Genomic DNA, 136,563 nt, shown 5'->3' with positions numbered 1-136,563 from the left:
GCTTGTTACCCTCTTGTTCCATGATGTTACAGGGTAAATACAATAAAAATACATACACACAATCTTATATCACTGACTCCGAAACCTTTATTTGAAAAACAACTTAATTAAAACCAGATTTACAGCACTTATTTTTCGTTTAAAACCGCTTTTTTAAAATCAACAATTCGTTTCAAAACTCTTGACAGAAAGTAGCACGTTTTGTCTCCCCTTTTTTCTCTTGCTTGGCTTCTTCCTTTTGTTCCTCTTCTTTTTCTTTCTTTCCTCTGATGAATCTGAAGAAAACATCATGTCTCTTGCTATTCTGTACTATGTAAAAGAAAATGCAGTACACCCAGGCAGAAATACATCCTCACCATTTACTCATATTTTACCCTTCATCATGCCATCCAAGATATATACGACTTTCCTTCTTCAGATTAACACAAATGAAGGTTTTGAGAAAAATAAAAAATACATCTCTGGGAATACATATAATGCAAGCTCATGTGTTCCTAAAAGTTGGAGCATCAATCAGCATATACTACAATAACTATTATCTTCTAAATATCTTCTGAAGTGAAACGATAGTAAAAATTACAATATTTTAAACTTTTTAAACTCTAGACTATCGTTTCTGACCAACTGTAATCAATTTTTCAAATAAAGGTTTCCGAGTCAGTGATATTAGATTGTGTATGTATTTTTATTGTACTTACCCTGTAACTACATGGAACAAGAGGGTAACAAGCACCACTTTCATTTACGACCCGCAATGTCACACTTACCCTGTAACTACATTGAACAAAAGTATATTTCCTAGTATTTAATTTTTTTTAAATAGTTTTAGCTTACTTGTCTTGAAACATGTAAGCCCAAACTTAAACATCTGTCCTTTTGTACCCTGTAATTTTTTTAGAAAAATATTGTTGTATAATAATAGTAAAATAAGTACCCCGTAGTTCTATAATACTTACAGTATAAATATATATTTTTAATTCTCCTGGTTATTACCCCTTTATTCCCTAAACTTTACATATTGTTCCCTTATACTTACATGTAAGTACTTTATAGGTACACTATAATTACTGAAAGTTATGCAGTAAATTCGTCTTAATTACGCAATACTTTCCGGGCTGCAATCTAAAGCGTTACCGCAACCTTTGTCTTATCTCTTGTCTTACCTTTCCTGCATTCGTTATGACGTCACATAAAGTGTATCATCTTGCGTCTGAAATCACTTGGAATCAGATAAAACACGGATGGACTTTCAGATAAGTCTGTAACTTGAAAACCTTCCTGATTGTTTGTGCATCTCCCCCCAGACATGCGATGCTAATGCTTCCTGCCATGTTATCCCCAACCCCTTTTTTTTAAAACATTCAACATGATGAATAGTAATCGCTGCACAGGGAGCATGATGTGAGGTGATTTTAGCAGATGCTTTCCTAAGGGGCCGGTGGGCAGAGGAAAGTGGGAACTTGTTAAGAGATTGTGCTGGTGCTTATGAATGAGTCATAGGGAGTGTAGCCCACATGAATGGGCAGGTGCCACTGCGATGGAGAAAGAAATAGAAAGAGACAAAAAAAAAGAGAGTAAGCGAGATGAGGGGGGAGACCGAGAGGTGTGGAAAGAGACATAGATAGAGAGAGACAGATCCCTGGAAAGCTGATTAGGATCCAGCTCATGCCCACACATCCACCCACACACTCTCCCTCCTCCGCCTCTCTTCCTCCTCTTATGAGGATGATGAGCGTAGGGTTCCTCTTGTCTGCGTACACCTCCGTAACAGCCCTGTTGCGTCATTCTTCTGTCATAGTCTTTATCTGTTGTGGTAAAAAAAAAAGTGTAAAGCACAACCACATAACCGTTTATTTTAGTAATGCTTCACATAAAAAGCCTTAGAATTTTTGTCCATTACTGAGAGTTCCTGTACAGCTTAATATATATAGGCTATATATATATATATATATATTACAGTATATATACATTTTATGAATCTGTCGAAAAGTCATCTTAGAACGTCTTTCTTCAATCAGTCATAGTTAATGATAAAATCAACTATAGCAAAAAATATTGTTTTTTTGCCGTGCTTGTGATTATATAGGCCTATACTTAAATTACCGCTGTTAAATCAGTTAATCGCATCTAACAGTTTGTATATTTATATATAGTATGTGTGTGTATATATTTTTTAGGCTATATATAATCGATATATATGTTTATGTATGATTATCTATTATATATGATTAATCACAATTCATAGATTTAATGGCACTAATTTAAATATTACTTTAAAAATAGTAATTGTTGTTGTTATATTATTATTATTATTAATAAAAAAAAAGAAATATTTGTATTGGAATATTTTCCCTGTAAAAGAAAAAGTATTTAAGAAAAATATTTAATTTTACAGTACAACTGTAAAATTACAGTATTAATATTCATGGCTGCCTTAATTTCTTCGTTTTAAACTAACTTTAAACCATCAAGCTTTTATTTTGGCAGAAAACTACAGAGACCCCTTAAAGCTTATTTGTTGTTGTTGACAACACCCAGTTTATAATCACTTCTCATTACAAGTTTGGGAATATAGTTTGTGTATGCTGCGTTCCCAAATGCACGTTATGAATGACCCAAACACTGAAAACACAGTTATCATGAGTTTCTCAGGTGTAAAAAAAAACACAGTGCTGCGCTTCACTCTGAAACATGCAGCGCATATATTTCATTAATCAACCTAAGCGCTCTTTATTAGACTTACAAAAATAAAACACAATATGCAATGAATACGATTGTGGAGAGTTGCTTGATAACATTGGCCATTAGCCTGTCTAGTGCAAACAGCAGTGTCTCTCTGTCATGTGTAACCTACTGTCATTTAAATGCAATTGACCTCTGCGCCTGTCAGAAGAATGACAAACGAATGCATACCGAACCGGATATGTGGCCGTGTTGAAAGAAAGACACACGGGAGTGGGGGGGGAATACACATTCTATTGTAGAAGTGTGACTATTCCGCTTGCTGCAGAATGATTCACAGTTGCCATGGAAACTTTACCACTCACCACTTTCTAATCGGCAATTTCAACAGCCTGACGGAGAGAGCCAAGGCTGAGTAAAATGCTTCATGCCGGAAATAATCAACGCACAGCGCTGGACAAAAATGGTGCTGCGACAGAAATTCTAACTTAATGACACTCTTTGACAGGTGTTTGAACATTAATGGAACTGGAACGATGGCTTGACGCTAAAAATAGGAACTAAATGAACTTACTGGAGGTCTTAAATAGGTAATATTGATGACTGTTGGAAACTGCAACTGAATTTCTTTTCTACACATTATGCAACAGAGGGTGTTTGTTGTGGTTCAGTTCGAGTCTACTTGAAAACGTGGTTCGGAGCCAAAAGTAGCTATATGTTTGTCCACCAAGCCATCTAATGTGTGATTGATAGCCTACGTTTAAAAAATATATATATTGTATTAATGTAGGCCTATATATATTGTTTTGGATGTATTGTATGGTGAAGCCAGAGACCATTTTTCACAACGTGGATTGTAAACTAAACTAAAACTAAAAGCACACCAATTTTGTAACCTGAAATGACAAGGTAGGTTTGAACATTCATCTTTGGACTCCCAAAGCAGAACACAATTACCACCTTAATATACAATCAAAATGATCATTGTTCCTTGATTATATGAATACAAACAAGCATTATTCAAACCCAAGGTAAGCTTTTATTTATCAAAACAGGACATTGAGTTCCCAGAAATAAAACGTATTTTCTGGTGTCCCGCTAGCATTATGTACTGAGAGGAACAAATGAATCAATCTAGATTTCTTGCTATTTACCAGGAAAATGACACTCTTTAAAGACTGCATCCTCATTTGTAGAGAAAATCAAGCCTATTGCAACACATAATGACATGTTTAATGGGTTGGCCCTGTCTGACCTCGAAAGCCTTTTTTTTCTTCCAATTTTAATGGACTATTTCAGAGGTCTCCAATTATCAGGCTGAGGTGTAGGAGACAAGACTGGTTACAAATAACCTTGAATTAAATATTTTCAATTCTACACTGGATAAATGAGCAGGCTTAGAAATATTATTCTGTACAGAATGTAACATTTTTGGTCAAAGACATTATTTATATTTTATTGTTTATTTTAGATCAGTGTTGTTATTGTTAACTAACCAAAAACCATAAGTTTCTGACTTAAATTATTAAGTACAATCAACTTGAATGTTTAAGTAATTTCAACTTAAATTGCATTGAACTGACTTTAAAAAAATGAGTTGAATCTTCTTCTTTTTTTTCCAAAGAACAATTTGCTTAACTTTTGGTAAGTTAAAGCAATGTAAAAACATATGTTGTCAATTTTTTTTTTTTTACAGTGTATATATAGACGGACAAACTTAAACTTAAATGATCATTTTTTCAAATCTAAAATTTATAAATGTTGCCTTGTTAGTTGGAGATTCAGTCATTGTTGCACTAAAACTGTCCCTGTAAAACTTCTTGCTGAAATTACCATATGATTTATTATATGTGAGATCCTGCCTGTCTGCAGAACAACTTAGATACAAAAGTGAGACCCTGCTGTCTTTCTTAAATCGAAGAGATTCATTTTAATATATACAGTGTTTGCCCAACTTCACCTTGAGAGTTTAAAATTGATACCGTTTCAGTCGCAGCAGCAGTTGCTGACAATCCGTGCGTCATGACCTCAAAGAAAAAGTCTTTTAGCCAGCTCTCTGTGTTTTACAAACTATGACTAATATTGCATTTACCTATTATTCACCAGGGAATAAAGCTCAATGTTTTATCCAATCAGACGCTATACATTAAATGGTTGAATAATGCCTGCCCGATATGGTGTATGCTTTGTTAAAAACCGTAAAAAGCAAACGGATACAAAGAATTCAAGGATCATTGAAAAAAATAGCTTTTCAGATATCTCAAGGACAAATCTATGTGTGTGTGTATTTGTAAGAGAGGAGGAAGAAAGAGAAGGCAGAGAGAAAATTAAATAAACCCAGTGAACATCTATCCATCAAATAATTTAATTTAAGCGGTGTAATGTAGGTTTTTCCGTTAATGTAGGTTTGTCGCAGTTACAGTATTTTAGTTTAACGGTAGGTGCTCAGAAGCTGCAGTGTTTTCTCAGTTTAACCCAAACTGATTGCCACAGCAGATGTCCTTGTACCAAAAGTCATTAACTTCCGAGAGTGGTTCGTTTGAAAAGAAACTATTCATGCCAATAGATGAAATTGTCCAAGGAGAATAGATTAGCATATTTAGCATGAAAATAAACAGAAGTGAGTCACGATTTGAAGTATCATCATACCGAGGAACAATTTGTCCTTTATTTACAAGCGGCAAAGGTATAGTAATGAGCTATTTTTTGACCATATGGTCTCTAATTTCAGCAACAAAAGGACTCAACTATGTGCACGGAATGTGTGTATATATTTATGTTCCCTAACCATTACCTTGTAAGAATAAATGCGAGAACTTTGCCGTTTCACAGTGATTCATCAGACCTTGCTGTGTCCCAAAAGGATGCAAATACAGAGTAAGGTCAGAGCTTCTTGATGAGGAATGCAGATAACAGCTGATTCACTCAGACAACATGGTCTTTATGAATATGTAAAATACCATACCTGATCCATGCTAATCATGCAGAATGTAAATTTCAGCTTCGCAAATGTGCAAACAAGGGATAGGACCCAAAAAAGTGAAAAAGTTCAATAGTTTTGAATATATTCCATGGCAAAAAAAACATTAAAAAGGATATAGACACATGCTGTGCATACACACAATAACTTTGTGCTTAATGGTGTGCCTCAAGACAAGGACATTTTCTGAAAGAAGTCATTAAATATGCATATGTTACAGCATGGTGCATACATCCTACGGTAAATCCCCCTAACGCTGATATCTGCATGGAGCTGTGCTGTTAATTTTAAAGACCTGTTTGCCCTTTTGGTTGTTTAAATATTTATAACGTTTTTTTTCTTCTTTCAACCTTTGGCTCATATCCTGCTTCATGTTGAGTACTGATGTGATTGAAGGGTAATTTATTTCATAGAGGACTAAATAACGGCTTTATCCTTCATTATTATGTGTAATGTTATGAAGTTTTAGCACTGCATGAACGCTATCGATGAAACAAGGATGGACTGGAAATAGTGAATATTAGAACTTTTTTAAACAATGCTGGTTGTTTAACTCATTAAATTAGTTTGAGGAAATATTTGTTATTAATTAACATAATTAATTCCTTTATGTGTATAAAATATTACAGTCACACTTTAAATTAGAGTCCAATATTCACTATAACTATGACACTTGCCTCAATAAACTCCTAATTACTGCTTATTAATAGTTAGTAAGGTATTGTTAAGTTTAGGTATGTATGGGGAAGGATTAAGGGATGTAGAATAAGGTCATGCAGAATAAGGCATTAATATGTGCTTTATAAGTACTAATAAACAGCCAATATCCTAGTAATATACATGCTAATGAGCAACTTATTAGTCAGAATTGGACCCTAATCTAGTGTTGCAAATATTACAGACAAAACTCATAATGTGTCTTTAATGTAGGCTAAACAACCAGTTGCAACAGGGTATCGGTTCCCTTTCAAAGTACTTTGACGTGGTGTCATGAAGTCGACACTATTGGGACGCCCTCAGCGCAACCGGTGTCTGAACATGTGTACCAAACATGGCAATATTATTGGCCGACGACAATCTATGATGTCATGAGCGGAGGACCTGTGAGTATAAGAGGGCGCCTGCAAAATACATTAAAATGTGTGATCTGAAGAAAGCTCTGTTTACAGAACTGGAGCACGAATGCACATGCACACTATTTTTTTTAAAAAAACGACGCTTTAAATCTCATTTGCATGACATTTGTATTAAATAAAATATACAGATTGTACTGAATTTCAGCTTGCTTATTTTGCTCAAGATAATGATTTATTGAGTTCACATGTCATGCAAACTACACTGTAAAAATGTTTTTGGTTTAACTTAAAAAAAGCAAGTTACCTTGTTGCCTTAAAATTTGAGTTAATACAATGAAGAAGAATGGTTTAATAAACAGAAACTCAAAATAGTATGTTATCTTCACACATTAGTTATCAAAGTTGATTTAACAATAGATAAAATGTTTTAATAAATTTTTTTTTACAGTGTATGTAAAAAACCACAGGTCAAGAGCTGTCGTTCCAACCGCACAACTTTGCGATGCTGTTTGCGAATGTTCGTTAGAAACTATGTTTTCGGGAAACACAGACTCGTTGAACTATGCTGATAGCGACGGATTTTGCGACCATGGCTAAAGCTGCTTTCGGGAAACGCACCGCGGGATGGAGTTATGGATGATGAACCTAGCTGAATGGAGAAGTTGTGTTGTAGTGTTGGGTTGGCCGGCACCACAAGCAGTTCTGTCTTCGCAAGGTTTAGTTGAAGGTGGTGGTTCTTCAACCAGCAAGAAATGTTGGTCAGGCAGGCTGAGGTGCGAGCAGCTACCGTCGGATCATCAGGCTGGAATGAGAGGTAGAGTTGTGTGTCGTCAGCACAACAGTGATGAAAAACATGGTTTCTGAATGGCAGATCCTAGTGATGACATGTAGATGGAGAAGAGAAGTGGTCCAAGCACTGAGCCCTGAAGCACTCCAGTAGCTACAGTAGATGTTGCGACTTAGACACCTCACCTCATCCCTCCACGACCTACCTGAGAGGTAAGCCTTCAACCATTGGAGTGCAATTCCTGAGATGACCTTAAGGATTGAAAGGAGGATCTGGTGGTTAACTGTGTCAAACGCCGCAGACAGATCCAGCAGGATGAGAACTGAGGATTTGGAAGCTGCTCTTGCCTGTCCCATGAGCGTCCTTTCCCTGTAAGCCTTGCATTTTTTCCTGACCTTCATACTGAGATAGAGATTTCATGAAAGAAACCATACTCGGCTCGTATTTTTCCATTTCAATATTCAAGTTATTTGAATGTGGAGGGATTGTACGAGAACGGGTGTGTGAAAATGCTCCATAGAGCCTGAATGATAGAGTTACTGGGCATATTACATTATGCTCTGCTTTCTGCTTTTTATGGCAAAATAGGGATGTATAGCTTCCTCAACCAAACACTTAGAGGAGTGAGTGGCAGCTCTAAGGAGCCAGGCTTGCTCTTTGTGATAGGCTGCGTAGCCCCTTAGGGTAGAGCAGGGTGAATGGAACCATGTTGCATGAACCTCCCACTGTTAGGTTGTGAAGTAGGAATATCTCTCCCCTTTGGATAGATGCTCGACCATGGAGAGTTGGCTTGTGGGCGTCCCTCCTTGTTACCTCTGTTACATGAGTATTTAAGGCAGGGTTCAGCGGTTCTCCCCCAGTTAATTTGGGGTCCTCACATAGAATCTAAGCTCCCCTGTGGTTCCCTTGGAGTTAAGAGTCTGGGTTAGAATACAATAATACAGTTCTGCATCTCCGGACAAAGGCATGTTAACAGAACTGAACATCATGAAATGTTTCAAAATATGTTTCTACTATTTAATTTAATTTAATTGTTTCATTATAACAATAACAAATAAATATAATTAAATTAAGATGTTAAGTAATTAAAATACGATTTTATAAAACACAACATCCTGAGTAAGAAGAAGCAGTTATTGGTTCCTATCAATCTCTTTGTTCAAGCTATATAAAATTTGAGGTAAATATAATGTATTGATATAAATATTCTAACCATATGCTTTGTATATTCCCTCAAACATCAGTTCGTTCAAACGTTACCAAAAAAAAAAAAAAAAAAAACTTGATTTAGTATGGGAGAAAACCTTTAGCCTATCTCTCTCACAAACTCTAACTCCACTAACCTTTGTAACCAACCCGATCTCACCAAATGCGTCTATATAGCACGCAGTGTGTTTATCGTGTAATATATACGCGAAAATGAGTTTTTACGTGCATAGTATACGCATGGATAGCACATGGTTGGGTTTAGGGTGGGGTAGGGTGCGTGTGTATTATACGCTTGGGTAGGATTAGTGGTGTGGGGTGCGTGTGTATATCACGAAATTAAGTGCGTATCATATGCACGCGCAAAACTGCGTATCATATCCACGTAAAAACTCATTTTCGCGTATAAATTGCACGATAAACACACTGCGTGCTATAGAGACGCATTTGGGTACAGTGGTGACAGCCGTAAGTCCGTGTTGAAGCTATGACAGTTCAAAGTGTTTAATCGTTTCGTTTCTTTTTTTCACACCGTTAACAGGTCATCAAGTCCGTTCACCTTATAACAGTGAGAGAGCGGGAAAGGAAAAGCTCACAGCTACAGAAGCTCAAACGCTGGCCCAGTGTGAGTAGGCCTATGTTACGCTTCAGTCATTTGTTACCATGACAACTGTGTCCTGACCGTCGGAGCTAGCAAGCTTTCAAGAGTTGTGAACTGTCTCTAAACATATTAAATAAGATTTTTTTTTCACTGAGGCGTTAAAACAGAAATGATTCTACTTCAGAATTGCCAGAAATAAAAACAATGAGCCAATTTTGTTTCTCTCTCACAATGGTAGCATTTTTAAATCACCTACAAAATATAATATAAAAAGTTTTATATAGCCTAGCACATTTCCAGAACGTCAATGTTGCATTACATGGAAATAACATACAATTGTGTGAATGAGTGCCCCATAATTTGTATTATGCTAATAATGATGATAGTAAAAATAAAATAAAAAATAAAGCCATATCTGGTTGCTGGTCTTAAACCGGTAGTTTAACAGTCTGGGAGACCAAACCATTTTTTAAGCTTTTTCCCCCACCAAGTTTAATTCCTGTAATCTACTTATTAAATCAATGTTCTGAAACAATATCTTCCGATAAAGACAAATGGCTATAAAATCATTTATAACAACGTTGCTATACCTTAATGCAACGATGAAGTTATTGCATCATTCTCCCTGGAAGTGTTGGTAATGTTCTGACAAAGTTGTTAGTTTGGTCCCACTTTATATTAAGTGGCTTTAAGTACTATGTACTTACATAGAAAAATAAGTACAATGTACTTATTGTGTTCATGTTGTATTGTAAAATACCTTTTCTGCTATTGAGGTGTGATACGGGTATGGTTAGGGACAGGTGTGGTGGTATGGGTAGGTTTAAGGGTGGGTTAAGGTAACAGTGTAATTACAAATGTTACTACATAAATTAATTACCGCTGTAATTACAAGCAGGTATTTTTAAAATATAAGTACAATGTAAAAACATATATGTACACAATAAGTCCATTGTATCAAATTATTAATTTCAATGTTAGTACATAGTAGTTAAAGCCACTTAATATAAAGTGGGACCGTTTGTTTTTGCAATATCATTTGTTTGCTGGTTCAACATAGTGATACCGATTCAACAGACAGACAATGGTGTAATGCAGATAATTGTCTCTTGTTTTCTATTGAGGGTCATTTTCAAGTATGTCAAGAGTAAGACCGAATGCATTGTCGTGATATCCCATAAGTGCATAACAATAGACCCTACACTACATTATTCAACTAAATTAGTCCTCACTGTCATCTATGACTGTCTGACGTTCAAATTTGAAACATCACTGGCTGCCATTTAAACATAATTCAGTCAATCTCTAATTACAGTGTTTTAACAGCGCTGTGTAAACATGAGTTGATTTGTCATAGTTATTTAATCAATTTAATCAATCACACATTAAATGTGTCTGGCTAAAAAGTATAAAACAACAACATTTTAGTTAATAAAAAACTTGAGCCAAGAACTAAAATGCATTTGTTAACTGTCTTTGCTCTCTTGACCTCTCCACTTATGTTGAAACACCCTCCCTAAGCACTTTTAGCACCTTTTGCAGTAGACCAGTGTTTTGATCAACACATCACGACTCACTCTCATCCTACACCCACTCATTTCAGTCCCAATAGCATACAGTATTTCAGTTTGCCAAGTGTCATGGAAGGTGCTAGTGCCATAACAGTGCCACCTACTGTACAGCTGGTAATACGTGGACATATATATTAAACCCATCAATCATCTGTATCATTTTTCCAATACCAGACTCAGCCGGCTATTAAATGTGCATTCTTCCAGTACCTTCACACAGTCACTCACAAACATGTGACACACCAAATGTCTTGTTCATACGACAGCTTACATACAGTATTCGAGTCGTTAATGTATTAATAAACTGGTGATTGGTGAGGGTAAAAGGAGCATCTCAGTCTTTTCAAGCAAAGATGGGTCATGGCTCGCCACAACTAGAAAATTGTCAAGCTAGACAATTGCCAAATGAGTCAAAAGTCATATTTCCCATTACAAGATTGCAAATAATTTAGGTATTTTACCATTTTACGATTAAGGAATCCAGAGAAATCTCAGGTGTAGGGCAAGGTCAAGTCAGGTCACCTTTATTTATAAAGCATTTTTTTTACAATACAGATTGTTTCAAAGCACCTTTACAGTGATAACAGGAAAATAATGCAACAAAGTTTGTTTCGGCTGTACAGCAGATCTAGAAGAAAATAGTGGCATAGTCCAGCTTAAGTTCGTTCAGTGATGGTTCAATTCTGTTGTAAAAAAGTTATTTCTATACAGAGAGAAAAGAGTGATGTCATCGTCCAGCTCAGTTCAGTTCTCCTATAATGGTATCAATGCAGGCAGATCAATAATATTGTTGAAAATTAAGTGTCCCCAACTAAGCAAGCCAAAAGCCAAAGCCAACAAAGGTGACAGTGGCAAGGAACCAAAACTCCATCATGTGAGAGAATGGAGAAGAAAAAAGCCTAGCGAGAAACCAGGCTCATTTGGGGGGCCAGTTGTCCTCTGGCCAACGAACGAACAGTGAACGAACAGTCTATGATTATGATTCAGCCAGCATTACAGGTCAGAAGTCACGTTGAATCGTAACATTCAGAATATTTATCCAGTTCCATCCTGTTGAGGATTGGAGTCACGCCGGCATGGAGATGGGTTTGTTGAGGATCAGTGCCGATGGCTGTCGTGTCGATGAGGCCTTCACATGGGATAGTCTAGTTGACACAATCTCTGCTGACACTTCAGGGATGCTTTGTGGTCATGTGGCGCAGGTCCTCCATCTGATCTGGATACGGCCCTGATCCGGCTGACTACATCATGCGTTGTGGTCACGTCTAGGCGCAGGTCCTCTATCTGATCTGGATACGGCCCGGATACGGCCCTGATCCGGCTGACTACATCATGTGCTGTGGTCACGTCTAGGCGCAGGTCCTCTATCTGATCTGGATACGGCCCGGATATGGCCCTGATCCGGCTGACTACATCATGTGATGTGGTCACGTCTAGGCGCAGGTCCTCCATCTGATCTGGATACGGCCCGGATACGGCCCTGATCCGGCTGACTACATCATGTGTTGTGGTCATGTCTAGGCACAGGTCCTCCTTATGATCTGGATACGGCCCTGATCCGGCTGACTACATCATGTGCTGTGGTCATGTCTAGGCACAGGTCCTCTATCTGATCTGGATCCGGCCCGGATCCGGCTGACTACATCATGTGCTGTGGTCGGCTGACTACAGTAAACCTCGGGAAAAACAGAGAGACTAATGTCAGTGTAGATGCCATTCTTCTTATGATGTAACGAGTACATCGGGTGTTATAGGAAGTGTTCCCAGTTCCGGCTGACCTAGTTTATGCAGCCTAACAAGGCAGGAAACCTCTGTTGAATGTGCGTGACATTTGAGCCCTCAGATAGCACTGCATGATAAACCATAATGCTTCTGTGTTAAACATAGCCACATGTGCTCGGGAGTACTTTGGAAAATCGTTGTCATTGAACAGTCTGCTGCTGAGTCAAAAAAATGCCACTTGAATCTCTGTTACGCAAGGAGAAAGCTATACATCTGTTCAATGCAGAGATGGTACCAAGTTCTCTGGGTCCAATCTCATGTGCTCCAAAACACAGTGGAAATGGGTGCTGTGATCAGATGAGTCCACGTTTCAGCTTGTTTAGGGGGGGGGGGGGGGGGGGGGGGGGGGGAGACGTCGAGTTATCCGTCCCAAAGATAAAAGGGACCAAGCAGACTTTCATCAGCGACAGGTGCAAAAGCAAAAATCTGTCATGGTATAGGGGTGCATCAGTGCAAATGTGTGAAAGTACCACTGACAAGGAGGCATATATTGGGATTGTACAGAGTTGCCATCAAGATGACATCTTTCCTGGGAAGCAAGACAATGCAGGCCTCATTCTGCACATGCTAGAGTGGTTTTGTAGACACTCCACACCACAGAGTGCCTGCAGTCCAGATCTGTCTCTTATTGAAAATGTAAAGGAGAATCAGACAACGACGACCACGGACTGTTGAGCAGATGCCTTGTATCAGGCGAGATTGGGCAATAAAATCCACTTGCAAAACTGCAACAGTTAGTATCCTCAATTCCCGAACAATTGACCATTGTATGGAAATTGACCACAAAAATGGCCTGTGTATCAGGGAAATGGGATACCATCATGAAAATCTTTGTTATTTGACTATTTCTTTTTTTTCTGACAGAACTTTAGGGTCATTATTACACTCTACATAGATGTTCACTTAATTGTTTACTTTGTCAATTCGACACCAAACCTTGTATGATGTTTGTTGTGTCCACTTTACTGACATAGGCCTGAGACATCAGTGTATGGTTTCCATCGCCCTGAGTATCCCAGGCTTCCTGCCAGTGCGCTCTCCTTTTAGTTAGTGTTGCGTCAGAGCACGTCCTTTGCAGAAAGAGCAGTACCCCATGGCGTAGCCGGCTAAGAGAGATTAACTCGCCCATCAATGAACAGCTGGAAGGACTTGAAATGGCCATTAAGAAGGAGCCAAGGTGTGAGAGGGTGAATGAATTAGTCAGGCTACTTCCTCTTTGGGAGATTTTTCCATCAGCAACACACATGAAAAGGGAATTAACTGATTGATCTATCACGTGTTTGCGAGACAAAGAAAAACTAAAGGAAACTTCAGTACTAACATCTTAAAATGTGGACTTTTACTTCACTTTGTTGTTCGTGGATGATTACTGCACAATGTTTATGACAAAATTGCGCTTTTAATGACACACTGTGGCATTAGGCATATGCACCTGTTTCCAGTCGAGCTTTTATTCTGCATCATAGATGTGAATCAAAGCTTTTATCTCATTAGGCAACAAAATGAATCATGTGTTTATTCTGTTCTGTTAAAATCCCTTAAATCAAATCACAAACATCGTTATTATCAGCATTATGCAGTTTAATCCTATTAGCAAAGCATCTCCATAATTTATTTATTTATTGTCAAACAGAACTAAGAACACCTACACCAAAGGCTATAAAATAATAAACAACGCCTGAAAATTGGATTAATGTGACAAGGGCATGCATATTTTATTTCAAGCTCATCAAGTGCAAAAAAGAAAAAGAAAAAGACAACAGTTTCGTGTTACTACTTTATCAGGAAATGGTGTATTATTGACGAAATCCAAGGCAGCATTGTTGATCACAAGTCATAAGCAAATCAATTGTCTAATTCATCATTCCTGGTCTTTACAAGAGTGAAATATTCAATCTTGCTTCATTCAACCACCAGTAGAGGACACCATTGCTAAAAAATGAGGCTTCGATCACTGTTAAAGAAAGTGAATTTTAGGGAATTTTATGGTGAAGTTTGGTGTGACATTATAAATGTTCCAACTTCTCTAGACTAAAGCCATTGAATAATGTAATATTATTTTTAATATACATGTTTAACTATATATATATATATATATATATATATATAGAGAGAGAGAGAGAGAGAGAGAGAGAGAGAGAGAGTATAAATGTGCTATAGAATAGCTATAGAAAATAATGAATTCTTAACCTGTTTTCTAGCATTTTTTTACATTTGGCTTGACACATAGAAATGCTCCAACTTATGTTATCATAAAATCAATGTTTAGGCTCTATTTCGTGTAAAATTGTAAATAATTTTATAGAGACAGCATTTCTATCTTGTTGAAAAAAACGAACTTAATGTAGAAACAACATAGTATTCAGTGTATTATTACTTTTTTCAATAATGTTAAAACATTCTCTGGTATTAGATTGTTTAAAAAAATTGCTTTTCTGTAGCTAAGCTATATATAATTTGTATCCTTTACAGACAAAAATATAAGGATCATCCAGTCTTTTCAAGCACTGAATAAATGTATGGCAACTGTAAAAACATTCATATAGTTCACAATTCACATTCTGGGCTTTTTCCTTTCCCTCCCACCAGGATCAGACCATTTTCAGATTTTGTCGAAGTGGTGCCAACATTGTAGGCTACAGTCGCAGACTCGCAGTGTGTTTTTCATCATTACAAATCAAAATCAGACATCTTCTCGCACTCGTTTTCGCAGCTCATAAACATTGTGGTTTGCGAAAACGAGCGTACATCCAACTCAGGTTCAGACAGGTCCAGATATTTAGCATGCTAAATACTATAGTGAATTTTATAGTTTGGCTTGACATTAGAAATGTAAAAATGCTCCAACTTCTCTAGACTAAAGCCATTGAATAATTTGTTAATATTATTAATAATATTGTTATTATTTATTTATTTTTTAACAAACTAATGTGTGTGTGTGTGTGTGTGTGTGTGTTATATATATATATATATATATATATATATATATATATATATATATATATATATATATATATATATATATATATAGCAGGACAGTGGCCCTCAAGGGCTGGATTTGAGGAACCCCGATATAGGGCAAGTAAAAGGAGTCAGGTAGGAGTCATGGGATGCATCCGATATTGCATACTCTATTGAGTAGGTGCTTATTTTGAATAAGTCGCGACCCCTAAAAAAGTACATTAAGTATGAATTTGTATAGTATTAATGTAATACGGACTTACTACATCCAACATGTTGCCATTATCATGAGACTTGCTTCACTGCCATTCTCAAATCATCTCTTATAGCTTCATGAGACAATAAGGTGTCCATCGTATGCACACTTCAGAATCTCGCCGGAAATAATCGGTCATCCGGGTACTTTTTACTCTTTTATGAATTCAGACATACTTCATTACTAAATATACTGTACATTCATATACTTTGCCTACTATAGGGAAGTATGCGGTTTCGGATGCAGCCGTAGACCTGCAACAGAACATCCGCAAGCATGGCTTTCTGCAAGCAACCATTCTCTGCTTCATATTCTTCTTTTTTTTTTTTTCTCGGCACATCAGCACACGGACAACTTCGGCTGCATTTAAGTCCAATTTTTTTACGCACTTCCCTCACTAACTTCCCTCCGTCTCATTCACTCAGATGTTCAGTCATTGCTTACATTGCACGAGTGCCCCTTGGGGGGATATATATGTAGCCCACTCATCTATATTCTTAAACAGTTTTCAGCATCCCTCCACCACCCTTTCTCCTCACACTCGCCTGGTTACTATCCTAACCAGAGATACTGGGGTTCGAAAAACTGGGGTTCTGGGAACCCTCTCCCCAGACACTACAGATACTTCTTTACTCTATCTTATTATTTGTAAGAGTGAACTCGTGAATAGTCTTTTGGGGTACTTTTGAGACTTGATTTTGAAAATATTTATTTTACATTTACCCGCTTTAAATGCAAATCACCCTCCGTCAGAGGTGGAAAGTCCAGGGGTCAGAAAGTAAAAGTCCTGCCATATGTTTATTCCACCCATGAACTCAGTCAGCTGATTTCACTAATTAGTTCTATCTCCTGGCTGAAAAACTGTGCTAATTAGAAAATCCAGGTGATTGGAACAAAATACTGAGGAGGACTTTTACTTTCTGAACCTGTACTTTCCACCTCTGCCCTCCGTGCATAGTTTCCCTAAAGCCACCAGGGCTTGGGCCCATCATCGCTGCTTGCAGCTATATTTTTCATTTTTTTACCTTATAAATTTGTTTTACGCATCATTTATAGCTGTTGGAGAAAATATAAAAAAATACACAAATGAAAATGATACATAAAAATGAACAATACAATAAACTATATCTGGGTAAAAAAAAGTCATCTTAAGGTAGCTAGCATTATGTGGTGAAATGTAAAAATAACTCTAATATCATACACTGTGTGGGATGGGTTCAATTAAGCGCGATCTATGACATCACAATCGTGTTGCATTGTCAAAATCAAGGACTTAAAGGTCTGTCCAAATAAACTTCCCTGGCCCACTTGATGAAGTTGAACACACTTCAAAATGGCGGTGGTGATTCCCCCAAGGGGATGTTCTTAGGGAAGTTTGAGTTAAACGCAGCCTTGGTCAGCTTTTTGCTAGACCCTTTGAAATTGGGTCCCTATCAACTATCAGTTAATGATTATACTAAGTATATACAAACTATAATAATTAAAATTTTATTTTAATATAAAGTATATATAGCTTATTATATAGTGCATAATAAAAAAGTAACATAATTTCTTTCACTGTTAATTCATTAATATTTTGAATTCGCTCATACAATGAATGATATTGCATCCGGAGCTGACAAACAAAATACTAGTAAAAGTTGAAAGGTTTGGATTCAAAGTCAAGGAGCAAACGCACTAGAGCCTTTTAATGTTTCAAAAAAGTACCTAGGCTGTCTATATCTTAGATTTAGATTTAGTGCTCTAACATCACATAAATGCTTGTTATGCTGCTTGATATTGGAAAATCGTATTTCTTACCATATTATTGGCATAATCATGAACACTGATTTGTAGCGCAAATAGATTTACCATATACTGCACGTTTTTATACTTAGTTATTTACCTATAATAATAACACTTCTAATCCTGACACTTCCACGTTGCAAAATAAGATGGATAGACGTGGGTCATTATCGGGACTAACTAACCTTAAAATGTCGTGACTGACCATTCAGAATCAAACATTTCAGAGCCGTGTAATAATTATGAATGAGTGTTAGATGAATGATAGAAAACAGCAAATAGTTTCTGTAGATCCAAACCATGTGAGAAAGTCCTTGAGTAAGTGCTTCCTTTAGGCCACCCACCTCAAGGTCAGCATTCACTGAGAATTATTGTACATCAACAGAACACCCTCATTTTTATAAACACAGATATAGACAGTTCATTTGATACTTTGATTTTCTTCTCCCCCTCTGAGTTCAAAGACCGTCCATTGAGGATCAAGACATATGGGAAGACCTGCAAAATATTAGCTGGCATGCAATATCATACCAGCGATGGGTGTGCCAATGAAGAAAGAATGCCAGTGCATGACTATGGGAGTTTACATCAGAACCCAAGTTGCCAATATGAACCATGTGTTCCACTCTCAAGGAACTCCTTGACTTGAGCACATTAATGAGCTCCATGCTCGGCGGACGGTGGTTTTCCACATGGCTGAATGGCCCAGAGACATACTAAGTCTCATCTATTTAGTGGTCAAGGCACTGACTTTTAGACCACATTTTAATGGAAGTCACGTGCTGATAAGTGACAGTCTGTGGATGCAGCTGCCAGGCCCCTGACCACAGCATTGTTTATCTCCATTCATCTGGGAACAGGTGTCACTTATCAGTCATTTAAACTGTATAATAGCTATACTATTCAGTTGAATTAAGCCTAATTCTGCCCTCATTATGCCCCTTTTTGCACACAGACTTCTGTGAAACAAAACTGACATTTTACTGCCTTTTCAATTTAATCACACATGTGCTAAATTAAGTTTTCAGAGCATCCGCCGATATAAGAAGAATCATTTTGATTATGTATGAAATTACCTTAGTTGTATTGATAGAAATTGCCAGTTCCAAAAGTCTTCACTCTAACAATAAATTATTTGGGAATTAAAATAAATAAATATACTATTCAACATTAAGATTTTATTTTTGAATGTATTTATTTATTTAACATTTATGCATTTAGCAAATGCTTTTAGCAACTTGCGGTGCTTTTTTAGCAATAAAAGCATTCCTGAACTTATGCTCATGCTGAATATTAATCTATAAAGTAAAAAATATTGTGGATTACATATAAAAGTGCTTACCTTTTAATATTTTGTAGGTCATTTAAATAGTCCTGCAGATTATTTTGGTACAAATATTACATATAGTATTGCAATTAAAATTAAAGTCAGGTGACAACAGTGTTACAGACTGTTGTGTATAATCCAAGGGAAAAGGAGCGGGACACAGACCACGAAGAGCAAGAGAAAACAGAAAGAGACTGTTAGTCCAATTTAGGAGGGCGGGAGGGGGCTTTGGAGGAGGATGAGGGGCTGGCACCAGGTAGGATGCAGGAGGATATGACGGCGGGAGAAACCAGGGTGGCGATGATGGTGGGAGAAGCCAGGGAGGAGATGAAGGCAAGAGGGAGACCCAAAGTGCATACAGGACGAAGGCCCTGGTGGAGTCGAGGGATGGAGGAGCCATGGTGGATACTTGGCAGGCGGATCCAGGGGCATGACAGACTGAGACTGAGCCGATGGATCTGGAGACTGAGGCGGAGCCAGGTTGCCAGAGGACTAAGGCGGAGCCGGACGAGAAGCGGATTGAAGGTACGAAGCGCAGCTGAATGCATGGAAGTCCGTGATGCAGGCAGAGTGTCATCTGACCCAGGCGGAGCCCAGTGGAGCCGTAAGGACGATGGTCCAAGGTAGAGTCGAGGGAGTGAGGAGCCAAGGTGGAGCCGACTGGTTGACAAGCCGAGGTGGAGTGACTGGCTCAGCGGCTGGAGACGGAGCCAGGGTATCTTGGGACCAGAAGATGGAGCTGGAGACCAGAAGACCCAAGGCAGATCCGCGCAGAGAAGAAGCCGAGGGACTGAAGGGAAACAGCAGAGCAGGGCTGGGGAACTGACTATAATAGGTAGAGGAGGTGCGAGGGAGGCTTGTCAGGATCTTTGGAGACACAGGGGACGCGAGCTGAGCTAGACCAGCAGAGACACAGGAGACTTGGAGCTGGACGGGACGGGACTAGCGGAGATCCAGTAGACTTGGAGCTGGGTGGGACGGGACTAGCAGAGATCCAGTAGACTTGGAGCTGGGTGGGACTAGCAGAGACGCAGGAGACTTGGAGCTGGACGGGCAGCGGAGACAGTAGACTACAGGGATAACCCTCTTCACCATCCTCATAATATTTTATCGAGGTCAGCTGCAGCTCACCCACAGTGATGGACGTGTGGGCAGGGCTCCATTCCATTCCCTCAAACTCCACGAGCATGCCCACTGAAACAGACGGCATTGCCGGCTCACGCATCTTGTCAGACTTTTGGTTGAGCGTGGGCTCCGGGGCTTCTGCTCCTGGCAGAGTAAACAGACTGCAGGTGAGTCCATTGTTTTTTGACACTTTAATCTTGTCTTGGTCCAGTATTCTGTTATGGCCCACAGTGTATAATCCAAGGAACAAGGAGCAGGACACGGAATTAATGACTACCGTACAAGACTTTTATTTACCAAAAGAGCGAGAGCATACATCAAACAAATAATATAACAATTTAGGGAGCTTTCACACTGGGCTCGTTTGCTCCGGTCCGAGACAGAGCGCGATTGCTCCCTGCTCCCCCCGTAGCGTTGGTCTGGTTTCACACTCCACTTGATTCTATCAAACCCTAGTGCGTTCGCGTGCATATTACGTCATTGCAAACGTGCACGGTGCATGATAGAAAACAGAACGCGGGTCAATATATTGTGTTTTTTATTAATTCGGTGCTATTATGCGCAGCTGAGTGAACAACACAGATTTCCTGTGCGTGTGTCGCATAAGGTGGCATTCTGCTGCTTGCTTGTTCCCCGAACAAGTGCGCACCCGAGTCCGTGTGCCTTTCACATTCACGCGATCCGCGGCACGGTTCGGGAGCAACCGAACTAAGACCACCTCCTCCAGGTAGTCTCGGGTTCGGATAAGTTCACATTAGCGATTTTTCATGCGAACCGTGCCCCGTTCCGAACTAAGCTGCCAGTGTAAAAGCACCTTAATACTCAACATGGAACTAAGGAAAACTCAGGGTTTAAATACACAGGGAGTAATCAATGAAACAGCGAACAGGTGTGAAACACAAATCAGCAACCAAGGTAACTAATAATGACAGCGATCACTGGCATACAGAAATAGAATGAAAAACGAAACCAAAACAGATCAAGACCATTACACACAGACTGCATTTTGAAACATTTTGCACATTACAAATGTATATTTTATTTATTAGTTCTGTTATAAACTACCAGGGCTAGTTGTCATTTGTGAAGGTTGCAAGGGCTACATCTCAATAACTATGAGGTTTTGAGGTTGCACTTTTTTTTAGGTTAATCTGTTCTCAGAACGAGGGTATTTTTTTCTATTCAAGGGTAATGTTATATTGGTTTATTTACATATTTATACAATAAAAAAAATTCCTGGCCATAATGGTCAATATGTTAAAAGTTTTCTTTTTCTTAAATCAAATTTTTTGTTTTTGAAAGCCAAACTTGAACTAGCCTACATTTAAAAACTAAACATAGTCTTTGCATATGCAAATAAATGTGCATAGACTTAGATGCACTACATTTGCCATTAAAGATATCATGGCAAATTTCTTGGTTGACGTTAACTGAGTTCAGACTGACTGAGATGAAGTGTGGGAGTTTTCAGCCTCATATCCGAGAACTGACTCAAGTACACAACGACATCAGCAACGTAACTGGCTGGAATTATCGCCCATCCCAGAAGCATAATTTACTCGGGCAAAATATTTATACAGAGGCGGACCAAAATCATTTACAACAAGTCCATTCACGAAACCGAGTGGAAACAACCCAAGTTAAAGGCTCTCTAGACTTAAAAAAAAAAATCAATCTAATACTTGTAAGGAAAGCCGCTGGTTCAAAGTCTGTGTAAAGTATTCAGCAGCATCATGAACTTTTTGGCTGTTCTACACTGTGTGATACTTATTTCAGTTTGTGAAATACTTGGAGAACATCGAACGAACGGTAAGTGAAAGATAACGTATTTGACAGGCTATATTTCGCTTTGTGATAGTTTCTTCAGAAGTTTAGATGTCAATGCACTAATCAAGATGAACACATTTTATTATAGACTACTATGTTTGTAATAAGCAGACTTTTAATGGCGTTTTAAAGGCAATCGTTTTAAAGATTAATCTATAACAAATAATTATATAATAAACAACGAAGTTTTTGTTCAAATTTACAGCGATCGCGCAGCTGTTGTCATGGTTACCTCGTCAAGCAAAGGCGATTTCTGTTCTCGAGTGCAGACTTGTAATCTAAAACTTTTGTGGTTATTGAAATATTTGAAAATACTGTATAATATATATATATATATATATATATATATATATATATAGGCCTATAATACATTGATCACACATAATATGTTAATAATGTAAATGAACGTAAATAAATGAATGATTTATTGCACTGGTAACGTTATTGCATTTATTGCAAATGTATTCAACTTAAATGGTTGACATACGTTAACCAGCCACAACGTTTGAGCTATAAAACTAAAATATAAGTTTGATTTGTTCTGAAAAAAAGAAAAGAAAAAATGAATTATGGTTTAATAAAAGCCTGTTTACGCTTTAGAAAAAAAAAATTCCTATAATTTTTTTACAAACAAGATATTTCACGTGACATATTTTATTGGGCAATAATTACACATCTGAGGTCATCTTTATTTTAGTTATAAAAAATACTTTACAATCTCATATGTACAAGTAAGAAGGAATGGTGAAAATACATCTCTGATATAGGTTCGTATTGTTGCCATTGTCCCTGAGATGGATTATATATGTTTTCATTTTGTGTTTGTGTGTCTAGCGGGAATGTGCTGGCTGCAGCAGGGTCCGGAGCACCGCTGTGACATGGTGCTCATGAGGGGCGTGAGCAGGGAAGAGTGCTGTGCTGCTGGCCGTCTGGACACTGCCTGGTCCAATACCAGTCTACCCATCAATGAAGTCAGCCTGCTGGGATTCCTGGGAATAGTTTCCTGTAAGCCGTGTAAAGGTACAGACTCATATTTACCCTCCGTTCTCAACAGGTAGACTGGGTTGTCCCACTGTAATGTTCCAACTTGTTGATATCAGTAAGAGTCTCTGTGCTGAAGCCCTCTTGATCTGATTACTACCATTTTAAGTCTTCTACACACATAAGAGAACATTCCTCATTTGCAAATTAGGGCTGAAACCATTTTGCTGAGGAGATAAAATCTAGTACTGTAGGCCAAATCTTGGTTTGGAGAGTTTTCTTTGCAAATGCAATTCTTCAGCAAGTTTAAAAAGCGTGGATATATACACCAGATGTTTTGTTTAACTTTCTCCGGCTGTTGGCCAGGTACGTAGGTTCAGATAAGGGCTCCAAAACTCTACTATCATCAGACATTTTAAATACAGACCGTTATCACTGGAGTAAACAAGTTAGCCGACATGGTTATTTTAATGAATTTCCTCAGCCCATCAAGCCCATAATCGTGCTCAAAATTGTAGTTTGGTGGTTTTTAGTCCATATCTATCAGTTTGAGGTCATGTGTATGATAGTGTACTCTTAAGATTCACTTTTAGCAGATAAGCACATTTCAAATGTATAGTCATCCTCTTCTAGATAAACAGACCAAAAAAAATATATGACTCATCCTGCACTAATTTACTTTGATTTTTTAATTTACCAATCAAATGCTCTCTAGAATGAGAATGACCTTCCCACTATAGGTGCAATAATATTAGAATTTATTTTTGGCCAAAATAAGCCCATTGTCTTTTATCAATAGTGTAGCGACGTATGAAGCACTTTCAAACCAAGGAGGGGTGCATTTCCCAAAAGCATCGTTAGCCAACTATGGTCGCAATTTTTCATTGCATTTTTTCCCGACACCATCGTTCCAACGAACATTCGCAAACAGCATCGCAAAGTTGTGTGGTTGGAACGACAGCTCTCGACCTGTGGTTAGAAGCATAGTTTCTTGTTTGCATGAGATGTGGAGTCAATAAATCCTTATCTTAAGTCAATTAAGCAAGGTGACATTCAGTACAATCTATATCTTTTATTTAGAATACATACAGATGTAATTTACATATTTTACATACGTCGTTTTTGAATAGTGCGCATGTGCGAACGTGCTCTACTACGCAAGAACGAGCCTATGATTGAATCTGGAAATAAAGCGAAATAACTGAGAAAAATGAGAAATAGTCCTCAAGATGCCATCTCCGTAATTTATAGCAAAACATCTAGCATTAATTCGATCTCAAACAGATTCATTAAAATAATTTATTACTCCACCACCTGCGTGACATCATTAACCAACGTGGTTGAACGACCAATTTGCAACAATATGGTTTCGGGAAACAGTCGTGACTAGCTAGTTGATTTCTTCAACGATGTATCGTAAGCAGCAAGTTACGCTGTTATTCGGGAAACGCACCCCAGATTGGTTGACCAACTTGAACCCATTGCAAACTCTATACCTTAATACAACCTACTTCTGATTAGCAATAGCAACTTGCAAATCGAAATTCACGATCATGTGGATTCCTATCGAAATGATTGGAATTTGCCCACCAAAATTCAGAGAACAATGGTAAATTTGACCACACCTTAATACAACCTAATTCCGATTAGCAATAGCAAGTAGTTCATTTACATGAGAACGGCTGAAAATGCAAGCTTTTTGAAAACGGTCTCTGTGTAAACAACCAAAACGCAAATGTCTGAAGACGATGACGTCATGTACATGTGTATTACGTGTTTAGTCTATAGTGTTTCATCGCCATCTATAGGCCTGGCAGCAGAATACAGCGTTTTTGGTCGTTTTCGCGGCTCCGTGTGAATGGGGATCGTTTTGACAATGGTGTCGTCTGTACACGGAAAACTCAAAGGAAAAACTTCTCCGTTTTAAGCATCGTTGTCATGTAAGCGTACCCTTAAAGTAAAGGCTCTTGGCTATTTCAAAAAAGCATCTCTATTGACTATTTTTTCTCTCATACGGAAGTCAGCTATATTTGTCATTATGCATAAAATAAATAAATTGTTTGACACAATAGCAGATATTTCCCACCCCCCTTTCTCTCCTCCCTCTCTCAACATTCAGTCTTTCCCAATTCTTATTGGAAAGCAGACTTGTTTTGCCTTTCCCTCTCAGAGATGACTGAATTCTAGCACACCGCAAAGAAAAATGTGTGCCACATGCTGGAGAGGTCTGGTCCTCATAAGCCTCAAACACAATCAGCATCATTAGACACTTGGGGGGAAAGATAGACTGGAAGTGAAAGTCTGTTAGCCTATATTGTTTATTCCATGGCGTTTGCTTTCCATTATCATAAAACTATATGGACTAGCGGACCCTACTGTGTGACCTCCCCAGCGTGTTCTCAATGTCAAACGCTTCAAAGCATTCCTGAAAGCTCAACTCACGCTTAGCGTCTGTCCGGCGCATTTCCTTACATTTGTTTTTCGGGGCATACAAGGCAGTTCGTAAATTATGTGTGACTGCCTGCGGATCTTGAGGAAACATAACAGGGTTATGCTGGGATTTCCAGTGGAGGTGGAGGTATCTGATTCGGCCTTGAGTGATTTAGTTGGCTTCACAGGGAAGGGGAACAGGATATTAAAGGACTTGCAGGAATGGGAACCAGAAGCTGAATCCATTTCAAAGTGTTTCTGATGTGTCTTGTTTGCTCTTCACATATGAATGGATAAGAATGGACATTTATTGAAAAACATGTCAATGGATGAGCTTTTCACACTTTTAATAGTTACCTCAGGGTCATTCTGAACCCTAGGTTAATAGAGTCCTGTGTTATCTTGCTTCACCTTTCACACTGCTCATACTTTACCCAGGGTAAACTATTAATCCTGGGTATCCATAAGCTGACATTTCACACTGTACATTTCTAAACCCTGCTGTGTCAGTGTCATTGATTGGATGAACGCCACATGTGACCTGCACTAGCATTGCGCATCCTCATATTACACATCACCGACTGTACTGTCAAGTTTTTTTCTGAAGACTTTTCTGAATATAAAGGCAAGAATGTAACAGTCACTTTTTCACTTCAATTGAAAAATGTTCCATTGCCGTTTGAAAATTGTCCCATCAAACACTGAATGTGAGGCACGCGATTGGTTGTCAGTTGCTAAGCATTTAGTCGTAACGTTCTAAGACCGCATTGTTTCACACTAGTACACATACTGTAATGTGCAATGCGGGGTTAACACTGCAAAAGCAGTGCTAACAGTGCTTCATAGCTCTGCGTAAAAGGAGGTAATAAACACACTTCTAAATTACAAGTCTGAAACAAACACTTTTCAATATTGAAATAAATATAGGTTTACTTATAATCCGCTTTTTCCCACTTTATCCACCTTCTTTTACAGAGAACTGTGAGGGGGTCAACTGTGGCCCTGGAAAGGTGTGCAGGATGAAGTCTGGACGTCCCCAGTGCGTGTGCTCTCCGGACTGTTCCAACATCTCCACTAAACATGCCGTGTGTGGGAGCGATGGGAACTCGTACAAAGACGAGTGCGCACTCCTGATGGCTCGCTGCAGAGGTCACCCTGACCTGGAGATTATGTACCAGGGGGATTGCAAAAGTACGCTGCTGCTTTTCAGATTCCACATGCAGAGTCCATCAGACTGAAGGAAAAGCTTCATATTTAGATTATTACTCAGATTGAATAATCATTTTTAGAAAGAAAGTGCGGATTTACCATATGTATTCTGAAAAACTTCCAACCAGGCCCTAGTGAAAAAGAAGCGTGCCTAATTGTATTGAATGTGCACTTCTATTGTAGTGAAAGGGATACTTCACCGATTAGCATTAAGCTTTGTATCAGTAGAAAACCTGTAGTATTTTCGAATTACCATGCTCCCCCCCCTCCCCCCCCCCTCCCTCCCTCCCTCATGTCCCCCTGAGACAAGAGATTTATGTATTTTTTTGTCTAGAAAAAAATCTTCCTATGACGCAAAACTCGTCATTTTGCGTCATCGGAATATTTCCTGGCCAGAGGCTAAAAACTACAGCCAGTAGTAGGAGCTAGTTCCGCAAGTTCTCAACCCGCCCATAGTGGGTGGGATCTGACTCACTCAGAGAATGTACAAACAGTGTCAGCCATCTTTTTTTTTAAGCTAAGCTAACAGGCTCTTGCTCTGTGGAGAAAGCTGAGTAGTAGGGGTGACCATACGTCCTCTTTTTCCCGGACATGTCCGGCCGTTATTGCCCGGGCTCTTCCTCCCGACCGCCAAGCAGGTCTCGCTCCTCCGCGCATCGGACCCGCGCACCAGACCAGACCTCGAGATCGCCCAAAATGTCCGGGACTCGGCTCCTACTTTCCACAGTCACCATTCACTACGCCTACATGATTACATTATTTGACACTGACACGTACGTGCCAGATTTGCAGGTCATGCATTCTGCTTCACAATGCTAAAACGCACATCAACCGATCACTTGTTTAGCGTTCATGTAAACACTACATTCAGATTCACCAATCGGAATAAATTCAGTCCGATTGAAACACAAGGTGTGTATGTAAACATAATGAATGGCGACCGTAGAAACCAAAAGCCGAATCCCGGATATCCTGAAATCCGACGCTCGTGGCCACCCGCACGAGCTGTAACTCAGCGAGGAACAGCCGCGGATGATGAAGGGACCAGAGGCGGCCGGAGCAGCCGCTGTAGCAGAGGAGCGAGACCCGCCCGGCGGTCAGGAGGAAGAGCCCGGGCAGACTCATCACGGAGATTTACGATAAAATGTTGTCTTTTCAGTTTCAAGTCAACTAGTAACCTATTTGTATCAATTCTTCCGATAGTGGCCCCCTGTAATCGGTAGGCGTGGCCTCTTAGGGCAGCGAAGCAAGTGCATTCTGGGAGTTGTTGTCTTTCATCTAGAAGGCACCAACTTCAAAAATAATTTCACATTTCTACTACATAAATGATCCACTTTAAATACACATTCATCTTTCCAGCGGTGAAGTATCCCTTTAAAACACTGTACTTTTAGATAATATAAATGAATGAAGTGAAATTGTACTTAAAATGAAAGACTTTTACACAAGCCGCGTTTCCATTACCCTTCAAATTGCGCAAATTGATATTGCGAATTGAAAATACAATCAATGGAAACACATCACTTTCGCAAAACTCGCACATATCGCATTTACAGGTCACCTGCCGTGCGCAAAAGTCACATGATCATTCTTTAAAGATGGCGCGTATGTTTGGACAAAAGACGAGACAGACTTCTTTATTAAACTCATAAAAGACAAAATAATTATGGGAATACTGGATTATAAACAACTAAGAAATGGCACAATTTATCAAGACCTCAAAGCAGATATGAGGGAGAAACACCCAGAAACACCTCATACATGGCACGAAAGTATAAGGGGCTTTCCTTGCCATTAATGCTTGGATAACACGCCTACGTCACCTTCGATTAAAAACAATGGCTAGTGCGTTGGCTGGAATATACGTGAAGCTACCAACATTCCGTTGCCATGATTTTTGGAATTACTTATCAGGAAGAGGAAAAAATTACGTTTTAGTCGCATAACATCAGTAAATGGAAATGCCGCCATTTCGCAATAGTTTTTTATCAACATTTAGAAAATCTCGCAAAAGTTTTGCGCAAATCTGTAATGGAAATGCGGCTTCTGTAAAAGAAATTGTTGGTTTAATAAAAAAAAAAAATGAAGTAACCTGGTTGCCTAAATTTTTGGTTCATTGAAATTAAAAAATGTAGTTAATACAAAGAAGGAGATTGGTTTAATCAACAGAAATTCAAAATATGATGTTATCTGAACCACATTAATTATCTAAAGAAAAAAGTTGTGAAAACAAATCATGAAAATACTTTTTTACAGTGTACACTTTCATGTCAAAGTATGCTACATGCAGATCTGTGTATGTTATATGTTTTTTCATCGTTATCTTGACCCTTGGCACCATTCTTTCAGAATCCTGTTCAAATGTCGTATGTCCTGGTACACATACCTGTGTGACTGACCAGACCAACAGCGCCCACTGTGTCATGTGCCGCACTGCGCCCTGCCCGATGCCCATGGTCACTGAGCAAACCATCTGCGGCAATGACAACATTACCTACCCAAGCGCCTGCCACCTGCGTAGGGCTACCTGCTTTTTGGGTCGATCCATAGGGGTCCGCCACTATGGACACTGCAGAAGTACGTTTTCACACACCTGGAATTGCTTGACCATTACGATATTTCCACGATGGACTTGCTGAACTCATTTTAACTTATGTTCTGTCTTACAGGTAATGAAGGAAGTGAGGAAAATTCACTCTTCTGAGGAAGTTCCACTCCATGTACATATTATGATGGCACATAAGACGTGAGAGAACCTGTTTGAAACCATATAGTCTCACAACACGGTCCTCTACCAAGGAACCACTACTACTATTTTATACGCATGCAATTCATATTTAAAGGAAATGTGTGGTTTTAACAGGAGAATTGATCTGATGAATTGACAGTGTGTATATTGTAAATATACTACAAGCTACTATTTATTGGAGAAAAATAATGAAGTCTGTTATTTATGTGTTAACACGTTTGAGACACCATATATACATATACTTCAGCTGCCTTTATTAAGGTATTTATTGTGGGTTTTGCTTCAGTTTTCTTGTACATGTCAGAACTGCATGATATATATATATATATATATATATATATATATATATATATATATTCACAAAGAGCTATTTCTTGCCAATTAAGTATTTTAGAAAATTTCTCTAACATTTCATGTTTTATATAATTTTTTTTGTTTTAAATATTTTATATTATTCTATATGTTTTATTTAATTTATATTATATATCAATTCCCATGATTTTCAGCCATTGTCAGGCATCTTTTCGACATATTTTCTATAAGCAAAAAAAAACACAGAATAAATACTAGCAGAAACGATGCCCAAAAACCACGGAATCTTCTTCTTGTGCATTCCTAAGTACATCTTTCCCAAAAATATGCCTCTCTGCAAAGTCTATGCGGACACACGGTTGAAATTCTTATGGGCATGGGAGACTACTTACTCATTGAGATAAAGTGTTATGCGTGTACTGTTTGTATTCGAGGGATTACTCAGCCAAAACAGCAACACTTCCAGGCCATGTTTTGCTTACGTGAAGGCCAAACTGAGCCACCCACCAAGCAATGAAATTACCAGCTACAGTCTGATGGCTGCAGTTTACGAGGACGCTGGGACAGTCAAAGAATGTACAGTACATTCTACTGTTTTAATGGTTTTCACATTGCAGGGTTGTGTTTTTGTCATTTTGTGTGTGTCTGAGTCTGTATCACTTGACCTTGTTGTATAATGAAATAGTCATAAGAAGACATTTAATAGGTGTTAATTCCCAGTAAATCGTATGTGATTTGACGGATTGGCGATATTTGTGTAAATCATCATTGTTTGTTCCATGTGTAACCTTTCTTGTATACCTTCTTGTAAATAGAGACCTTTTGCAGTATCTGAATATATACTGTAAAATCCAATTTATTCAATTGCATATTTTTGTATTGTTTACTTACGTTTTTTTTATTAAAACACAAAATTAATGTTGTGTCAATATGATTCTAATGATTCTTGATCAGTGTTATTTTAATATCATTGAGATACTTATATTTTAATTCACTTTTTGAATTAGTTTTTGTTTTTATATTTTTCGTTTTCATTTGAATTTTAGTTTGTTTTAGTGTTTTTGTCATTTTTTCCTTAAAAGTATGCCTATATAGTTTTTATGCATTTTTTATTTTAGTTTATTTTTTTATGGAAGCTTGTTTCTGCCACACACAAAAAAGGCAAAGTAAAAAAAAAAATATATATATAAAAAATCTAATTTTAATTTAGTTTAACTGCAAGTACTAAAATAACTATGGAAGCTTGTTTCCCCCACTTAATAAAAATAAAAAAGGTCATTGCGAGTATTTATCTAAAAAAGTTGATCTCTCACAATTCTGACTTTTCTCTCTTGCAATTGCGAGTTTATCTCTAGCAATTCTTACTTTTTCTCGCAATTGTGAGATAAAAAGTTGCGATTACCTTTTTTTTTTTTCTGCTGGAAACAAGCTTCCATAGTTATTTTAGTAAATTAAGCTAAACTAAATGAGAAATATTACCTTGGCTACTAGCCATATTTAAAAAAAAAAAAAAAGTTTTATTTCAAGCAACAAATAATGTTTTTTTAATTTTTTTTATAAATGGTTCAGTGAACTATAATAACCTTGGTCTTGATGATTCATGTTCAAGATATTGCGAGCCCAGTTCACTTCATTCCATTTGAGAAATTTATAAACCAATAAATCAATAGTTTAACAAAATAATTTGATATTAGATAAATAATAATAATAACAATGTAATTAATACAAATATGTTTTGCAATTGTTAATATAGAAATAATGATAAAATAAAAAGGTTATTTCTATTATTTCACAGGGAAATTGTTCATATATATATAAAAAAAAAAAAAAAAAAATCCAGGTGTCAGGACATTGCGGTCTCTCAGCTCGAGGCCCCCAGTGGCCCTTGAATGTATCTCTTGTTATCATCACTCAGTTGTGTTATTGTGAATCCAAAGAATTTACTCTCAATAGTCTTTCTAAGAATTTCAAGTTCTAGCTTTTCCCCCATTATATAACATGGTCTTTGAAGGATTAGCCCTCTGTCTATGAGGCGGCCCCTTAACTAACAGTGGCAGTAGTGAGAAATATAGGGGTTATTGACTCATTTTCCTGTCTGAAAAAGCTCACTTGTTTTTCCCCCTCTTTGAAAGGCTCTCCCGGATCCCGACTGCACTCCGCATCTGGTTTAACTTTGAGAGATGTTTATATTCTGATCCAGGGCTCTTTTATTACATTGGAACTGGAATTAATTGTTTGCTCTAACAGGCCATAACAATTCCATTTAAATGTTTGTAACGCATTGTTTCGACGTCTCGCTTTTCTCCATTTCTGCTTGTCTAGAATGTTCCACAGTAATCCTACAGCAATTTACAGGCCTGATTTAATTTTCTTGTTGACAGAAGGAGGTCGTCAGATGTTCAGCGTCTGAAATGATGTTTGGCTTTCTGTCCAAATAAGAAACAAAGTGCTGTTTGTTTGGGTGTTCAAGTAAAACCACACTGTACACCACATAGAAGTAAGGTGATCTTGTTATGTCTAGCTTAGTCATTTTGCCACATCCTGAAATGAATTCATAGCTGATGTGACATTTTTATTCAAAATTCCACCAGAGAATCACCACTTGTGCGTCATTTGTGTTATGAGTGGCGCCCCTAATTCGTTCATGGTGTGTCGTGACTCGTTACAGGCCGGTTTACTGATTCAAAACGTTCAGGAAGTGCAATCCAGTGGGGTATCAAAGCATTAGTAATTATGTGTAGCGTGACACACACAGTGCAGTAAAGTTAAGTGCTATATGTTGTCAGGTTTGCAGTCTTCACTTCCTGGACAGGAAGGAACCTGAGGAAAGACAGCTGGAAACAGATTTCGATTGCTTTACACCGTGTCCTAACCAGACGCGATGATATAAGACACAAGCAAAAAGCTATTTGTTCATCCACACCACATCAGATGTGACAACGCTACAAGCAAAGACTTCAGCTATACAAAGACAGTGCAGTTATATTACTTATGAATGAGAGAAAGTACAATGCGCGATAGAGTTCAACAATTGGGTTCCGGAAGTAAAAACTCCATAGGGAAATAGTTTTTTAATGATATCTAAGAAACCTGTTTAGACACCCCTACACTGTGAGCTACGAGGTTGTTAATCGGTGGTATTACCTTCTGTTTAAAGCCGTGAGCCTGCATTATTTTCACTTATTTTTCAAATTACCGTGTTTAACAGTGGAATTTGTGGTGAAAAACAACATTACCTTAGCCTAGAAATTTATTTTGCAGCCAGTGTGGTCTAGCAACTCTCCGTTGGCTTGCGAGCTGGAAAAACCAAACTCTAGTCAGGCCAATCACATCGTGTATAGAGTCGGCGGGCGGGCTTAACATAATGACGTCAGAGTTGCGACGAATCCCTGCTACTTTAAAACAAAGAATGGCGGCTGCTGCTGGCGAACAGCTGTCTTTCCAATCAGATTTGGCCGCGACTCTGGAGGACTTGAGGTTAAGCTTTTCTTTGATAAAAGAACAAAGAACGGCACTTAAGTCATTCTTAAAAAACTAAGACGAGTTCGGAGTTTTGCCGACCGGATCTTTGCCGCTCTGACTACGTCACCTTCTTCGCTGCTCTGGTTGGTTGTAGCGCTATCCTATTGCGTGCAGAGGGAATTTGATAGACAACCGTTTATCCCGTCCCTCGGATTGAGCCATCCCAATGGTGAGCTCCCAGACCTAACATCTTGATGTGGGTCTAGCTTGCCAGGCTAACATTACCCATGATGCTGTACAGAAAATTCCACCAATCAGAGTCAAAACAAGCAAACCACGCCAAAAGAGCTCATTAGCTCCACCCACTCCCATGAAGCACTCTAAATGATTACTAAATGATGTAATCAAGTCGGTCTCCCTACACTCTCAGAAAACTTAAATAGCTGTATGTGTATGCATATTTTGGAATAAACTTAAATTTCTATATGGTAAATGGAGTGCATTTACAGTATATAGCGCTTTAACAGACCCATGGCCACCAAGGCGGTTAGGTGTCTTGCTCATGGATAAATGAGTGTTTTTATATTTCTAAACTGTTTTTAATTTGATTATGATCTGAATGCTTCATGGCATTGTAGTTCTTTCCCTCACTAAAGCCTTGTACCTTTGTATTTTTTTCTGAAATACTTTTTGCTTCAAATCAAAGTTTATTTTGTTATGATTAACCTCGTAGCTGGTTGGTTTGGTTCATGGCTTATAACGCATTGACAACAATTTTTTATTTATTTAAATATCTTTTGTAGAAATGAATGGATAAAATACCACTCGCCGATTGTTAAAGTCACAGCATGTCGTTAGAAGTTCCTGTTACTATAGACCTTACCTTCATGCTGTTCATTACCTTCAAATACAAACCGAAAGGCAGAACACAATGATCACAGCACTGAAACTTGGCAGGGCTAAATAAGGTCTATAGAAACAGTCATCGCTGCATCTGAATATGCATACTTCCATACTATAGGCAAAACAGTATGCGAGTACGTAGTATGTCCGAAGTGTTCATTAAACAGTATAGGCAAAAAAGTACCCGGATGACCTACATCCAGCAAGATTCTGAAGTGTGCTTCAAGTGTGAAAAAATTGATTTTTCAATGTCATTATATGGAAAAGCGCAGCTTGGACATTCTGCAAAGCATCTTCTTTTTTGTTTCACTTCTGAAAGAAACTCATATAGGTTTGGAACGACATAGAGGGTGAGTAAATGATAAGAATGGTCAGAATTGTTATTTGTGGCTGAACTATTCCTGTAATTGACCAAAACCACATGCCAAAGGTTAACAGGTGCAAGCAATTGCATTTTGCTTCAAGACAACAGTATGCATCGGAAGTTAGGCAACCTCTAAATGTCCCGGTTGAGTGCGATGTACAGCAAACAGAGCAGAGATGGTATCTTTTGACTGCCTGATCTTTTCTCACTGTGTGGTCTAAAACTTCAGTGGGATTTGACTTTGAGGCTTCAGGACATGGCTTAATGATTCTGTTTCACTTAACAAATTATTCAATCTCAAATTAAAATAACACTTGCATCAACACCTTTTCATCCTGAGACGTCATAGAGACTTTACTTTGAAATTTTTGATAGCTTTTTTTTTCTTTCTCCAAAGACATTTCTGATTACCAGATCCCTTGACAAATTTGTGATTTGTTTTGGAAAAAGTAATGGAGCTTAATAATTTCCATTTCAACCTTGCAAGAAAAGAAAAAAAGAGTCTAATTTTGGATGTTTGAAATTTACTTTATTTTCTTGTAGCCTTCATAAATTATTGAATGCCTCCTGAAATACTCATTTTGTTCTCATCTGCCCATATGGGGTCCATTTTCTCTGAAATTCAGCCACAGAGTTGGCTTACGATACATGAGCAATCCACAGGACAGGCCCCCTGAGTTGACGTCTACAAATGTTGTGCATGAGAACCACAAAACAACATCCAGATCCATGTCCTCTTATCTGCACCATCAAAGTCATTACTGGTCTGAAGCAACTGTATTGTTTTTAATGCGCTGAGGCCTGACCAAGTCCAATGGGACTAATCTGGACTGGTTAATGCCTTCCAACAGGCGATAACAATCTAACTTCACCATGGCCATGTGCCACCAAATTTCGGTCACCATTTACTCTCTTTTTAGGTAAAAGAGCTGTCTGCTATAACTCCTTTTGTGTTCCTTGGAAGAAAGAAAGTTGGGCATCGAAAGACACAAGGATGAGTAAACGATGACAGAATTTTGTTATTAGGAACCCGGTGTGTTTCTTCGCCTCGTGCGAAGCAATGTTCCCAGCTGGTGTGGATAGCTCACATTCACATATTACTGTTCTGTCTGATGTATGACGCCTGCAAATGGGTGTTAATGACGGATTCCAGTTATTCAAACTTAAACTAGCGCATGACTCAGGATCCGAAGAAGTTCCAGTCTGACGTTTTGGCCTGGGGAATAGTGTTTTTCCTGCTCTGTCTTTCACATTATCTGGACATGTTTAAAATCAGACAAACAGGTGTCCATGAAATATCAACAGCTTACTCTAAACAGATGACTGAAATGTGAAAGGTAGTTCTACGCTCTAAGAAAGGTCTAAAAAAAAGGTCCAATGAACTGTTATTGATTAACCGTATTTTGAATTAAACATTGTATTGTGTCGTGTTTAGGGTTAAAGGAAACTTAACGGAAAATACCCTAGCAGAAAACAACCCCTTATATAAGGATTTTTTCCCCTTATACAATCCAGGTTTATATGAGACTATAGAGCTCTTAGGCCAAGGAACAAGGAACAATGTTTAGATTTCCCATTTTCCCAAATAATATTAATATTAGTGTTTTTAACTGGAAAAATTAAGTGTGTTCAGAATTTTTTTCTACACCCAAAATCTTTCTCACTAAATAACAATGAATGTACATACCATTTACAACCGACCAACCCAACCAAACCAACCAACCAAAAAAAAAAAATCAACCAAACCAACCAACCAAACCAACCAACCAACCAACCAACCAACCAACCAACCAACAGACTAACACAACCAAACCAACCGACTAACCCAACCAAACCAACCAACCAACCGACTAACCCAACCAAACCAACCGACTAACCCAACCAAACCAACCAACCAACCGACTAACCCAAACAAACCAACCGACTAACCCAACCAAACCAACCAACCAACCAACCAACGAGCCAGAAAAAACAACCAATCAACCAGCCAGCCAGCCAACCAACCGACTAATGCCTAGTTCACACTACAGGATTTTAAGCCCGATTTAAGCCCGATTTGCAAATTGTTGAGCTCGCCGACAGGTCAGGTTGTTATCGCGTGCAAATCGCGGGGGATTAGTGGCCGATGAACGCTCGCCAATCTGTTAGTATGAAAGAGCCAACAACACATCAAAGACGCTCGCAGACGCCTCGCCGAGCCCATAAAAATATCTAGCATGCTAGATATCCGGAGCTGTCGCACGACTCAACCACATGTGATGTCATGAGCTACAGCCAATCAAAGCAAGGCATGGGTTGAGGTCACCGAGAAAATACACGTTTTTTTTTTCAGAGCAAATCATTGCGCAAACAGTTTGCAGCACTAATTTCTGTCTGATGTCCATATTCAAACAAAGACTCGCTTGTTGTGTACTTGTGTTCTTCTTCGCTGGGTAGTGGCGCGCGTGCTGTATTGCGTCATTTCCGGTTCGTTTTATCGCGTGATTTTTCGTGACAAAACATGGTTTGTAGACAAGACATAATCGTTGGATGACAGAGTTGTTGTCTACTTGTGTAGTGAGTTACCTCCTGTTGCGGATCAATCACGTTGTGTCGTGTGGTGTGAACAGCTCAACAACTTGAACACTCCTGATTTCACAGAGAGCAAGTCATGTAGTGTGAACCGCACAGTTCAGCCCGACGTTTTAAAATCCTGTAGTGTGAACTTGCCTTAACCCAACCAGGAAAAAAACAATCAATCAAACCAACCAACCAGCCAGCCAGCCAGCCAGCCAGCCAAACCAAACTAACCAGACAAAAAAAACAACCAACCAACCAACCAAACAAACAGATAAATAAATAACACATAATGAGAGTAACAACTATTGCAAACTGTAATTTCTGTAGTCCTGAATAGCTGTCAGTACTCTACAGACACAAATACTCCAACTGAGACAGACGTGGGGGTGTCACACGTGGAACAGTGGATACAATAGCTGAGTTAATGAGCGCAAACATAGCAGCGTCTGTGCTGTCAGATTCCTCCAGTCATCGCTCCCACACACATCAGATAAAACTCACCCAATGGGCCTGGGGAACTGAAGACTTCATGAACTGAACAACCTTGTTAACAGAAATATGACTTCAACATACTATGAGTGCTGTGTTGCACAAGTATTTAGAGGTAAAAACAAATGGGGGTGTTTTCTCATTATTTCTTATTATCAATGGTCAATCCTACATTATTATTTGGCCAAAAGAACATTATTGGGCAGCCAACAATTTTTTATGCACTCTGGCAATCTGGCAACTAAATAGCAATTGTTATATATTCAATGGGGTATTGTTTACTGTAGGCCTAATAGAAAAAATATGGGAAATGTTACTTAATAGTACAACTCGAACTATTTCTAAATTGTTGATTCCCAGTTGTAAAACTTAAAGCCATGTTTTGCTCCTAATGTTACTCTAGGTCATAATCACAATGAGCGCACACCCTAAAATGATATCTAAAATCGCAGTCAGGCGAGTGGTCAGGGGAGCCGTGATTGGATGAGGGACAATTATGCGGAAACTCCTACTTACTCCCTGAGATTCTGATCTGTTCCTGTCAACTGGAGGCATTTCAAAAGGTAGTGCACAAGCCCGGCAGCCACGGGGTTTGGATTGATATCTTACAGATATGTCTCTACAGGCCATTAAATCATTATTTCTACAGCCCGCATGGGATCGTGCTTTAGGAACTTGGAGAAACGGATCCAAGAATAGATTTATTGCCTTTCTTGTCCGAAAGCCCCAAGGATTCCTTTAAATATGATAAAACACTTAAGTATAAAGCTAAAAATGCAGATGTATAGTGTCCCTAGAAATACATCTTCAACTCGTCATTTTTCATTTACTGACTGACTTAGAAAAAATAAGTACGAGTGGAATTTGATGTTTGATATATTACGATCTAGTAAAACTGCTTCATGTGCAATATGTTGTTCTGTCATCTAGGCCTACATAAACTTCCTTGTTGAAAAAACAGCTAAAACTAGCCTAAGCTGGAAGAGGGGTTTTGAGCTGGTAGACCAGTTGACCAACCAGCTAAAACCAACTGAACACCAGCTTAAACCAGCTCAGACCAGCCAATTCTCAAATGTATTATTTGTTATGGAGTATTGCGCCCCCCTAAAAGACCATCATTGCTCAATACCATTGTTGGTTTTGAAAAAAACATTTGAGCAATCGCGCCACCTGCTGGTCGGAATATGTCATCAAAATTCAAATACACTGAATTCATAGTCCACAGCATAAAGCTCAACCCAAATAATACATCAGAAAACAACATCAAAACTATACATTAAAACATTAGACCTACAAGAGTATTTTTATAAGAAGAAATAAGCGGGGAATTATTTTTGTACCGTAGTTGTTGAATATTTGTAGCCTACTTAAATCTGTGTAATATAACTGTATTTTTTAGCCAGCTTTAATGGTCATGTACCTTGGAGGTACGACCGTCGTTGTTGTGTTCTCTCTAGAAGACTGAAAGACAGGTTTGGACAGACACATATGGACAAAACATTGATGTTTAAGCCACTGGAGACAGCATAACCAAACCAGCTGCTGACTCTCTTTCTTTCTAACAACATACAGTACACAAATCTGACTGTAATGGCTGTTATGTTGTGGAAACAAAATGTAAAAGTCTGGTTAATGTAAATGTTAAGTACAAACTTTATTTTAAGCAACAATAACAAATAAAAATAAAACGAAAACTGCTCATCTAAAAAACAAAACAAAAACAAAAAAAACATGCTAATGCTAAAATGCTAATTTTCGCCTGGTAGTGGTAGTGGGACTACAAGTATATTCATATTTAAGTTCCTAGATGTAGTGACAGGTTTTCAACCTGCATAGTGTGATTGAGGGAGGAATGTCTTTGTTGAGTATTAGTACAAATCTTTAATGGTTAGCAGAAACTGATGTTGGGGTTAACAGTTGTAGCCTACCTCATATAGCCTAGCATTATGTAGGCCCTACTAGTGTTATGGAAGCAAAGCTGAGCCATAAATAAAAATTTGCATAATTGTATTATATTTGATAAATTATCTAGTATATAAATATTAATTCAACACAAGACGCTTTTTTAAAACAATGAGGTGTTTTGTTTTCTAAAGTAAAGGATTAAGATTAATTTGAAAGATTCATAGTTTACTTGAATGTGTTCTGGTTTTATTGCACCCTCACCCTGGACAATTTTGAGGATCTACAAGAAGCTCAAATATTTTTTCAATTAAACTAGGGATGCATGATATATCTCCCAACATATCGTTATCGGCCTATTAAGAAAATGTGGCCGATATATTAAAGCTGATAAATAATGGATTATTTCCTTCAGCTGAGACACTTCAGACTGTTCACAATTATGGTTAAGAATAGCTTGAAATAGGATTGAAATCCCTTCAAAAAAGGCAAAATACAGTTAAGCGCAACATGTTCAGCGCACGTCTGTCATAGGCTACATAAAATTATGATGAGAACATTATAATTGTGTGTTTGGGACGTGGCTTTTAATGGTGAGACTTTTGTTTTTGTAATCAGGCTCTCAAAAATTATATAAAGATCTGGCTTATACAAAATAAAACAAAGGCATCTGTTCTAATTTGTTCCCACCATAAATATCTCCAGATATAGATGCAACATGTATATTTAGAAAGGAGCATTCCCTGTATAAATAACGGGACAAGCAAACAATGAGCACAGTTTGAAACTCTTTGATGAGAAAGGATGGATTCAAACTCACAGGAAGAACATTGTCTGCTGAAGCGGATTCACAGTTTACAACCTCTTCTGTATAAACTTTAGAAACAATAGTCATTGTCATATGTATAAGGAATATTTTACCTAAAAATGTCAATTCTGTCGTAATTTGCTCACCGTCACGTCACGTGTCGTTCCAAACCTGTATGACTTTCATCTACGGTGGAAAAAGGGAGAAGTTTAGCAGAATCTCTATTTGGTGCTACTTTTATTACACTGAAAGTAAATGGACGGATGATGTCTGTCAAGCTTCAAACATGGCAAAAACATGACTAAAGCAAATTTAAAGTGTTCTGATGTTATATGATGTGAGGAGGAGACTAAAGTTTAAGTTGCTATGCTTAATCGGCATCCATAGGAACTTTTTTAATGTAGGCTACTTGCTTGCATTTGTTTTGTTATTGACCCCCTGTTATTATTATCCACCAAAGAGCATCAATGTTTGCTTATTTTTGCTTTAAGTTCTGTGATTTTTTAGCTTCTTGTACATCCATCTCAGTCAGAACTCAGGGATCATGAAGATACAAATCACTCAACTTAACTCTCAGTACCCTAAATTAGGCCTATACGTGACATTTTAAATGTATAAGTTTAAATGTAGGCTATAAAAGACATTACATGTCTTGGTTTAGATGAATTTCGAACATTATACTCACAGAATGCTTTTGGTTAGTTACAATGACAGAGCCTGCAATTTTCTGAAAACCTAAAAGATGTCGAAATCATTTTTTAAATTTGCATACAAACACGCAAGGCGGCGACGTTGAGGACCGGACGTGATGACGCAAGACCCCTCGCTTGTATACGTGCGCGTTCTTGAGTGCGCTCGGAACAAGTAGAGGACGACGGGGCTTCATCGAGGGCTTTCAGCAGTATTGTGTTTTCCTCTAGAAACAGGCCCGACATTCACTCTCTTACACGTTTAACATAATTTCACCATGAGAAGGAAGCTGTTCGGCGCAATTGTCGCCATATGTATCGGCTGGTTCCAAGCCGAGGCTTTTACAGGTAAGGCGTCTTGTTTTTTCTGTTGATCATGTAACGTAACGTAATTAGCTCGCGAGCATTTTTTTTAAGGCCGGCTGTTGACATAAACACGACCTATACGGCAAGCCGACTGTGTTTACACTGATTTTACCTTACAGTAAAGAGACATACATAGATAATGAGCGTTTGAATGGGTGTGAAATGTTAAAAAGCCGTTTAAACCGTCGGCAAGCTCGCGCACGCGAAATGGCTCACGCGCATCGAGCTATAGCAACAACAACAGCTGATGTTTGTAAAATGGTTATTTTTCTCGGTGATGCTCGTTTAGTCATCTCCAATTACAAAAATGGAAATGGTTATCAACAAATGAGTTTATATTCTATAGTAATATAACGTTAAACAATTAATAAAAAAAGCGAAAGATGTTAGCGACAGTAATGATCACGGCTTTAAAGCCAAAGTACAAAACCCACCATGTAAAATTAACCTTTAATCCCAACCTGGGGGGTGTCGTAGCCTTCTAAGTTACACATTTCTCAAACTAAAGAGGATCTTCTCTCTGTGTATCATGCTTCTTAGTTGACGTTTAATTATTGCCAGGATTCGTCCAAATTGTGCTGGTTAAAATATAAATGCTTGTCCATATTCCACCAGGTCATTTACTCCAGTGAATGAAGTATTAACGGTAAGCATCAGGCAGCCATGACAACTGGTGCAGGCTAGTTTTGGAGGCATGCTGTCTAGTACAGTAAAACATTAGTTAAGTGTAACCTTTAATCATAAATGAAAGCTTGGGAAGGCAAAACATGTTTCGTCCAATCATTTGGCATGAAGGAGGCCTACAGGCAACATTTTTCATCTCGTAGTCTATCCTTGTTCAGCAAAAGGCTTAGCTTAAGCTCATTATAATGTCCCATCACTGGAAATGGCACAGCAATCCATGCAAACACTGAACTTGTAGACATTTAACCATCGCTCACTTATGGTAATGAACGTTTAGCAGTTTAGAATTTAGTTGTAAATCATGTACTGTAAAATGTATTTAAATATGTTCAACAGCATCCCCGTCCTTTTAGATGCATCAGTTGGTTTTGCATGGCGACTAATGAAAACGGCAGAGTAATGAGAATGATTTTGTTTTATGGTCTGGCACCATTATAATTAGTTTAGTCCTCAACAGCAGCCACTGATGAATGGCAGGGTCGGTAAATCCGAAACCTAATCAGCTTCATAGAGCGCTAAAAACTCTAGGAGGTGCTTTTCTGCACGTAAGCATTGATATTTCCTCAAAATGACACAATTTGTGCCAGAGCAACGGATTTGCTCATGCTGTTGTTGCATACTTAAAAGTAATGGCTTATAACTACAAAAAAAAGGGTTGGGTACACAGTTTTATTTGATAGAAAACATATCAAATTTTAAGGAAAACAGATTTTGATTATGTTTGGAGGTTCTTATGTTACAACACTACTGAGAAAACCCCAGAAAAAAAGTGATGCAATTTATTTTGTTATTATTATTATTACACGATGACTATTAGAAAGTAAATCTGACAGGTCATAAAAATCAATTTTGGGCTTGTTTACAATAATGTCAACTGCATTTGCACCAAATTTTGTTGAGATATCAAAGCAGTCTAAAGTGAAGGCATTTGGAAGCATGGTAGCCTTTTTATCAAAAATCCCAAAACACCTCCAAACAAGTGGTCTGAGTATTTTACTGAACATAAGAACTACTTGCATGTGAAAACGCCACAAAGCATAACAATTGTAATAAATAACAAGCAATAAGTTCCTGGTTTATGATCTTCCAGTGTTTCAGCTGTGCACTCCTATTCTATGGCGCACAGTAAATGAAGACCTGCCAATCTGAACGATCGATCCAATCCAAGCGCGTTCCAAGCTGTAAAACGCATGACTGGTCTCTACACATCGTCCCTTCCCACCTTACCTGAGAAGATCCAGTTTATATTGGTTGAATTTTCAAATAACGGAATTCCGTATGTCCTATAGCTTTAGCCAAGCAGCACGTCATATCACTCAGAGTATTTTCACAGGATATCCCACATCGTATTTTGTTGTGTGTGGGCTCGTTTGAATCTAGGCAACCTGCTCTAAATAAAGATGTGATGTACAATGGCTAAGTAATGTTTAGTGTAGTTGCAAAGCAGAACATGGTGTAAAAGCCTCAACCAGTTTAAGCTTCTTTTGAAATGCATGTTTTAGTTAAATTGTGCGGTCTCATGGTAGTACAGGGAAAGATATCTATTTGTTAGCTTCTATGATAACCTCCCAGAGGCCATCAGAATGAGTTGAGTCCTTGGCAAATGGTGCATTTTATTCAATTTTCTTTTTATAGAGCTTAATGTCCCTTGCACATTTAGACATCTTAAAAGCCTTGTGATTAAACAGTTATGACATGCTGTGTAGTTTAATACCTTTTATAGAGACGGATACCCCACATTTATCAGCATTCAATCAGGGGCTTGAGCCAAGAAACTATGATGATGAAATGAGTGACCTTAGGTCAGTATTTTTTTCTACCAATTAATCCACATGTGGGCTTGTGAGAAGGTGACCTTATTGACTTGTTTACTAGAACAGGTTAAGTAAATTATCTAGTAGTGGCAGACTTTGCACCAAGTAATACTTTACCGTTCGTTCTCCCTGTTTGGAGTTATTTAAAATTTAGGCTTGAAATATTTAGTCAATATGCTTGTCTTATGGTAATATTAAATCTAAGCACATATATACACAAATATATGCTTAAATTTCTTTTAGAGCTTGTTTATGAGTAGTTTTGAATTTGTCTACTCTGGTCCACTTAATGTCGGTGACCTTTCATGATGGTCAAATGAATGAAACCTGTTCTCCTTTCAAAGGGCATATGTTATTTCAGGCTTAAGGCATGTGTGGAGTCCCACTGCTCTGAATGTAATGTGGATTGTAGACATCTACCCTTTTTACCCCGCCCTGGCTAACTCACTAAAACATTCCTCCCTCAGCAATGGACAAAAAGGGCGCAGTACCTTATTCTTGTTTCAAAACCAAACACACTGAAACATACATGTGCTACACTGCAGGAGGCAACTACAGGTCTGCGGCTGATCTCAGTGTTCTTTTCATTGATGTGGAGGGTTGTTGTTCAAGCCGCTATGCACGTACTTCCATGTCGTTCAGGGTGTGTATTGTTCCAAGGTGATCAGAAGAATTCTGTTGAAATTCTCCATGGGGGATTAGCACAGTACAACCTTGTTTTTCTCCAGAGTACATGCTTCGAGTCTACATGAACGGCACAATGGTTCAGGGTTCAAAAGAAAAAGTTGTTTTTAGGTTCATTTCTCATTTATACTGTTCGTGTCAATTCCGACAACCCCCTTTTAGACACATTGGCCAACCAGAAAAAAAAGATCAGCTTTAGCGATAAAATGGTCGACCACAATCATATGACAAGTCTTAAAGGAATAGCCTACTTAGCTCGAATTAAAATCACCCTCATGTCATTCCAAATCTGTATGACTTTCTTTTCAGGGTTTTCTTTCTTTCTTTTCCATACATTAAAATTCAGATGGGTCCAATGTTGTTGGTCAAAAACCGCTGAAAACCTTAGTCATACAGGTTTGGAATGGCATAATGAGTAAATAGTGAGTGACAGAATTTTCATTGTTGGGTGAACTCTCCCTTTAAGCCCCGTCAGTCATCACCATTACTTCATACCTTTTATTTCATGTGAATTTTTCTAATTTCATTTTTCACTGCATTTCTTGATATGCTAAGATTTGGTTTTATGCATGCTTCAACTCATTGTCTTTTTAAAAAGTTTCTAATGTTCTTCATTTGGGTTTTGCTATCATGAAGTGTTGAAGTCTTGCACCATGATGCTCAATCCAATTTGTTTCTTATGTATGCCTTCTTTGTCTTCCATTCTAACACTTTCTCTCTTTTTCTTTTCTCCTCTGCTGTTTCTTTTCTGCCTGCCTGCCTGCTAATCATTATTCATATCATCTCAATGAACGGTCCACTCTAAATCCAATTCACCCATTCACTCGTCAAATGTCCAGCGGGCTTCATAAAATCACCCATGTCTCAGATGAAACTCATAGAAGACAGTGCCGAGCTGGATTGTGAGGTCATAGGGAACCCCATCCCTGAAGTTCAGTGGTGGTTCATTGAGGGCGAGGAGCCAGATGAAACAGTCACTCAGCTGTTTGACGGTGCAAGAGAGGATCATGTACGCATCAACGCCACCTATATTCACCATGCCACCAGCACGCTCTTCCTTACCAACCTAATGCTCAATGACACGGGCATTTACGAGTGCCGCGCCTCAAACGACCCTGACCGCAACGACCTCAGGACCCCGCCCAAAGTCAAGTGGATTCGCTCACAAGCGAACGTTATAGTATTTGAATGTGAGTTATGTTGTGGAAACGAGGCGTCTCCACTAGTGTAGAGGAGGAAGTCCCGTAGATTCAGACTCTCCCTTACCTTACCCTCCCTTGCCGCCCTCCCATACCAAGTCACATGACTTCTACTCTAGCACCGTCTGTTCTGTCATAGTAATCTGATGCCATATCAGTGCCTAGAGCTTGTGAGATGAAGTTGAACCTTTTAAAGAAATGGCATTGATCAGTTAACGTGACTATCGGTCAGAAAGTGTAAAACGCACTAATTGGCATGCCTTTCTGAAAAAGGGCTCTCATTATGTCTCATTAATGTGGCTTGCTTTTAGTAAACTTCTATAAGGCTCTTTAGATGTCTGGCTTAACCCTTTTGGGGGTTTTAGAGCACTTTAGCACACTGCATTGCCCACCTAGTGCTTTTCCTCAACAGGTTTTCATAAGCTCATGTTCTCCAAACCAGTTGCTGGTTGGTATTATGTTGTTCCCTCTTCCCATCTGTTTTTGCTTGCAAACTGCTCAATGTTTCCCAAGCTCACAGCTAAAACGTACCTTCACTTCTCCTTTGGTAGTGCGCAATGTGCCATTCGGTGCACATTGTGGTGAACATCTTGTCAGCAATGTTCCGATTTGTTCCGTCATGTACAAAAATGTCATTTTTTTACAGTGCCACAGCGAATCCAGAGGTTGGTGGAGTCATTTTAAAGGATAATCAACAGTGAATACTTGGTTTCCTGGATTTGTTTTCCATTATACAGTCAAGATGTTATGGAAGCTGGCAAAAAGTATAGTTGTGTAACTTTTGGTTTAATGCCTTGGCAGATGCAAACGTCATGACCGATCCACCGGTGGTGAGCAACCAGACTAATGCAACTCTCAGCTGCAACCTTACCAACCCTCCTTCTCCCATCAAAGGCCACTACTGGACCAGGAATGGCAAGATCATTGATAAATCAGACTCCACCAGTGACAGCGCTTACATTGAATACCGGTATGTTCCTCAACCTCATGTAAATAATTGTGACTAAAGAAGAGCGAAATTTCGAACTTTGCCCTTTTGGTAGTAATCAGCTTTGCACATTTAGTGTTTAACCATCAATCCAGGTCCATTAAATATAGTGCAGCTTCTCTGTTTGCTTCGGTCTTTTCTGTTCTGTTAAGAGCCTCCGGCACTCCATACTAGCTGACCTTAATTCCCATTAGAGCTGCTGGGTCGGAAACATATCCATGGGGATGCCTGAGCAGTGTACTGGAAAAGCTGTTTACTTTATCATTCATATTAGCTTTACTGTACTGTCCTCCACCTTTACTGCTGTGGTGGTGTTATATTGAGGGCTCCCCATTGGCATATAAAACAGTGTGGGGCGGAAACTTTAATTCTGGTTTTGATTTGTGGGCCTCATTGCTTGTTTTTCTCTCTTTGGAAGCATTGAAAAGGTTGATTACCATTATGCTGGAATATATGAATGCGTCTTCAAGTCAGAGCCTCAGGCTAATGCAACCATTGAAGTTAAAGGTAAGAGAATTTGATGTTCCTGCAGCTTTATTTTTTTGTGTTTGTGTTAATCACCCATAATTCTGCTCTTCCTGTTAGCGCTCCCACATGTAGTGGCCTACAAACACTCTGAAAATGCTAATGAGAAGGACAAGGCTGCCCTAGTGTGTGTGAGCCATGGATACCCCCTGCCCACTGACTGGAATTGGTTCAAGGTCAATGAAGTTGGTGGAAAGGTAAAGGAAGAATACTAAACCGTTGTAATAACATGAGATTGGTACCTGTCCATGGAGTTTGAAGCTTGGTTAAGGTTGCAAACTTGTTACGTGGGATTACGCACTTGCTATTGATTTACTCAGCAGTAATCTCTATCCGTACATGACAAGTAGTTAACTAAAAGATCAACTTGAAGCTTGCAAGCTTTTCACAGATGTTGGATATTATGACATTTACTATTGTTATTGTAATACTACATTTAATATTACAATGCTTTGTTAATAATAGTAAATATACTAGTTGTTATAGTAATATAATTACTAATCATATTAACTAGTAATAGAATTGTTACAATATTATCCGATTTATTTATGGTGATTAATAATGTTACTAATACAATTTGTTTTTGTACCTAGTAGTTATATTAATAGTATTTTAACATTATATCCAATTTATTGATGATGATAATAGTAAAATGTTGTTCTAGCTGCGCTTTCTTGGTCTCTCATCTCTCCGACAGTAAGTTGACACACAAACCCGCCTCCCCTCACTCATTTCATTTGCTCCAGATGAATAATGTTGGTGTTACTGGGCTTGAATTTCACCATGGGATTGCGTGTTTTGCGCATTATTTTACTCATTCCCGCAGATTTTGTGCTCGGACCCAAAATGCACGTGCATAGTCACCTCTCAGTACTAAATGTAGTTATTTTTTGCTGCTTAGTGCATTTAAACAGTCAAATACACACAAAATAATGTCAAAATGGCTGTCTTGGTGAGTGTTAACGTAAACGGTTAAGAAAACGCATGTGCAACATTACAATGGATCCGTGCGTCAGGTCTTAAAGTGACAGCAGCCTAATATACCTGCTGCCAAATTATGAGATATTAAAAATATCTATATGGCAGGGTTTTCTCCATGGTATCGATGTCAATTTTGGCTTGTAACTTTGGAAAACCTCTAGCAACAGTGGCTGGCGAGCATAAAAGTGAATCATAATTATTATAATAGTTGTATTAATAGAATTGTCACAAATAATATTCAACCCAAGTTAAATAAAATAATTGTAAGAATTTATTACATTGTTCTGTGGAATACTTGATTCTGATTGGTCAATAGTGACATCCAGTGGTTTGTTATTCCCTGGTAACAACCGTTAACACAGGCTCATCCAGGTAACTGTCACTGAAGTCAACGCTTTACTCTTGCTAGGAACGGGTTTTCCTCGTGGGAGTTTTGCATTAAAACTCAAATCAATATTTTGTGTGTTATTTGTCATCCGGTATTGCGTACTCGCGCTCTTGATTTATACAAATGCGGCTGCTGCCATTTTGCAACGATGGTTTTGCACACTACTGGATTATAAGATAACAAACGGATACGTTTTTAAAACGATATCTCTTATCCCCGTAGTTATTTATGTGGTGACATGCTATGTAATAAGTGGTATGACTGTATCGTAACCCTTAAATCTCTGTCTAGTTTGAACCTGCCACTTGTTCGCAACTGCTTTTTCTGCGGAAGCTTTTAGGGCTGGGACAATAAATCGACGCATCAAGCGATTCTGGGTCGATTTTGCATTGCGATTCTCCCTCCACTCGATTCTGAGCTCAGTTTTTCATTTAGTTAAGGATTTTTGAACCAAATCCTTCAGCCTTAATAACATGACAGTTTTGTGTCTTCAACACACAGGACCCCATTGTCAATGGCACTAATAATGACAAGTATGAGATCAAGAACACCCCCAACAAGACCACGCTGTACGTCAAAGATCTGAACATCGAAGAGGACATGGGCGTCTATGAGTGCCACGGCACCAGTGATGTGGGGAAAGCCCAGGATAAGATTCAGCTGCGTGTGCGCAGCCAGCTGGCCGCCCTGTGGCCATTCCTCGGCATTGTCGCTGAGGTCATCATCCTCGTCACCATCATCTTCATCTACGAGAAGAAGAGAAAGCCCGACGAGATCACTGACGGTATGTGACGGAACCGTTTACGTCATCATCATGTTTCACTTTCCATTTTCGTGAATGTACAAATGATCAGTGGATGTAATGTTACATTTTTTTGTTTATGAATTCGTAATGGTGCAAGATCCAATTTCAGTTTGATTTTGTATGTTTATTTTATTTGGCTGTAGTGTGTGGCTGTGCCTTAGCTGAGTCCATTTTTATGATTTACGTTGTTTATTTCTCCGTTCGCTGCTGCTTTTACGTTGTGGTAAGTGCTCAACTGCATGTCAGACTGAAGTGGATTTGCTTAAACGAGTGGGTTTTGGGAGTTTGAATGCTCTCGCCGATAGCCTGAAAACTCTTTCACTGGCAGTTTGTCTTTAATAAGACGATAAAATGAACCAGATTCCTCATGCTTAGTTTTAAGAAAAGCAACTGTATTGATCCTCCCGTAGCCAGTGAAAGCGTTTAGCTGAGTCTGACATATTGCAGTTCAGAATGGGTTTTAAATGTCAAGGTATTATGCATAATGACATTTCAGACGGATCATGTTATATTGCCTTGCATGCTCTCTGCATCATCTTCTCATTGCATGATATTCTTCAGCCCTACATTCTAGCAGTGACTTCCTCTGCGTCTCGTTTCTTTCTGAGAGGCAGCACCCATGTCAACAAGCGTAGCAAAATATATAATCCCAACTTCATTACTTTGACCGTTTTTGTCTTTCTGAGTGTTTTTTGCATGAAAACCTGGGAAAATACCTATTTTTTAAAAAACTGATTCTGTTTTAAAAGAATGTTTGTTGGGTGTCAACTCGCATCTTATTTAAAGTTACTTTTTTGATTGTCTAACTGTCTGAAGCACAACCTTGCCAGTAGCTGTAATATTTGACTAAATAGTCACATGTGACATCAAACCCCCTAAAATGCATATTTGTAATTTTATATATTATAAATCTGTATTTAATATATACCATTTACTTTATTAATGTATTCTGTTTTAAACAAGTTTATAGTGACTACCCACAAACTACATGTATTATTATGTTTTACATATTATTAATATTAATATACACCATTTACTTTATTGTTGTATTTAGCCAATATTGTTGTACACCCTTAAAATGCTTATTTATATATAAATTATATTTATGTACGTGTTGTGTATATGGGATATACTATTTACCATATTATTGAGTTTTATCTAATGCATGCAGTTTGAAGTAAAAAAAAAAAGAAGCTAAAACACTGTATATGTTAATAATTCCTCACAAATATATAAATAAAACACCCACAAAATGCTTGCATCATTGTGTGTGTGTGTGTATATATATATATATATATATATACACACACACATTTTTTATATTTGATATACAATTTAATATGGTTTTATTTATTGTATGCCTTTTTTTTTATTATTATTATTATTATTTTGAATGCGGTACATAAAGTATCTGTTAGTTAAGTATCGCACAAATTATAATTCTTTTAATTTCCATACAGCCGTTGTCATGTCGACAGATTTGCATGCGTGTCAGAGGCAGGGCGTTTTTCAATATGAAGATTTCTGGTCGATATACTGACTTCAGAAGTCCAGTGCAGGAGTTTACAAATGTGGTGTAAAGCTTGTTTGAGAGCCTTCATCATGATTGATGCAGAAAAGGAAGCATGTTTGTCTCAACATTACACGTGTAGGTGAGGTTGTGCTACAAACAAATGATACTCGATTGGAAAACGTTTGTTCTTGGGTTGAAAACCACTAAACGTATCCTTTCAATCCGACATCAGACTGCATGGTTAATGTAAATGCATTATTCTGCATGAATCATTAGTAGTGCTGTAAAAAGAGCCATAGCTGTGTTTAGATGACGTGTACAGATTTTGCAGTAGAAATAACCAGATTAAGAATATAAAGGAGGTTTGCATTTCTCATTAGGCGCTCTGCTTTTAAACTTCAGGTTCGTACCGTTTTGAGGCTGTCAAACTAAAGCTTAGACAAGCTACTGCAACTACTAGTGGACTGTAGTCTTTTACATGCATCATGTCAAATGAGTGTTTAACGCTTGTCTTTTTCTTTCCATGTCTCCCTGCTTCCGGTAGATGACGACTCAGGAGCTGCACCACTGTAAGTGTTTAGTAATATTTGTGATGAGATATTGAAGTACAGTTCAGTGGAAGGAACTTCAAGGCCATGTTGAAGTCTAGACTAGCCCAGGACATTCATAAGCGCATCAAACAGGGATCTGACGTGCTGCTGTTTTACAGGAAGAGCAGCACAGCTACTAACCACCAAGACAAAAACGTCCGGCAAAGAAACTCCAACTGAGAGGAGGCGAAAAGGTATCATTTAGAAATTCAATACATGTATACATTTTATCTAATCAAATTTAATCCTTTAAAAAAATAAGTCATAAAATCTTTTTTTATTATGTGTAAGTTAAAAAAAAAAATTATACTATGGGCTTGTTCATAAAATAATTACAAAATTTAAACGATTTTTTTTACAATTATTTTATGCATTTTAATATAGATATTAATTTTATACATGTAATACAATATGTATATTCATAAATGTAATATAAACTAATAAAACTGTTTTTTTATTTTTTATATTTGGATCATATAAACGATAATCAATTTTATTTTACTTTACAATTATTATTGTCTATACATAATATATATATATATATATATATATATATATATATATATATTGTATATTTTAAAAAAGTAATTTATTTTATATTTATAATTTTTTTTCTTTAATTTGTATCTTTATTTAGATGTTTTTCATAAATTTAATAAACCATAAAATGATTGTGTGTATATATTATATTAGTGTGTTTTTAGATAATCTAAACCATAATCTGGTCTTGTTGCTGAGTTTTCTTGTTTGTTTCAGGTGTCTCGATGACTACTGCTGAAGACATGCAGAGTATTTTGGTTTGAGTAGCACATTCTAGTGCACCCTGCGGTTCTTAACCTTCTGCTTGAGTGTAAATGTCTTGAGATATTAATTGGTCTCCTTTTACTTTTATTCGTATCTGTAATGTGCTGCCAGCAGATGTTCTTAAAGTGGTTCTGGGGGGGAAATTGCATGATTGTATTCGTGCTGTAGAAGTGTTTAGTGAAAATCTCATAATGTGGGAATTAACTTTTTTTATTTTTCCGTCTTCCTGGCTTTCACTGTTCTCTGTGTACGCACCGCAACTCTCTGAAACATCTACCAAGTGTGAGATCAGATCACTGTTCAGCAGCATGATAATGTTCAGTGTGTGCAGATTGCTGAAACAACCGTTTTGTGGCGCCAGTCAAATGACTCATTCAGTTTCTTTTTGGCTGTCATTTTCCTTCCTGCAAGCCTTAATGTTCAACCACTTTATTGTACATGCTGTTTTTAATTAAAATAATTTAAATTAACAACTTTTATGTGCAGCACTCTTGTTGCTGCTGCATATTAAAGTGCACTGTTCCATGCGGACGGTCAAGTGATACTTTTGTCTGGCTAACAATTTTCCATTTAATGTCTAACAAGTTTATTTTCAAGTTGCTTGGAATGTTTCCATTGTTGAATTTTAGGGTTCCTCCTGCCATTTAAACCCATAAGGACCAAGTGCTAGTGCAGTGTTCCTCGGATAATCCATTATCAATTGTTTCCCAAATTCTAACATGGAGGACAATGACATGGTTATATAATTTTAGGTTAAGTCAGTGAAGTTGGGATTTTAGTCGAGGCTTGTTTTGTTGCTTAAATTATACTTTCCCATAGACAGTCATACTTGCATTGTAATACATTGTGAAGTATAGCGTCTGGATGTGTGCCATTTCCAAGTTAAGAGATGCGTAAAATGTAAGACCTTGATGGAAGTGTATAAATTATTTTGCCTTAGCTTCGTAGAAAATACACTGTCTACTGTGCTGACTTGCACAAAATAAATAAAGATTTGATTTTAACTTTGTCTTTTGGATATTGCTTTGTTTATGAGATGTGATTCACGGTAAAAATCATAAGAGATGCAGCGTGTTTGAGCCGCCAGAAGAGGGCGTCGTTTACTCATTTATTCGCTACAGTTGTAGGGAGCGGCTCTACGTGACAAAGCTCACAGCATTGTTATATTAGAGACAAGAAGCCTTCATGTGCTTTAACAATAGTCACCCATATTATTACTACTATTCATAATTAAGTCCATGTGGATATTCGTAAACTTTATCGCTAAAGCGTTGGGGAGCAATGTATTTTGGTCGTGTAATACACCTATGATGAACATATTTTGTCATTTAAAGGTGCCTTTTTGTGTCAAATGTTTAGGGGGTATAATTATAACGAAAACGTCTCAGTCATTAAATACACATATCTTGAAGTAGTTTGGCATCTCTTACTATTTCATTAAAGAGCAGTGGATCCATTTTGAGAATATCATTTGAAATGCTGGGAAAACCCTGAAAAGAGAGTGATGTCATAAATTAAAAAGGACAAAAAGAAAACATTTTGACGACACTTTTTGTTCAGGTCAAATGGAATAACCTATAGGCATAATGTTATTCATGATTCAAAAGAATATTTTACTTGACTTTTAATCATTTAAAAAAAATGATGGTATTTTTCAAATATGCATGAAACCAAGACAAATACATTTTCTTTTTCTATATGCAGGCATCCTTATATTTTTTCATTTTAAAATAAATTTGCAAATGGATAATGCATCCCCACATGCTGCTAACCTACATTTGTATATTTAACTAAAAAAAAAACACACACAATTAAGCGCATTTCGGCCCATTTCCACTAATTTCTCCTTGATAGTTTCATTGATGCCTGTGAACACAGAGCTTGCGATGCGTTTCCAGGTAAGGGAGTGAACGCGTGCAGCCATAGCAACGCTCCTGGTGTAGTTGTGTCTGGTGACACTGGGACGCGGAGTAAAGCCACTAACTGCCCACGTCGCGCTTTCGCAATCTGGCAGCGTCAGGGTTCATCTCAAAGCAACCCCGTCATGGACGAAGCGGAGGACGGCGATGAAGACCACAAAGAGATCCTTGACCCTTCCTTCAGGATGATGAAGAATGTGGCACCAGGAGGGGGAGCAACGAGCAGGATCTCCAACAACAAGGACTTCGCCTCGGTGTCATGTGGACGCAGCACGGAATCCACCGCGCTCCTCAGTCACGGAGATGTTCCCAGGAGCGGGTTTGACGGCGAGGATGGCACCGGAATGAGATGCGTTATCAACGGAGACTGCCGAAGACACGACAGCTTGTCCTCAGTCCTCTCCAAGCAGGAGAAGCAGACAGGTGGAGGCTTCCCAGCATCTGCATGTCACTCCAGCACCTCCAGCATGGACGGCTCGGTCACTCCTGCCCCGACCGCCGACAAGAAGGACTCCAGGGTTTCCTTCTCCAACGCCCACCCTGCCCACGGTCCGACCCCGAACCAGCCGGACAATTCTGTGGGCTTTCCCAAGTCTGAGGATGGCCAGATCTCGACAGATGATGGGGAAACCAGGGACAATCAAACTTACATGCAGAGGCAGTTTAGCGCCATGCTACAGCCCGGGGTCAACAAATTCTCCCTGCGTATGTTTGGGAGTCAAAAGGCTGTGGAGAAGGAGCAGGAACGAGTCAAATCCGCTGGCAACTGGATTATTCATCCGTACAGTGATTTCAGGTAGGGGCGATGGAGAGTAACACCTTTGGAGACTCAATACCTGGTTGCAAATTCACATGAATTCTGTAAAATGGCTGGCTTTTCTGGGATAAAAAGGTTCGTTTCTGTAAAATATTAAAGATTTTGTTTGACAAAAGAAAAGAAAAAGAAAAGAAAGAAAATTGTGCCATTGTACCACTCTAAGGTAAAAATGTAAAATAGAATTGAATGCAGATTTTTGTATCAATTTATTAATTTTTCAAATATCCCACGTTCAGTGAAGAGCTGTACACAATCATAACGGGGTTGACTATTTAAGGTCATCCTCTTCTGACAAATAACACTTTAAAATGCAGTAAAAGTAAAAAAAGAAAGAAAAGTAACAGTTTAACTTTTAAAGTTCAATTATTAATTTGTGGTCTAGGTCATAACACTACAAGAAATATATTTTTAATTCTGATATTTACATTTATGCATTTGGCAGACACTTATCCAAAGCGACACATGCATACGACACCCGTATGCACATACATGCGCATAAACATACACGCACGCGTGTACGCGCACACATACATACGCACACACACACACACACACATTCACAATATGGTCCATGTGCAAAAATTATGTCAGTGTACAAAATGTTCTATTTTATCTTTTTTATTTATTTATTTAATTTATATCTTTTTACTAAGTACATTCTTGTTTTTGTCTTACATTTATGTGTACTAAGTGAAATTGCTGCTAAATTTCGTTGTTCATTTCTTGGGCAATGACAATAAAACTTTTCTATTCTATTCTATTCTATTCTACACATTAAAGGTACACATTTTTACATTCTTATCAGTTCTTGCTTTCCCTGGGAATCGAACCCATGACCTTGGCGTTGCAAGCGCCAATGCTTCATTCCTTCATTCATTTTTTAATTCATTCTCGAATTCAGAATAACATCAGCTGTTAATTGTACAGTCAATGACAGCGTTGATTTAAGGTGGTTCTCTACTAACAAATTTAACATTTGAAGACGACGTATTAATAAACAAGGTGGCACTTATCGTTATAGATTATTAATAATTAAGGTGGGACTATGTGTATACACCTTGTTTGATAATAACATCATCTTAAAATGTAAAATTTGTTAGTAGTATTTATTAAATAGTTAACCCTGTTACTGTGACTTTGTACAGTGAACAGCTGATGTGATTCTGAACACTAAATATTTGTGAATGAATAAATATCAGCATTAAATTATGTTTCTCGTAGTGTTATGATCTAGACCGCGATGGCTAATTGGACTTAAAAATGTCACCTCTGTTACCTTTTTCATGAAAGTAACAGAGTTGACATTTAATGTTTGTTTAGCCATTCTGCTCTAGGTCATAACACTACAAGGTGTGCTGATATTTATTCATTCATTCACAAATATTTAGTGTTCAGTATCACACCACCTGTTCACTGGTCACAGTAACAGGGTTGACTATCGGAGTAGGACTAAGACCATACACATTTTAGGATGACATTATTAACAAACAAGGTTGCAAAGTAATTGTGATGTCAATATGACAGGTTTCTAACAATCAATTTTAATGAACATTTTATTGTTTAATTTTTTATTAAACTTATGCGTCAACTCTGTTACCATCATACCAGTATGAGCTTTGAGGGACACAAAAGGCACCCTTTTCCTGGAACAACCCATATGCTTGAATATCAAACATGCACTATTTTAGAATTAGTAATAAGGATCGGGAACTCACATGCACTTGATATTTTAGCAAACTCAAATCATTAATCAACTAAATGAATCATTGATTGCCAACTCGCACCAGCTGTTATGTTTCATGTCATCAGGTGTGTATAATTTACCAGAAAATTTATGGAAATCCGTTTGCGTAAAAGCCGGATAAACTGCAAAGGGAAATTTAGTCAGGACACTTACTTCAAAGTTCAGAAATGATCCCCTCAGCCTCTCAGGATAAAGTGTGTAATGAAACGCAATCAAAAAAAGTGGGAATAAAACTTTCTTGTGGAGCCTTACCACGGATTTTTAGCTGCGAGTGCAATGCCACACAAAATGCAAACAAGCTTTCTTTAGCATCTGAACAGTTAAAAATGAAATTGCTCAAGACCAGATCAAACCTGATCTTGTTTATTACTATAGCTCAACAAAATAGTTCAATGGTTTGTTTGTTGTTCACCCAGCAAGCACTTTTAATGATAGTGTCCTCTGTTGTCTCTGTCCCAGAACAGGGAGACAAGAAGGCTTTCCTCAAATACAGTGACAAACAGGTTGATTTTTTATCAAGTTACCTCCAATAAAGGCTGTTATACAGGATCGCTACCTCAGTTTAGGCACTAGCTAATGAACTTTTGATTGAGACTGACCAATAATCAGTTTGACCAATATTTTTCATAATCATTTGCTGGGTCTCCAAAGAGTAACACTCAACAATGTTAGTACACCACTGTGCATTCAACAGGAGATGACTCATTTTGTGGAAACCATAACTTTTTATGTAATAGCCATTTGTTATGAGGCGAGAAACACATAGCAGTTTTACAGAATACTTAAAAATAATATAAAATAAATAAAACAAATATTATAAAAACAATAAAATAATAATAATGAATAGATAAATAAATATACCATTCTCTGATTTCCAATATCTATTTCAATATTTTAATATGAGATATATACAAATAGAAATATGAAATAATCTTTCATAAAAGTATCAGGCATAAAAATTCGTTAAAAAATAATAATTAAAACACAACTAAATAATAATAATATAAATAAAATAAACCATTTTCTATTTCAGATACCCAGCTCAGTGCATCAATGCAATATTTTATACATAAAAAAAATATTGGTCATAAAAAAACAAAAAAACAATAATTAATTTTCTATTTTCAGATACCCAGTTGAATGTTTTAATAGAATATTTTAGATATTAAATAATAAAACTGAACATTCATAAAAATACAAATAATAACATATATATATATATATATATTAAAATAATGTAAATATGTTTTATAATTAATCAAAATAATAATACAAATCCATTCAGTACAATATTTTAATGGAATATTTTAGACGTATAATAAAGGCTAAGTACTCTATCTCATACAGAGAATGATAATTTAGGGGGGAAAAGAAAAAAAAGTGTCTTTTTTTCCCAACATCAGCATCATTACACATTCTTTTACGCTCTCTGCTCATTGTGCCAACGACTGTTCATGCACATTTGTTTCTGTGCACGCATGGGAAAAAAAAGAAAGAAAAGAAAATATATAATGGATTTGTTCAAGCTAGTCTTCGTATTTATTCATAATCACACGTTGCAGTGCAGGCCAGTGACCTATTATTATTTGCACAGAGAAGACAAACGGAGCACTGCATTTAAATGAGCTTTATGTGATGAGCACATATTATTAGAGCGCAGCTGCATAGTTTGCTTGAGAAAACTCAGTTATGATCGCTTCTGAAGTTTTGCTTTCAATACCACAGATAGCTCAGTCATATCGCCATATATAATCAATAACTCATTGATGCACTTTAAGAGAAGCTACTTCGATCTTAATTTCACACTTTAATTTCAAGCCAAATCATCCCGTCCTCAGCGTCCTTGTGATGACCTTGCATAGGTTGACTATTATTTATTGGTACAATATCTCACCATATTGATTTCATCCAACAGGCACTATATCACACGAAAGCTGTTTTATTACGCCTGCATCGCCTCTCTCCTCCCGTGTGCGTGTAGCGTTTGTCAAGGCTGGGGTTATTTATAGGATGTATCCCCGTCTCACCGAACGCACGAGGACTGAATTTCATTTCCTTATTATCAGGGTGTGCCTCTTATGCCAAATACATGAAAAATGCCACATTAGATTGACATACGGCAAACAAAAAATGAAAACCGTTCCCAAAAAAACAGCCTCATATTAACATAAGGTGTCCATGCACCAAGCTAAATAATGAATTCCTGCTCACAACTCTACCTTGAAGACTATAATTTACAAATGAAAATATTCAGACACTGAAACGCCTATTTTTTAAAGCCATCTATCAATAAAAAGAAAATTCTGTGGCATTTTGAACATGCATTTAAGCGTATGACCTGTAAATTATTATATTAATTGAATTCGTGTACCTGTTCCTTTCTCCACATAGGTTCTACTGGGATTTCACAATGCTAATGTTTATGGTGGGCAACTTGATTATCATTCCTGTGGGCATCACCTTCTTCAAGGAGGAGACCACCACCCCTTGGATTATCTTCAACGTAGTGTCCGACACGTTCTTCCTCATGGACCTGGTGCTGAACTTCCGCACAGGCATCGTCTACGAAGACAACACGGAGATAATACTGGACCCTGAAAAGATCAAGATGAAGTACCTGAAGACGTGGTTCGTGGTGGACTTCGTTTCATCCATCCCGGTGGATTATATCTTTCTCATCGTGGAGCAAGGCATCGACTCTGAGGTTTACAAGACTGCCAGGGCATTGCGGATCGTGCGTTTCACCAAGATTCTCAGTTTGCTGCGACTGCTGAGGCTGTCCCGACTGATTCGGTACATCCATCAATGGGAGGAGGTAAGATGGGCAACACGATCTTTCGGAATTGTGACAATGTGAAGAAATTGAAATATTCGCTTTGATGAATAGAGCATTGAGTCATTTTTTTTCTCATTTAAAATTGGTTTTATTCTACGTTGAGTCATCGGTCATCTCATGGTGGCTGCCATTTGAGATAAAACTATTTTTTTATCATGGCTGATAGCTTCGGTAGCCTAACTCTAAAATAATTGCTTCTGCTGGATATACACAAAGGCTGCGTACGAAAGCGCATGCTCTCTTCTTTTGAGTAAGAAATTGCTTCACGACCATAGACCGTAAGAAAGATGGACGACGCATTCACTCTCTTCCATTGTAGAAAAGTGGGGCAGCATTCCCAATATGGCGCTGACATCTTGCACTGATTTGGGACCTGATTCTGCCCAGTAGTATACGCAGGACCGGTTAGTACAGTTTACTGCAGAACAACTCATTATATCGGTGTGAAATAAACAGTTATGGAAATATAGAAATTAAAGTTGAAGCTCTAATCGCCTCCTGAAAATCCCCCAAAAAGTCAGTTGGTGCCTCAGTGACTACTCCGCTCTGAGAAGCTGTCAATCACAACTAAGACTAAACTTATTTTAAAAAACGAACACTTAAACTTACATCAGCTTGATAAAACTACCTAAGATGACAGAAAACATCTTTGGAAAAAATGTATTTGAAGTGTAATTGGATTGTTTAGTTTGCCTCACGTCCCATTAGATTACGTGGAGAGGGAGGGGTTTATGACCTGTACTGGGACCGATGGGCGATCGATACGCTTTGGCTTACGCTACACGCTTGTTCACGACTATTAAAAAATGATATATAGTTATGCGCACTTCTGAATTTCACTGGTAATAGTAGGTCTTCTGGGAACGTTTGGCCAACTGCTTTATGAGTACTGTGAATTCATTTTTTCGCCTACTATATAGTAGGGAAATCTGCATATTTGGATGCAGCTTCTGGCATTGGCAGTCTGACAAAATATGACAAGAAACATGTTGAAAACATGACTGATATTCTGTTGAGCGTTCTTGCGTTCTTTTCCAGTGAATGCATTAACTCAAATGCATATCTTGACGGAAATGTAAGTCACTTTGGATAAAAGTGGTGCGAATGTAAACTTCCGTTTCACTCGTCACACTGAAGATAGAAGACCGAGCACATTGCATTGTGGGATACAGTCTTTCGTATGCTATTCTAAACGTAGCAAAATGTTTATTTACCTGGTGATGTCACTTCTTTTGTTTGCAATTGCGAGAAGCAGAATGTATTCAATGGAGCTTTTCACTGATTTCCAATGCAGTCTTGTAGGTGTTTGTCGTGGGCGACTAATTAGGTTCACAGGATAATTAACGTAGTCTGGGGTAATTAACCATCATAAACATTGACAACAGCAACTGACTGACCACAATAGTAAAAACAGTTCAGTGCATTAACATTAAAACAATGATCAACAACATTTCAAATCACCACCTTTTGTGAACATTTCGGATGATTATATAGAGAGCCAGCTGGGTGACAGCAATGTGGCGATTTGACTGGGGTTGAGCTGACTGATGATTCAGTTATATGCGTTCTTTTCACCACCAATTATGCTCCTGATTACATAGTGGTAATGTGAGCTAGGCATGGCCCTCAATTACTGAATCAACCTTGCACAGCAGTGCCACATTCACTCCACACTGTTTAGCCCCCGTATAGCTCTCGATTACTCAGGCAGGGATAAAGCACGAGTAAGACAACTTAAAAGATATTACCAAGTTGTGAAACCCATTTGTCTTACACCACTTTTCCTTAACCTTGATTACGTGAAGGTAATGTAAATGCCTTAAAACTGTGGTCTTTTATCGGGGAAAGGTCATAAACAGCTAGTATAAGTTAACCCCAACTGCAAACTTAGATTGTTGCCCATTACCCTGATTTTGTACTGCATGTAAACAGCTGCCCCCCCCCCTTACGTTTGCCTGATCAAAAAGCCTGTTGTGTTTTTGGCCATAACAAGAAAAACAGTAACACTTTCGAACAATTCTCATTTTTAACTTGTTGCTTATTTGCTTGCATATTTTCTGTTTATTAGCACATTGTAATGCCTTATTCTGCATGACCATATTATTCATCTCTTAATCCTGCCCCCATACCTAAACTCAACAACTTCCTTGCTAACTATTAATAAGCAATACATTGGGAGTTTATTGAGGCAAAAGTCGTAATTAATAGTGAATATGTGTTCCCCATACTGATGTTTTACCAGAAAAACTAACAAGAAAAGCATTTAATTAGCCAAAGTAGCATGTCATAAAATAGACATATTTTATGCTAGCTAATTAAAAGGCTTTGCTTGCCAGCCTTCTGCTAATAAGATTACAAAGAGTAGAGGTTAGCAACGGTGAATATTATGTTAAGATATCAGGCAAATTGTTATCTTGCTAAAAAAGAAAACACAAAGAAAAATGTTTTTGACCATTTATAATTGTGAAAAAAACATAAATTCTAAGCTAACAGGCTAATAGTTAGCTTGCAAATGGATAAGTGAGATGAACGAAGATAAAAAAAAGATAAATGTTTAGTTTACAAGATTATTTTGTGCATGTTAGGTTAATGCTAATAACTCTATGCAAAGCTATCATGCCAGTTGTAATGTTGCTAAGAACACAAATAAACTAAATGTTTAGTTGATTAGTTTAAAAAACTACAAATGGTAAGCTATCAGGCTAAGCATTAGCTTTCTAAATGCAGGCTAACTACTGTAAAAACACCAAGAAATCTAAATGTTTAAAGTGCTGATACCAAGCCAAAGAGCGACTGTCGGCCAACTTGGGCAGTCATTGAGCATCAGCTGGTCCAGTTTTTGCGGTGTGGGGTATATTTGGCCAGTTGAGCATATTGAATTGGCACTTGTTGGCGTCGTCGGTGAGAGAGAGAATTCTGATTGGTTGTTGTTCAGCTTAGTAAACAAGTTTGCACAAGAATCAAAGCGAAAGTGATAAAAGCCAGCAAAGTCGTCAAGATGGCACACTCACAGACAGAAGGCTATTCTAATTTTACGCCATCTTACCAGAGCATTCCAATGCGTCAATATTTTCATAACAACATGAGCCGCCTGGATTGAAGAAAGTGATCGGCGTGATTGATATTCAAAATGGTAAGCAAGCGCTGCTTTGTTTATATATCTGCAGTCCTAGTTTCGGCTTACCTTTTGAATTAAGAATATAGACTACCGATACCTGCTGATATAGGTGCAGAACGCATGTGCTAGTTGACAGTCGCCTGTAGTCCTTTTAGTGTGTTTGTGCAGCTTTTTGGCTGAGACACAGCCGACGAGAGGCGACAACACAGTCAACTTTCTTTGCCGCCCTTTAGAATTACCATATTTGTTTGTATAAACACATGAATAAGAAAACTAAAAGAAGTTGAAGTTCAGTCAGCCGAAGCACTTGGTATAATGGGTATGAATTAAATTATATTGATGATTAAAAACTATCTCATAGTTTGTAAAATTTGCTTACAAAATTGTTTAGAACCAACAACCACGTGATGGTATGCATACTGAAAAACTACAAAAAAACATGCCTGGTGATTATATTGTACATACACAAGCCAGTGTTTTTACGAGGACATTAGTTAGCTGATGTTTTACAACATCCTTACAGTAAGTGATTATGCATGCCAGAAGAAAAAGGATATTCGGTATGGATCATTAATTTAACCAAATTCAAATCGCAGTGTAATAAGACCTATAAGTGCTTCCACCTTGCTTTGAGATCAGTGACTCTGATCAAAGCAGCTTTTAAGAACTGCACGGCGACAATGATATGCTAAACAAACAGCCATAACTCCCCAACCATAGCCCCAAGCATGATGCTTCTCTTCAAATATTAGTCTCCAGTCAGTTTTATGTTTTGCATTGTCTCGGTTTTAAGATGCTGCTGCTTCTCAAGCTAGAAAAAACAACCCATGCCGACTAAGAACTTTACAGCATGAGCCAGGTTAGTGTCTCTCTGCCTTGTCTTCTTTTATCGCTGTTTTGGCTCAGTTGCTATTTGGGGCACTTGGCTTTTCTCAGGTGTGACAAGCCTTGTTTCTGGTACGGGAAGAGAGTGTTGACACTGTCTCGCACAACCACACAAGGAATTATCCTGGGCTGGCTCCAGATCGCTTTCCAATAGCTGTCCTCTTCACTTTGTAACCACAAACAAACTGCACACACAGCTGTCTCCAAGAGACACATTCTCCACTCTTCCTTAGTCTTGCCAGGAAGAACTCGGTATCAGTTTGGCACATTACTTTCATCATTCACAGACATGTTCGTATCATTCTGACCTCACAGTCACCGATATTGAATCTAATCTGACGGGATGAAGTTTGTAGAATGTACTGCGCTCATTACATAAAGCTTTGACTAACCTGATCTCTCAATACAATATGTTCACAAATCTAGAGGTCACAAATAATCTACAAGTCAAAGGGGTTTTGAAACAGTAGCTTGTTTAGACAATCCCTCCGAAAACGAGGGATTTTGTTTCAGAGTCTGTCTTTGTTTCAGAGTCGTGATAATTTAATATCTTCTGGTTTGTCCTAGAGAGTCCTTCCCTCCTGCTACTCAAATGTAATGAGCTCTTATCTTGACTGACAGATCTTTCACATGACCTATGACCTGGCCAGTGCGGTGATGCGCATTATCAATCTGATTGGGATGATGCTGCTGCTGTGCCACTGGGATGGTTGTCTGCAGTTCCTGGTGCCCATGTTGCAGGACTTCCCTTCGGACTGTTGGGTGTCCCTTAACAAGATGGTGGTAAGTCTTAAACCTTCCAACTTACCTCGGTTTCTGTTACGCAAATCTTCCTTAACTCTCCTAAACAGCAAGTTCTCTGTGATTTGTGTAGCCCAAAGTTTGAGCATCATTTTCTACAGTTACACTCAAATAGGAATGAGCCATTTTCAATCCAGGAACTGAATCCTGGACTCAGCAAATGCCCCTGAAAAAGGTCACTCTGAGATTATGCCTGGACAATTCCACACGATATGCAAATAACAAAGCCAACACCTCTACTGATATCATCAGTGTTTGACAGTGTTAATCACATGGGCACATTGGGGAGCCGACTCATCACCTGCTTCTCTCACTTTCCCAAGTCTGCCAGGCACTTCGAGTCACCCCTCCCTCACTGCTCACCATCATCCATCTGTTCTAGAAGTTCTCCATGCTGTTTAGTCTAGTTTGAAGAAAAGACACTGTTTGGACATTTGCTACACTGATGTATACAGTAATCGATCGTGAACTCTTGCTCGGTAAAGTGTGTACAGCGTCAGGCAACTTCGACTGAGAGTACGACTTATACTTGGGTTATCTGGGGATTCACATGTGGGCAGAAAACCACTCTGACAACCAAAGGCTGGCTTGTTTTAAACCTTAGTGTAAACGATTGGCGACAGTTTGTGAATAGTCGTCGACCAGTTAGGTATGCAAAACGCAACACGTTTTATTTTTTCTCAAACTGAATTTACCAATGGAAAGGTGGAAAAACTCACAGGGTTGAATAAATCTAAGAAATGCAGATTATTTAGGGTTTCCTTGCCTGGTAACCTTTTTTGAGACTCTTTATATGCTGTCATGTGACAGGTTTCTCATTGGCTTTTGTTACCACAATAGTTGCAGTCAGTCTAGTCATTGCCAGTGCTTAGCAATCAAGGTCAGCAGCTTTGGAAAAGGCAGATTGCTTGAAATGAAAGACACAGCGTTAAACGATCCGTCTCATTATTTCAAGTGTCCGCCTGTACTCTCAATAGGCCCTTCTTTGTGCGGTAATGAAGCCTGTGAGTCACATTTGCTGAAGTGTTGCTTCTGCAAAGGTGCTATAAAGCACTGGACAATTTACAAACCTTCCTTCATTTGTTAGAACACAATACAAATTAAAGGGGCATTACCATTCAGGATACTGAAAAAAAGTGATGGCATTCAGACAGTGTGACTCCAATCCAAAACAGTATCACTTGTACTTGCCTTCTTCCTTCAAGATATCCAGGGTCTTGCACATGTCTTCAATAGTGGTTTGAAAAAACATCATGATCATTAATGTAAGCCTTGACTAATCAATATCACATCCAAACTGAATTAAAATTCCTTGTTGAAGTGCATAAATGAGTTACAGATGATTCAGCCACAATTCATCTGCCGCTGTGTTTCCCGTCTCTGACAGATCAATGCACTGAAATACACCCTTTGATCCCTTTTGATCCAGCTGTGCCCTGTGATCCATGACCTAGCATCTTTAAATCCGTCTGTGCACGGTTAGAATCCCAAATAAAGCATGTCCGATTCAAAGGTACATGCTCACATATGCATTTTTCAAGAGTCTTGCTTATAGCTCTGCAAACTTGAGGAGCCATTCAAAGTTAAGAGAAGCATCCCCCAGACATGTACAGACACACACGTATAGACTCATCATGGCCCATCTTCATCTACACATTCACAGTGAAGGGCTCTTACCAAAGCCCATTTAGCGCAGGTCAGTTCACTGGCAACCATCTTGGTAATGTGCCCATAATGAATGCGGGGAAGTACAGCTGTTATTGGGGAAGACTAAAATCTCACATTAGAACAAAGCCGTTTGTTAAAACTACTGTATTTTCCGGACTATAAGTCGCATCAGTCAAAAAATGTGTCAATATGTCATAAAGAGGAAAAAAACATATAAGTTGCATTTATTTCAAAAAAAAATTCACAAAATCCAAGACCAAGAACAGACATTTAATCTGGAAAGGCAAGTTATTCAACTACACAATTAGCACACAGAACAACAGGCTAAATAGGTGTCCGGCGTGCTAATGTAACACATTAACAGTTATTCAGCTACACAATAGCATAAATAACATATAACGTTACCTGGGAGGCTGAATAGGCTAAATTAACATTAGCCAGCGAGTCCAACAAGTTACCGGTAAGCAAGTTCACCAAGCTCCTGCGATCTCATTCCACAACACTGAATCCATTGAGTTCTTCCTCGGTGTCACTTCTGAACAACTCCGCTAACTAGAGCGCCCTCTCACGGCTGTAGATGGTAATGTTTTCTCTTGGTTCATCTCAGTCAGTATGAAGTAATTTTGATATACAAGTCGCACCTGACTATAAGTCGCAGGACCAGCCAAACTATGAAAAAAATACGGTATGTTTCTAAGCGGACAATAATTGCATCTAAAATTTTGCCCAAATGACACAAACACATTTTTTTAGGCTGTTTAATTCAATGTTCCTATATGTTAGAGTCAACAAACAACAAAGGCTATTGGCTCTTTAAACTTAAAGTCTGGACTTCAATTCTCACTACCATATTTATCACTACAACATTTTTCTAAAAGTGGCTTGTCTTCACCACCGTGAAATTGTTTGCTCTTTCACATATAAATGATTAAACAAGCAATGCTACAGAAAACCCTTTGGAGTGCAGCTAATTAGCTCTCTATATTTATTCAATTATAAACACCATTATAATACCCAAGCAAGCCATAATAGACAGTAACTATTAGGGTGATTTTTTTCCCTCAGCAGAATGTAGACTGTACAAAACTCTATGTTCATACTGATCCAAGAAAAAAGCCCTGCAGTAAATACAAATTACTATACTAGTTGAACTTGGCTAAATCAACTTAATAGCGAAGTCTCTTCATCTCTGTGCCAGTGGGGTAGAGTAACACTAGGTTAAATGTGCGCTAAGGGCATTAGTTGAGCAAACGTAACCAAAGCACAATTGCTTAACCGGATCTACCCTAATGTGTGCTAATCTGTCATTTAGCTCATTCCAAATCATGCTAGCAGCACTACAATTTATGTCTGCTAAAACAGATTATGCAGCATTAAACATTTCCTCTTTCTTTTCCCATAAATGCAGGGAACAGGAAATAATTTGTGAATGCCTGTTTATCCACAGAATGTGGAGCATGTGCTGGGGTGTTAAATGGCGAATGTTTGGAGGCTAAGCAATTGCTCAATGTGTTTATATGCATACACTTTACTGAGAAGCATGCCACTGCCAAGCAAATCTTTGTGTTTATAGTGTTTATGTAGCAGTACAAATCTTGAGAAATCAGTCTCACAGTGCAAGGCATGACTCAGGTCCATCTAAGAATAAACTTAGTGGATATTTAATTTCTTTCTTTCCCAAGGAGGGTTCAAATATATAATGTGGAACTTTAGCAGTTTATTGTGTTCATTCAGTGTTTAATTGTTGACCTGTGCGCTCACTCAGACGTTCCAGTTAACCCAGAAAAAAATATTGTTCAGGGTATGTCTGGAAGTCTTGGAAGGCAGACATGTAAAGAAGATGGAAAGCAGACATGAAGAGACACTGCCCACACTGCATGCTTTCTACACTGCCAAGCCTTGCAGTTTCTCAAATAAATGGCTAGACTCCAGACAATGTCTTCTTGGGCTTGTTCGCATTTGTACTTGACAGGATTGTTGGGGTTGAGGCAACAACCCCAACAATTGCTTCGTCCTTAGGACTGTATAGCCGAGTCTGCAAACATTTATATTTCTTATTTCTCCACGACACTTGCACTCTCTGAGCACTGTCTTTGCACCCGAGCTGCCAGTGATAGCAGTCAAGTGTGTCCTGGCCTCAACAGAGGCTTCCTCCATCCCAACCCTTTTAAACCACTTCTCAACTCATTTCCACAAAGTAATTCCCCATCACCCCGTTTTCCATTTTCACCTCATTCCCCCCTCTTAGTCATTCAAAGTCACCAGTGGCCTCCTTGACTTTGATTCAGGATCTTCATAGCCTTGTCTAAACCTGCTTGAAGTGAATGCAAATTAGGTCAAGCACATTTCACGGGGACTCATCAGGTCAATCCTGAAAAATCAGTAGCTTATGAAGAGAGACGAAGCACTTTAGTGTAGCAGCTGAGGTCCTATGCAGATATTTGCTAGGGGAGGAAAGACATTATAACCAGAGCCCAGCTGAACAATAAACAATGCGGTCCAATTAACCACCTTTAAATAACAGACAGAGTGATGAAATAATGAATCTATCACAGGTCCATGGCGCACGTAGCTATCCAACGTACAGTACTTGGCAAGCTGCCTTTAATAGGGGTTTTGTAGAGGTGTACCCGTCATGAGCCAAGATTTTGACACAAGGATTAGTGTCCAGAGGAGATCATGCTCAGGAGAGTGTATCTAGTGCTGATGAAGTAATCAAAGTCTCCCTTTCTTTTTCTATTTATCACTTTCTCGCCTTCCAATTTGCAGAATGACTCCTGGAGTGAGCTGTACTCCTTTGCCCTGTTCAAGGCCATGAGCCATATGCTGTGCATCGGGTACGGACGCCAGGCCCCAGAGAGTATGTCTGATATCTGGTTGACCATGCTGAGTATGATCGTGGGAGCCACCTGCTACGCCATGTTCATTGGCCATGCCACCGCCCTCATACAGTCGTTGGACTCTTCCCGGCGCCAGTACCAGGAGAAGGTGGGTATTATGCTCCAGACACACACACATACACACCGAAACACCTGCAGATGACCTTCTTATGTGTCACCGTTTGTTTGATCTCGCCAGATCAAAGTCGGTACCTATCGTCTGTTTGAGAGGATGAAACTGCTCAGGCCAACTATCCCTATGGCTGAGGATTCTGGGTATTCTCTGCAATCTGGTCTCCCTCTCATCTGATCAGTTGTCAGTCCCTCCCACGGCTGTAATTCGGTCTGCTTTGATTCCTAATCACGGCATCTGGTGCTTGTTTACACCGGCAACTCTAGTTTGCAACCCGTGTCTTGACGTCACAAACGATTTGGTTACAAACTTCTTATCTCTGCACTTTCCATTGAGCATGCGACTTTCTGGAACCTCCCTTTTCTTGAAAATATATAATCGGTTTGTTATTGCCATGTGCTATAAAGAAAATATTGTTTGGGGAGATTGTATTTCAAATAAATTTTATGTCCAGTCAGCGTCGGCGCTATGAGGGTCACTGTGCCCCCTCACCTCTGCTCCATTAACCCCCCCAAACAGATTGTCAATGCTCCAAACTCACAGCATTGGTCGGGAGAGAAGTTGACCACAGTGCTTATCAAGTCAAGTCAAGTCACCTTTATTTATATAGCGCTTTTTTTACAATACAGATTGTATCAAAGCAGCTTCACAGTGATAACATGAAAATAATACAAAAAACAATTTCATCATCGTCCACCTTTAAGGCAGATCTATAATATTGTTGAATATTAAATGTCCCCAACTAAGCAAGCCAGAAGGTAAGGCAACAGCGGCAAGGAACCAAAACTCCATCAGGTGACAGAATGGAGAAAAAAAACCTTGGGAGAACCCAGGCTATCACACTTTGGGAAGTCCCCCTACGAATGACTTACTTCGGTTGGCTTACTCATAGTGGCATCTGCACATCAAACTGGCATAGGGAAAAGTATTTCAAGATCAAGCACAACATTTAAAGGTATTACAATTTATTTAAAGGAATTCCTGCTCATCATTATTTGCATGCCTTATATTCTTACTCTAAACATATATATATATTACGATAAGATTTGAAGGAATGATGTAATGCAGAGAATCCCAAAGGGACTTTCGGTGGAGCTCATCAAATCTCGCCTCAGGCGGCAGACTTTCCTGTTCATTAATCACTAGCAACAGAGCTGCTTGCCGTCAGATAAAAGAGCCACTGAGGCAGCAGGGGAGTAGAACGTGCTAAAGATGCCAACCAAAGCCATTCTTTGCATGAGATAAAGGGCCCATAGGAAGCTGTTTTTGACCTCATGATCCAGACGCAATGTAATGCTCCTTTGAGCCAAAATATACATTAAAAAGCTGATGGTTTTTGTGCATACTTGAGATGAAGGGGATCTCACTGGTGGAGAGGAAGAAGTGGATTGCTGTGATGGTGGTCCTTGAGTGTCCTTTTCTAAAATAACAGATATATTTACAACATATTGACCCAGAATATGCTTTCCAGCATAAGTCAAGTCAAGTCAAGAATATTTGTATAGCGCTTTTCACAATACAGATTGTATCAAAGCAGCTTCACAGTATTAAATTTAAATAATAATAAAACGTCCATGTTTGGTAATGCTAATCAATAGTAATATTGATTGATTCATTAAATTGAATATCCCCAACTGAGCAAGCCAAAGGCAACAGTGGCAAGGAAACGAAAAACTCCATCAGGTGACCCAATGGTGACCTAAAACTCCATCAGGTGACCTAATGGAGAAAAAAAAAACCTAAATAAATGTATAGTAAATGCATACATAAATGTATAGTATATGTTCAAAAGCCACTGTAAAAAGCATAGGGTACTTTGAGTGAACTTTAAAATCCCTTCTGTAAAAGGATTTATCACGCCTTTGCAACCTGATGTACAAACAGCACAATGTCCCAATCTGCCATCTCCCCTGCTATGTGGAGACAAATGGATTGCCAGACAACGACAGATGAACGGGACATTAGCCATTACATAACAAGCATTACATTGCTTAACTTTGACTTTCAATTACCTGCTTAGGTCTAGCCTCCAACAAATGCTTATATGAAGTAGAACGACAGAAGTCTCAGATCGGTTTCTGTCAACATTACCGCACCCCAGGGAATTGTGGTTGTATGTACAGGCTTGCTGAGATTTACAGATCGAGCTGTATCAATCGAACATTGGGCACCGCAGTCTCAGATTAGATTAGTATGTTACAATAATGATCGCAACATTGTCCAACATGTACTGTACAAAAGATAATATACTGACTGCATCATGTATGGAAATGATTTGATTTTACAGAATAATATATTACAGTTCTTAGTCTTTTTGCAGGAGTATACAGCAATTATTGGTTGTGATCGTTGTTTAGGGTTGTGGACTACAGGGCTGTAGGGGTCTCATATCACGTTGGTTATTACCTAACGGTAAACCATCATAATCCCAGTTGGCGTCGGATACCTTTGGTTTAAATGTATCCACTGATGGACTCTATGTCCATATGGAATGAAAGCGTGATATACGGTTCACAGGACTCAGGCTTTCATCCCCCCTCCTTGGTGACTGTGATGACCTTGATGCTTTGGCAGATGGTCATGGGAAACATATCATCCCTTTATGCCACTAACTGAAGATGAACTGCATGTCCCATTACAAAAAAAAAAAAAAAAAAAAATCCCGGTGGACTGGCTGAAAATGTGATTTGATTTCATGCATTTAGAACATGCGCTAACATAGTTCATAATGAATTGCTTGTTTCCACATGTTTACTGGAGCTGTGTGATTTGTAATCTAGCTTGGGTTGGAAGGGATTCTGTTGTACATTTTTACGGAAACAAAATGAACAAAAATTTTTTTGGAAATTAAAGTCCTGGTTCTGTATGGAGAAACATTGCTAAAAAGCAACACAGACTAAGCTAATATTTAGCAAGCACAAATCAGTTCAAATGTCAGTGTCAGGTCAGAATATAGAATATAGTCAATTCAGCCATATTGGAAGGACTAAGATGATTATGTCTAATGTATTATGCAACATTGCATCAATTCTTTGATGATTTCTGCTAGGAAGCTTATACAGGTTAATCGGATCATCTACCTGTAGGTGACCAGATGTGTAGCTTATCATATTTGTGCTAAGCTAATGCAAGCTAAAATCTATCCTTCTATCTATCTATCTATCTATCTATCTATCTATCTATCTATCTATCTATCTATCTATCTATCTATCTATCTATCTATCTATCTATCTATTTATCTATCTATTTATCTATCTATCTATCTATCTATCTATCTATCTATCTATCTATCTATCTATCTATCTATCTATCTATCTATCTATCTATCTATCTATCTATCTATCTATCTATCTATAGTATAAACAGAGAACAGTTTCCAGTCTGAGACCTGGTACAATTGAAAGTTTCCTGAAGTGTTTTCAGTGCTAATGCACAGACCTTGTCTCTACGTAATAGGAGACTCAAACAGTGATTGCAACAAGGTTCAAGTAATTGGCTTCACGTTTCAGCTTAACACCTTGTCTTACTTCATGGCTGATTGAATGACCCAAAGAGAGGAGAAAATAGACTTCCTTGATCGAAAGAGACAAAGCGTAAATTACAGAGTGTGTCGAGCTTGACGAGACAAGCGGGCTCTGTTCTTTTGAGGTGGCTACATGTTGATGTGCAAGTAAACACATTTGTGGTACTTTCTTTAAGCACAGTTGTGTCAATGTTAAACAGACAGTCTCTGATTAAATTCTCTTACTAAAGATTTGCACTTTTTATTCCTTTTCCGCTACATGCCTCCTATATATGTAAAGTAGCTTCATTAAAGATGTGTTTTATTTACAAAACTAGCAATTAGCATTGTGCTATTACCCTACGCAGAAAGAAATGCAAAAAAGGTGAAAAGGGATAATGGCGTGCTGGGAGTCGGGACCCCCTGGTTGTTTCTTTTGGTTATGTGCGATTGTATAAATCCCTTATCCAATTGTAATTAATTAAGATCGATTTAGATTAGGATTTGGGCCGGATTACTGAAACAAAAGGTTTTTATGAAATGGGTTTATGATAGGGATTTCCACTCTGAGCTAATTAAAGTCACTCAGTGCACTTCTCATGATTCCCCTCCCATTGCCAAAGGGACGATGAGTAATAGTGTGCATGCTAACACGCATGCCATGTCAGTTGTATATAGGATATATCTGCTTCTGACAGGAAGTATAAGCTTTCTTCTGTTTCTACATGTCTTTTCTTCTCAACTTCAATCTCTTTGGTCTGGCAAACGACTTAAAGGATTAGTTCACTTTCAAAAATGTTTTTGCTGATAATTTACTCACCCCGATGTCATCCAAGATGTCCATGTCTTTCTTTCTTCAGTCGAAAATAAATCAAGGTTTTTGAGGAAAACATTCCAGGCTTTTTCTACACAGAATGGACTTCAATGGCAACCATCTATCCCAATGTTCAAATGAAGGTTCAAATGTCCGTCTCAATGCAGCTTCAAAGTTTCCACACAAATGCAGTCGAGAAATAAGGGTCTTATCTAGCCAAACGATCGGTCATTTTCTAAAATAAAATAAAAATGTATATACTTTTTAACCACAATTGTTCGTCTTGTGCTGGTTTGCGACATTGCCAAAGGGACGATTGGGACATCCCCCTACATCCCCTTATGTAATCAAGTTGGAAAGGTCACGTTCACGTCATCTATCAAAGTTATTTGTCTGTGTTCGGTTCAAAAAGATAGGGAAGGGCGAAAAACTCCATCTCATTTTCCCCTTATACTTCTAAATCGTCCATTTAAAAAAAAAAAATTGTAAACTTTACAACGTGATGACATAATACGTGGCGCGTCGTAGACCAGCATAAGACGAACAATTGTGGTTAAAAAGTATATACATTTTTATATTTTTTTGAAAATGACCGATCGTTTGGCTAGATAAGACCCTTATTTCTTGACTGGGGTCATGTAGACTTTAAAGCTGCATTGAGACGGACATTTGAACCTTCTTTTGAACATTGGGATAGATGGTTGCCATTGAAGTCCATTCTGTGTAGTTTTCCTCAAAAACCTAAATTTCTTTTCTACTGAAGAAAGACATGGACATCTTGGATGACATCAGGGTGAGTAAATTATCAGCAACATTTTTTTTTTGAAAGTGAACTAATCCTTTAACAACCATCAGCACCCTTTTTTGGGGGGGTTCTGGAGTAAAGTTGCAGACTTTGGGAGTGTCAGATTGCTCTCGGATTACATCAAAAGTATCTCAATTTGTGTTCCGAAGATGAACGAAAGTCTTACAGGTTTGGAACGACATGAGGCTAAGTAATTAATCACAGAATTTTCATTATTGGGTGAACTATCCATTTAAGTTTACTATTTAAAGTTAAAGGGATAGTTCGCTCAAAATGTTTAATTGTAACCATTTACCATCATGTTTACCAACCATTTACCAACCTCATGTTGTTACAAATCTGTTTGACACACACTGAAAAAACAAAACAAAAAAACAGTGATGATTGTGATTCTCCAAATAACACCAAATAAACAGAAATCCCTCCATACAATAGCACAATGTCCTGTACAACAGACAGTACCTGTCACTAACAAGTGCAACAGACTGCAACCCCTGTTAGTAGCCCAAGAATCGACCCAAGGCTTGTCAAGCCGAGCATATGTCACCGTGCACATACCGACAGTCATTATCCACATGCCGTTTTCAACCAACACCATCTATCCAGCTTGGAGGTCACTAAGGAGCATCACCCTTCCCCCATGTCATTATCCTGGTGCGCACATGACCCAATATAGTTGAGTTATGTTGGAATATGAGGTCTGAGAGGCCACAGAAGACTGCTTCAGAAATATTGTGACACAAGGTTCAAATTTAGCACACAACCGTATACTGTAAATAGCCTCCCTCCTTGGTAATAAGTGTTTGATGGAATCTGAGATCTTGACTGCAAAATAACCTTAACCTAAGCTTAATCTTCATCACCTCTGTTTGACTGTCTGTATCTATGATACTTTTTTTAAAATATACTCTTAGTCACTTAATCTACGCTCACTACTCTTAGTATTGTCCAGTATCATATAGATGGAATTTCATCTCTATTTAAATAAAAAATGCAGCGGATTATTAAATGGATCAAGCTTGTCATTGATAGGAATTGCCATCAGGATGTGTGTGTGAGAGAGAGATGCTGCAGAGATGTCACGAGCTGGTGTTATTAACACACTCTCTAACCTCCGCACTTTGCCATTCAACATAGAAACTGTTAATATGACCCCCTGCTTCATTAAGTCACAAGGTGGGATTTTCAAAATTTGACATTTTGTTAGTTTTTTTTAACCTGTGAAATATAGCCAGCATTCTATATCACGGATTCTTGAGTACTAGGACAAATCAGACTATATGATAGAAACATTTCTTTAGAATAAAATTTTTGCAACACATTGTTCTGACACAGAAAATATAATAATAAATATAGATATTTGTCTTGAGAGATTGTCAACTATGTTACAGACAAACTGTACGCCACTACACACACACACACTACACGTTAAGTGACTGTACATATATATATATATATATAGGTTTATTCTGCCACATGTACACTAATTATTTTAAAATAATTCTGAGATTTTTATTTATTTATATTTGGGTATAATCTTTTTCATCATAAATCTACTTTAAAGGTCATTTTGTAGTTTTAAGAGATGTCATCCAAAACTCGCAGTCCATGGGGAAGTAAATAATACCCTGAAAGAATATCAGAAGAGGCATTTACATTTAAACTGTAAAAAATCAGTCAAAACATAGTTGACAATGACAGTAACATAGTTGACAGATAACATAGTTGACAATTTCACCATTTCGCCTCAATTTCAATGGCAAACTTTGTCTGTTTATTTTCTTGATTAAGTTAAACTCACAGTTTAATATTTATTTGAAAGAAAACTAAAATTGTCCAAACCATAACAATGTACCCAACATAGTTGACGGGCAATTAATATACTCATTGCCAATACGTCATTGGAGATAAAATATAAACAACAATTAAGAGGATATTTACCATAATGTGTTCAAAATATCCACGGCAGAAAAATATATCACAATGTTGGTCACATGGTTTTGGGATAATCTTTTATTTTTATTTTCAGGTTCTGGTTAGTAACAGTTGACAGAACGTGTCAAATTAACCTCTTCCTTTTGGAAAGGCTAGTAGTAATGTTTCTTTAAAAAAAAAAATTCTTAAGTTTAAGATATATTTTACTCTATATTATATACTAATATAAAATCTATTATTTTTGTATTTTATTTTTTTGATATGGAAAACGTGTTAAAATATTCTAGTGATCATCACGTATTAGTTTCAAAGTGAAAAATTCAGTTATTTAAAAACTAAATGACAGGTAGTGTAGTAAATCCATGTTATAAATCAATAAATGCATAATTTGTTGTTCTATATAATCTAATTTCCACACAACATGCATGCATAGCCAAAACCATTTAACACAACAAATGTACTGCATATTCCAGTAATAAACCAGAAAGCCATCACAGTACAGATGATGCTGCAGAGACACGGTTAACTACATATGCTGCGCTATGAATAGAGCTTATCATCGGATTCATCATACTCTTATCATATGCTCTTTAGTCTATCACATCCACCATAAATAACTTGCCTGGAAGTTTCCTAAAATAGCAGAAACGCCCATACAGGAAAGCAAGCCTGGATGTTTACTTATTTACTGTCATCTATAGTGATCCCAGTCAGCATATCTCCACAAAAGAGGCCATTGTGGGATTAAGATTTGGCAACCTAAATTTTGGTGGTTGGAAATTTTTGGTCAAAAGTGTCCTGGAGATGTCAGCTAACATACATACCCTGTGTCCATTTTCTCTTCTCAGTACAAGCAAGTCGAGCAGTACATGTCTTTCCACAAACTTCCGGCCGACTTCCGGCAGAAGATCCACGATTACTATGAGCACAGATACCAGGGCAAGATGTTTGATGAGGAAAGCATTTTGGAAGAACTGAACGAGCCATTAAGAGAGGTACCAGTTACCAACAGAAAACGTTACACAATTGATAACTTGTGTTAAAACTGACACTAAACTCACTTCCGCACCTCCAGGAAATAGTCAACTTCAACTGCCGGAAGCTGGTGGCGTCCATGCCGCTCTTCGCCAACGCAGATCCCAACTTTGTGACAGCAATGTTAACCAAGCTCCGCTTCGAGGTCTTCCAACCTGGAGATTACATCGTTCGAGAGGGAACTATCGGCAAGAAGATGTACTTCATTCAGCATGGCGTAGTCAGCATCCTGACCAAAGGGACTATCGGCATGAAGCTCTCGGATGGCTCCTACTTTGGGGGTAAGGACCAGAGAAAGACCATCTTTGGAATAATTTGGAAACACGCATCAGTTTGAATATCATACTCAATATAGTACTTACAGAAAAAATGCTTTTCCAAGGCTAAACTGTTGTCAGGTATGATTTCCAAATTGTCATGTTGTGACATCCTGTAAAATATTACATTTTCAAAATAAAAGTCCCCATAGGAACTTTAAAAATACTTAACTACAATTTTTATTTCCAAAGGCAGTACAACTTAAGTTATCAAATTTAACAAACAAAAAAACTATTGGAGTAAACTCTAGTTTACCCACAAGGATCCTATTCGATTTGATCGATTTTACTATTATACTTAATTAATAATTAATATATTATAGTTAATTATAATGAATATACTTTTACATTCCATAATAAAAAAACTCCTAAAATAAATAATAGAAATTAAGCAAATTTATTCACTCAAAATTTAAATAATAAACTAAATCACTCAAAACCTTATTTGAGTATCAATTTTACTATTATACTTATAATTATAATTAATACTGCACTTTTACATTCCCTAATCAAATACATTTTTTTTTAAATTTGCATTCCCTAATCACTCATTATATTAAAATAATCATATCAAACTCAATCTTATGGCAATAAATTGTAAATTAATAGGTAACAACATTTTATCCTTGGAAAAATATTTGGCTGTAAACAATGTATTCAAAAAATAAAATTTCTAAATATAAGTCCAGGGAGGAAGTTATGCAAAAACATTTTATAAAATAAAAACAATACTGCAATTGCATTGCTTTAATAGTCAAAATGATGATGAAAATCAAAAACTGAAGTTTTAAAAGTGAATTAAAAATAAAACAAAAATTGAACGCATGCTAAAAATGTTTGCCGCCGTACATTATTGCACCTTATCATTGCTCCATCTGAGACCCTAACAGCTCACTTGCACTGTGAATGCAGTGATAAACACCACTGACATTTAAACATGACTCCTTAGTTTCTCCCTCCAGCAAGCTTTGTCCCATTTAAGATGCTGCCTTCTTTCGAGCGGCTTGCGTTGGTGATCCAGAAAAAAAGCAGTGTTTTTCCCCAGAGTCTTTAGGGCAAGGTCTGGGAGGGGCAAGGAGCAGAGTTCACTGAGGCTGCGAATATACCAGGAGCCAGCGGCACTGAAGAATGGCTGCAGATAAAGAACAAATTAATAACACCGAATTAGTGGAGCAGAACAGCAGAGGCAGAGCAATTTGTAACGTCAAGTTCAGAGAATCCCTGGCCCAAAAAAAATACACTTTACCTTTTCCAATGCATGAATGAGAGGGGCTTATTCATGATGCCAGACTGATTTGTCATGGTACTCTATACCGATCACAGCGTCTCTGCTTGCATGCTTCACATAATAAAAAGCCCACTCTGTAAACATAATTTTTCCGAAGTTGCAAAATAAAACAGATTATAATTTAAATGCAAGATCTATGTTTAGTTCTATGTTAAAACATAAAATAGATTCAATAGAAATAATGTTTTTTGAAAGAACTGTTTTTGTCCAGACAATGAAAGTCAATGGGGTCCAAAAATGACATTTGGACCCCATTTAATATCATTGTACGGACCAACAACAACAAATTATTTATATTTACACATTTTTTTGCCAATAACACTACATTACCAATAGTAGAAACACTTTAAAACAGTCATGGCTTGGCTTGTTAGGTTAATATTAAAAACAGAATGGACATTTGATTCAGTTAATAGCATAAACCATTGCACGTATATTCTACATACTGTATACAATTTAAGCGACCACACGGCTTTTAAAATAGCATTGGGAGTGACACATGGATACATTAAACATGTGTAATGGCCATGCTTCTTAGCAGCTTACAGAAATGAGAATCATCATTAATCTTCTGAGCTGAGCTTTAAATATCTCCAATGATACTCGGAATCGAGCATGTAAGTATATGCAGACATTCAAAGTTATATGTGAATACCTTCAATAGCAAGAACTTTCAGTTAATCTCTTTTAATCTTCTATTAGAATACATTACGTAGATTTGTGATATTGCATGTTCTTTATGTAATGATATTGAAACAGAGCTAAATTTGATCTCCACATTTGTTGTAAAGCCCATCATTCTCAGCTTTTATACCAGTGCCCTTGTTAGTGGGAATATTAATCATCAAAGATATTTAATCATCAAATCTGGCTGTAAAAGAAGCACAGTTATTAGCCAATCAGTGCACAGTTCGTGAGCCCTAGAATTTGAAAGAAAACCCCATGCAGTATTTAACAAGAGGCTGCATGTGGCAACTTTACAAAGGCTTCTCAATGAAGGACGTGGCCAAAAAAACTTCAAAGACCAAATGAGCTGCAGTAGAAACAGCCAGAGCAGAAGGGGACCACAAAACGACTTATTTTAATTATACACATTGTAATGAAATACAATAATCAGTTAAATTAAAAAAAAAAATATACAGTCATATGACTGCAAAAATCTTTTTTTTTTCAGTAAAAACATCTTTTAAATATTCAAACATCTTTAAAAATATATTAATTACTACGATGCTTAAAAAAACAATTGCAAATAGAAGATAAATAAGAAGAAAAGTAAACATTATTATACACCAATAACATTATAAACATGATTATACACCAAAAAAAACCCCATTATTTTATGCAATTTAGCTTCAAGTAAATGTATTTCGTTTAATTTTTTACTGAAAAAAAGAGATTTTTGCAGTCATATGATTGTATATTTAAAAATATTAAATAAATAATCATAAATGCAACACAAAATAAATTTGCCTAAAAGGAGAGACAAATGCTTTTCAAACCCTGCTGCCGGACATTTCTCTTTATTAAACTTAATATGTTAAGTTCATAGCACTAAAATATTATCAAATGTATCTAAATATTCAATATAATCAATTTGACAACACATGGTTAAGTCTCTTTATCTCAAAGGCCCTTATTAAGATGCAGATGTTACCCTGAATTAAAGCTTTATTGATTTGTTTTATGACAGGCAACTTCCACTTGGAGTTTTATTTACTCTACAGGGATGAGGGGCTCAGCGACTTCAATTAGAGTGAGCTGTGCCAACGTTCACTTTGAATCGCGGCCACATTTTCAACTGGGTAGATCCCAAATGCTGAGCATATGTGTGTGTGTGTGTGTGTGTGTGTAGATAGATCCCCTTTAGTCAGTGTCAGAATCTTACCTCTCTATAATGTTGAGTTTGACCTTCCACTCAGAGAGAAGAGGTGTAGTTAGGAGACAAAGCAAACTGACAGGTCATCGCGGTTACCTTTTCTGGTTTCAACTCCAGTTGAGGTGACATTTCAATGTGTACTTTCAAGAATAAAGAAAAAAGTGATTGAAAAACGTAATTAACATGACTATTATTTTGTTGAAGTTTATGTTCCACGGGATTAGATTGAACACTGCTGAAAAACAAAACCCACTTAAACCAGCCTAAAAAGGTCAAGGTCTCACAACCAGACCAAGCTGGTCAATCTGTCTTTTTTGATGGTTTTAAAGTTTTTTTTTTTTTTGGCCCTTGTCCACTAGTCAGACTAAAGAGAGCAGCTGACCAACCAGCCAAACGACAGATAAGACTCTGAAAAAAAATCGTATCTTATTGAACTTGGTTTACTGGCATGGTCAAGTTGGTGTTGTATGGTCTAGTGACAGAAACCACTCTAAAACCAGCAATCCGGACCAGTCTGACATGGCTGGGAAACCAGTTAAGATTGTTAAACAGCAAACAATCTTAGACTGTTTAATTTTTTTTTTTTTTTACTTGCTTGAATGATTGGAATCACTTCAAAAATGGAAAATATGGTCAAGTGCAACGGAAGTCTGTCATATAGGCAACATAAAATTATAATGGAACATATAATGGAATGTTTTTTTAATGGTGAGGATTTCTGAAATTATATAAAAAATGTGGATTTCGATTTATCTGCCAATATATCGGTTACCGGCTTTCAAATATAAATAATTATTGGTATTTGCCAAAATGTTCATATTAAAAACTTGTAATAATTCATATTAGTATGGTGCATCCATACTAAAAACCTAATCTAAAACCAACTAAGACCAGTAAAGCACTTTTAGAAATGGTTTAAGCAGGAGGATAAGCAAAAGCTTTTCTTTCATCAGGTACATCCAGCGCATAACCTGATTTCACCATGTGCAACGTTCCTGCCTCCTGGATCATCATCTTTGTTGATCCTGGAACAACATGCCTAATCAAGCAATCAGATTTGAGGGACAAGTTTACAGTTTATGTCAAGTTTAGGCTTACAACCAGGGTTAGGTGCGTCTACATCAGTGTCACCACAACCATTTCCCTCTGATTTTAGGGATAACTTATAGGGTTAGGTTTAGGGATAGGACGAAATTTTCAGACAGGAATGTTAACTCTCGGCTAACTCGGCAACGGCTAACTCGGCAAAATCAGGACGTGACAAGTACTAAAAGACACATCTAAAACCAATTAAGCACGACTAAGATACATACGATTTTGGAACCACAACCATGATATGTCGTGTTGATTCTCAGAGATCTGCCTGTTGACCCGTGGAAGACGAACCGCCAGCGTGCGGGCGGACACCTACTGCCGACTGTACTCGCTCTCCGTGGACAACTTCAATGAAGTACTGGAGGAGTACCCCATGATGAGGAGAGCGTTCGAGACCGTAGCCATCGACCGCCTTGATCGAATAGGTAAGTTGCCTAGAAAATAAAATTGGTTGCATACACACAAAGCATTATGCTTATAATAAAGAACCCTGGTAATACTATAGTACACACTCAGCACATTTTGTGAAGGTGCGTTTACCTGTGTTAGAGGCGTTACTGGTACACAGCCCAGGATTCCATTTGGACATTCATTGATCACATCTGTGCTCAAATTCTAGTGAGCTCCAAAATTGGTTTGTCTTCAACACGATTGTTTTGCCATTTTTGGCTTGTGTCCTCAACACATAAACACGTAATTTGCCAAGATAGGCAGGCCACCTGCCCTCCTCACCCCTCTCAGCATCCTCTTTCCTTATCTCCCAAGGTCAGTGTGCTGCTGATGTCACTCCCTGTCACATGACCACCGTAGTTGTTTACACATGGGCCATGCAACCACCCCACTTGCTGCTGTTGCCATGGCAGCCAGATTCCATAAATGATCAGTTCTGCTCACGAAGGGGAGTTTAGACCACAGACACTTTGCCGAAGAACATCCGCTACCCCAATTTCACAATAAATGACCTACTACAGTCGCTTACCGTCAATGTTGGCTGTTAAAATTTATGAACGTCAAAAATGACAGTTTTTTTATTTACTATGGGAAAAGAGAGATTCAGTTATGATGTCAATTTGTAGGCCTAACCGGAAGGCTAATTCGCCATGGGCTCCCTCTGTAATTTCCTAAGGGGTTTTAAATGGTGGCTTTCGATTTATGAGTGAAATAAGGTTTGTGGTTGACATTACTTGAGTATTTTCACGTTTTTCTTTTCTTAATGCATAAATTACAAACCATTCATACCGCACATGTACTTTAAAACCATTGTGCATAATTTTTAAAGCACACAATAGCAATGTTAATAATTTTTACTTCTAAATCGAATTCTGCAAATTTCCCACAACATGGAAATGCTAATAATGCTAAAAATACAAATTCTCTGAGTTTTAGACCACAAACTGAACAGCTCTATTCAAAGAGATATCTACAACAAGGTGAACATGATGAATGCCAATAATATGTGCTCCACATCGTGTGATATGAACCATGTAGCAGTGGATTTGGGAGACAGCTTGGTGAAATTGCATGCTCAAACCACGAGTGATAGATATAAGTGTTATTTGTATGTGCTTCTGGAGACGGAGGTGAGAGAAATGGAAGGCGATGTTGGGGCCCTGCCAGCAGGAGCTGTGCGAAGGATGTCATTTTAGCTGCAAATTGTCTTGCTAGCAGCAGGGTGCAGGTGATAGGCACGCGCCATGTCGCGAGTTAGTGTTAGCGGTGCCGTGACTCAGCACAATGACACCAGTGCCAGACATTATAGCTTCCCTCTCACTGGAAATCTCAGCAGAGCTCTGGGGCTTGCTGTTCACAGGGAACTAGATGACCCATCAGTCTGAAAAAGCAGTTATCAGAAATAAAAACCCCAACAGGAATCCACTGAGTAAAGTGCAAACATCCATCTAAACAAGTTCTGTCAACAATCAGACCAAAAGACAATACTCGAGGCGTGCAAAATTGCATGTTTTCAAAAAAAGCTATAATTTGGCTAGATTGGAGTTCACCTCACCCCAAAAGGACACGTTTCTTAAAGGCAATGTACATAAGATATGCTCTTGCGGAGGGACACTTTTCCTCCCTTTTCCCCATTGTGCAAGTCTACCAAATGTGATTTGAATGACTCTTCTGCACCATATAATCACTACATCTGGAAAATGAGACACTGGAAAAGTGTAGTATGTCAGATTAAGCCTATGTTACTTTGTGTCTGACGATTACTAAAGGCACAGAGTGAAATGGGTTCACTGTAATATGAATGAAGCATTTAGGTAGTTGATACCATCATTAGACATCCATAACTGCAGTATTGTTTGCTAGTTACAGATATAGCTGTTAAAGGTATGATCGAAGATGTGTAGACAAAGCTATAACTGACCATAATCTGTACCTTTCAGGCAAGAAGAACTCCATCCTGATGCACAAAGTACAACACGATCTTAATACTGGCGTCTTCAACAACCGTGAGAACGAGATGATCCAGGAGATTGTGAAGTACGATCGGGAAATGGTTAAACTAGTTAAACAAGGAGACATGCAGAGGCCCAGGGCCATGTCCATGTCCATGGCTCCTTCATCTTATGGGAGCATGTTTGCACCTTCTAGTCAGCCCTCTACAAGTTCTGCCATTGCTACCCTCCAGCAAGCTGTTGCCATGAGCTTCTGTCCCCAGATGGGCAACACTCTAGTGGGTTCTGGGGCTGTCCAGTCACCCCGCATGGTGCGGCGCTTCCAGGTGGTCCAGAGCCAGACACCCCCGGGCTCCCAGTACTCCACCTTAGCCCTTGCCTCTGCCCTTGCAGGCACACCTGTCCATAGCCCTCTGGCAACTACCGGTCGAACATTCCAGTATGGTTCCAGCCCCCCGGGTGCACCCTCAGGCTCCCAGTTATCCCTTGTACAGCAACACGTCCCCAGTCCCACACATCGACCTCTTGTCCCCAGGTGCGCTTTAAGCCAGGATGCCCGTGCCCTATCCGCCTCCCAGCCATCCTTACCCCATGATATGGTACAGCCAGTTGCCCCAAGCCCTCCCCAGTCCACCAGAGTCTCTTCCACTTCGATCGGTCCTCCTCAGAACCTCCCCGGCCCTGCTGGTATTAGAGGAAGTATTCCGCCAAGAATGGCACTATCCCACCAAATGTCTGTAGGTGCATTTCCTCCTGCCTCCCTCCCCCAGATGAGACCCAGTTTGGATTCAGGACTGCCCAAGAAGGATTCAATAATCAGTTTACCAGAAACTGAACAACATCACATCAGATCTAGATTATCATCAAATTTGTGACCACGATAGTGTTGGCAGGCTCTGCCTGGGTCAGGAATGTGTGGACTCTCCTTAACCAAGAACGTTTCCCGACCCCTAGTCACACCTTTGGATTTTACTCACAGAATGTATGTGGTGCGACTGGTTATAAGGACAAACAAACCCTCGAGACTTGATAGCATAAAATGAACACGTCTGTATCATTCTTACCACGACTGGGACATTTCCATTGTACCTATGATATAAACATCAATGTAGCTTCCACCCTCACAATTTGCCTCTTTGAAATGGTTTTCTTTATTGTAGCTGCTCACAAAGATGTACCCACTCCCTTTTATATTCTGTAGTACAAATAATGCAAACTGATACGTGTCTGAATACCGGGACTTAGCAGTTTGCTTCTGATCACATTGTAGGAGCTAACTCCCTCTTCTCAACATGAACCGGGCTAGACATTAGATATTTAACCTATAATACGCAATTTTAGAGTTGTTATAGAAAAATAAAGGTGTATTTGAAGGCTCAAGAGTCCCAAACCGGTTTCAAAATGAGAACTTTTGTCTATGTCTTTGTCTTATTCCTTCAGACCAAAAAAGGCCAAAGGAAAATGTGAACATAAGATGACATGTAAAGATGTGTCAAATGAAATGAAAGGATGAAAGCAATTTCATTGCCTTGATTTTGAACGTTGTGTGTGTGTGGCCATATGTGCGTTTGTTTCTTAGCTATCCCACAACAGAGCACATTTCATCATCTTAATTTAGCGTTGGGACAATTAAACAAATCAACAGTTTCCCAATAAGGGTTCATGGGAGTGAATACCACATACATTTTGAGCCAATTATGCTGTTGACGTACAAAGTTTAATGACTGGGAGACTAATTTGCCCTTATCTGGTGCATTCAAATGCATTTAAGTCTTAATTACAAAGGACTTAAGTAGCTTTCCTCAGAAAGGTCAGCTTTTCATTATCAATGACCTATTTATTAGAAAAATTGTGGCTCTGTCCTCTTTGTAAAAATCGTTCTCCCTCACAAATAAAGCAGAGAGTGCATAAATATGACTTAATGCAGTTTTGAGGGGGATCGCACATCTTAGAGGGCAAGTGAGGTTATGCGAGTAAGTACATTAGGGGTGATTACCCCCTCCTCTGCAATGTGACGGGATCCATCAGGCGACGATGAGTCTCTCCACTATCTGTTGTTTTGGAGCACTAAACTCACTCGCCATGGCTACCTAATGAGGTCTGATGTCCTCTCTGTCTTTAAATCCTTGAAAACCTATTTATATTCTGCTGTTACTTACTATTTCACAGCTCGAAAGAGACTATAAGCTCTGTTGTAGCGGCTCCTATTTGTTCTTTGCATCCTGGAGACAAAGTCAAGCGCAAATTGCTCATTTATGATTTCTAAAAAAATAACAAAATGGGCAGATGTTTGAAAATATCATCAGACTTTTCTTACACACATTACGCACATTTTTTATGACTTTGAATAAAATCATGTCTTTTTAAATGATTCCCTGCAGACTCCGCTGTTCACGCGTTGGTGTCGTCCCATAAGCGGATTAAAAAAAGTCATATAGCTGCTTTTAATGATGTTCATATCCTCAGTTCATGTTGCACCAAACATAGATGTTGATTTTATTCAATATATGCCAAGTGTTATATTTTTGCCAAATTCTAAGGAATATTTGAAGCAATAAAGTTTACAGTTTGTCCATGAGAAAGGAATATTTGTCTCAGTTGTAGCTATGATTAACAAAAAAAAATATGCTCCACTAAATACTACTACGTTTTACTATGCATTATGGTAGAGGAAACATGTTTTATAATGAAACTTTTTTTTTCTGTTGTTGTTCAAAAGGAGAGCACATGGCATCATTATTGATTAAAAAGCCACGTTTTTTTTTTCCGCAGCGGCTCTGCTGTTTTGTTCAAATAAACTTTCAGAACGTCTTGCGATGAAGCTACTAAACAAACATGCTTCATTAATTAGGATGTTTCAAGACCCTGGGGTTGTTTTGCAGCTTTGCGTGAAATAAAGTTGTATGATGATGGGGTGATTGACAAATATACTTACCGTTTATTAATCTACAACTTAACTGAGTTAATTACAGCAGTTAATTTTAGTCCAGCAGATCTGAAATTCAATTGGTCGCCATTTTATTGGTGTCCTGAAAGTTGCTGCCTTAAATTTTTTTTTTTTTTTTAAGTACAATCAACTTGGATGTTTAAGTCATTTCAACTTAAAATACATAACTGACTTTTCTGGCATGCAGTCACCTCTCAGTTTCATTAGCAATGTTTGGTACATAAGGAGCAGCAGAAGTAACCACATCAACTGGGAAATAATAATGAATTCATCCAAATGATTGCATCGAAGGCCAGCTGGCTTTTTTCTCTATTCTAGTCATAACTGCTGAGATGGCCACTTCAGGCATTGGTCTGAAAGATATCTGCCTGTCTCATGTCCATCCATGAGCGTCTTACAATGGAAAGTTGTCTATTTTGGCCTCATTACTGGTACCTAATAAAGCACAAAGCTTTGATTTTATTGTGGGCATGACAGCAAGCAGAAATAGACGTTTACTTCATGTTCATTTCGCGATTCTTCCGATCAGAGTGTAAATATCTGTTTCATAAATATGTATTATGCATTCATTCATCAATTTATATGCAGTAGTCCATAATGACGGTGTAGTAAAATAATTTACATGATTGTAAAAGTGCTGCATCTTTAAGAAAACGCTGTTGCTCATTGCTTTGAGTGACTTCTCAGTCTGTCGCTAAAGAGTTTGAGCTATGTTATGAATGATTAAGTGGAGGATTCATCCAATCACTTGATTTGAGAGCAATTTTGATTCTTTCGCAGTGAAATTTGGATGACGACGAGAACCTTTGGCTGAACCATCTTGCAAAGGTACTGTATCTCGAATTAAACGTCATGAACGGCTGATTATTCAGATTCTGATTGATCCGATTCTGATTCGCATTGCAAACTCAACTCCGGTACGTATACAAAACATTTCTTACATTATTTCGAGTAAACCAGGACAGTGATTTCAAACAGATTTTGTGAATCATTTAGTTCATTAAAAGAATCAGTTCATAAGAGTCACTTTGTTGTGAATCACACTACACAGATGGTTGTTTTTTAAAGATGCGTTCATGGACTTAAGTTAAGAGAGTAAAAGAGAATCAAAAAATGACTTGCGGTTCAGTGAATCAGCAAATCAGATAATTCAGTAATGCTCTGGCAGACTCAATAATTCATTCAGCTAATGTTTTGTTTTAAATGATTCATATATAGTTTGCGAATCTTACGAGAGATTCAGTAATCGAACTGATTTATAAGAGTCGTTGTTCATGAATTGCATTACACCGGTGGTTGTGCTGTAGAACGACGCGTTTATCTGATCACATTGCAAACTCAGCTCAGGTAAAATTGAATTTGTTTCGCCAGTAGCTTCAGGAAACACTGGCTTTAAGTGTCTTAAAACCAATATGTGGCGGCAAATAGCTCTAAGCCCATAAGCCATTGCAAGGGTAACTTCCTACGCAGAGGTTGTTCGAGATGTCAGGAAACGAGCAGGTCTTTTGACATCAATTGTCGTGTAATCCAGTGTAGCCTTGCATTGGATTGGTTTTGTTTCGCTTTGCCCTTTGTAACGAAACGCTGCCAAAATCCAGAAAACCGAACAGAGCCGCGGAAGCAAGCAATTGAAATTTCAATAACAATTAACCTTTCGCAGACCCAGAGTGCAAAAATATTGACTTTATTTCTCGCTGAATGCCATGTGTAAATTCTCAGACAAGCGTCCAACGGATCAAAACGTCTTTGTTCTAAAACACAGTCATTTAAGTGCTGTCAAGTCTTTAAAAAAAGGGCACCACAAGGTCAAACGCCATCCAAAGCCATCCTAAAGGTGCCCTGATCCATTATCATAAACATCCTCTTGTTTTTTCACTGGCTTTGAATGCGAGAGCCGCCAGCTGTGGGGAGATGCTGGGAGTAAATCATGTCCAAGTGGAAATGTCAGAGAGGGCCTTTCAGACGGGGTTGCCTTGAAATCGATGAGAGGCAGAATCATGTGGTTAATCAGCCCCGTGTTAGCACTCAGAAGTGAAGGAGCGGATCAGAGCCCCGCCGAGAGAGCGTTCTCACTCCATACCAAGACGAGATCGCGTATGCGCTTCCACGCTCTCGTACCCGCACACAAGGGTGACTCCTGCGGTTTACCTCCGTCAGAACTCTGCCTCAGTGCTTAAGTGATGTCTTTATGATAATATGACAAGACAGACGCACACACTCACTCACTCATCTACCAGATCAAGCAATCCGTCCGCATCCCGCACTCGTTCGCCGTAGTAAAAAGCAGCAGTCTGTTTTGATGAGGTCTGTGGAGGGCTCTCAGGCTCCTGATGAAAGCGGTCCGCCGGCTCCTCAGCTGAAGAAATACACTGATTCTTTCACCTTTTCCAGGTCGAAATCACCTACGAGAGAGAAATGACATGATTACTGGGATTTAGCATGAAATAGGTAACAACCAAGACAGAAGAGTTGAGTTTAGCACTCATTATGAAGGCATTGAAATATTACACCAAGTACATTTGTAATCATAACTTTAGCTTTTTGGTGTCTTAATTAGTGTGTGCTTTTTATAGATTTGATATGACATAATTTCCACTTTTAAACTGTCTCTATACACTTCCATTCAAAAGTTTGGTGACAGTAATATATATTTTAATGCTTTTGAAAGAAGTCTCTTATGGCCACCAAGGCTGAATTGATTTGATCAAATATACAGTAAAACAGTAATATTGTGAAATATTACATTTTAAAAGAACTGGTTTCTATTTTAATATATTTTATAATGTTATTTATTCCAGTGATCAAAGCTGTATTTTCAGCATCATTACTCCAGTCTTCAGTGTCACATGATCCTTCAGAAATCATTCTAACATGCTGGTTTGCATTTATTATTATTATTATAAATGTCGAAAACAGTAAAAAAAATTGTTAAAACCATGACAGATTTTTTTTCAGGACTCTTAGATGAATAGTTCAAAATGTAATTTCTCAACAAACATTTTTTTTTTAAATATTACAATTTTTATTTACTGTCACTTTTAATTCATTTTATGCATCCCTACTGGACAAAATGTCTTAAACAATGAACAGTAGTGTATATATTGAACTAATTATATAATTAAAAAAGGAATTAGAAAAAAAACACACTATATACTTTGCTAAAAGAACAATTTCTCAATGTAATATCTAAAGAAATAAAAATTGTGCTCAAACACAATGTCAGCATAAATGAAAATGTAATAAATATGAATATTATAATCTACACTTCAATTGTAATTTACAAACACACTTCAAAATGTAAATATTTCTATTATAAGGCTAAAATGGTCTCCTATTGTGAAACATCAATTTAAAATAATTGTTTTCTATTTTCATTTCTTAAACTTTAATTTATCCGTGTGATAGCAATTTTCAGCATCACTACTTCAGTGTCACATGATCCTTCATAAATCATTCTAATATGATGATTCAGTGCATAAGAAATATTTCTTATTATCAATGTTGAAAACTGACAAAGGACACGTATTTTCATCCAAGTGGTAGAACCCGAAATAATAAATACTGCAAAACTGAGGCATATTAAACAATACAATGCCACTCTATTTAATCAATCCATTCATCTCAAATCAATTTCATTTGTACTTGAAAACATGAAATGAATCCCACAGGACATATAAATATAAAACAAAACCCTTAAGCAGGTCAGCATGTATCAGGACTTTAGAAATAATATTAAACTGTTTTATTACAGAAATAAAAAGTGTGTGTTATGCTGTGGTATACACAGTTATATGGTGAATGAATCATCGTACTTCTTGTTTTTACTGACATTTTAAGCACGTTGTAAAAGCTCCCCTCAATATCGTCTCTGCTGAATCAGGGTTTTGTATGATGTGTGATTTTGCGATAAATGCGCTCATGTTGTCCATTGTGTTTCTGTCCGGCCCGTGTTACATAAACAGATTAACCAGTTGACAGAATTAATTGTCATCAGTTTAATGAAATCTATCTCGCTGATGAACAAAATCGCATGTGTGGTTCTGCGGGACGGTGCGTGGTTATGCAACAGCACAAAAGCTGCCCTAAACCTGACGAGCTGTCAATCAGATGATGTCGAGCCGCTGGCCTGTGCGTCAGAAAGAGACGGGGTTTAACTCACCTGTATGAGGAACGCGGGACAAAAGCTGAACCATCTTATAGTATTCTTGAATCTTCTTTGGCTTGGATGCAACCCTGTGAGAGTAGGAAATGGACTCAGTTGTATCAGGTGATAACTTGATATTTAATTGTTTCTGTCTATTCTAAATTCATTTTGAGCACACAAACTATTTATTTTAGTTTTTAGTGTATTATTATTAGTGTATTATATGGGGTACGATAAAAATTATAATTATTGGTATCTAATTAATTACACAATGTGTCATCTAATTAATTGCATGTCAAATTTGGCTGAGAAATGACCATTATTGTGTTAAATGAGAAAAGTAGATCAAATCAAATATCAAATAGACATTACAAAAAGAAGCTTTAATTTTTTATATATATATATATATATATATATATATATATATATATTCATCTTTGGGTGAATACATTTAATGCTTTTTTTAATTAATATGGAAATTGTATGCATGTATGTGTTTATATATATATATATATATATATATATATATATATATATATATATATATATATATATATATATATATACACACACAGTTTTTATAATATCGGCCATTTATCGGTTATTGTCGAGAAACAGGAAGATACTGTAATTATTGCTATCGTATCGGCCAGAATTTCAATATCAGTACTCTAGTTTTTAGCAGTGAAGTGGATAAATAATATCTTTATTAGTTTATTTTTTATCAGTATCACCTGATATTAGATATTTATCGGCCGGTGTTGGATATTTAATGGTTTCTGCCTACTCCAAATTCAATTGTAACATGCAAGCTATTTAATTTAGTTTTTAGTGTTTATTAATTAATATATATATATATATTTTTATATATAAGAAAGTAGCATAGATTTATAATATCAGCCATTAATTGGTTATTGGCCTTAACGTGAAAATGACTATTTATCGGCCGATTTTTGATTCTAAATACTAATTTTTACTATAGTTTATAGTACTTTACTAAACTATTTACTATAGTTTATAGTAAATTTTTACTATAGTTTTTTGAGTGCATCAGCTTTCTTTAAGTAGTATAGATTTAAAATATTGACAGTTAATCGATTATTGCCTACTAAAAGGGAAATACTGTAATTTTTGGTATCGGACAGAATTTCAATATCAGTGCATCCCAAGCAGTTCGCAGTTTAGTAGCGGACCACTATTAGTAGTAGATATCTAAATATCTAAATATAAAACTAAATATGATGTAGTGGTTAAAAAGCAGCTATGTGCAATGGGACTTACAGAGGCCTGGTGCAGTATTTCTGCAGAAGAAACTCGGACAGCTCCTCTAGAATGGGCTGACTATGCAGAGCCACAAACTGCTCACGACACACCTGAGGAGCGACAAAGAGCACTCAGTCAATCATTATGCACACTAAAGCGCCGGCTTCAATGCTATCTCCCCCTCGCTTCCCTTTTCCTATGCTCGTCTCAGACGTTTCACCTCTCTCCAATTTCAACTTTCCCATTTTAAGAGGAATCTGTGCCCACAAAGCATGTCAGGGAAAGACTTGCAGACAATAGACAGAAGGAAAGAAGGAAAAGATAAAAAAAGAGTCTCAATTCAGACAGTTGAATATGGTTTAAAGGGACAGACTGAGCTATTAAGCTTCAGAAGTTCATTGTAAAGTGTCACATAGAGGTGAAACTTAACAAATGAAGGTGATTGTAAAGTTAGTACAGCCGTAAGGGTGAGTTAATGATGACATAACTTTTATTTTGGGGTGAATTATTTCTTTAAAACAGATCTGTGAAGGAATCTGAGGTAAATAGTATAAAAAGCTAAATTAAACAAGTCTAGTTAATGGCAACTTTCCAAAAAATGGACCAGTCGAGAGGATGAGAGGTACGGTCATTCAGTACGGAAATAACCCATGCTGACAGGGTTGGTTATTGAGCATATGGTGAACTCAGCATGCAAACATCTGGCCATTAAGCGGACATGGTGGGGGCCGCTCAGTCATTCCTATCAAAGGAATTTGCATTGGAAAAACATTCTGCAGTGAATGCTCAGTTCCTTACACACCTTGTTCATGGTGTCCACCGTCAGAGCATGGGTCCAATAACAGTCATGGACGGACACAAACGTAAGACCAGCCCTGCATGTGTGAAGAAAACAAACAACAATGAATAATTCAAACAATAAAAATTACTATTGTTTGCTAATATTATTATGTTATTGTATCATTATTATCAGATATATGCCATTTAAATGATGTATTATCATTATTATGAATTATATGCATTACAAATTATTTATTATTATCATACATTTTTAATATACATGTTCATTTTATAAATTCAATTTGAATATTGTTGTTAATATTATTTATTAATACATGTAATCATAACAATAATATATATTATGAATGATGCATTTGATCATAATAGTATCATTAGTATTAAGTGTTGTAAAATATATTTATTAATATTATAAAATATATGTATATATTATAATATATTATAATATATAAACAGTAACATTGTGTATTTTTCTGTTAATATTTTTATATTTTTAGCAGTAGTACCGGTAGTAGTAGTAGTTTACATATACGTATATTTTTATTCTGGTCTAATGATCATGTTATGATGTTCATTATTAGCTATTATGGAAATAAAAAAACACACAAAAAATCTGTTCTGCAAATTAAACGAAGACTCTGTATGATCTTTATCATATCTGACATAAAAAGGTAATATCGGTCACTCTCTATTCTTAACCCAGGTAAATGTAAACGCTTATATCGGTTTCAGTCTGTATATTCAGGTTAGCATTTTAATTTGCATGTTTAAGAGATATAACATTGCCTGAAGAAGCAAAACCAAACAATACAGTCTCTTAATTTATAAGCTACAAAATTCTCCAGTAAACAAAATATACAACACGTGAAAGATTCTGGGACTGTACAAAGATCCTTAAAATTAAATGAGGTAACCACTGTTAAAGTATATGATTGGTTGTTTGTTGCTAGGCAGCTTGTTGTAACGTTCTGGAGAAAAACGTAAAAGCAGTGATTTTAAAGCAGTCTTAACCCAGGGTCTAAAAACATGATAACCCAGGATTTAAAGACCTTTTGAGAGTGGGATGTAAAACAACAGACGGCTCATCACCTGTAACAATGCAGTGATGTCAGCATCATGTGCGTGGAGTCCAGAGAGTGGATGAAATTAGGCGGGAAGGCGTTTTTTTGCTTCATGATGTCCGGTTTCCTAAATAAAGCACACAAAAAAGCTATGAAGGGAACATTCAGATTTTCTCTCAATAAAAACACACATGGGTTATTAAGGCCAGCGCCACCAATTTCATGCTGGGCAATACACACACCTGTGGCGCCTGGAGCCATACATCACTGAACAGGTAGGTCAGTCTTGAGTATCATCCAAGACAGAGACACACAATGAACATAGAGCACCCGCTAGACCGGTAAAGAGTAATGTGTGTGCTTATTAGGGCTGAAGATATTTCATTATACTGCTCTATATCAGACAAAAAAGTTCAGAATAAAAATAGTCATACTTAAGGTCATGAGTAATATCAAGTAAGCCCTTTTTCTTAGCCTGTGGTGTGTCCTCAGCTTAATAAACTGCAAGGTATTTTTTTTTTTTTTCACAAAACAAAAACCTGTGCAACACTTTTATGGTGTGTGGTGTGAAAGGGAACTAAGTATCTAAGTAACTAAGTACTAAGTATCTAAGTAACTAAGTAGAGAGAGAGAGAGAGAGAGAGAGAGAGAGAGAGAGAGAGAGAGAGAGAGAGAGAGAGAGAGAGAGAGAGAGAGAGAGAGAGAGAGAGAGAGAGAGTAGTCTCAGAAGTCACGCCCACGGACCGTTGGCTGAACGTCTGATGCATATGGTGCACTTATCTGGAAACTAAAGTCGTCATCTGATTGGATGAATTCTACTGGATGTTCCGGAGTGTGTCGCGTTCTTAAATGTTCTGCCTAGAAACAAAGATGCAGTGAAGCCAAACCCCCTCATGGAAGAAGAACACTGTCGTGGGTTTACAACTGTGACAATAGCCGCGTTTCCATTACCCTTCAAATTGCGCAAATTGAAATTGCGAATTGAAAATACGCCCAATGGAAACACGTCAATTTCGCAAAAACTCCCATTTATCGCAAAAACGTTTTTACGCTCGCATGAGGTGGTTTTTCAGGCAATTCAAAAAATAAATATTTGGCAAAACTGCAATGGAAACTGTTTTTGCGCATTTACAGGTCACCTGACGTAGATGACGGGGTGTGTTTGGATAGAAGACGAGACAGAGTTCTTTATTAAATTAATAAAAGACAAAATAATTACAGGAATACTGGATTCTAAACCTCAAAGAAATGCCACAATCAAGACCTCGAAGCAGATATGAGGGAGAAACACCCTGAAACACCTTTTATGTGCCGCTCCAAGTATAAGGGTCTTTCCTTGCCATTAATGCTTGGATAACACACATACGTCTCCTTCGATTAATAATAATAGCTAGTGCAGTGGTTGGGATATACATAAACCTACCAACATCCGTTGCCATGATTTTTGAAATTTTTGGACTTATCACGAGAGGAAAAAAATTTATGTTTGAGTCGCATAACATCAGTTAATTTCGCAATTGTTTTTTGTCGACATTTAAAAAAATAATAATAATAATAAAATAAAAAAATCGCAAAAGTTTTGCGCAAATCTGTAATGGAAACACGCCTATTGAGTGATTATCAGGATCAACTAAACGCTGGATTTTCAAAAGTATGTTGTTAAGTATGTAAAGTTTACGGCATAGACTTTTAAAAATACCTCCAAGGGTTTTACACACCGGTCTGGACAGCGACATTACATTCACACCCTTAAACATGATGCTGAACAAAACAAACTGTGATTGGTTGCTTTACATGTAGTCAGACGGCCTCTGGGCAGTTCTTGGCCAATGAAAGCTGCTATGGAGTCCAGACCATCTGCCGTCTGAACGTCTGGCTATGCGAGACTAGAAAGAGTACAGAAGAAACAATCTACAATCTCTAGGCTTCACAGAGCGACACTGCAGAAGATAATTTCCGGTAATTCAGAGAGGGCTTTAGGTCTCTGTCCACAAGAGAGCTGCTGCCACGCTCTTTATTTCATCATTTATTCAGGTCTCTTCATTAATGAGGGTCTATTCAGCCTCTAATTAGAGCACATGATGGATCTTTGATGCAGTCCGTGGTCGGTTACGCATGCGTGTGAACGAGTCTTCACTTTAAGCTTGTTCAAACAAGCTTCTTTATCTACATCTTACCTAGAAACTGTCCTCTGGGAAATTAGAGCGCTTGTATTAGATCAGCTTGAGATTTCTTTCAACACCTAGATGTGTGGCTGACATCTGGTAGACTGGCATCATAGGTACATATCTGAAGATCAGCCCTTCAGCTTGGTCTGCATGGACACCCAAAGCCATTTCTCAAAGCTTGAGAGGGACGTACAATCACAGTGGCGGCTCTCGGTCTAGCCATGAGTGCTCTTGGCCATCTATGAGAATTGGGAGATCCCTTTTCGTCACCTGGCTTCTGCTAATGTAATTCCTGTGATAGTCGGTACAGGTTTGGTGGTCTATCACAGGCAGTGATAGAGAAGTACAAGTGAGGCCCCATTGTAAGTGGTTTTTAATCACGTCCTTGCGGCTTTTTTGGGGGGGAGAAGGTCAGCAAGATAACTCCCATATGAGGCTTTTCTAAGTGGTGTGAACCAAGCTTGAGTAAAGCACCACAAGGATTGAAACTGTGAAATGAGGTGATCATATTAAAACAGCAGATGATTGCGTACGGAATGAACATTTGGGGTTTCGGTTTGAAGCACAGAAGTGTTTGTTTAATAAATAATGCTGACTTGAGAACATATGGTAAAGTAGTGGATGACGGTGCGTTTGTTTATGCATGGACATTTTGGAGAGAGAGCGTCGAATAAGCAAAGAGACCGCCGACACAAACAAAAATTGTTACCAGTGACACAAAAAAATGTATAATTCAGTCATCACATAGTGACCCCCATGTTGTTTAAAACCAGTATGACCATTATTCTTCGGTTTAATGCAATTGAAGAAATATTAAAAAATGTACCTATTCTTAAATTGGATGTGGACTTTTTATATGACTTTAGAGGACTTAGAATAGAATAACTAATTTGAACAGCTTATATGATACATTTATAGTGCTTTTGTTTCCTTTTTGAATCATTGTAACTTTGTGTTCCAAAGAAAGAAAGGCTTGAAACAAAAATAAAAGGTTGTGGGTGAATAAATGACAATTTCATTTTTGACTGAACTATCCCTTAAAAACACGGTTACATTTAGAAACAACACAATCCTAATTATTCCAGAACATACTTGGTCTCCTATGCAAATGCACGTCAACAGAGGATAATATGAGCGCTGATGTTAATTCATTGTTCATTCTGGGTAGCCCTCCATTCAGTAAATGACATACAGGATGTGCAGCGGTGACATTTCAACACAAAATGCCACTCTTCTCATCTGAGAGACTTTCTGCTTCTTTCATATCCTCCAGGGGTTTCTGTATATGATAATGAATTCTGGCTGTCCACTGATGGGCCCAGAACAGTGTCAAATGCTTGTGTGACACAGGCGCTGCCTCTAGGTACTCCTGTTACTCAAACAATTTGCTGTTAAGCGCTCCCATTTAACTGTTTAATGTGCTCTGTGGGGTATGGTGCAATGATACTCAACAAAAGGAACAGAAAACAATGAAAATGTACAGTAAAGACTTACACATATACCCGTTTTCTTGTGTATTACTACACTGACTCATTGGACATTAAATTTCCAATGGAAATCTTCACCAAATTAAGTCACAAAACAATTAAATGAAGTCCCAACACAAATCTATTAAGCCACAATGCAATATAAATGCTTTTGACCACAAGGGGGCAGTGTTATTGTAAAGTACTAAAACGAAAATTAAAACAATATTTAAAACAAAACCTTTTAGTTAACAGCATGATCAGACGACAATAAAATGTCACAAAGGTGAAATGTTTCTTATCAATTTTAGTAAACGAATAACTTTTTTATTAGACTTTTGTGCATTGTAATTTTCCCATTTTAATTAAAAACAATTCAATACAATTCATTTTCATCAATATTTAGTGGCCGAATTATCGTTCAAAATCTCTTTAAAAGATTAAAAGTACAGAAACATTACTCAAGCCGCTAAATGAAGCACTATTCATGTAAAAAAAACAAGCAAACCAAAACAAGTAATGTGGGGAGAGGTCAGAGGTCAATATCAATACAGGGGTCAAAGTAAGGGGGAGGTACTTACTCATTGGCATCATGGCTTATATTGATGCTCAGATTCTGTATGCTGCTCTTGAGCTGCGGAAAACAAGAGAAAATGGGAGAGTTTGAATGTGTCAAGAAAGCAACTGCTATGAAAAGAAAAGCTTGTGTAGCAATGTCAATACTTTTAAGCACAATTATTGCATTCCTCATGTAAAAAAATAACATTAGCTGGGTTCAATAAGACGTTCCAGTTAGTTGACCTTTATCCAACTTACCAATATAAATATAATATAAAACATTGCATATGAATACTGCAAGCAATACTCTCTTTCTTCACCAGACTGACCTTAAAGTTTCCTTTTGATCCTTCTCAATGACTGATAAAAATTGGAGTGCGTCTCTTAAGCCGAGACTGACCAAATAAGGGTGATGTTCCCAGAAACCCGGGCAAACCACCAATATCGACACAATGCCTTTAAAGAACATGAGCTTAACCTTAGTAAAGGTAGGCGTCCATCACATAGGCACTGAAGTTAGGCCGCTACCCTTGAGTGAGTGACTGCTCTCGGTATAGGAACTGTCAGCGTCAGGGGCGCTTCCATCACATTACTTCTTTGATTAGTTTCTCCGGTGCCCCAGGAGCCCATCCCGATGTGGCTCAATTCAATGGAGAAGAGCAGGATGACAGGTAGTCAAGTCTCGGACAGTGAATGATGGACATAAACAAAAGAAAAATCTATAGAAAGTGCTGACGGGGATGTTAAGGTAAAAGGTTTTGCTGCTAAATCGGGGTTGCACCAAACTACAAGTTCACTGGGACGTGAAGGGGTCAAAACTGGGGGGAAAATGTGAAGTGGAAAGGGTTAATGTGTTCATTCTGGATTTCTGATTTGGGGAAATGGTGTATGGCGAAACAAGTCACGAGTTCCTTTCAGTTACAATGATTTATGAGTCTATTAAGGGTCATTAATAGGGACAAGAAAACCAAGAAGACATTGAGAGGTGTGATGGGAGTGAACCAGGTTTTCTGACTAAAGAGTCAACGTACATCGTCAAAGGCAATTGGAGAAAACCTTACTTCCAATGGGACTTGTAATATACTCATTATCCGCTGGTTCAGGTGGCATGACTAAAACTCACGATGAAGGGAAACAAGACCAAAGCAAGCTGACATGATGCTCGGTCAGTGGAAAAGGGATTTCTATCTGAAATGCGATGACTCCTGGATTGGATAGCTGCCTGTGCTTTTCCTACTGTATCTGCTTCACTTGTTCTGTAGTGTCCTTTGTTGCAAAATTGAACAAGATTAGAACAAGAACAAAGGCCACCTAAGAAAGACCTTACATGAATCTAAAAACCAAAATGAAGAGTATTTTTCCTAAGTAAGGGGCAGCATCTATCTTACAAGCTTCCAGCTACCCACAAAGTTGCCATCTCTTTCGTATCCATTTGAGCCTCAGGGTAACAATCTCTCCCCAAGTCCCCAAGAGAGAGGCTTTGAACCATCTGTGACCTCTTGCCTGGTTAAGTCCTCTGGGAATATTCTTGAAATATCTGCTGTTTTCATCAACGCTTCTACAAAAACAACTGTTTTGGCGAAAGATCAATTAAAATGGATGATTCATTCTCTGCTGCTCTGCACAGCCCTGATCAGACAGATATTATTATTTTTTTTTAATCTTGTGGTGCACAAATTAAAGCACCTCACTTTTGATCTGACTTTCAGAACAGGCAAAACTTTGGCTTTGGCCAATTAGCAGGATGTAGAAGGCGAAAAATTTGCGCTTTGGGTCATAAAAGTTGCAGCAGGGCTCGACATCCTTTTGGGATCAGACTGTAGACAAGGAGCACAGCAACAACCCCAAGGGAAATCAGATTTCCTCTTTTTCCAAGGGCACCGCAAGTGTTTGGCCACTAAAGCAAAGGCGACAAATGATTCCCCGTGGCTTTAATCCCCGCTGGTCGTTTTCCTTGCAGAATTACCAGACTGTTTTTCCTCAACTTGACATATAGCCTGTGAAAGAAACATTTCAGCCTCCAAAATTGACCCCTAAACTGATTAACAGCAAACAATCACATTAGCGAGCTTTACTGATGCACATCCCATATCTGGTTCCCTCCCAAGTGTATTTCCCTTTCCCCTATCAACACAGTGACTGAATAAATACTGCCGATTTCACCCCGGCTTATTTGTTTACTTTGTTACGACGGCATTACGCTCCCATTTCTCCGGCATCTAATTAATAAGCCATTTCCCATGTAAAGAAAGATCAAGGGTGGGTTGCAAGAGATTGAATCACGGAGAGGTGACCTCAGCTGAAGTGTCTCATAGCTTCAGCAGGATAAAACGTTTCCTTGATTACATTTGAAGTAGGGGGCTGAGAATAATACTGATTTGGCTTTTCTTTTGGCTTCAAGAGTCATACCACAGAAGAGAACACCAAGATAGGTTACATGGAAGAGGTTTTATATAACTTAAATGTCAAAATGTTTCAACTACCTTTTCTTGGAAAACTAAACGAATGTTTTTAAAGCTGCATCCGAAAGTTAACTTAAAACAGATTTCACAACGCACTTTACTTTCGCAATGTGACATTTCCAAAAAAACACACAATATTCAACAGTTAATTTACGGTTTAAACCAAAATTGAGATCACTTTTTTGCAGAAACTCTAGTGTTTAATTAAGCGTTTGTTAACATGAATCAAGCTGACTTCACATTCATTATCTTGTTTTGTGTTCCACGAAGAAAAAAAAAGTAATACAGTTTTGAAACAACTCATGGGTGAGTAAAAGATAAGGGAATTTTTATTTTAGGGTGAGAGCTAGACCAGGGATGAGTATTCAGTAAAAATGGTCGGTTTTAATTTTATAGTGACTTTGAGATTATCTTCCTGAAAGAATAAGAACATTTGATTTCATGTTAAGCCTGCCATCCGGTCTGCACAGAGCTTAATGCACCTCACGTACCAGGTTGTTAGACCCTGTCAAACAGTTGAGCCTCAAACACAGCAAAAAGTCCTCATTAGCAAACTGCACTGCGCGCGGAAGACCCGAACACTTTAAAACCACAAAGCTGACGATCTGCCAAGCCTGGTGGACCACTACGGGTTCCCCTTAGACATAAAATAACCCAATATGATAATGAAATGAAAACTAGAATGAAAGAGATAACCATAAAAAGGGCTGTAAAACTCATTCTTTACACAACACCATTAAGGGTCATTAAAATCCATTATGCCGGTTCATCCATGTAGGGAGTAGTACAGCGAACAGGTGGAGGTAAAGCTGGGGCTCATTGGTGATTAATAGGGGTCTGGATGGTGCTACATTAATCTGGTCAGTGTGACATTTACGAGGGAATTGCAAACCCCTGGTGTGACCGCCTAACGTGTCTCCAGCGCTAGGTGAAATAAATATAGACTTGTTATAATGTGGTTGATGGTCTAAATGGGTGTTGGACATGATCGACCTTGGACCTTGACCCATCAACCGTCTGTTGAGGATAAAAGGGTGCATGATTCATGAAGAATGTGTGTAGTAATGGACCTAGTGGCCTATGTAATACATCACAACATGGACCACTTTCAAATGCTGGCACAATACTTCTATCCCTTCAAACATGTAAGGTATATATTTATATCTGTGGAGAAAGAACGGGCTTTGTGACAACGCAATAAAGAAGAAGGGGCATAAGAATTATAAATTTCCAGTAGGGTCAATGCTTTTATGCTTAATTCAGTATGTGGTCCATTATAATAACGATTATATACAAAGCTGAAACGCTTATTTTGCGTATAGGTCGTATAAGTTATTTTGTCATGAAAGATTAATTATATTGTCATGAAACAGTCAGCGTATTTTAACATGCTGAATGCCATAAATGGTCTTCACACCTCTTATTCAGTAAAAGAAAAGGGCTCAAATGGTGAAGGATTTATGAGGGTGCTCGAGTCCCTAACTAATGATGACCTTCATCAGATATTCCATAAAAGTCCTGTTATGGCAAGATTTTGTGTTTCATTTAATTGTTTTATTTTTCATTGACTTTTAGTAGATTGCAAAGGAATGTTATGAGTTTTTGCCATTTGCAGTACGGTGTGAGAACAGGGAACTGCTCTCAGATTTATGTGTTTATGTACCTGGGGAGGCAGAAGGGGGGGACACTCCAGAAAACAGACGAACAAGGACCTCTGACCCCAGTGTCAGAAGGCCATTTGGTGCAGGGGGGCTTAGTGGGCCAACTAGTGACGAATCTAATCTAGATATGGTTCCTTTGTCTATGGAAAACTACTGGGAGGAAGGCTCTGGGGGAAGAAGACCTTGGAAGAGCTAGGATAAAAAGGTGGTTCAGTCTGTCTGGGGGTGTGTCACTCTTCTGCACAGGGTAACAACTGTGTATTAGACTGCTCCTATTCTTGCAAGAATAAATACTTCTATTTTTATAATTTGACTCTGAGTGTCTCTTACGCAGTGATGTTTGTTTAATGAATTTTTGCCACAACAGTCCAATAAAATGTCATGACCTGCATTTGTGGAAGTGGGTTATAATATTTAGTAATTTCAAACAAAAATCACACATCTCAGATTTGGGCAGAAAATCTCAATCTAAAGCTTAAGATAAGTTGCAACTTTAACAGATTTTATAAAAAAAAAATATATATTTAAAATGTTCAATAACATATAGAATCCAACAAATTAACAAAAATATGTCAAATGAATTATTAAAAATATGAAATCTTAGGTTCTGGCCTTATATGTCAACATCTTGCTGCATTTGAAAAAGGGCAAGAGACACTTTTAGAATGCAAGAACCAACAATAGCACCTTTACATCAGCAGAACCCCACTGAGGACAACACAGGCCATTAGGGCGCTATCACACATTATTTCCATTGCCTAGAGATGCGGACCAGAGGAATGAACGTGAAAAGGCCAGGCACATGACATTACATAAATCCCTCGGAGTGATAGAGGAATGAATGGGTTCGGTTCTGAAAAACTCTACAGGAATGAAGTACTGTAGACTTACAGGCGCACCTATGTCATTCAGGTCCACATGACATCAACTGTACCCAGTTGTACACTCCTTTGACCAGTGTTAATATTTCACTGCGGAAAAAATGCCAGCACATTAATAAGTATGAAGTGCGTTTGGGTCTTTCTTCAACTATGAGCACTTTTTGAAAATAAAATGAAATTGTAATTTCCACTACATTTGAAATTGTGCTTAATACCATTCCGTGATGGAAATGACATTTTTAACATTAAAATTTTACTGCTAGCATTTTATGTGTCCTAAATACATAAAATTACATAATTTGACATTTAAATTACTCACAAGTGAAAAAAAAAAAGAATTAGGCCCACAACTTTGGTAAATATGCTATAATTAATTGTCATACAATACTGAATTTATGCATATTTCAATATTTTATAGATTATCATAATTTTAAATGTAATAATATTTTTATGACAAATGTTCATAGTTTAAGAAAATCTGGAAGTGGGACACCATAAAACCATAAAATCTATACATAAAAGCATCTGAAAACAATGGATGAAAGCATAATAATAAAAAAAAAGTATTTAAAATCTACTAATTTAAGAAATACCCTTTTATGAATCTTTTATTTTATTTCTGTAAAAGTTCTTAGGAACAATCGGCATTGTAAAAAATGAAACTGAAAAATCTGATATATAAACCTGCTGTATCTGATATATAAAATACAGCTTTACTTAGGATTCAGCTTTAGAACAGCATTTTTTATTTTTTATGCTGGAAGATTATGGAAGCTTGTTTTCGTCACTGAATAAAAACTAAAAATTCTCACAATTCATTATTTTTTTCTCAGAATTGCATGATATAAACTCGCAATTTTGAGTTATAAAGTCAATTCTGACTTTTTTGCTTGCAATTGGGAGGTTCAAATCCCGCAATTCTGGTTTTATAACTCATCCTTTGCACATTTATATCATGCAATTCTGAGAAAATGGATCCTTTTGATTTTTTATTCTGTTGCGGAAATGAGCTTCCATAGAATCTAGTATTAGGCACTAGGACGGCCCAGCAACAGCAGCAAATGCTCAGCGGCTGTGACACAGACGGGTTGCCAGATGCTCTCTGCTGGATCCCGGCACGCACTACAGGCCACCGCTGTGCCGCCTCAGCTCTGTTGCTGATGCTATCTGACAGCAGCGCAGGCCGTCTGCATGCAAAACCTCAGCCGCGTTACTTCATTGTTTCACTCCCAGCTGCACAAGACCTTTTTGACAAGCAGTGCTTCTGAGATCTAGGTTGTGATGGAGAGCGAGGGTGAGTGCGCCTGCTGGGCAGAGAGAGGTCGGACTCCCTGCTGAATTCTCACTGAGGAAGTACAGTCAAAGACCTCAAATACGATGAAATTAAAGAACTTAGTGTCTTTCAGAAAGGAGAAAATGTCAAATTAATCTAGTTTCTGTTCAAGTACAAGTCTGGCAACTTGCTAATACCAAAATAACCAATAACAAGCTTAAGGTGCAGTTACATTAGCAAAATGTAGTTTTGTCAATAGTGTAGCGATGTAAGAAATACAGCTGACAAAATCACTTTCACACTAAAGAGCTTTCTGTTTTTTAACATGACGAATTTGAGTGAACAACTTGGAGGCCGCAGATTTGTTTGCCAAAAACAAAAATAAATTTCAAATGATTCATTTAAATTGTTTTCTGCATTCATTTGATTACCAATGTTTTTAATAATGAATTTGTACTAAATCATAAAAAATAAAAAAAACATACAACACAGAAACAGAATTTCTGAAAAAACAAAACATTTCATAAGGAACTACTATTCTCAAATTTGAATAAACTATTACAATGTTCTGGATTCAATTGATTAGACATTCTTTTTGATAAAATTTAATTAAACATAATCCAGAAAAATTTAAACGGAAAACAGAATTTGGGAAAAAAAGGTCCTAATTACATCCCTAAAACATGGAATCAGAGCGTAAAGGTTTAAAGGGCCAATTTTGGGCCCCTGTGTTTTAAATGGTAAACTAGTTAAAATAGCAAGTTAATCTTAAAACACTTACCGTTTGGTTCTTAATTCGGTGATAGGGCTGAACGATAGGAAGTCCCAGCGGTGTCACCCACTCCACTGTTCTCCCAGACCTAGCTATTAGCCTAGCGCTATCCGTCAGCCATTCCTGAGCGAAAAAAAGTCAAACAGCATTAACCAATCGATCCAAGTCAGTGTGTATGTATACATTTTATAAATATTTGTAAGAATTCAGAACAAATTTGCATAATGATTGAAACCCATTTACCAAGCTAGCCGAACTGAAACCAAAACCCCTATATCTGCGACAGTTTGTCTTAACCTAAAAAAGATTGCGATAAATAGTTGCGATAAAAGCTCGGGCTGTGCTAGTTGGAAGAACCCAAAGGCACAGGGGGGGGAAGTTATTACTGACATAAACTGAAAATGAAACCCCTTTCCGTAACAATTTTTATTTGCCTAAAAAATATTGCGATAAAAGTCTTGGGCTGTGCTAAAAGAATCTAAACGCACAGGTGGGAAGTTTTTGCAGAGCCAAACTCTAAAGGAAACCCTTATATTTGCAAGGGTTTGTCTTAACCGAAAACATATTGCGACAAAGTCTTGGGCTGTGCTAGTTGGAAGAATCCAGACGCACAGGTGGGAAGTTGTTGCTGAGACGAAGCATTTAAAAAACCTGCTGATCCGCAGCAACAGTGCTTGCTGAGCAACTTGGCTGCCATATTCGCAGGTCCCCAGTGCTCTCCCCCCGAAACGCTTTGTGTGAGATAAATTCCTGTCTTCATCTGGAAGTGGGCCGGGCCTGAAGTGGCTCCATTCGTCAGAGCGTTCACAAACACTTTCCACTCCTGTATCACCTTCTGCCGGTAACGGCAATGATCAACTACCTGGGCTCAAACGCCGCCCCTCCCGAGGATCTGACCCATTTAGGAAGCTGGTTGTGTCTGTAGGCAAAGTGGGGGATATTTCACATTGGTTCTGCCTGTCCGCTCGGTCCCCCCCGGGGGGTGCAACAGGAGACAGTGAGCGGCTGGTCTAAGATCTACTGCACCGGGGACATTCATTCCTTTTCTGTTTCCTGCAGCTGTAACTCATGAGCCACAGCCAGTTGCATCATGGGAGAACTATATCCGGCGATTCACAAAAACAATCTTTTCATTCAAAAAAAAGGAGAGAAGCAACAGGGGTTTTGGTTTTGGTTTAAAATTAACTATTGTTTAAAAGTCGGTACTAATAAGTCTCTCATGCTCTCAAAGGTGCAGTAATTTTATAAAAAAAAACACAAAACAAAAACAGTAATATTGTGAAATATTCTTACAATTTAAAATAACTTTTTTCTATTTTTAAAAGTACTGTTTATTTCATTTGTACATTGTATGTTGTGTATATGTAATGTGTATCTTTGTTCTTACCTTTTAATAAAGAAAATAATGACAAATATTTTTTATCTTCGCCACTTTGGCCTAATTCTTCTTTATTTTATATTTTGTCACCTTGTAAGGCTTTGTTTTTAAAATAGGGGACATTAGTTTGGCTGTAATGCTCAGTCACTTACAAAATAGTAAAACCAACATGCAAAAGAATCGTGACGAAACAGTGAATCGTGATTTTCCTAAAAAAAATCTTGATATTTTTGCCATATCGCCCACCCCTAAGTAACAGTAAAACTAGACAGCACTGAGAAATGTATTTAATGATACAATTTAATACACTAACCCATTGCCAAATCTGCATGGGGAAATCTGTACAAATTTCCTGATTGCATGGACTCCTATTAAATTGACTGTATTTTTGGCTGAGAAAATGTAATCCTGATTAATAAAGAGTAAAAGGGGATGAGATATTATATACCTGAATCTCCCTCGTTCCAGTAAACATTTCCTTCAAGCTGTTAAAAACCTGAACCACCAGGTAATGTGAAGCATCCCATACGTGGTCCTGCGGATTACAAATAGCACATTGTTATATTATACACACAGGCACAACACTGAATGCTTTATCCAAACCCCGATCAGGTTGTGAATATAATATTTAAATGCATTTGTATTTGTATGTCAGGTACCAATAATTATTGAAATTCCAGAAAATAACTGAACATTTATATATATATAAAAATCTCCAAAGAGACCAAAAGGACCATCCATTCAAATTTTTGCTTTCACAAGCAGATTGTGGAGATGAGATCCCCTTGATAATTCCTCTTTTTTATTCTCCGCAGCCTGGGAGAGACGAGAGAAGCTTCACATGTTTCTATGGCTGCCCACAGAGGGCCGCACTTGGGGAAATCAAGACTGACGCAAACAGTGGGGAAAGTCAATCCTTAAAGTTAACGTCACCTGCGATGTAAAGGAAGATTACCAAGCTTATCTTCGCCTTTAAATCCAGAGTTGAGGAAAAGGTTAGATAGCCAGAAGTCATGGAATGAAATAAGAGAGAAATGGGGAGTTTGTATAGCTAAAGTACTTGACAGGCAGATTGAGTATAAACACCTTCTGGCTGTAAAAGGGCCTCAATCTGGCTGGAACTGCTTTCTTTACTGCGTTGGGTCTGCAAAATACAGACCACATCCATCCCCACATCATGCAGGACAAGGTTTGTTTCGTGTGGAAACTCACTCTTCATCTTCCCCGAGTTTCTTGCTCCATCTATGATCATTTTAATTGAAGTGCAACAAGCCTCACCTTAGGGAAATCATCGATTTCCTTCAGCCGCTTTTCGATTTGCAGACGACCCCCGTACCGAGTGACGCCATAGACCACAGTCATCACTGTCTGCTTCACCACCTTCCTGCTGATGAAGCCCTCCAGCACCTGTGCGATCTTCAATCCCGTCTCCGCATCCCGAGCCCTGAACTCTTCCACCTGTGAGACACGGGACAGCGCACTTTTCTCCATAAATAGCCCAAAGTGAGACCCCATAAATCAATGCACTTAGTCATCATGTTTATGTTAGTGGTGGTTAGTAGTGACTAAAGACTAGTCGATTAGGTTAAGCATTGTTATACTTTTGTATAACCATAAGTATTTAAAAAAAAATATATATATTTATATTCTAAAAAAGAATTATAATTAACAAAACAATTTTATTTAAAAAAAAAAATGTATTCGATATATTGTGATATATAATATAATAATTTAATATTATTTTTACTAATACATTTATTACAAATTGTATACTGTATATTATCAATTCATTTTTAATATACTTTAAATATGATAATAAAACAAATATAAATAAGACAATTTTATTGTATTTTTATATATTGTAACATAATACGTTTATTGGATTTGAAATATAAAATTAAACATAATATATGAATCAATGTAGAAATTACATATAATTTTTTTAATTAATAATTAATATATTTTAAAATACAATGATAATATTTATTTATTTATTATAACATACACACATATATATATATATACATATATATATATATATATATATATATATATTTCTATATATAATATATATATATATTATATATATAAATATATTTATATATATTTAGATTTTATTTTTCTAAATAAATGTATCTATCTAAATATTATAATAAAAATATGATAAATACAAACATTGCATGCATTATGCATTATATTATTTTATTATATTTTATATACAGTGATATATAATACAATAATGTATTATTATTGAATATTATAGTCATAATAAATTATATACTGTGTATTATTAATGTATTATTAATATATTTTAATTATTATAATAAAACAAATATAAACAACACACAATTTGATTAGGCCTACATTATCTTATATATTGTAACAATATAAAAGTTTATTAGATTTGAAATATAAATAAAAACGTAATAATATCAATAAATATAGAAATTACATATTAAAATGCATTTAATTTTTATTCATTATTTTATTTATTATATTCAACAATTAATGACATATTAATGACAACTGACAGGCAATTCAGAAATAAAAACAACGATAACAGAAATATCCCAGTTGTCCTTCACTTAAACTATAAATAGCTTAATCTGCATGGAGGGAAGGAGCAGGTTCATTAATCACATGAGGTGTAAAAGTTGTTGACGGCCTTATTGGGGCTCTTGAGAGCTTACGCTATCAAACAGAAGCTCTGATGCCGGCTGCCGAGGAACAATGAGGCTGTTCGGGCCAATCTCTGACTCAGCAGAGCTCATTGAGATGTCAGCCTTGTACCCTTCAGCTAAGGATAGCGCAACCCGATGTTTTAGGCAAGAACGATACAGTGTATTCAAAGGGTACACTGTGTTCCCAAATATAGTCAAATCAATAGCCAGGTCAATATATCTCAGATAGAGTTCTCTAAAAAACACACAGTCTTCCCAGAAATGAAATGAAAACTGGAGCTTTGAGACCATGTGTTGTGAGTTGTGGATAAGAGGCCGTTTAAGATGACTATTCAACTTCGACTGAAAGGGGCAGTAAGACGCACTGACGCCCCCTGGTGCCGCAGAATGACTGACCTGCTGAGCTACGCCACTGTAGACGTCCTGAGGCAGTTCACAGGGCAAGAGGTTCACTGAAGTAGCACCAATCACATCCCGCCCGAGGGCAGCATAGTGCTGGAGGCCGTTGCATGAGCCGTCCTGCGAGCGAGAGAGCGAGAGAGAGAGAGAGAGAGAGAGAGAGAGAGAGAGAGAGAGAGAGAGAGAGAGAGAGAGAGAGAGAGAGAGAGAGAGAGAGAGAGAGAGAGAGAGAGAGAGAGAGAGAGAGAGAGAGAGAGAGAGAGTTACAATCTACACCGTATCGCTAAACAGCAATTAGGTGCAATAGCGACTTGTACTGGAATAGCAAAAAGCTTGGTCTTCTTAATATATTTAAAAGATAAAGTAACCACGCAGTACCTGATGTACAGGGTAATAGGAGACGAATTTGGTGTGGTCGGGTGAGCGCGAGGCATTCGCTATCTCCATACAGCAACCCAGTGCCTGCCACGGCTCATCTGCATTCATCCACCATTTGCGACCCTGCAAAATTAGAGTTGCGACTCTTTAGGGAGCAAGGAATGTGACAGTCATTTCAATAAAACATTCAGTATAACATTGCTCAGTCATAACTCTGAGCCTGCATTGTGATGCATTCGGATTTGAAAAAAAAATACAGATACCATGGAATCAATTATACAATGTATATAAGGTCGGTGTACTGCAGTGGTTCCCAAACTGGGGTACAAAATGTTGAGTTTGCCGTTCGTTAAATTCTGTCGCATCTAGTGTAAAAACAGGAAAATGGTAGTGCCGTAAAAGGTCAAATACATGACATCCAATCAAATGACCTTTTTTTCTTTTGCGGTCAAAACTGACTGCATCCTGTAATGGAAATTTTACATTTAGATGTGTTCTTTTACTTTTATATGGGTACAACTTTTATTAACGTTGAAGATTCATGTTTACTCATAAGAATTTAAAGGAATATAATCATATAAGCAAAAAGCACATTATTAAAGATATATAACCAAGCTTTTAGAAATGTATAAGTTAGGACAGACTTGCAGGAACGAAATGTTCTCTCGGTCATGTGAACGAGGTCTGCAGCTAAAAACAGGAAACTTTTGCTGACATGACATTGTTCTGTCTGGATATAATTTATTTTAGACATAAGATCATGAAATGAGACGTCTCCCTTTGAGGTAACAATGGTTTTTTACACAGGGGTGTTAGGGTATATAACACTGGCGAAAGGGACTAGCCTTTGCCTTCTCATGTCAGATGCTCTCTGCATGAGAATGCCATGGGCCTTCTCATATCAGACGCTGTCTGTGTGGGAACGTCTTATTTCATGCATGAAATAAAATACTTTGTTTAATCTTTTGAGAATCGACTTTGTCTCCTTCATCCAGGTTTTAATATTGATAAATTTCCACAACAATCCACACAAGCAGCGTCCATATGATAGGTTGCGTGCAGTGAGATTATGCTGCCTTAGTAAATCGGCGTTACATTACTGCTGGTCTCGACAATGTACCTTTGTAAAAGTGGGGATTTAGCACTTTTTAGTGCGAATGAACAAATACAGACACAGACTGTGCATAGAGATCGATTTAAGACTCAAACTCTTTGTTATAAAAACATACCCCGAGTAAATTCTTCTTGTTTTTAACGTTGATCTGATCATATATTATCCGAGCAAGAATGCAATTTTTCCCGAATATCTACACATTGAAAATGTGACAAACTGTACACAACAGTTCAACAAACAAAAAGGTAACAAAGTATTGTCAATATTGTTTGGTCTATTTTGCAAGGAAATAATAGTTCCAACAAAAGCCACGACGGAACTGTTGCACGAACAAATAGGGAGAGTTGATGATTCAATGACCCTTTCATAAATACAGTGCTTCGTCACGAATGAATGAATGAATGAATTAATGTACGATTCAATGACTTCGTACCAACATCTCGACTAATCAATTACCTGCGTCACTAATCGTACTTAAGTTAAACATAGACCCACAATCTAGTCAAATACTTTTCCAGAAGACTTATTTAAAAGTAATTTGAAAACATGTAGTCCTGCGACCCCTAGTACACTGGTACTGTAAGTGTGCGATTGAAATGCTTACGTCAAGAGGATGGTCTGCCGAGTCTAGGACGTCCTCCATGATGCTCTCAGCGTACTCCAGTCTTCCAGCTATTGAGCTACGCTTCTTCAACCCCGTGAGGTTCACCAGGTGGATCTTCAACCAATCGAGACCTTTGGGACCGAGAGGTCGTCCCTCGGCAAACAGCAGCAAGGCCCTGGTCACGTCACTGCCAAGGTGGTTGAAGTAAGGCGGCTGGGGGTACGTACGACCTCGGAAGTCCATATTATGTGGAAACCAAAAGATCTCGTCCCTCATGTTGTTGGCGATAGACAGCTTATAGAGCGCGTCCATTCGGAGGCTGTGCATCTCTGCCACCTTCTTCTTGGCTTTGACACCCTCCCGCTTCATGTAGGCCTTCTCAATCTGAGTGTAGGACGGGTCATGAGGGTTGAAGCGAGGAATCTCAGGCGCTTCCGACAGCGGGGGAGGGATGCTGAGCTTTTCGCTGCCTTTGTCGTTGAATATCGAGATGATGATGTCCAACAGGGGCTTGTTGATCTTCCAGGGGCAGTTGCCCACCTGATTGAGGGAGTCCAGCACAGCATGGAGATCTTCATCTCGGCACTTCTCCAGGAGAAGTTGGTGTTGGATGGCTCCATCGGTGGCGCGCATCAGCTTGGTGGACGTCAGCAGGTACGCGCCGCTTTTCGGGGACATCCAGGGCACGGGTGGACACAACATGGGCATGACGTAGGATTCAAATATAAGTTTGGTTTCCATCGCAATCCTCTGTATTTGTGTCACAATAGGATGCGGTTTGATGAAGCCGATCTGATGGGGATGCCAAAGAGAGCAAATGAAAATCAAGACTTAACTTCAAGGCATGTCACAAAAAGGACATTAAACATGGACAATTAAATCCTTAAATGCCGTGACGGATCTACATTAATCAACATCTCTCGCCGCTCACTCGCAGCAACCCTGTAATCCAACCTCAAATAAATCAGAGATGATTTATGAGTGCTGCTGGTAAAGTGTATATGGTGCACAATAGACGTAACTGTCTTTGACAGCTGGATAAACATCTTCTATTCAGAGAGAAAGTACACAATATAGTCACATAAACAATGGCCGAAATCAAGCAATTCAACATGTCAAATATGAATATCCAATAAGGTTCAACTGACATGACCTGTTTGTAGGTATTCATTAAAAATTGGTTCATAAAAATGAATCGGACTGCACTGCCCATGCTGTGTGTTGTGGATTACCTAAAATGATAGGCTCAGAGTTATTTGCTTGTGAGTTGAATTACATTGGTCTCACTGTAGGTTTTTGATTCACTAAAATCATATGCTTCATGCATATGCAAATTACATGCTCAGTCTATAGACCTTATGTAGCCCTGCTCCTTTTCAGTGCAGCGCTCATTATGTTCTGTCTTCCGGTTTGTATTTCCACAGCATGAGCATATTTAAGAATTTTTGCGGTTCATGTGAACAGGGATCGTTTTGACAACGTTGTCGCCTGTATGCAAAAAAAAGCAAAAAGAAAAATGTTTCTGCTTTTAGTACATTGTTGTCTTGTAAACGTTCCCTAAATCTAAAAAAGATAGAAGATCGTCTTACTGCAAGGTGGCATTTTAAATGTCTCAAAAATGAATGTGAATTCACTTGACTGCATTCATGGCACATGAATAATCCACAAACACGCTAAACTGAGAGCTCTTCCCTGCTGCACGGGCCATCTGCAAGCTCAGCGGAGAAACGGGAGTTAAGCTTCAGGTCTTTGAAGCCCACGGCGGAGGCCTCTGCCATGCCGAGAGACAGGGCAGAAGCCTTGGGAATGAGATTGAGGACAAAAAGGAAACTCTCCTGATCTTTTTCGGCTCTTCCTCCCCCTTTCTACAATCCCTCGGCGGTTAATCAACCGGGCAATTAAGGGGAGAGTAAAAAAGAGATTCGTTTCGGCACAATCCATCTTCCTCCGCTGACCTGCGATCACTCGCACTGGCAAAAGGATTCCATAATTCATGAAAACATGCGTGTCTGTGAGAGGTTTCAGAGTGGGAATGGATGGTTTATGACACGACTTTTAATGGACAGTCATTTGGATTCAAATGAAAGCTATCTGGCTATGAACAGCCTTCAGTTTGACAGAAAAAAGAAGATTGCTTCCTATAGGATTGTGCATCATTTCAACTAGTATGACTTCCAGTCCAGCTGGTCTCCACCTCTTACCTTATGATTGCTGCGGAACGTGTACATGTGATATAGGACGGGAATGAGCTTCTTCTCTTGAGTGGGATTGAGGATGTTGCTTCGGACTTTGAGCTCATGAACCATCAGGTCGACCAGGAAGCTGCCTAGCTGCACCATCAGGACCAGGGGCCAAGGGGTGTCGTCGCTTAAAAGAGAGGGGCCGGCACACTTCTCCATCTCGAGACTCGTCCAACACTCCCGCGGCAGCATGCCGTTTGTCTACGATGAAACGGGAAGTATTATAGTGAACAAGCAACTGGATATTTCAATTGAAAGCAGGCTGAAGGTGTCATATCTGGTCAACCAAAGCTTGTACCTCGGTGTCGTTCGCCAGGAGTTCAGCGTAGGAGCTGTAGATCCTCCTGAGCTTCTCGATCATCTGACTGTGGCTCTTCTGCCGGATGCAGTACAGATTGTGGACTCTGTTTCCCATCTCTTCAGCCATGAAGAGCAAAGATTCACCACTAGGAGACAGCTTGTCTAAACTCTGAATGTGGAGAAAAATAACTTTAAAAAGTGCATATTTTCTCACTCAAAAGAAACAAACAGTTATTCTGACTATGTTAAAATGCTTAAAAATAAGTACAGTGGCCAAGAGAAAGCCTTTTTTTCTACCTAAGGAAATTCAGCTCAAATTCATGTGCTTTATATGTTTGATTAAGTTGGTACCTGAAGCATGATGTTCACATAATCCTGATCATCCAGGATACACAGGAATGGGTATATGCAGGTATTCCAGGACCTCTGGCTGTTGTTAGATAATATCCGTTTCTTTTCCTTCAGTGCCTGGAGGAGAGCTTTCTCCCAGTGTTTCCTCTGTGTTGCTAGTAATTCTCTCTATAAAAATATAAATGTATTTTTCAATGTTTATTTCAGAGCTCAATTTGTGTGACAATATTAAAAGTCAATACATTCAGATCGAAATGTTGGAGAACTGGGCATTGTACAGACTTGCACAAGGGTTTGGAAACCAAATGCTGATTACAACTTGTGCACAACTGAAACAGGTAGACAAGAAAAAAGAGAGACGTTTTTGAATTGTGACAATAATTAAGCACATTAACTTGCATTAACTAATTCTCATTGTTGTAACAAAGAAAAATCAGTTTCTAAAACATGTTTCTATCGTGATTTTACACTGTGCTAGCATGTTTCTAGCATGAATTCTACATGTTGCTAACTTGTTTCTAGCATGATTTAGCACATATCTATCATTTTTAACATGATTTGGCATGTTGCTAGCATGATTTAACATGATTTGAATATATTATAGTATATATTTTATTTGTTTGGGGATCCCTGATATAATATGAGGGATCAATGTTTTACTTTGTTGCTAAATTTTTTAGCATGATTTATCATGTTGCTAACATGTTTCCAGCACGATTTAGCACATTGCTATCATTTCTAACATGATTTGGGAATGTTGCTAGCATGATTTAACAGGATTTGCTAAAATGATTTGAACATAATATAGTATACATTTTATTTGTTTGGGGGATTCCTGATATAATACAATATTTTTCTCCATTACAGTAGCATGCTGAGAATTTGGGGAGAGGATGCTAACTGTCATAAAAATAAAGTGTCTTTACACTCCTAAAAAAAAGGCTTTCTTATTATTATTTCATTACAGGCTTCAAATTTTCTTACATTTTAGTAATGTATGGATGCTTGTTTCTGAATAGAACAGGTAATTGCGACTTTTTATCTCACAATTCTGACTTTTTTTTTGGAATATAACCCGCAATTTATAACCCGCAATTACACGCTTATAACTCATAATTCTGAGACAAAAAATTGTGAGGGAAAAAAAGTTATGAGGAGAAAAATTTGATTTCTTGATAGTTTTCACGATGTTCACTCAAAATCCCATTCGCCTCTCATGCAGCCTGTGGCTTAAAAAAAAAAAACTCATATAAATGTAGATGCGAGTTTTATGCACAACACAGATCGGGTTCAGTGGGCAGTCAGTGTCGCCCGGTTGAAAGTGGGTCATCTCTTTATCAAGGTGCTTTTTGGTTTCCCTGCAGACCGACAGAGAAGGCATATATGGCACAGATCAGTTATGCTGACCCTCTGATGGAAAGGTGCCTCTCTCACAGGGCTGGTGGAGAGACATTACAATGCATTTCTATTCCATTAAACCCAATTGCAAATGTTGCGGGACCATGGGGGACCTTTTCGTGAAGGAACAGACAGTGGAGCAAATGCCAGTGTAGAAACATGCAGGATTGTGGGAATATGGCTACTTTCAATGCATGAGCTGGAAACTTTCACAAATGTATCATAGCTTAGGTGCAAATCTGGATCCTAAACATTTTTTTTTGACGTGTTAACTATTGAAAGGAAAATCTGTGAGTCTCCACATGTGTACGAGATTTTGAAAGGCCTCTTTATGGTAGTTTCCTATGTTTGAGGATTCCCACTGTGCTTATTTCAGTGAAACTAGTCATAGCAATATTAATTCTGGCACACAAGCGGACATAAATAATTTGGTGTAGGGGAAAGTGGGGTAAGCTGTGCCACTTTTTAGGTTTGCTGACCACGAGAATTTATGTAAAAACTAATATTCCTAATAAGTTGTCCAACTTAACCAGTATTAAGAGTGAGTTGAATCATTGGGCAATATGTGAAAACTATGTAAATGAAAAGACACAACTTATGAACACATTTCAAATTTTCAACAAATTTACATAAACCAGCCAAACTATTTTTAATATTCCAAAATATCGAAATATAGTGACACCATTTTGTAACAAGGCAAAATATACATACATAGTAGATGTACATCTTACCTCGAAGCCAACACACTTGACCCCAAAGCTATCATTTTGGGATTTTTTTTTTTTTACATTTGGCTAAGAATTTGCTTAAAATTAAGCAATGTTTTATACAATATCAATTCACCAACAAACCTGATTATACATGTTTTTACATTAAAAAAACCCAGATTTATATTATGAGCTTGTTCTAAATATATGGTCATGGGACAAAAATAATGCAGTTTGCAAGACACAGCTTATAGACTGACACATCTTACCCCACCCTGCCATAAACGCTTTAACAGAAACACCCTGATTTTTCTAATCCAATCTTAGATAAAAATCAGACAGGTTGCGGTTTCGTACCATTTGGGCCATGTGATCGGTGACAGGCTTCAAGGCCTCTACGGAGTCAATAGTGACAGTTGTGGCCTTCTCCATTGCCAGCTGAAGACTGAACCGGTCCTGCAGTTCCTTAAGACTGAAGTCCAGTTTAGGATACGTGGCTCCTTCCCTCTGAAACACAAGATGGGAATCAAATCAGAAAATAAATCCAATCAAATGTGCCTTGTTGCTTAGATTATTGAAAAAAGAAGGTGTCATTATATAAGATTCAAATATGGGTCAAAATATTCCCTTTTATGATCATTCATTTAGTTTTATTAGTAACAATTTTATTAGTACATGTTGAACTTCGATGTAAAACACATTTTTAAAATAATTGTACCAAATTATCATGTTAAACTGACAGTCCTACTATTAACTTACTCAACTGATTGCATAATATTATAACACAAGTCATGCTTAAGGCTTCCTGGCAGAACCATTGAGTTTGGTGTGTGTTATTTGTACACAAAATCATAAGAAAGCTCAAGGCGACCCGCTAAATAATGAGCGCTGAGAATCGCTCATCGCCAGAGGCTCATGTTGAATATTACTGGCTCCTTATAACTGGATAAGAAGACTGAGAAGGTTTAAATCTCATTAGGACAAACGTAAAAAAACGATCATTCATTTGACTGCCAATTACGGAGACTATTTACTTCAACCTTTCGCAGGCGGCACACTTTGTTATGAGGCCTGATCGAAAGAAACCATTGCGCTTTATGGCCCAATTAAAGAACCAAACATCATTACGTTTAAGTGCACTTATTTTCGAAAGAACCAAGCAAACTAGCTAGCTAAAATACCCATGCGAATGTCAAATGCTGACTGTATTTATTCTGTCTCATAACTTCCACGTACGGCCAATTAAAATCCAATGAGGTTGAACAGTCCCCCTCTCGGAGGTCTGGTCGTCAGCCAAATGTGCGGCTGCATAAAATACGAACTGTAAATACGGCATATATTATAGCAACAGCTTGCTAAGAGGTCCGGAGATCGTGTTAATGTGGGCTGTGCGTTGACATGTGCAGCCATTTATTATTTCGAAGGGACGGCGTTGGCGGCTTTACACAGACAGCTGGGAATTATCGCCAAACACATCATGGAAGGGTTGGGACAGAACAGGTCGGCCGGTGCATAAATACACGCGACTGCTAAATCTGTCCTCAATAGAGATCACATGGACGCCGGCCAAAGCAAGCACAAAGGTTGTGGAGGGATAAATCATGCCCGCGGCGATGACTACTACAGCCCGGCCAGGCAGAACACGAGATGCAGTGTTGTGTGTTTAGAGACGCTTTGGCAAAGGCCCATATTTTCACAAAGCCACAGCCCTGACAGGGAGAATCACGCGTGGTGACCTCGGCGTTAGGGATGTGTCGTTCCAATCTTCAATGCTTCAGTGAGGTTGTGCAGATAAAGGATGCATTGGGATGCAAGAAAGGGCATTTATGGCAACTCCGTGAGGAAGCGCATCTCAATCTACCGAAATCTAGTGCACACAACATGATTTTGAAATTTTGGGGATTATAAAAGGAGATAAATGGGCAGTATTTGATCACTTAGTGCTCACTGACGGCATATGTCAGCCTTTACATTGAAACTTAATGGTGACTTTCGAAAGTGCCTGTCTTTTTGTCAATCGTTACCATAGTACTACGATGAACATTTTACATTCTGGATTAAGATCACACAGTTTTGTCTTTAAATAAAGTAAAAATAATAATAAAAAAAAAACTAAAAAAACCCTAAAAAAAACCCTAAAAAAACATGATCAAATAAAATATACAAAGCAAAACAAAACAAGCATTACAAGAAAACTTCTGTTAGATTGTTTTGTACTTTGTGACAACAATCATAAATGGCTTTGGGAAAAATAAATAAACAAATAAAATAAAAAAATAAAAAAACAATTAACAAAAAACTAAGCAAAACTCAACAAACATTACACAAAAAAGCTGCACGTTAGATTGTTTTGGATTTTTCATGACAACAATCATAAATGGCTTCGGAAAAAAAAGCAATGAACAAAAAACAAAACAAAACAAAGCAAAACTTGCCAAAACTAGGCCAATTGCAATGTATTCAGAAATGCTTCAGTCCCATTTACTGAACTAGCTGGACTATTTTTACATTCATTGAAATAATTAGAATATAAATTATAGTACAATATAAATTCTATTATAATTTACACAAGAAAGCTTCTGCTAGATTGTTTTGTATTTTTCATGACAACAATCATAAATGGCTTTAAAAAAAAAAAAAAAAAAAAAAACTAAATTTAACAAAGCAAAACAAAACAAAAAGAAGAAGAAAAAAAAACCCATGCAAGCAACATATCTGAACGTATTTTTAGCCTGTTGGGCATCTCTGAATAGTTGGTAACAGAGTGTCATTACTGATTTGTCCTGTGAGTTTCAGCATTTTCATCTCAGACTTTCACATGACCCAGTTCCTCTATACTTTCCAGGAAAGTTTCCATTGAAGGTGTTGTGCGCCGAAGTGTGGGTTACAAATGGGCTTATGTGCACCTGCGATAATAAATCAGTTGGGGAAAAAGGGGGATGCCTGGGAATTGGTTGAGGGGCAGACTGGCCCAAAGACACCCTCAAGTGCGCCCAAAAATAGCGCGGGCACCTCTGTTCGAAGGAATTATATAGCAGATGACAGCTGACATAGTAGTGAAACTCGTCATTTTGACACACAAGACAAGTTCAGGCAGGTCTTTTAACGCTGACAGGTATATAGTCTTATGAAAAAGCACCAGCTGTTTTATGGTACCAGCCTCCAATCCAACTCCATTTTAACAGTGCAATTAACCAGTTCACCAACAATGCACGAGGAAGGTTTGACAAAAATGCTTGCATCTGTATATGACAAACGCTAACATAACTGAGAAAAGCCAGCACAATTATTATACTTTCGTTCAGCAATCAAAATTGACAGTAAAGATTTATAATGTTACAAAATTTTCAAATAAATGATCAACTTTCTGAACTGTTTTCAACATTGATGTTTCTTAAGCAGAAAATCATCATATTAGAATGACTTCTGAAGGATCATGTGACACTGAAGACTGGAGTAATGATGCTGAAAACTGTGACCCTGGATCACAAGACCAGTCACAAGTCGCACGGGTATAATTGTGGCAATAGCCATCAATACATTCAAGATCCATGAAGATATTTTGTAAATTTCCTACCTTAAATATATTAAAAAATTATTTTTGTGAGTGAATGCAGCACAACCGTGAACATAAATTAAATGGACAACTTAAAAGGAGATTTTCTCAATGTTTAGATTTTTTTTTTTCACCCTCAGATTCCAGATTTTCAATAGTTGTATCTCGGCCAAATATTGTCCTATCCTAACAAACCATACATCAATGGAAAGCTTATTTATTCAGCTTTCAGATGATGTATACATCTCAATTTAAAAAAAATGTACCCATAAGACTGGTTTTGTGGTCCAGGGTCACAATTCAGCTTTGATCACAGGAATAAATGACATTTTAATTACATTTATTTGACCATATTTTGATCAAATAAATGCAGCATTGGTGAGCATAAAGAGCCTTCTTTCAAAATAAAATATCAGAATACAATCATAGATAAAAATAAAACAGTACCTCAGCGTAAAATTGTTCCACCAATGACAGGGAACAGACAGGCTGATCTTTGAACACAAGAGGTTGGTATTCGGGTTGCACCAATCGGACGGCCCTCAGGACCTTTTCCCTCTCATCCTTCTTAAACACACACTGGCTGAACACATCATCCACGGACATGCCGTCCACCTCCATCTGCTGCAGACACCTGTGTGGACCAGAAGAGAGATCAATACAATAAAAAGAATTTGAACCTGATGTTTTTTCGTAGTTACTTTCCTATACCAGGTTAACATGGCCTTCAATGTCAAATCTCACCCCCTCACGTTCATTTCAACTGTGAATTTATCTCACAGATGAAGCCATTTGCTCTCAAAAACACCTTAAAAAAAAAAAAAAACTGATAATCCAAAGGTGGAAGGGAAAGGCCTTATAATGAGAAAACTTCCACGGCCGCAGCACCTGTGCTCATAGCGCCGAGACTGGCGGGGTGTCGGAGCGGAATATCAAATATTTGCATTGACACGGAGTGCCTTCGAACAGAACGTTCTGCTCCCTCTAGTAATGGGTGTTAGATAGGCCACTGCCATATGTCCCGACACCGTGTTTATTGGAACAGAAAAAGTGTGAATAAAGTCAGAGCCCCACGCAGCTGGACTCACTGTTGATGTAAAGCTATGTTCCTGCCGTGGACAGAATACTAATCAAAGCATGAGAATGAGAGTCTGTGCCAGAGAAAATAGGTAAGGAATATTTAATACTCGCTTAATGTTACTGTGCAGTCATGATGCAAAGCAATTATTACCAAAGTTCATTAATTACACTATTTTTATACACCATTGGTTAGAAATCTTGCCCAAAAGAGTCCATTACTAGTCTGGAAAACATGTGGTGAAGTGATATGGAAGTGTAATGTGCTCAACAAATTTGCAATACTTCAATACTTCAAACAATACTTTTCTTTTTCAAGGAGTATTTAAACAAAAATGCTGTTCTTATTGATCAAAGAATATTGGAATAACTGTTTTTCAGCATCGATAATAATAAGAAATGTTTATTGAGCAGCAAATCCGCATATTCAAATGATTTCTGAAGGATCATGTGACACTGAAGACTGCAGACATTATAGTGAAAATTCAGCTTTGCCATCACAGGAATTACCATTTTAATTTAATTTAAAATATATTAAAATAGAAAACAGTTGTTTTAAACTGTAATGTTATTTCAGAATATTACTGTTTTTATTGTATTTTTGTTCAAATAAATGCAGGCTTTATAAGTAAGAGTTCTTTCAAAACCATTAAACAAATATTTACAGATCCCAAACAGTAGAGAACATATTTTCAAAATTGACTAGTCGTTGAGTTGTCTGAACTAGTTGGTTGTGAACCATTAAACTATATAAATAAACCTACAATTATTAAAATATAATTCAATATATTCCTAAAAATATAACTAAGGCTCTCAGAGCACCCATTGACTTCTATAGCAGGAAAACAAATACTATGGAAGTCAATGGGTGCCGTGACCTGTCTGGTTTCCAACATTTTTCAAAATATCTTCTTTTGTGTTCAACAGAGGAAAGAAACTCATACAGGTTTGCATGGAACATGAGGGTGAGTAAATAATGACAATTTTCATTTTTGGGTGAACTATCTCTTTAACAAACGAGACATCTTCGAAATGTAGAAAATCACATCAATACGTGGCCAAAGAAGTTCAATTTCAGGAATGAACAGAATGATTTAAACTAAATCCAAGAACTGAAAGACAAATCACAGCAGGCTCTTTAAAGTCGACAGTAAACGTCTTGAAATCTATGGTTTCGTGCAGTGAATCTAATACACTAGAGGGGAGTTAATGGCTGTAGCAGCAGCGTTTTAACTTTACAGAGCGAGTTTACGGTGCTAACTAAAAGCACAGCATGTTCTCAGCACGGTAAAACCTCTCTGAAAGATCTCTCAATTTACCAATTTACTAAGATCTCCAGATATTGAAAACAACTAGTCATTGTTTGGTGGATAACTATCTGACCTTCATTACACTGATTACAATTAAATAACAGCAAAGCTGCTGTTAAAATGCACATTATACAGAACTGAAATGCCTTCGACAAACCAGGAACTACTTACTCAACATTTTATCCAACACCTTAGAAAGTCTATCAACCAATCAAAAATCAAGAATTCAACAGAGCTGAGGTACTAGTAGTTGTAAACTAGTTGTTTAATCACATTTATTCGGTAAGGTCTGCATCCGGCTGAGGTATTTTACATTACCATGAGGCTTCAGGACAGACCGGGTTATTCCTAAGGTTCGCCTGAGAAAAGCAGAGGCAGTTTCCAAAGCAACAGGCTCCTTTGGGAGTGAAACGCACCGACGATGAGTCATCAGCGCCCTCTAGTGGGCGGATGAAGCGGCCGAGGGCGCGTGAGGTCTTGAGAAAGACATTCCTTTACCCTTTTCCATCTTGTGCGTGACAGAGCAACAATCGCATCATTACCTCCTGAGGGTTGCATTCAATACTCTAGTAAATGTTAAACCCTGAGCTGATGCAAATGCTATTAGGAGAGGCGGATAACTCTATCAGGGTAATTCTGAAGCATTCTTTTAAACGCCCGATCTCCTGCAGAGGACAAAGGAAGCTGATAAGTATAGAGGTGGGTGAGAGTTAACAACACTTGGGATTTGTGCAGAGAATTCAAAGTGCCGCTTTCATTTCATTAGCTAAACTTTCATTGTGTCCACGGTTGCAGTGTGTGTTCACTACTCACTGCTCCTAATGTGTGTTAATGGATTAAAAAAATTGTTTTTATTGATAAGTGCACAAAATATCGGTCCCATTTAATTGGTTGACAAACACATATACACACATAAATAAATGTGTTAATATTTAAAAACGCTAATAATACTGTTAAATGTAATCTTTTGCAAATCTCAAAATGAATTTTCATTCTATACATTAGTATTATTATAGTATTTATTAATATTCTGAATTCTGAAGTTTTTGTAATTTATGTGATTTTGTCATTATTAGTTTTAGTATCTTTTATAATTTTATATTTGCTTTTAGCGTACATACTGTATATTTGAATTTCAGTTTTAGAAATTGTAGTATTTCGACTTAAACTTTTAATTTTTCGTTTTATTTCAGCCTTTTTTTCAATTAAAGAATTTAAAAAAGTTGTCTTGGTTAACAACACTGGTAAATTATATATATTATAATATTACATTATAATATTATGCCTTAATTCACTTGTAGCGTTTAAAACAAATCACTTCAGTTTTTACCATTTTGTTTTTTTAATTATTTAGACAATTGTATAACATTTTAACATCTGCCATTTATTGGTTAAAAGCCATAATGTTAAAATAATTTCCAGCCACAACAAGTTGATTTTTTATAAACCAAATCCAAACATATCCATATGTGGTGTGAATTCAGATTCAAATGCTCTCAGTGTGAACAGACTAATTTGTTTTGTGATTCGGCAATAACTTTTCTCGGCAAGAAAGTGCACAATATTGTGTGGCACTACATCCAAATTTGCTTCTTTTTTTTTTTGCCAATTCCTCTGTACAGCAAACTATGTGACACTCACTGTATAGTGACCGAGTCAGCGATTTTGGACACATGTGAATGCATAAAATGCCTCTCGCATATATCTTCCCATGAACCTTTTGAGGTCAAGAAGTCAAAAAGTTTGAGTTTTCCCTTCACACTGACAGCTCTTGACTTCACGATGGCACTTGCATCACCTGACTTTGACTAGTGTCACTGCACGCAAAACGACAGTGTGAACGGTTGATCCTAAGGATCGCGAGTTGAAAGAAAACCACATTCGTGTGTAAAAATAGGTTGGCAAGTTTGGATTGCAGGAAAGGATGCAACAACCCTGTCACATGAGAGCTGAAAGACAAATTGAAACTGTGGCGAGGAGAACAAAGAGAGACAGATGGATGAAAAATCGGCTCCACTGGGGTTTGTAGAAAGAAGATTTCCACTGCACAACTGTGTTTGCCATCAGCTCACTGTGATCGATCACCCAGCCAGCTGCCACAAGCCACCCTGCACCTGTCCTTCTGTTCTGTCACTGGGCGGCACCATATTGCCTCAGCAGTCACTGTTAGTACTTGTGTACGCAGACGCACAGAAGCCTAATACAATCACTTGTGGTAACACGAGCTGCTAAAGACGGAGCGCAATGGGAAAAACTGTCTGGTGGATTTTGAACCGACGTGAATCTGATCGGTTTAAGACGTTTAGCAGATTAGCTCAAACATGAGGCTTAAAGGGATTATTTCACAGATGAACCTAGATATACACTAATATTTAGAAAAATGCTGCAACTGTTTTTGTCCATACAAGGAAAGTCAATTGGGTCCAAAGCAATATCTGAGATATTTTGAAACACTAGTAAGAGACATTTTTCAAAATATCTTCATTTGTGTTCCATAGAAGAATGAGCTCCACGATTCTGGATAAATTTTAACATTTGAATCATCGTTTGAATAAATGATTCAATGACTCATAAATACTTCACTTGTTTCATTACTGGATGAATCAGCATTTTTGAACAAATCTCTTAAATGAATGATTCAACGTTATGCATTTTTTTAAACAGTCACTTGTCGCCACCTACTGGTGTAATAATATAAACGATACAATCGTCATTTGAAGTGCCAAGTTACTTTCAAAAGGTGATTTGACTATTTTGATCACTTTCGTAGTGTTTATATCCGGACTATAAAGTTTTATCTCAGTACTTCTGTGATAATTTGAATATTTGTTACATAGAAATACTGAAACTGTGTGGTTGAAAAACTGTTAGTAAAGCTGTTTCATACCTATTCATGACAATTGCTCTCTCTGGCTCAGCGGCAGCGCAAACGCAGATTTGAATGTTCCAGTGTGATTTTTGTCAAAGGTTTAATAGATACAGGAGAATCGTTGTCACTTAGTAATCGAGATCGCGATCTTTTAACGATCTTTTAATCGTACAGCTCTAGAAGAAAGACTTTCTAATCGCATTAATTACTGACTAATGAATGAAATTGATCACAATTAACTGCCTTTCGATCAATATTTTCCGAGAAAAGCAAATATAGACAACATTTCAAAGACATTTAGTACGAAATTGTGGCTGACACGCATTGAATATTTAATCAAAATAATGCAAACAAATGTTTTTTAGGTCAATTATACTAAATTCAAAATTGACAGCCCTAATTAATAAACCTATTTTAATATATGTGATGATAACATATACAATATAGAGGAGGGGGGTTAGCCAAAACAACAGTTTTTGAATTGGCCTCATTCTGTCAAGGAGCTCCCCATATAAATGCAAGAGAGAAGGTGTTCTGCTAAATCCTTCTGCCAGGAGATGAGCAGCACACAAAACAAATAGATGACCAGAGAGAAAATGGCGGTCCACTGAGTTAATGCTCTTTAGATGAATGACCACAATTTGAATTTCTATTTTTGGACTTAGTCAAGGCAGGCTCAGAATAATCCTATAGTACCATAGATGAATGAATCAGCTGATGTACACACACACACACACACACACACACACACACACACACACACACAATGAATTTGCATATTTATCAATTTAATTTGGATTCTTGTAGGGAATCTAAAGAGAACGAGGGAGTCTTTGTTATCCATGACTTATTGCACACTGCAACACTGACATCTAGAGACACAGTCTGGAACTGTCAATCAATTCAACATTGTGGAACTCGTATTATTACTTTTGACATGATTATGTTATACTTTCTAAATGTTCTAAAGTACTTTCCGGGTCATATTTACTCCTAAATTATACACAAACTTGAATTACATAATGGAAAACTTGCATAGACTATGAAGCGAATTTTCTGCATTGCTTATATCTGTTTTTGAGTAAAATATGACCATATCATGCTTTCGTGAGATAGTACTCGTCTCGTATGATGATAAACTGGCAACCATCTGTCAGATCCACCTATACATAGTTGTGATTGGAATACATTGAAGTTCAGCTTTTGGTCAGTGGTTACCTGGTGATGATCCATTTTTCGCAGGCAGACATGCGGCCCATGCACTCCAGAGCAGCGCAGTAAGACGTGACATTGGGTTTCAGGCCGGCTTCTTCAATCAGAACGAACAAGCGACGGATGTTATTGATGGAACCCTGCAAAGCACAGTTCAAAAAATTACTTAAAATAAAGTTGTTCAATCATAAAAGAAAAAAAGTGAAGGTAAAGGAACATACAAAATACTGAAAAATATTGTTAAAAAGGGATTTTCTTAATTTAAAGACTAAAGTGAAAAAACAGCTAAATACTTAAAAATTCTGAAAATGCAATTTTTATGCACAATAGAAGTGTTGAGGATGCTTCACTTATGTTGTTTAACTTACTGACTAAGCATCTGGAGGGGAAAATACCCACGCTAGAGTGTTGTTCATAGACTTCTCTTCTGCTTATAATACTATACAACCCCACATCCTAGCCAGAAGATTAGAGTATTACAAGTTGAACCACAATTTAGTGGGATGGTTACTGGACTTTTTAACTAACAGAATGCAGAGGGTAAAAGTGAATGGTAGCTTTTCAGATGTATTTATGTTTATCCACAGGATCCCCTCAAGGCTGTGTTCTTTCGGCCTTACTATATATTTTGTACACCAATACGTGTCAAAGCTTACACGAAAACAGGAATTTTCAGAAAGTTTGCTGACGACACAGTGATTGTGAGCCTGCTACAGGGGGGAGAGTCTGGCCATGGTCCAGTTGTGGAGGATTGTGTGACCTGGTGCGATGATTCTTATCTAAAGCTAAATACTACCAAAACGAAAGACATGCTCATTGATTTTAGAACATACGCTGTTGATCACGTCACTACGACTATCAAAGGACAGGTTGTGGATCATGTGGAGAGTTATAAATGTCTTGGCACGGTCAGATTCAAAACTGTCGTTTGAGTTGCTTCCTTCTGGTCGCCGGTTTGTGGCTTCGAGATGGAAAACCAGACGGTACAGGAACACGTTTGTTCCAGCGGCAATTTAAATTTTAAATAATATGAGTAAGAGAGATGTTTTAGTATTTGATAGTTCATTTGGACAGAGTATGTATGTGTTATGGTGCAGTCTATCATGATGTTTTACTTGTAAATCTGTATGTGAAATGTTTTTATGTTTCTTAAGTCTCCTGTGTTTCTTTTTTTGGATGACCGAACTCTTTTTATCTGCAGTTATGAATTAAAGATACCTTGAATTAATACATTTCTTATATTTCTCAATATTACTCTTTCACTATATTTTCTAATCAAAAAAGTTAATATGGTGTAGAAAGAGAGATGCAAATGTGCATACATACTTTTTTGGCCCACATCCTCATTATGATGTTGTAGGCGCTGATGGACAGATGCGTGCGTTTGGATAACTGACGGTGATGACACAGTAAATAGTTGTGAGCTCGAGCCACGTCGTCAATGAACACGCACGCCTCCAGGTAACAGCGAATTCTGAGCTGAGGATCGCCATAGCGGTTTCCTTCCTTATCCTCCAGAAGCTTTTCAGGAGGGGTCAGGCTCTGCTGGTCTCCATCCAGCTCCTCTTCCTTGACCGGTTCATCACCTGTGGCCATAACCACTGCTGGTTTCTGTTCAGTAGACATCGCGGAAACTTCGCTGCAGGAGACCTTTTGCAATCCTGGAAACCTGGCGGCTAAACTCTCTGAGGTTCTCGAAACCTTCCATTTAGCCTTTTTCTGCAAAGCGTTTTCTTTGCCTTTGGAGGATGTTGCGGCAGATGCAGTGGCTTCTACTTTAGGTTTCGCCATACTTCTCTTGCCCGTCGTGATTGTCTTTGAAGATGTACCAGGGACCATCAAACTCCCTTTGCTGCTTTTACCCGGAACTGGCTTGTCGTGCATTTTATGTGAAGTTTGGTTTTTGGGTTTAATCCACTTTTCACGGTTGAGTTTCTCCATCCAGCGACTCGCGTGAGTTTTGAAACCTTCAGTTACACTCTTTTTAGCAGCTGGCCCACTTTTAAGCTTTTCTGCTTTTTCTCCTGGCAAGTTCTTTTGACTATTCCCAGCTGCTGTTTTCTTTAGTCTCTGCTGCATTTTGATGATTTGCACCTTTGAATGTTTGACGTCTACAACAACGTCAGATTGGAGCTGTTGGATTCTGGCCTCCAGAACTGTGGATGAAAAAAAAGAGAAAAATGAAGTGCACATGAGTATTATGAATCTTATATATAAAAATGCTCGTATTGGAGCTTCAATATTTTCCCATAAGGGTTAATTGTAAATATTGTAACAATTAATAGCATTTTACAGTTTTAATATTTTATATTTATCTCAAATGCTTGATTTTTTATATAATAAAACGAGAACCGAACAGTTCTATATATACAAATATAGTACACTCACATAGAAGCAATACATATTGTATAGCAAATCTTGGCTGCGTGATTTTCTATATCGTCACAAAATGTAAACTATATTATATCACACAGTGATATAATTGAAGTAGGATATTTAGTACATCCAACTTTAACCGCCTACATAATATATATTAAACTCACTCAAAGCAATATATAGGCCTATACTATAGCATATCGCTGTTGAGTAATTGTTTATCATTGCAAAATGTAAACTATATTGTCGCACAGCTCTAATCTGATAAATGCAACTATAAGACATGGTGATATTAATATATTAGAAACATTAACTTCATAATTTTCTGTAAAGCTGTTTTGAAACAATACTGTGAAAAGAGCTTTACAAATTAAAACGGTCTTGAAATTAAAATTTAAATAAACATTTTATTTATTTTATTAATGATGAATATTTGAATGTACAAAAAATACCCTACCAAATATCATACACAGCCCATGTGCTATACAATAAATCATATAAAATTATTAAATTGTTCTTGTATAACACAAAGCTAATTCAACAGCTGTAAATCAATGATAAACATTAAGGTGAAAAGATACCATACCATCCAATAACTGAGACTGTTCCCAGAATCTTTTCTTCCCATCTTCCTTCTTAGGGATGGCTGAATAGTGTCTTTGGTAAACTGTAGCCCATGTTTTGTCTGAGAAATGACAGAGAAAAAAAGTGAAATAAAAAGTTTACAAACTCTACTGTTTGTTTTTTGGTGCTGGAGCACAGAACGAGACATAAGTTACCACCTAATACAACAAAGACTCCATACACACATATTACTGTAAGTCTAGATTACATTTAAGACCAAAAATGTGCCCCGCGTTGCAGAATCACCTCATTTTATAAACTATGACAGACTTTGTTAGATGTCAAAGCCTCCTTGACATTGAGATATTAATGAGCATCTGAGATGTAGCCTAAACAACTTGACTTTTTGCAAAGGACATTTTAACGTAAATATAAAACACGCCTGATATTAAAGAAATTACAGTTTAGTAAAATTACTGACTTTATGCGCTTTGAAGGACAAGACACATGACAGTATGACAATAAGACAGTTTTCTCATTACCTTGAATTTGTCTCTCTCCATTACTCCGTATTCTAAGACACAAGTGGCAATAATCGCCATTTAGAAATCTTACAGCCCTGTCAACCGCAAAACTGCGAGATAAACCCGCTGAATAGGCACACAGTCTCAAAAGTGACATGTTGTCATGATAGTTTTGAAACACCACATTATCCCGTGCAGAGGGAGGCCATTTTGTTCAGACCTGACTAGTTCATATGCGATAGAAAGAGTCCAGACCTCAGAGAGTAACGAGAACATCGATCAAATTGTATCTTGACGTTGGATAAAACACCTGCTACAGCTACTGTACATCGTATGTAAGTTATATTTAATTTATATATAATCACTTATTTTGGGTAAGCTTTAGAAACCATTCTTAATGCAAGTGGAAAACAGGAGTTCCCATAATCAATTTCTAAAACACTTACAAAACCGGTAAGCTGTCACAAGTTTTTTTTCCCCAATAGGCTATAACAATGGAGAATGCTCAGTGACTGTCAACTGACAGCCTATTTAAGTGTTAAACTAATAAACGATTTACTTATCAAAGGACTGTCTGAATTCAAAAGGTGTATAGTAGTCAGAAGCCACAGTAGATGGCGAACTTTGACAAATTATACAGTAGGCTAGTCTATCACTTGATCCAGCAAGGTCACAATGCTCGCGCCTCGGCATTTCCCGCGCAAAGTACGGCTATGTTTACGGCTTTTTCTACTTTATGAGCCATCTTTATCAAGAATGAAAATGGATGCTGAGAGTAACAAATCTACAGTAGGCCTATAGAAATTTGGGGTTTGCTTGAAATGTATAGTCTATACTTTTATTCAGCAAGGATTGGCTTCATTGATGGAATCCCAGATACTGAAGAATGATGCTGAAAATTCATTACATTATTATAATAACCATATTAAAATAGAAAACAGTTATTGTAATATTTAACAATATTACTGCTTTTAAAAACATTATACATCTTACAGACCTCAAACTTTTGAATGGTAGTGTGTGTGTGTGTGTGTGTGTGTGTGTGTGTGTGTGTGTGTGTGTGTGTGTGTGAAATCTGTATTATTGTTGTTTATTTTAACAATTTAATTTGACTTTTGAAATATATATATATTTATTAATTTGACTTTTAAATTTTATAATAAGTCAGTAAACACGTATTGACAGTATGGTGGCAGTCATGCCAGCAAGTTGAGCATAGCTAGTAGGTGGAGACGTTGTTTGTTAGGCTACTACGGTTCACAGGGTCACCTTTCTGACAGGCCCTTTTGATGTTTCAAGCTCTGGTGTGATAGTCATTACTGGGTGACTGGCTGTCAACAAAAGGAGAGAAGAGAGCCATTCAAGACCCTGATAATAACTCTGATGTTCAGACTTTTTTGCACACCTATATGAAGGGTGTGTTTCTTTTTTTTTTTGGGTTTGGGATAGGACCTGCTTTTAACATTATCACTTGATTAGCCAATGCTTCATGCAAGAGTTGAGGTGAACAGTGAACAATTCTGGAAATAGAAAATTCTTGCTTAGAATTGAGTCCTTTTTTAGTCCTCTAAACATACCAAAGTTTGGTGTATTTTACAACCACACTGAGAAGGTTAGCATACCCTCATGCAACACATTTAGGAAAATCTCTCCACACCTGTCAACACTAATAATTCAGTAGGCACAAAAATATGGAATAAAAATATCCTCATTGACCTTGAAGGCAAATTTGAAGTTTGCACACTTGGTACAGAACATCTCCCACATCTGTGAGTCGCATCTCTTTTTGATTATCAGGACGAATGTCCACCAATCAGATACACAATCTTTTCACTTTAAAAAGTAACAGTCCATCTTATCCAGTTATCACTCTCAGATCTCTGTAAACTTTCCAGAGAGGACGAATACTAGGAGCTGTTGATCAGATAGACTGCTAACTTATCACTGATTTTGGCTACAATGGACAATGGTCACGAAGCAGGAAATGCAAATAGGCTTGTTGTAGATTGATCTTCAGTTGTGGCGGCAGTGGACAGATTCCGAATTAGAAACGGATGTTTATGCAAGCGACCGCACAGTGTGGCACTCTGGTTATCTTGACCACCTGCATCGGAGGCATCTAGCAGGAAGTCTGTGGTCGACACGAGACATAAATCATTGTGCGATTCACCACAATCGCATTATTAAAAAATAAGCTAATATTTTGGGAGTTTCATACGAGTAGTCCACAGAATATGTTACGAAAAATTATTACGAAAAAAAGTTTTTGCGCCGATGCCATTTACCATTGGTTACATGTCAGTTGAAGTACTTTGAAGCGAAACAGGGAGACGGAGTTCGCATCGGGGGTGGAGGTGGGTGATGGAGGGGGATTGGGAAGAGAGTCCGTATGTTAGCAGGAGAGCGAAAACAATTAATAATGGGAGCTATTAGGGGGAGATCGTCATCGCAAAGAGGGAGGTCGGATTTCAGGCCCTTTTGGAGGACTTTGATGGTACAAAACAGGCCTCATTACTGAGATATTATCTCCATTCATACACTTCCAGAGTTGATGGGAGCCCTGCTGGGAAAGATTAGGTTCCTTTCGCAAGTGAACATCCCACATGGCCGCACAGATTTTCTCAGCTCAGGGTACAGCCGGCATAGCATGGCATCATGGGAGCTAAGCAGAGGCCTATTGACGGCCAATGATGTGTGGAATTAGAGATAGTTACCTTTTCTGTGAGGTCATGTCAATCAAGATTAAGTCACATTATGTTTTTCTTTTGTTTTGTTTTTGTCTTACGGTACATTACATTTTCAGAATCTGTCAATTCTTTGGCATTTAAAAAAGAAGAAGAAAAAAAATAGTATGCAGTACTGTTTAATAGTTTGGATTTTTTTGTGATGCTAGGAAGCTGAGCAGACGTGGAAAGCCGAACTCCCAAATTTTTGTCTCTGTCTTACTTTAAACAATCGTATTGAACCCAAACTTTTTATTTCTCAGAAAGAAGTCTCTTATATTCACCAACGCTGAATTTATTTATTGATACTGTAAAAAAAATAATATTTTTAAATATTATTTCACTATTACTGGTTATTTATGTGATGACAAAGCTGACTTTTCAGAAGCCAAATATAGTATTCAGTGTCACATGATCTTTCATAAATAATTCTAAAATGTTCCACCAGCCATTCTGCAATGTACATTTTGTTTGATTTACTAAAAGGTTTAGATCATGGCAGTTGTGCTGCTGTGTTCTGAACTTCTGAGTGAAATAACTGTTGTGGACATCATGCATTTAGCAGAGGTACTATCATCCACACATTAGCCTGAACAAGTTTATCATCACATCTGACATTCATATGTGGACAGAACTTTGTTCTTGAACTTCTAAGTGCAACATCTTACAATCCCCCCTAAAAGAATGTAATTACCATCAATTTCCAAGGAAGCGGGGGCTGATATTATGGACTTCCGGGGTCTTTGAGTGTGCTAGAGGGGCACAAGATTGCTCATACTGTATCTTCATGGAAGGGTACATCTGTAAATTAGACAGCACGCAAGTCAAAAAGGAAGGACAATACACAAGTTATTTAAGTTAAGTGCTTTACTTTTAGCTACAAAATTGTGGCTACATTGTGTCAAAATTGGCTTGGAACTCTAAGTAATTTTAGATGACTTATTCAGGATGAGCTTTAGGTTTAATGCTTACATTTGTTCAGATCCCCAACCTTAAATATGAGCAACAGTAATAGTGATTAGTGCCTTAGAACGCATCGCCAATTAAAGCTGCATCCACTTTTACTGCTTTTTCTCAGACTGTAGCCAGCTGTTGAAGCGCACAGCTTGACAGTGATGGGTACTTTTCTGTGCCATCCATTTTTGCGAGGAGCATAAAGGTTGACTGGGAGGAGAGAAATTAAAGGTAGGGGTCCACTTCAGTTAGGTTTAATTGGGGATGAAGGACTAAGATGTATGAGACTAGAAAAAAGAGTAGGCTTTGATGAAGTACATTAGTAAGAAACCCAAAGGCCGATATTCCCAAGCAGACGGGAATGACTGCGGGGAGCTGAAAAAGACTGCAGACTGCTGTCTCCATAGGATTTTACAGGCTAAGTTTGAGGATTAAAGCTTCACAGACTTGTTAGTTAACTAGCTACAAAGTGTGAAGTGACTGACTCTTCTCTGTAAAACACACTTTTCAAGCTCATTTTCACCCTCTGCCCCTGGGGTGCACACTTCATTGAAACCAGGAGGCTTTGAAAAGGATGTCAGTGCTTCAGAGCGGAGGTTCGTTTAGACAAATGTGCCGCCAAATGCCACTCATTTAAGTAGAGCACACAACATCTTGAGCAGCGATAAAGAAGGTTTTTGTAAATATTTTACTTGGTGTCTTTTCGGAAAATTTTGTGCTTTTTTATGCTCCCAGCTGTTCATTAATAAAATTCCAGAATGATTTTCACAAGGTCAGAAGCTGACTTAAATGTCCATTGGGACTGTTAACATACAAGTGTCATTACAGGTAAGGGAGACCTCATCCTTGCTGCTCAAATTGATCAATTTTTAAAGTAGTTACAAAACCCTTAAAGGTACACTGTGTAGTTTTTTAAGTATTTTATTAGCTAAAATAAATGTCTTGATTCATAAATATGTCCTCATTGGTGTAAAATGACCTCTGCCAATGATCTGACTTATCCTCGTAAGCGAAGAATTTCTAATCTTTATTTACATTGGACGGGTAAGTCCAAAGAGGCTTCCATGACGTTCCGCCATTTTGAAAAACTATAATAGCAGAGAGGGACAAAAAGCACTAGCCTACCTCAACGCGTTTCCACGTTGCGTTTTCGTTCAGAGCCAGCATCACGTGACTGAAACCAGCTGAAACGGACAAGGAGATCAGTGAGAGGCGCTTGCCACTGCCCCGGCAAATTTAAAAGGCTGCACGGACGGTACTTCATAATGCAGGATTACTTATGTCGGGCCACAGGAGAAGGAATTCTCGTCGTCAAAAAAGCAAAAAAAAATATTTAAAAGGAAACGTGACCGGCGATTCAAAAAACGAGGGTAAATATCGGGATAGCTTTTCCCAGGTGGAAATAGCTAATGAAGGAGAAAGACTTTGAAGTTGCCTCCTTTCTTCTCTTCAGATAAGTCAATTTTATGGTCTAAATTACAAGCTTGGTTGTGTAATTGATTATATAGGCAGCATAACAGTAGAACATGTATAGTTAAACTCGATGAAGTGCTATTGGAAGGCATGTTGTCATAGCTTCTTGGTATGTAACGGCTACCGTAGTTGCAACACGCATTTGAAAAAGTGAGGCGCTAGAGAGCACTATTCGTTTGAATGCAAAATACAATTTCACCGCTAGATGGGAGAAATTCCTACACAGAACTTCAGTTTGATTAAACTGTTATTTACCTGATTATTAACTTCCACAGACACTGCAGTATTTCACATATGATAGCAAAATTTTTTTTTGGATGTAAAATGATACAGCGCATCTGAAAATGAACAATTTCCTTAAAAGCCCACTGAAGTGTCTTGGAACGCACAGCTTTGTATGATGCGTTGATGAAATTTCCACTGAAACAGGAAGCTGAGGCAGGAAATATTGAATGGCTCCACCCCCTTTTCAAATAGCCAATAGCGTTTAGTTTACCTCAGAGACTGCAAGTCATACTTTAGAGCACCATGTAAGCGAATCCGAGCGCTGATGATACGTTAGATTCAGTAGTATAGGTGTGAATAAATTCTAGCCATTTCATTCTTAACCGCGTACTGTTGGAAAACGGCAACCCATATTGCTCTGTAACGTGTTAATAGTCGCTTTGGCTAGGTAGTATTTATAGCATAGGGAGCGGGACGCTTAAGATTCTAGGGAGCATTTTATTGGACAGAAGATGTGATGAGTAGCTGAAGTCCGCGGTGATGTCATAAAATACCATGATCCATTTTAGTGGAAGTGAGAGACTGTACGTTTTTAATTATTATATTTCCTAAATGCAAATTTTATCATTGTTTTGGAACACACCAGCTTATTCATAACCTTAA

The 136,563-nt window shown here is 37.9% G+C and overlaps 4 protein-coding genes and 1 long non-coding RNA gene across 8 annotated transcripts; 3 read left to right on the top strand and 2 right to left on the bottom strand.

The window, feature by feature from the left end:
• The first annotated feature begins 21,638 nt into the window (after positions 1 to 21,638).
• Positions 21,639 to 30,569, top strand: fstl3 (follistatin-like 3 (secreted glycoprotein)). The gene is made up of 5 exons (XM_079593870.1): positions 21,639 to 21,948; positions 22,801 to 22,986; positions 26,353 to 26,568; positions 28,936 to 29,163; positions 29,256 to 30,569. The coding sequence occupies exons 1-5, from the start codon at positions 21,873 to 21,875 to the stop codon at positions 29,288 to 29,290; spliced, it is 741 nt and encodes a 246-aa protein (XP_079449996.1). The 5' UTR covers positions 21,639 to 21,872; the 3' UTR covers positions 29,291 to 30,569.
• A 10,331-nt stretch (positions 30,570 to 40,900) lies between these two features.
• bsg (basigin) lies at positions 40,901 to 53,168 on the top strand. Of its 3 annotated transcripts, none has more exons than XM_079592440.1 (9): positions 40,963 to 41,171; positions 45,211 to 45,561; positions 46,372 to 46,540; positions 46,977 to 47,065; positions 47,144 to 47,280; positions 48,954 to 49,236; positions 51,327 to 51,339; positions 51,480 to 51,554; positions 52,117 to 53,168. In XM_079592440.1, exons 1-8 carry the CDS (start codon positions 41,102 to 41,104, stop codon positions 51,538 to 51,540), a joined length of 1,173 nt encoding a protein of 390 aa, XP_079448566.1. In that variant the 5' UTR covers positions 40,963 to 41,101; the 3' UTR covers positions 51,541 to 51,554; positions 52,117 to 53,168. The 3 variants fall into 3 exon arrangements, with proteins under 3 accessions (XP_079448567.1, XP_079448566.1, XP_079448565.1); XM_079592439.1 differs by having other exon boundaries at positions 51,315 to 51,339; XM_079592441.1 differs by lacking the exon at positions 45,211 to 45,561 and having other exon boundaries at positions 40,901 to 41,171; positions 51,315 to 51,339.
• Positions 53,169 to 53,926: 758 nt separating this feature from the next.
• On the top strand, positions 53,927 to 86,659 carry hcn2b (hyperpolarization activated cyclic nucleotide-gated potassium channel 2b). 2 transcript variants are annotated; one of them, XM_079592437.1, is made up of 8 exons: positions 53,927 to 54,879; positions 59,036 to 59,459; positions 64,105 to 64,266; positions 68,722 to 68,940; positions 76,869 to 77,015; positions 77,096 to 77,336; positions 81,892 to 82,056; positions 84,022 to 86,659. In XM_079592437.1, exons 1-8 carry the CDS (start codon positions 54,209 to 54,211, stop codon positions 84,906 to 84,908), a joined length of 2,916 nt encoding a protein of 971 aa, XP_079448563.1. In that variant the 5' UTR covers positions 53,927 to 54,208; the 3' UTR covers positions 84,909 to 86,659. The 2 variants fall into 2 exon arrangements, with proteins under 2 accessions (XP_079448563.1, XP_079448564.1); XM_079592438.1 differs by lacking the exon at positions 68,722 to 68,940.
• On the bottom strand, positions 78,080 to 80,666 carry LOC306987850. The gene is made up of 3 exons (XR_013795267.1): positions 80,546 to 80,666; positions 78,619 to 78,734; positions 78,080 to 78,504 (listed from the first exon to the last, which is right to left on the bottom strand). It is a non-coding gene; the product is annotated as an uncharacterized lncRNA (long non-coding RNA).
• A 439-nt stretch (positions 86,660 to 87,098) lies between the features above and the next one.
• polrmt (polymerase (RNA) mitochondrial (DNA directed)) lies at positions 87,099 to 131,227 on the bottom strand. The gene is made up of 21 exons (XM_079594026.1): positions 130,544 to 131,227; positions 130,024 to 130,122; positions 128,388 to 129,217; positions 127,068 to 127,201; positions 121,041 to 121,227; positions 117,395 to 117,544; positions 114,933 to 115,100; positions 114,580 to 114,750; positions 114,243 to 114,482; positions 112,042 to 112,833; positions 110,324 to 110,446; positions 109,943 to 110,065; positions 108,144 to 108,323; positions 107,314 to 107,400; positions 105,497 to 105,610; positions 98,462 to 98,514; positions 94,275 to 94,373; positions 93,190 to 93,262; positions 92,406 to 92,497; positions 91,140 to 91,213; positions 87,099 to 89,382 (listed from the first exon to the last, which is right to left on the bottom strand). Exons 1-21 carry the CDS (start codon positions 130,680 to 130,682, stop codon positions 89,333 to 89,335), a joined length of 3,978 nt encoding a protein of 1,325 aa, XP_079450152.1. The 5' UTR covers positions 130,683 to 131,227; the 3' UTR covers positions 87,099 to 89,332.
• Positions 131,228 to 136,563: the final 5,336 nt, after the last annotated feature.

Source organism: Phoxinus phoxinus, assembly GCF_949152265.1.
Source record: "Phoxinus phoxinus genome assembly, chromosome: 20".
Taxonomy (NCBI): domain Eukaryota; kingdom Metazoa; phylum Chordata; class Actinopteri; order Cypriniformes; family Leuciscidae; genus Phoxinus; species Phoxinus phoxinus.
This window is presented reverse-complemented; position numbering and strand designations above follow the sequence as displayed.

Coding starts and splice junctions, on each gene's coding strand:
- hcn2b (XM_079592437.1), top strand. CDS start 54,209: ATGGACGAAGCGGAGGACGGCGATGAAGACCACAAAGAGATCCTTGAC. Junction 54,880..59,035: donor CATCCGTACAGTGATTTCAG/GTAGGGGCGATG, acceptor TTCTCCACATAG/GTTCTACTGGGATTTCACAA. Junction 77,337..81,891: donor GGATGGCTCCTACTTTGGGG/GTAAGGACCAGA, acceptor GTTGATTCTCAG/AGATCTGCCTGTTGACCCGT.
- polrmt (XM_079594026.1), bottom strand. CDS start 130,682: ATGTCACTTTTGAGACTGTGTGCCTATTCAGCGGGTTTATCTCGCAGT. Junction 110,447..112,041: donor CGGCAGACCATCCTCTTGAC/GTAAGCATTTCA, acceptor CTAATTTTGCAG/GGTCGCAAATGGTGGATGAA. Junction 107,401..108,143: donor AAATCGATGATTTCCCTAAG/GTGAGGCTTGTT, acceptor TGTAATCCGCAG/GACCACGTATGGGATGCTTC.
- bsg (XM_079592439.1), top strand. CDS start 41,102: ATGAGAAGGAAGCTGTTCGGCGCAATTGTCGCCATATGTATCGGCTGG. Junction 47,281..48,953: donor TCAATGAAGTTGGTGGAAAG/GTAAAGGAAGAA, acceptor TTCAACACACAG/GACCCCATTGTCAATGGCAC. Junction 51,340..51,479: donor GACTCAGGAGCTGCACCACT/GTAAGTGTTTAG, acceptor GCTGTTTTACAG/GAAGAGCAGCACAGCTACTA.
- fstl3 (XM_079593870.1), top strand. CDS start 21,873: ATGAACTTTTTGGCTGTTCTACACTGTGTGATACTTATTTCAGTTTGT. Junction 21,949..22,800: donor TGGAGAACATCGAACGAACG/GTAAGTGAAAGA, acceptor TTGTGTGTCTAG/CGGGAATGTGCTGGCTGCAG. Junction 29,164..29,255: donor CCACTATGGACACTGCAGAA/GTACGTTTTCAC, acceptor TCTGTCTTACAG/GTAATGAAGGAAGTGAGGAA.